General features: G+C 42.5%; 1 protein-coding gene across 6 annotated transcripts; it reads left to right on the top strand.

Annotated features, from left to right (window-relative positions):
* The first annotated feature begins 24783 nt into the window (after positions 1 to 24783).
* On the top strand, positions 24784 to 141941 carry PAG1 (phosphoprotein membrane anchor with glycosphingolipid microdomains 1). Of its 6 annotated transcripts, XM_049823166.1 has the most exons (9): positions 24823 to 24912; positions 51964 to 52022; positions 93829 to 93893; positions 118928 to 119142; positions 121569 to 121620; positions 122154 to 122250; positions 125221 to 125813; positions 130409 to 130468; positions 132451 to 141941. In XM_049823166.1, the coding sequence occupies exons 4-9, from the start codon at positions 119015 to 119017 to the stop codon at positions 132799 to 132801; spliced, it is 1281 nt and encodes a 426-aa protein (XP_049679123.1). In that variant the 5' UTR covers positions 24823 to 24912; positions 51964 to 52022; positions 93829 to 93893; positions 118928 to 119014; the 3' UTR covers positions 132802 to 141941. The 6 variants fall into 6 exon arrangements, with proteins under 6 accessions (XP_049679145.1, XP_049679123.1, XP_049679139.1 ...); XM_049823182.1 differs by lacking the exon at positions 51964 to 52022 and having other exon boundaries at positions 93834 to 93893; XM_049823156.1 differs by lacking the exon at positions 51964 to 52022.
* Positions 141942 to 144179: the final 2238 nt, after the last annotated feature.

The raw sequence follows: 144179 nt of genomic DNA, 5'->3' as shown, positions 1-144179 counted from the left end.
AATGAAGAGTGAAGTGACATGGGGTGTGACATGGGATCACCTTCTGCAATGGGGGATGCAACGATCCAAAATAATCCCACTCCTCACTGCAAAGAGATGAGACTTGCTAAGTGCTTGCTAAGTAAGGAGGAATATAGGAGAGACTACTTTAGGAAGTCATTCATTGCAATCTGGCTGAAAACTTGAAGGTTTTGAAGCAGTGAACTCAGCAGGCAGTCAGCCTTAGTCATAGGTTTCTGTTCACAAGGGACAAAATACTGCCCAAGGACCTCATCCTGCTCTTCAGTATGAGATTCTTTTCATGCGCCTCTGCTTCAACTTCCTCGTCTGACAATCAGATGTGCATCCTGGAAGACTCAACTAACCTGCAATCTTTTATCATTTCAGTAATATACCTGATATGTTTTCCAGCTGAGTCTTTCACGTCTGCATCCCAGCCGCTTCACTAGCTTGGCTTTGTGAGGTGCAGCCTGACTCAGGTGGTGGTGGGTCTAGTCAGTCACTGCTTTCTGCTGGAAGCAGGCAATTTTTCTTTGAAGACTGCTCCAAACACACAAAAAATGTTGAACCAGTGTAAAACCGGAAGTTTTAAGATTTCTGTTGGTGGTACACTGGATGGAGGCAACTGTTAATGTAAGTTTTGTTACCGACTTAAAGGAGAACAGGAGCAGGTATTTGCATGGAAGTCTGCTCTGTTATTGCCGGGTTGTCCCCATGATAAACTTACATGCATTTTTCATTAATCTGGAACTTGCTGCTTCCCCTCTTTAACTGCTAAGATAGTTTCCAGAGCATGTTTTCCCAGAAAATATTCTCCCTGCAACAGCTCTCTCTTTTTCTGCCTGTGAGGGATTGCTTTCAGTTTCCCAGCAGTATTAGCTGGGTCTGAAGAAAGAGAATGGGGAAGAGCAGTATGACTGAGGGTGTGGGGTCCCAAATGATTTTCTCCGTGGCGAGGCTGTTGTAAGCAGTTCCGTCTTCTCCCTCTCAATCTTAGCCCCTCCACCCCCTCAGCAGTGTCACCACAGGTCCAGGTGGATCAGGCGGCCAGATGGACCAGGGAAATGATCAGAATTAAAAATAACCTTTTCCTAGTGAGACCATTTCTGCCACACCAGCTCACACTGTCCTACCTGCCAGCGTGACCAAGGCTGCCTTTGCATTCAGTGCACACCCACGCGTGCCTGCCCTGCTGTCACCAGAAGTTGTGCCACCCCTCTCCCTGGCCCAGCCTGCTGTCACCATGTTGTGAAATGGAGTGGTTTGGACCGCTTAAAGGATCACCTTCAAGGATATTAGCAAAAATTATTTAATAGGAATTTATAAAAGCATGACTTCATAGAATTCGATGGTAAGGTTCACTCTATTATTTAATACAAGGATGAAATGTACAAAGGAAAATTAAGTTAGAATGAAACCAAAATTATGTATATAGCGACCGAAGATGCAATAGGGTAAAAGAGAACTATTCAAAGGAAAATGGAGTTAGAATTGATTTCTTGGGTTTTGCACAGAGATCAGAAATGTAAAAAGGTAGGGGAGACCCCCCACACACGTTGAGTCACAAGGTTCAGAGAACACCCCCTTGCTTTCCAAACTCCTGTCGGTGTCTAGGTGCGGCTGGATCGACTCCTAGTCCCAGTCTCAGTCAACGGTTTATATCTAAAGGGATTATGAGTATAATAGCAGCCTGTGTTTCATTCACAGTTGAACAAAGGTCATGACAGTAACTTATGTATAGATTTGAAAAGCAATATTTGTAATATACTTGCTATAGAATATTCAGATTAGTACACACACACATGCACAAAGACACTAAGAGATATACATAAGCAAGTAAAAAAGGTATACCTGTTAAAAATTCCCCTTGAGTTCAGTAAAAATATTCACATCGAAAGCTTCTGCACCTTTCTCAACGTGCAAAGCGTTGAGCCTCAAGGAGTGAAGGGTATCAGCCCAGATCCTGCCGTCAGCTTTCGGCAGCGGTCCTCCAGTATTTGCAAACTGGAGTTTGCGAGCTCTGGGAGGCATCCCACTCAGAGGGAGATGCTGGTCGCAGTCCACCGCAGTCCAGGAGACCTCAAAGGGCATCACTTGGGACTGCTGTTTATAGGTTTGGGAGATGGTTGGCTTCAGTCATCAGCAAATTACTGGGATTCCAGTTGTGCTGGTACCGTTTCCCATGAGTTATGATTCAGCTAAGGAAGGCTCGAAGGCTGTGAGAGAATTCAGATACGGGATGCTCCGAGGCTGTCAGGAGAGGACTGAGACATGTCCCAAGGCTGTCAGGAAATGTCTAATTACCTCTACTCCCGTCCCCAGCCTCCGCCGGGCAACAGGACTCCTTGGCACGGTCAGTGCAGCTCCCTGTCTTAGCCATGCCAGAGTTCCTGGCAGGGTCAGGGGACATTTACCCGCCCAACTCATTACACTTATTATGCTAAGGCCTAGCGAGACTTCCCGAGTTTGTAGGCGGGCCCAGAGAGGGGGAAGAAATGGACGACCACACGCCAGCAGTTGTGCCAGCCCTCTCCCTGTCCCAGCCCTGCCACCTCGCCCCTTCCCTTCCCTGGCAGCAGGGGAGCGACCGGGCCGCGGGTGCCGGCCGCGCCAGCCCTGCGGCGGCCATCGGAAGGAGCGGGCAAGGCCCAGCCCTTCTTTTCCATTCTTACAAAGGGGGGGGGGGGGGGAAGTCATGGCGAAGGCCACGAGTGAAGTGGAGGTTATGCTGATGTTCGGCTTTGACCCCTCAAGTGAGGAAAACATTGCAGTTTTTCGGCAGTTTAAGACGGAAGGTGGGAGTGAAAAGGTTTTCCTTTCCCCTTGCTCACTGACGCTCCTGTGCTGTGTGTCTCTACAAATCTGGCACAGGAAAAACATGGCTTTTTGGGTGAGGCAGGCTTATGCAGAATAACTGGGACTGTGCAATAAATGAGAGATTTCCGTCATGGATCTGTTCTGGATAACATGCACCACATAGTGAAGTGTTTCTCAGATTTGTACTTTGCTGGTTGTAGGAAATCAGAGATAACGTGTCAGGGCTCAATATGTTCACTTGATCTTGTTGTGTGGGTGAGGTCAAGCTACCATTACTGGTCAGGAACAATTACTGCTGCAAAGATAAAACTCATTTCCACTTAGAGAGCTCTATGTTGTTGTAAGTTAGGATCATGGTTTCGACTTAAATTGAACATACCAGTAAGAAACATGTGTTGATATAAATAGGTCCTTATAAGCCAAATACAAATTATTACAGCAAACATTAAAGTAACCAAGAGTACAAAAATATTAGAGCTATGAAACCGCATGTTGTAATTACCGGTGTTATCTCAGTGTTTTGTATTCAAAGTTCTCTGTTCTGGATACTATTAATTAATATTGATTTGGAGAACAGAACAAGAACTTCTCAGCATTAAAAGCGGTTTAGCTGTATCTAAACCAGGACTGTTCCTTTTTTTTTTTTCTTTTTTTTTTTTTTTTTCTGCCTTGGCTGCATCTTTAGACCCCCATCTAACAGCAGCTGTGATTTATTTTTAGCTTTTTTTCTTTGCATATTTAAAAGGGTGTTTCCGTATGGTGTGAAGCATAAGCTAGCGTAGCAATTAACTGGCAAAGAGTCTGCGCTTTACAATTCCAAATAAGTCAGAAATTAATTTCTGCTATGAATCAAAGACATCTACACAAAGTGAATAGTATGCCTCTACTACACACATATACTGTAGATCTGTCCATTCTAGGGACTCAGTGGAGTATGCAAACTGAATTCAAAAGAAGACATCTAGCAGGGAGTTTAAATGCTTATAACACCACAATACTAGCTGGGTGTTGTAAGGTTGTCTTTTTTAATTCATATTATATAAACTGAATATTGCAGAAATCAGCAATATCCTTTCAGAAGCACTACCCTGTACATCTAATGGACCATGATCCAAAGGCTACATTTGCATCTAAATACAATGATCCATGCAGAAAATATCTGGCTTTTATTTATAAATTACAATGAGCTTTTCTTTTTCTACTCAGAATGGTTTTCTTTAAAGAAAAGGAAGCTCCGTCTTCCAAGAGATGATGAACAACTGGTTTCATATTGTTTGGATAAGGTACAGTGATCTTGCCAGTCAAGACATGTTACGCACAAGGAGTTATAAAACTGTGACTATATAAATGGTTTTGCTCTGCCATTTTTAACTAGGGAAGCAGCCTTCAGTAAATAAATGATGTGGGTACAGAGCAAACTCTTTTTACACCGCATCTCAATTAAGAATTAATTAACAAGTCCTCATAAAGAAATAATTAATTTCCGGATCTTCTTTGCTTTTCTGTTTTATTATTCCAAGCAAATCTCTGGGGTTCCTGCCCTAAAAGACACAAAAAGCCTTCACAACTAGAGAGCATCCTGATCTCTTATTTGTGCACATTAGAATTTTAACAATATAAATCAGTGTACTTTTTTTCATACATATAAAACCCCTCGGGCTTCTCTCTCTGACACAGTTCTCTTTCAGGCAGTTAGTTTCTGACCTCAGTGCCCTCATCAGCAGGGATAGGGAGGAAGGGCTTTGCTTCCCTATTCTGTTTTGCTCATTTATTGTGGTTTACAAGGCAGGCACTTTAAACTAGTTGAGCATCTTCTCAAGGCAGACTGAGATCACCCTAGGCCTCCTTCAAGCCTTTCCAAACAGGGTACCCCTTTACACAGCCAATTAATAAAACAGCAGAGAAGCCTGCAGAGACCTGGCCTGACACAGAAACTTGCCTCCTCAACTCGTGGCACTCTTTCCACTTGCGTCCCTGAGCCCTCAGCTGTCATTTCTGCTTGGCCCCTCTCCAGGCTGGATTAGATGCACCCAGTGGGGACAAACGGTACCCAGCAGAGCCCCTCTGCTGCTGTCTAGCTCAGAAAGGGACAGAAAAGGCAGCTGCCTGCAGTGCTTAAAAATGAGGAATAGGCTTGGGAAACACCTCAGAAAACACTGGGTTTTAAGCAATTGCCTAGCGTCATAGCAAACCTCTGGCATGTGGGATAGACCCTAATTCCTCTTCATCATCCACAGCCACTCCTTCTTTCCCTGTTCCTTCTAAGTATGTCTGCATTGCAGTCACTGCTCACAGAAACACTGCCAGACTGGGTTAAGCTCACTCAACTCCTGCTAACTGCTGCTGTAGCAGCAAAAGCTCTGTTACAAGTTCTACTTCAGCAGATTTGTGCATGGCTCTCTGTTTTAAACGATCTGCAGTGCAATTAGTCAGAACTTTTACAAGTGAAGGTCCGTGGTTTGTCAACAGAGCTGAGCACCCAGGAATTCAGAGGATCATTTATTTAAACGCAGGTATTTAGGCATCTACTTTAACAACAAAAAAAAAACCCAATACAATTTTGTGAATTTCTGGTTTTGAAAAGATAATAATTATATTTGATAATTACATTCCCATGATAAAGACTGCCTTTCTGCTTATCTCTGTTCAAATACATTTTTCTAAATGAAACAAAGCTCACCAGAATTTTTCTTCTCAGTACTCAACAGTTTCCAAGATCCACCTTCAAGGATAAAGGTGAATTTTGTACACTGCTCTCTCCAAGGACTCTTTTGTTGTTACGGCTGTTTATCCCAGGCTCTCCAGGGACCTGTTCCCTATTTTACTGCCTGCAATGCTTCTCTGACAGTGGCAGGAATGGGAGAAACTCGAGGGAGGGAATTGGGATTTGCTATGCCAAAGCCAGGACATGTTTTGATCAAGCTTAGACAATCCAGGACCAAAGCCTCTGTCCTCTGGCTTCAGTACTAGAGACTTCCCTTAGCGCAGTGGGAGGACCTCTACACATTTGTCCAAGTTCTGCAGAGGATCAGGTTCCTACATACTGCTTTACATCTCTGGCAGACTTATTGAAATCCCTCCACCACGACAAAATGCTGCAGGTGTGTCACAGGACACACAGCACAACCTCCACCTGCAGCGCATCGGTGTCCTGACTTGCGTGCATTAACCTTTAATGCATTTGGTGTCTTCCCAACATCCACGCAGATACAAGACACGAGTATGTTGATCCTACAAGCATGAATCTTCAGGGTGCCATAAGCAGAGGCCTGCTCTGCATTCAGTATTCAGTTTGTTCGAATAGCTTGTTCTTCTCCCATCTTTCTCACTACATGTAGTCTTATGAGAAGTCCTCCTGGGGAGCAACCACCGTGCGTAACAGCTGAAAAGAGCCACTGCTTTCTTCATCTTTTTGTGAAAACACGCAGCATTCAGGGCCATATGAGGACATGGAGGAGGAGGTTGCTACCACATTGCAGGATTAGGAGCACAGCATGCGACATGGGACAGGGGTTGGCAGGAGGACAAGGAGGAGGGGAATTCCACCTAGTTCCCTCAGTGAATCCAAGTCAAGTGCACGTGCATCTTCGTACCAAAGCGGATGCTGCATATCAGCTGTTTCAAGCATTCATGTCATCAAATAATGACGGCCTGTCAGATTAAAAACATGTCTTTGTAACATGGGTGTCTGGTAGCAACTTCTGTCGGATGGTATAACTCACCACTTGTGCTCCTCGATTCGGATGTCCAGAGCAGAGCAGGAGTTTTCTGGAGAGCAAAGGGAGCCAAATTCCTCTGCTCCTCTACCAACCAGCCAGCGCCTCCCACACAATGTCTGTGGCACTGGTACCGATGCTGCTGTTGCTATGTACCGATGGGCTTGCTAAGGAAATGAAATCTCTGGACTGTTGAGAAAGCTTTCATTGTTCATCATAGGTGATAAATTGTTTAGATGGCCATCAAATTGCCCGCCGAGGGTATGATGGGAAAATAAGTCCTGATGATAAAGTACACTGTCAAAATTGTCCTCATGTAGTTTTAATTACTTTGGGTGTTAGGCATAAACTCTACTCCAGCAGACAATTATTCCACATATATTTTATTGCGGGTCTAGATGTACACATAAAATTAATTGATTCAAAATAGAATACACTGTTTTGACAGCCAGCTTTTGTTAAGGAGTGCGCTTCTATCATTAAAGGAGGGAATATAGCTGAAGTAATTTATGAATGACAGCTGGAACATACTATTGAATAGCAGCGTGTAGGGCATGCTAGATATTGAAAATAAAAAAAATATTTTTGATCATCTCTTTGCATATAGGTGGTGGCACTGTCAGGAGCTATTCTTTCATCCTTGCAGGCACAAACTTAATATGCAAGAAATGAATATGTTGTTACACAATTTCATCTGTGGGAGAGCCATGCCTTTGCTAATATAATAAGAAAAGCGTATTGTTCCATGTTTCTATCCATGGCTTAGTCTGGGAAGGTGAAAATGATACTAGTTCTCTGTGAGCTATGCCCCCAAAAAAGAATTCCTAACAAAAAGATGCCAAAATACATGCCTTTGTCAGAGTAGACATGTCCTACCCATTCAAAATCTTACCAGCCACTAAAGCACAGCTTCTCCTTGGTGAGGTGTAAGTTGGACCCAAGCCACTTCTGTCTTTGTTGGGTTTGTCATCTTTCAGCCTTGAATGGAAAATTTGAAGGTAGCATCTTCCAAACATCACTCTGGACATAAGAGTGACCATTGGGCCAGATCAAAGGTCTATCTAACCCAGTTTCTTCTCTCCATCAGGGACCAAGACCAAATGCCAAAGGAAGGGCATGAGAGAAGGACAAGCACGTAATGATGTTTCTCCAAAAGTCTCTCGTGGCTTCAAGTGTGTTGTGGCTCAGGGACTTCCTTAGCTAGAGGTGGTATATAATAGCTTATTAAATGCACTCAATGGTAGGTACTTAATATGTAGCATGTACTTAATAGCCCTCAATAGATTATTCTTCCATTAATTTATCCCAGTTGCTTTTTTAACCAATGTACATTTTTAGCATCTCACCCTGTGACAAAGCATTTCATAGCTTAAACAGTACCCTGTATGAAAAATATTTCCTTTAGTTAGTTTTGAATTTGCTTCCTGCTAGTTGCATTTGTTGCTGCTTCTTATACTGAGACAAAGAATGATCATTCCCTATGCACTTTCTCTGTGTCACTCATGACTCTGTAAACTCCATTATGCTTCCCCTCAGTTCTTTCTTTCTTTTTTTCTTTTTATCTTCCCTTTCTTCCTCTGTACATCTTTTTTAGTTCTACCTTATACACACTGAGATAGGGAGACCAGAACTGCATGCAGCATTCAAAATGTGGCTTAATATTCTGCATAATAATAATTTCTGATTTGTTCTTTATTCCTTTCCCTAGTAATTCCTAACATTAGAATTGCTTTTTTTGATCACTACTGTTTATTGAGCTGACATTTTTAGAAAACTAGTTATTTTAAAATCTCATTCCTGTGTGGTTCATTCAGAACCCATCATTGCTTATATCAAGTTAAGAGTTGTTTTTTCCCATGTTCATCACTTTACATTTACCTGCATTGAATTTCATCTTCCATTTCATTACCCAGCTTATTCATTCTGTATCTGTTCAGAGTTGGCCTTTCCTAAATGAATACCTTAGGATCATCACACGACGATACCTTGAAATTCATCACTCAGATCAGTTATGAATAGCTTCAACAGCACAAGCTCTCACAGACATCTCTTCAGGGCTTTATCTTCCCAGAGTGACCTCTCCCTTCTGCAAAAACAAACTATTTATTCCTACCCTTTGCTTGTTATCTTTAAACTAGTCATTTATCCAGGTGAGAACCAACCTTTTTCATCCCATAATAGCTTTGGGTTTTAGAAGCTTTTGCTGAAAAGCTCTTTCAAATAGCTTTTGAAAGTCTAAGCAGAATATATCAATACGATGGGTTGTCCACATGCTTGTTGACTTCTTCTCATGCTCTAGTACATTTTGGAGATATGATTTGCCTTGCCCAAAGAAGTGTTCACTCTTCTTAACGTATTAAATTTTTTGAAGCAGCCACCGATTCTGTTCTTTAGAAAAGCTACTATAAATTCATTTTGTTGACCTCTTGTGTAATCTCCTCCACTGGCCCAGCAGTGCCATCAGCATGAATTCCCTATCTGTGATTTTCCTTTGGGTCTCTTGCATGACCACTGAAGTATTTGTCAAAGCTGACAGTTAAGCATTGACCTGGACACCTGGATATCTCACTGAACTATGAATGGTCATTTCTCAGAATGATTTTTCCAAGTTTAATGCAGAATTCCACAAGAATCTGTGCAAAGACTGCAGCCACTTCACCTTCTTTGTATTTCTCTATGGCTCCAACAGACACACAGCTTCCTCCACCCCCACCATCAGAGTGCTACTGGCATACACGCCACTGCATTCAGTCTGGGAGTGATTTATATAATTTTCTTCTTGAGCTTAATCTTTGGGTGGGTGTGCTAGTGGCGATGCGCTGAAGGTGATTTCTGTTGTGGGCAGTGGCAGCTGAGGGTACACCTCATGCAAGTGACAGTATCTCAAGGACCCAGGCCCAGGCTGGGGTCACAATGTTCTTCTGCTTCCATCTCTGCAAGAAGATTTTGGGACAGCAGCTTAGTTACTCCTGGCTTACTGGATTCTATCCCAATTCTATGAAAAGCAAGAGTTGCTTTTTGGCTGCTCTCCTTTTATAAGCAAAAACGAGGTATGTCCTTGGAAGGGCCCATCCTGTGAGAGAGTGCCAGGAGCTGTGGATTGTGGTATTATGCTTGCTAGTCTTACCTCCATTTTCATTAATAGATCAAATATTGTACCCTCTTCATCTCCATAACTGTAGATTTTTAACACCCAGGAGATTATTTTTTTTTTCAGTCTTTTAAAAATAACTTCTCCACAACTGTACTAGAAAGATCATTATTTTATAATGGTAGTGTCTACACATACACATTACCATTTCAGTTTAGAAGTGAATCTGCTGATCGCACTCAGCCAGCTGGTTTGGTTGTTGTCCTGGAGTGGTCTTGGAGGGCATGAGATGAACTCCTTTCAGATGAAACTAAAACAGAAGACAACTAATGTGGTCCAACCACAAATGGGCATGCAAACCACAGGAGCAGACTAGACCTGATCCAGAAACACTGTCTGAAAGATGCAAACTTCTGGTGCCATTACATAATCATATCACAAACCCTGTAAAAATACAGCTTCCTCATATGGCACGGACACTGGCTCTCCAGCACCAACTGCTTTGCTATACAGATCACTCTTACTGATTGATATGACAGTCTATAGCACATGGAGAAGTCGGCGGCAAATCACTAAAATCTGCTGTGCTCAAATGACTGAGAGGAGAAAGGGAAATAATAGATCAGAAAGAGCCCTTATCTTCAGAGCGCTGAGAAAAACCACAAGCACCATGTTCTCAAGCGCAAGATTATCAGCCATCACCCCCATCTGCCACCACCCCTGATGAAACCGCCTGTGCAGACTGCTTCTGTTGCTTCACTGGAGATGTTTGTGGTTACACCCACCTGGGTCTCTGCTATGAGAATCATACCAAAAGCATTAAAAGGAAGAAAGACAGAAGCGACACCACTACTTCTAGACTAGGGATTCTAGTAACAGAGACCAGAAGGCAATGCTGTAATTAAATTGGACTGAACTTTTCTCAGGATGAGGTATCCTACAAGAACTAGCCCAGAAAACTCAACACTAAATGTATTTAGCTGACAATCAGTTACATTTACATGGTGAAATTATTGGTATATTCCTCTTCAGTAATCCGGCTTTGGATTACTATCACTTTGAATTCTTTTGTACCTAAACTCATCAGAACATTAAGCCTTTCTTATACAGTTAGGATATTGATTTGCATATAACCATAGCCATCCAGTTCCATTGCTATTTATTCTCAATTTTAAATGTTTGCAAAATTGCAGCCTGTTTAACTGTATTTTGAAGCACCCACAGCTGTGTAATTCAACTACACAGCATGTTAGCAAAGGGCACCTTTAAAATAGTTGAGTAAATTTTAAAAATGTACACATCTTCTTTCAAGCTTTTCCCCTTCTTCTCAGAAATCCCACATGCCAGAGCCTCAGGTGGAAGAATGCTCAATGGCTTAAGTAAAACCACCTTGATTTGGACCAGCTGTGAAGCTAAACTGTCGGCACCAACCCTGAACTGCTCCCAGCCAACTACTTATTTCAGATGCAACCGTCGGCTGCCAGAACGCAATCACATGGCAGTTGGTGTGGCAATACAGCTTCCTCATACTGAATGCAAGTCTGCAGCAGTTGCTTAGAATATATTCATCATAGATGAGGTTTAGCAAAGGTGAATTACCAGTGACTCTGTGTAGGGGCTTACATTTGCAGACAGTGAGATGAAACTGTTAAAAAACAGGAAGCTCTGGTGAGCAGGCAGCTGTTAGGGTAAAAATGCCTTTTTTGAAAACACAGACAATGTAAAGATCAGCTAGATCCACTTCCTGGCAACAAAGGTAAACCGTAGGTGTTGGCAGTCACTGGAGCGTTTGCTAACTGGGAAGAAATGTGGAGAAAATCTCATATGTGAGACACGTTTTCTCACTGAATTGCTGCCCTATGCAGATACACATTGTCTCCTGTTTGATACCTCGAATAGAGATGGATGCAAGAGAAACAGCGATAATATTTACACATATTTAGCTACACGTTCAGAGCTCTGTAAGACAACTCCTATATTCTAACCAAAAGCCAGTAAAGCTACGTTAACTGGTTGGATGTTTCTTGCAGGTGCTGCATCCACAAGCTGATGGTGTGACTGTACACGTAAAATCCCTCCCGTAACACACAAAAGCCCTTTTTCTGATGCTATTCATTCTGGTAACCATTCCCGGTCAACCAGACAGGTGTCAATCACACTAATGCTTCTCAACACAAAGCCAATCTGTCTATGGTTGCAGGGTTTGAGCCAATTTAATTTAATTTATTAGAGTTGAAAGGAACCTTTGCCTCTGTGACAATGGGTAAGACAGTTTGTAATGATTCTCATTTAATTGATGAATGTAGACTTGGCACTTGACAATTAACCAGACGCATTAAGACACTAGGGGTGAAATCCCGAGAGGATTTCACAAGCATCTACATGCTTCTAAGGTTTACTTTCCTATAGCAAATTCATCTGCAGCCTTTCTCTGTTGAGCAAAGCTGGAGCCGTTCAGCTGTGTCTCACAGAAGCTGACATCCTCTACTCAGAGAAATAATCTTGCTGTGCAGGAGAAGGACCCAAGTCCCATCTCTGCTTTCAGTGTGAGACTGCGCTACAAATATACAGCCTAATGGCAATTCTGTAATCCTGCGTAGTCCTGCACTACATAGACCTTTTGCAATATATGTACCTATGCACAAATGAGGAACATTTAAGTACGCGTTAGCCACAAAAAGCCTACAATAAATTAATCATCGTACACAAGGCTGTTTCAAAGGAGAAATGTTACTCTCTGGAAATACTTTTCTGTCCTACATGTTTTCCTAGTGCTGAAACTTAACTTGTTTCTATAGTTTGTCCTTTATGGTTGCCTGATTTACCAACCTGCTTTGATTAGCTTTTCAGTGTTAATTAATACACACTTTCAACCCTTCTAATCACAGATTGCTCAAGGGTGGTTATTCTAGAGTAACAGATTTTAAGTCTGGGGTGCATCATTGTAGGCTTCAGCATAACTCCCTAGGGTTTTACCCTTTACCCCAGGAACGCAGTGCTGAATGCCTCTGCTGACTGAATGAGGGCATTTTTTAAAGAAGGAAATCTAATCCTGATTTAAAGATTTAATGTGAGAGAGAAGCTAACCACATCCTGTCATAAGCTGTTTCACTGGTCAAGATCTACATTTTATTTTTAGCTCAAACTTACCCAGCTCCAGCTTCCATCCACTGAATCTTTGTTAGGACTTTGTTTTCTGAACTGTGTTATTTATAGCCTGTGACAGATCACTTCAGAAATCTCCTCACTTACAAGCTAATTAGATTTTTTTATAGATATTTCTCTCTCTCTCACCAGAAGGAAAGCCCTGGAGAACAGCTTTGGTCCTCTTGCTCATGCCTCTGCCTCTCAGCAGAGTCTCCTGATCTGCACAGAATCTGCTCCTCATCAGCACAGTCTCCTCCTCACCAGAACAAAACCTTTCAAGGCCATCAGAGCGCCACTGCCCTCACCACTGCCCGCTCTGCTGATCGCCCCAACAGCATCAGCAACGGCGCTGGTTGCTGCTGCCATTTTCCCGTAGCCTTCCTGGCGTGCAGCCTTCAAAGCCTGGATGTTATCTGAGTAATGGGTCTGTCACTGCCATGTTTCTTCCTGTCCATGTCCTGCTTCTTCAAGCCTCCTGTTAGTCCCCTGAAGCCACCCGTCCCACCCGGAGCTCGTGTTCACCCATCGCCTAGGAGGCCACCTAAATCCTTTGCACAATCCCTGATGTCCTCCCATGAGTCACCATCTTAGGCAACCTATAGTTACCTGGATGTTTCTATTTTTATTTTTAGTTATTGACATGTAATTTGTCTTTTTTTCATCACATTAGTGCAAGGGTTTATAATTCAGTGGGAACTGTTCTGAGAGCACCTCCATGCAATAGTACATAAGCTTGGTTACCGCGTTTGTCCCTGCTCTGTCCTCTGCTGTCTGCTCTGTCCAAAAGGGCTTTAATATTGTTTTAAAAAGAGTTTACATGTTACATTATGTAACGTTATGTTTACATTCATTCTGACGTACTTCAGATTTGCTCTCACTCTTTCCCTCCTTTTCTCTACCCATCTCTTTGCCTGCAGCCTACGCTTTCTGCCTGCCAGCTTTAAAGAGATTTCAGAATTTTAAAAATAGCTATTTAAAAGCAACAAACCAAGGCTGAAATGAAATACAGCAGTAGTTAGAATATGCCAGGGCTTTCCTGCAGTGTTTTAACGGTGTCTTTGAGTAGCTGCATAAACCTACATCTATACATTTCATTACCTGAACCATCACTCTGAGAGGTCTGTCCTTTATCTGAGTATAGCTAATTGCAGATTTACTTTGGGAAGAGGAATTCCAGATATTATTTAATTTAAACTAAGTTTTATTACCTATTCTTCTGTTTCCATGAAATCTTACTGTCCCATCCCAAGAGTTTACAGGCTAAATCTGGATGTAGATGCCTCTGTTCAAACAAACTGGACAGATTTTGCCCCATGGTATTTAATGAGAAAGAAAACGATATGAAGCTGTTCCCTTTAGAAATAATCAGTTGAGAAAAGATTAGTGAAGATATATTTATGTTCAGACTGTCCCCTGCAGCGAGGTTAGGGGGTACATTCATCATATACATCAGGATTAACTCAGTTTCTGCTGTAGCACTGCAGTTCTCTTCAAGATGTATAGCCACTGACCTAGTTTTCAGGTGGCTTGGTGAAAGTCACTCCAAATCCTTCTGGCATTTCGGCACCATAAAACTGTAATGTTTTACTGGGATATAGCATCTTCCTGAAATGGCAAATGATACAAAGGTGAGTCACAAAATGGAATTTGGAGCCTTAATGTTGGGAAAACAACAACAGTTTTTGTAACTAGCACACCCAAGGAGTGAGCTGACATGGAAGGCCCCTACTAAAATGCCCTATGGGAATTGCTCTCAAAAGGCAGTCTCTGCATCCCCAGAGATGTTATATTCTTTGATGACCACCTTCTTCTGCTCTTCTTTTTGTAAGAAAGTTACTGGAAGACTGGGGGGTTTCCTCCCCCTTTATTTTACTTTCTTCATGCAAAATAGCAGCTTTACTAAAACCAGGCTTATGTGTATGTAGAATTATGCCAGCTACATGCTGCACAGCACAGTCTATTTCAGTTGAATATACTAATTCTGGAGGTTAAAATAACACCAGCTTTCTCCATAGCCCTTGCTCCCTGCTAAGGCAGTTTCTCGGGAAGGCAGTGTCGGAATATTTACCAGCCCGAGAGGGAGGTGGTGAAAGCCCAGGACAGGCGTATTCAGCACCTTCCACCGCTGTTCTCATTCATGGTCCTCGAGCTGTGCACGTGATAGACAAAAGCTGTCAAACGAGGTGGTATAGAGCAACAGGCCTGGAGAGATGGACTTTTCACCCTAAAACAGAGACAAAGGAATACCTGACTCCGATGCCGACAGACAGAGGCGTGTGAGCTTATGCAGAGCAAATCCTTAATCACTGTCTTAAACATAAGAGAGACTTCTCATAAATTAAACCCAACCAGATTATTATCTTAAGCTCTTTAAGGATTTGCTTCTGATTTTGTAATATCAGCCTCAGTGAAAAGTGGAGCAACATCTTCTGTAGCTGCGTTACGAACTCCTGAAGTATATTATTTTATAACAGAAGCTCAGACAGACATTGTAACTGCTGTATCACTACCACTATAATGGTAAAATGATCTCCTGCATTGCTTTAGTCCTTTTGAGGTTTTGGTGAGGTTATTAGAGAGCATGTTTCTGCTTCCCTGCACCGGCTGTACAAGGGCTGCCCCAGAAAAGAAGGCACGAACGTAACACCCAGGCAGTTCAAAATCCACATTGATTTGTCTTGCCCAGTAATTACATTAATGTCTCTGTGGTACAGTTACATAGTATAGCCAGTGGGGAAGGGAAGAAAAAGCATCTGGTGAAGAAAAAAAGGACACAAGTCAGCAAATCAGCTGTTACACTGTAGCTTGAAGGATATGTAGGGAATTGCATATTGTTTCTTCATCAACTCTTCAGATCTGGTCACCAGTTCAAGGAATTGAGAACAATATTTAAAGTAATCTGCATTTTTATAAATACTGCCAGGTGATAATTGATATAAATGCTATCACAGGTCAAAAAGTGATGGCACCAGCACAACACTGATGAGGGAACTGAGTGTTTCTGCACTGCTGTGGCTTGCTGCGGCCAGAAGGAAAGCCTCTGTCTGTGTCCCCGTTGCTGTGCTTAGGACCACCAAATATGGGAGGGAAGGAAGGAAGGAAGGAAGGAAGGAAGAAGGAAGGAAGGATGGATTTCTGCCCCTGTGGCACTGCACACACACCCCCTCCCGCATCATTCCCAGGCCCTGTCCAGGCTAATGTTGCATGGGAATTCATCCGCTGGCATAGAAGAGGTGTTAGACAGACAAGACACAGGGGGACAACCATGGCAGATGCCAGCCAGATCACCTGGTTTTATGAGCAGGGACAATTTTCCTTCTACTACCCTACCATAGAAGTTAGAGAGGGTGAGATCAGCTTTTACTGGAGTTGAAACACCCACCTAACACCTCACGGAAGTATCCCAGAGGATAACTCACCATGGAGCATGCAAGGTCGCAAAGGCAGGAATGGGCTATGCAGCCTACAGCTTGTAAGACCTGGAAGAAAAGAGTGTCTGAAGATGTCAAAAAAGGATTTGCATCCCAGGATTGTTCCAGCCAACACAGGACAACTGACCCACCTCTAGCAGGTTCCTTGGAAGCAAGCTAATGCTTCCGACCAAGGTATTAGTTTGGCTTATTTTCTTTTATACTTGCCTTGTTAAAAGAAAAAAAAAAGAAAAAGAAAGTAGCAGACATTTTTGAGAGTGAATGTTGCATAGTGATATACAGTAGTATCTGCCAGTAGTTTAAAAGAGACTTCAGAAAACGGAGAATTAAATGTCTTTCCTAACATTAACACTATACTAAATCAAAAGATTTACTCTCCCTGAATTTGAAATAGATTTAGCTATATAACTGAGCAGATAGCCTTTGAAACAGAAAGGCCTTTTTATCAAAAAGGAAATAGTTCCTGAGTTTGCCTAGGGCATGTTTCCTTCCACAAGATTTGAAAAGGTGGGAAAAGAAAGTGGAAAAATCTTTCATGTAACTTATTTTAAAACACATATATTACATTTTTGCATTTCAAATAATGACTTGTTTAAATTTTATTCTGCCTGTAATTTTTCTCTGTGTAATGGATTTTGTTTGCTTCTCATTTTAAATACATCCCTATCTTGGGGCACCTGAAGTATGCATTAACTCAAAATTAATTTCTGCAGTTTTAATTAATTATGATGCCTATATTAAAATTGTACTTCAAGGTTATTTTTAAAATCCTTTTTTCTTATTTGTAAGATACCAACAGAGAGGGGAGATGTACATAGCCATAAAAGTCATTCTTGAGATTCAAAATATATTTATTCTTTTTTTTTTTTTTTTTCCAGATCTTCCAGGCTTCTCTTCTGAGTGCCTGACAACTCAATGCCATCCAGAGAAGCCTGAAAGAAAAACTATTACAGAAATAAGAGGTAAAAAACCGTATGGGAGCTGGACTCCTCGGTGTCACAGCTGTGCACCAGGACTGGCTCAGCTCACCTGCCTTGGGCTGCTGCTGCTTTCAGAGGAGCTGATGCCCCTGTGGTCCTTCCCCCCACCTGTAGCCCTTGCGATAGGGCTTCTTGCAAGGCGGACAGCCACAAGCCTGACCCCACGCACAGCGTTTAGCATGCCATGTAAGTCTGAACCTTTAATTTGACCTCCAGCTTCCTGGCAGGGGAGGTGAGAAAGGTCAACTGCTTTAGGCTATAATCCTTCAAACCTCTTCCTAAATGCAGTCAGCTGTGAAAAGAAGTCATACACTGGTGAAGCATTTGTCATTCAAATTGAGCATTTGCCTGGACTCCTTCCACCCCCCAGGACCTGAGTCCTCTCTTGCCCAGACCGTGAACTGGGGAGACAGACCCTGTACTTTCCCAGTTGGGGTGGGAATGGGCTGCAGTGCCTCCTCCACTGATTTCTGATCTCCGAGCAGGACAATTTTCACCTTGAGAAATGTAATTCACCTCGTGCACCACCACAGCTCTCACTCTGGACTATGATTTCAGCTCTTCTCCTTCCTGCTCTCCGTATTTTTCTGGTATCTTTGTGAGTAATACTTAATCATTCTTAGCCTAAAGGCAAAGAAATTTTTCTAGCCTTCACAAGAATCAACCTTTTACCTCAACGTGTGACAGAGTGGCAATGGTGCTGATTTTCCTCTCAATAATTTGTCTGGCTTTTTTTTTTTTTTTTTTTTTTTTTTTTTTTTTTTTGGCAAAAAGCTACTTTTGAGCATTAATGGCCACAATATGTTCAGGTTCATTACACTTGGCAGGTGGGCTATTAATTGAAATGAGCATTAGTGAATTCGGAAAATCTTTTTTACTCAGTTCCTCAGGCAGGTTTTGATTTGCTTCCAAATACTTGCTTTGTGGTCAGGCTAGACATTTGTAATAGGCTTTTCTCTGTGGTAATGGCTTGGATTTCTTGATGGGGTTTGTCCGTGTGTTTTTAAGGATCACTTCAGCCTCTTTACACACGATGCAGCAGCATCTCTGTTCATATTTAACAATGGGAAATTGGTCCTTTATTCACCAAAGCCAGCAGTGTGTCCTGAACTTTGCTGCAGCAAACTGAAATTGTGTGGTTATCCCATTTTTAATGCAAAGAGTGGGAGCTCAGATAGACTAAGTAATTTGTAGATTCAAGCATGATGCTTGTGACATTAGAAGCCAGTCTGCCATCTAGTAATTATGTTCAGATGGATTTGGGTCAAACTCACTTGCTATATTGTTTCTCCTAGAAAATGAACGCTATGATCCTACATGTTCTTAAATGGCAGTTTAAAAACTATTGACAGAGGATTATATCACAGCAGTCTTAAAGATTTTATTTAAGGTAGTTATGCAGGAAAAAAAAAAATTAATGAAAATAGTTTGTAACTGTGAATGTAGACAGTCATTACTTTTAATATTAGCAACCAATTTTCTGACTGAATAATTCCTATGCAGATTTCTAATACTTGTGAAAAAAATTTTATTTTGATGTGATTTTCTGAACCAAAATATTTTCTCAATCAGTTACGGTCATTAGTTTTAATTTATTATTTTCATTCTCTTTCCCAACCATCATCTATAATCAATGCTGCAGATGAATCATTAGTACTACTTCTCCAGTTTCCTATCAGCATGCTGAAAGTCTGACAGATGAAAGTCAGTTTAAAGGTGCAAGTGTTTTCCTTTGTCTCATTCAGGCCATTCCAAAAGCTAAAACCACCTACAGTGGTAAAAATCATCATCTTTTCCAGCAACAACTCAAGATATGAAGAACAACCAAGTGCTCCTGAATAGCAATACTGCAGCACTGTCAGCTAAAATGCTGCCATGGACACCTGCTCACTCCCTCTAAAAACAAATTGCTGGATTGTGTCGCCAGAACTGATGAGCCTAAAAAAATCTAATGTCTCATGACAATAGGATTCCTGGCTGGAAAGCTGTGTGTGGAAAAGCGCTGGGCAGATGCACCGCAGACCTCGCTCTGCTCCCCTGTAGCTGTGCTGCTGAAGAGCAATCGCAGCCCAGTCAAGGCACTCCAAGGCTGGCAAAGTGAGTCAGAAGCCACCGCCAGGGTCCCGGAGCCCACCCCATGGTGGGGAACAGCGGTCATTTGCTAAAGCTGCTCGTGGGTGCAGGAGCTGCTCAGCAGATACAGCAGCTCCTTTGGTCTTCTCTCCTTCCTCCTTGATGAGAAGTATGGAACTGGGCTTCCCCGATGGGGGCATCACATGGAAGGACTTTGTCCGTTCAATAAATTCCTCTCCTTTGGAGGAAGCCTAGGCCCAACACTTCTGTCAGAAGACGGCTTACTTGCCAGCAAGGCCTCAGCATTAACCAGGAGGCAGAACTAACAATGACCATCTCAGATTAATTGGCCACGCTAGGAACCATTCCTCTGACAACTATTTTACGCGCCTCAACCAGAGTGCGATCTGTCACTGATTTCAGAGATGTGGCATGTAGCCATCCGGGCTTTCATGGGATTTTTTTGGCCTGCAAGAAAGTTCTGTTAGATTATTTATTTTGTTGCCTTGCCAATGGCAGTTTCTTACTGATGCGCTCCTTGAATGGAAGCAATGCGAATTTCCTACCAGCCCCCACGCCTCCTTTAAAGTCCCCTTCCTATCCCTAACGGCTTGATTACCAGACGTGATGGTACCCTCAGGTCCTTTTGCTCCTTAAAGAAGTAGGACTGCTCAGACCTTTTGAAAACCAGGCCAACAATGTACCTTTGGAGGGGTAATTGTTATCTCTGTGGGCAGCTCCAGGCAATGTCACAATACGCTCTCTTAAGTGAGAATAAAGTCCACACTAGATGGAATGGGTGAATGAGAGGCTAGGAGCTGAGGCAGGACTGGTGTGAAGAAAGAAACACACGTCAGCCTGTACAACTTCTTTTTCAGTGTGCAGGGAAAGGGAGCTGAGTGAGGATGAGCCTCTCCCCTGTTGCAAGGCAGACAGAGCACATTAAATCACACAAAGTGGCATGGGTGAGGGACACTGGAGGGGCTCTTTTAAGCCCATGGTACTTCTCTGCATTAGTCACCTATGGGAACTTTACACTTGTGTAGTTTAAAGTTGCATTCTCTTTATAATAGCTTTGCTTATACTATATACAAATGATAATTAGGGGATATACCTCAACATATCTTCAAAAGATACTTCTGTTTCCCCAAACCGCAGAACCCTGCAGGCTGAGAACTCAGATTTTTCCCCAATTACTTACTAAAACTTCTTTAATGAGTATTTCTACATGAATAAGAGATGTAGAACTAGGACCACGCTATATACTGTATAAAATAGGAATGAATTTAGGGATCGCAGCAAACTGCAGAGCTGCCTGCTCCCGCAGAGCTTGTGCATTCCTGGGTTAACGTGCGTAAATTGGCCTCTCAAGATGCATCTGTGAGCACCTAAAGCATATCCAATGGCTTGCTCTTGCCATAAGGGGGAAGTCTTGTTCCTTCTCCTCCTTTTCTTTCTCCCCTAATCCAGACCTCTTCCCAGCCAAAGACACTGCCTCCTCACTTGTGGTGGCTCTGGAGTTTATTTGACTTGTCTGTGAGCTGATTCAACTCACTGACCCAGCAGAAAACTAGGCAGCTGGTTCTTTCGGGGTCACGTTTCTGCTTGGTTAGTGAGCAGCACTGGTGAGTGAAGGGCTTCATCCATTCACAGGTAGCAGAGCTGATAGAAGAGAGACCATGGGATCGCATGGCTGGGAACAGGGCCTCCTCCTTTTGGTGGAGGTGAACTGCTGTCTTAGTGCATACCATCCTACGAAACTGAAACCTGAAGTGTCTAAATTTGAGCCCCTAAATCCATTTTAGACATCTGAAAATGCAGTTTAGTAAAACCACACGCTTTGCACGAGCGCAGCTGAGGCCAATACTGTGCATCTGGAGTGTAATGCTTCCAGAAGCTTGTACAAGTCCCGCTGCCCCCCTGCCCGCCCCCCTGCCTGCCCCCGCCACTCCTTCCCACACTGGCAGGCCGGGCAGCCAGGGTACTTGTACGCCTTCACTGGGACCTGGGCTGGGAGCTGATCCCACTGAAAAATAACTTCTGCACCCAGCTCACTTACAAAGAGTTGCACCGGTACGATGCAGGGCAGCGCAGGGGCTGAACAAGGGCCAAGGATGGGCTATTCCAGCCCGGGGCAGAGTGAAGGTTGTACACGTCCAGCTGCGCCTTGCTGCGCCTTGCTGCTGCTCTCTCAAAATGTTACAAGTCAAGGGCTGTGACCTCCAGCAGCTCATACGCCTTTTGCTTCAGCTATTACTGTGTTAGGCTGCTGCCCTAACTACTACCAACAACAGCCGTTTGGGGAAAAGCTTAAATCGGGTGCTTGATTTTTCCTGGTTCTCAAATGGGAAAAAAAAGCAATGGAAGTGCCCGAGATGGAGGGTGGGCTGCTACTACGTATGTAGATTATTCTTATATTATTAGCATATGATTATAACCACGAAGTTGCATAACTTAGGCTTGCAAGGTTTCAGCCGCCCTTCCTCTCCTGGTCCCTTATGCTATTTTTTACATTCCTTTGTTGCATTTTGCCTCATGCTAAACTGTAAGGCCCTTGTGGCCGGGACCACGTCATTTATGTAGCAGCGTAATGCCTCAGATAATGGAGCTCTAGCAGCGATGGGTGCCTTTGGGAGCGCCTGTCACAAAAATGACAGGAGGGAATAGTTTCACTCTTGTGGAGTGCTGAATTAATCATGTGTAAGAGTGCTTGATTTTTGCTAGCCTTTTTGAAGGACTTCATCTTTGCCTCTTCCCTACCCAGTTCCTTTCCCTCCATCTCTGCCAGCTATCCATTGCCTTTACGCCCTACCCCTGCGTTTTGACTCCATGGCTGATCTTTCCCTTTTGTCAAAAGATTGCAGGCTGCCTCCTTTCCTTCATTCTCTGCATCTCCCCTTTCCTTCCTGAGCTTTGCCTGCGCGCTGAATAGGGCTGCAAATAAAGGTTAGTTAATGAGCAAACCACTTCCCTAGATTTAAAAAAGAAACATCTAATAATTGTTTTCTTCCTAAATACAGAGGAAGATAAATTAAACCAAATGGTATTTGGAGCTGGAGGGCAAAGGGGAGAGAGGAGGTGGGAGAGAAGAAAGGGAGAGGCAGAGGAGGGCCGCCCCTCTGCTTTGGAGCTGTCTTCAGCTTTGTTTATATTTGAACAGGAGTATAGCTTAAGATGAGAATACAAATTGTTACAGCAATACCCCTTTTATGCTATATGTAGTGACTCTGGTTCAAAAGCAAGTATATGGTTTTGATTTAGCTTATGTTTTTTTGGAAGGTTTTTCAATTAATTAAATCCAAATAGACTAAGTATCTGGAGGTCCTGGAATGTCTACAGTAGGTTTAAAGAGATGGAAACTTCCTGTGGGTTTCAGTGTACTGGCACGCTTTGTGCATCCCTTGTGAAGACTCGAGGAAAATTACATTTTGCTGATGACATCAAACTGTGCCAAAAGATACAGCTGAAGGGGAGTAGCTGCTAGAACACTGGTTCCCAGTCTTTTTGGACCTGCACAGTACTGTTGCTCTCCAAAATTTCCTACAAATCAGAATGTGATTTCATACTTTAAACTGAAAACACTACGGAGGCACCAAATGGCTATGATGGCCTACCAGGGCTTTATAGGACATCTGTGATCCTTGAACAGAGCTGGGGAACCGCTGGCCTAGAATGAGGGAGGACAGAGGTAGAACAAAAGTGCTCCCTGCGTGCAAATCTTCATTGACTACAATGACAAGAAACCAACACAATTGGAGGGGAAAGAGTTAAAAGTCATTCAGATAGTTGGGCTCATTGAAGAGTCACCATGTGGGATATGGATGCAGATGTCAGGGGTTTCACAAAGCCTGCTTGTTACTAATGGAAGGATTAGATGGGGAACTCTCTGCAAGAAGGATGGGCAAAGGAAACCAGAGAACAAAGTCTGAGAAAGACATCATCAGGTCAGCTACAACGTGCCAGTATAGTGGCACATTAGGAACAGAGAAGAAAAGCAACACCAGATTGGTAAAATGACAATAATCAGCTGGATTTTACAAGGGCTGGCAGGCTACATGATAGAATAACACACATTTTCTTGCAGGAGCCATGCGGACGAACTGAGATGGGCTGGACTCTGCTAGACGTGGACTACGTTGCCCTACGTTGTGAGGACACAAGTTGTTGGACAAAGAGCTTAAAGAAGGCTCAGAAGAAAAAAAAACAAACAACAAGTAAATCAACAGAGGAACCCAACAGCTGGCAACACTGAAAGACGATGTGAAGAAAGGATCAGCTCTGAGGATTCGTTGGATGGATGCGCATGGAGATAATAAACTGAGCTACAATCTTGCCAAAGATTAGATGAAGATGAAAATGCTGATGCTAGCAGTGTATTTGGATTATTAAAAAAAACACCACAAAACCAAACCAAACAGGCAAACAAAAACCCCAACACTTCTCTGCATAGGTAAACCCTTGCTTGCTAAGCATCAAATGCAGATTCAGGCTCAAACCTTGAGCCCGCCACATAGGTGACGTGTGTTACTGCAGGATGGAATAGGGGTTTGAACTTGTTCTCAGGAAGCAAGAAACTCACTGGATGTTAGGTCAGTCCTTACATCTGGGTGGAAACTTATAGTAATTGTGCAATTTCCCTAAAAAATCCCCAGAGATCTAAGTTAGGCATTTTGCCTTTGCAGCCTTTCCTGCCTTTGCTCTTACAGCGCTTTTCACTCAAAGTCCTTGCACTTCCCTACGCCGTGTAAAATACGGTTATTTCTTTCACTTAAAGACCTCGCTACCACATTAAAAAGCCACCAATAACTACGCGGAGGTCCTTTTTGTCATAACACCTGTCTTCATTAGTCATGCTCACTTAACGGGGGGGGGGGAATAACAGGACGCCCGGATTCATCCTTTTCTCCTCCTTTTCCAGGCTGCCCACCGGAGCACCCCCCAGCCCAGCAGCCTGCAGCCGGGCCGCCCGTGTGCAGCAGCCGGGGGCGGCGGCTCCAGCAAGCCGCCGCTGCAGCCCCGGCCGCCGGCCCCAGACCTCCCTCCGCCGGCGCTCCCCGCTGCTCGGGGGGGGGCGGCCGAGACAACCCCCCCCCACACACACACACACACACCCCTCCCCTCCCCGGGGCCGCCGGCAGCGCTGCAAAGCGGGCAGCCCGGCGCCGGCTGGCACGTCCGTGCCCCGTCGTCCCCCCGCCTCCGCGGAGCGAGGCGCTGCGGCGGCAGCCTCCGCAAAGGCGCGCTGCGGGGCGCGGGGGGCGCGCAGGGGGCGGCGGGCCTGCGCTGCCGCCGCCGCCGCCGCCGCCGCCGCATCGGTCGCCTCTCGGCGGCGGGCGCGGGGACATGCGCACTGCCGGGCGCCTGCCCGCGCCGCGCTCCGCGGCCGCGCTCCGTCCCTCTCGGCCGCCAGCCCCCGGCCCGCCTGCCGGGCGGAGGGGGGGAGGGAGCGGGAGGAGGAGGAGGAGGAGGAGGAGGGAGGGAAAGAGGGGAGGGGAGGGGAGGGGAGTGGAGAGGAGAGGAGAGAGACGCGCCGCAACTTGCCGCTGCTCCTCCCTCGCCGCGCCGCTGCCCGGCCCATGCGGGCTGCGCTCCGCGGGCAGCGCTCCGCGGGAGGCGGCATCCCCGGGCGCGCCTCTCCGCGGGGCCGGCGCCTCCCGGTGAGTTGGGGGCGGTGCGCGAAGTTGTCGTGTCTGTGGTGCTGGTTTGTTGGGGTTTTTTTGGTTTGGGGGGTTGTTGGTTTTTTTTTCGTTTTTTTTTTTTTTTTATTTTTTTGAGGGAGGGGGGGTGGGAGGACGGTGGGTGCTGTCGCTGCGGGCGCGGGTCGCTGCGCGGCTGCGGGAGGCTGCGCGGGTGCGGGAGGCTGGTGGCGGGGCTGCCGCAGGGCTGCGGGGCTCGGCGCGGCGCGCACCGCAGGGCTGCCCCTGTCCGGCCGCGGTCCGCGCTGCGGGCGCGGCGGCCATTTGGCTCTCTGGGGGCTGATTTGGCCCGGAGCGGTGCGACGTGCGGGGCACGGTGCGGGGCACGGTGCGGGGCGGGCAGGACCCGGCCCCCGGCCACCGGCCCCCGGCCCCCGGCCGGGGTTCTTGTGCGGCATCCCGCGGCGGCGGGGTTCTCCTCCGCGTCCCCCGGCTCTGACTGCTGCGAGTCAGCCCCTTAACTGTATTTTCATTCAAATCCTATGACATGGTGACAGCCTCCAGTTTGTTTCGCAGTGGCATCTGCTCTCGGTCTTGGAAACTCTTTAAGAGGAAGGGATCGCCAGGGGAGAGCAGGGGCTGCTTTTCAAAGCGTTGCGAAGAGAGCTGCAAGCACAAATTAGTCCTAACGTCTCATTTGCCGTGCGTGATGCTTGGAGCATTTATTTACCTTAGTGCTTCTGAGGGGGGAAGGAAGAAACTGGCAGCGTTCGTACCAGAAAGTTGTGTGTAGCTTGAATGCTTACCTACGCCAGTGGCCCAAATTATCTAAATAAACAAACATAGTGATTTATAGGTGCCTGAACCATAATGCTTTGAACGATAGAGCTCTTTAACCTTTCTTTCTAATCTATCCCTCAGAGATTTGGTTTTAAGGAGAGTAATATATCATCTGTGGTGCTGAATACTTGAGTTGATTACGTTTGTAAAAGGAATGGCCTTTGTAACAATACCGTGCCATTAAGCAACAAATGCAGAAAAAGAGCAAGAGAGAAAAAGCAAAGTTAAAATTTCAGCAGCAGATTTTTTTCCCCTTCTTAGCAGCCGTGCTCGATTAACTTTTATCCGGAGTTCTTATTTTATTAAATTAAACTTCAAAAAAATAAGTGCGCTGTGTGAAAGCAGAAGCAAATCCTCCTTAGTCCTCTTGAAGTCTGTCTGCGTTGCGGTTAAATGATGATCGGAGCAGTGTCTGTTAAGAGAATTTGCAGAATCAAGCACTGCTAAGGATACCCGGTAGGTAAATGGAAGTACGCCGTCATTGTGTATGTTTCTCTTACTTAGACAATACAGAAGCAGAAATTTCAAATTCCAGCGTTTCTTGTTTTACATCTTTAAAAAGAATGTTGCCCTGATAAATATACCTATATGTGAGGTGCGCAGCTTCATTATAGCAAAAGCGCCTCCTCTTACTGGAAAAGCGATTCATTCAGGTGTTAGCTTATTTAACACGGGGCCAAATTATGCAACCTGTGGAGCACCTCCTGTAAGGGGTGAGTGTCTTTTGCCCTCGCTGAAAAAGAAAATAGTGAGTACAGTATGCGCAACATCATGCAGGCCTGAAGTACAAGAACAATTTTATCTTTAACCAGTATTTCAACACAGGATTTTATTAACATAAAATCAATATTCAGGTCAGCAATGGGGATCTGCAACTTTCAAATGAGAAGCTGATCTGAAGGCAACACGTTGCTCATATGAGTAAAGGTTGTGGGATATGACACTCAGCAAGCTCACCTATCTTTTGTTCGGTGTCATTTATTGAGGAAAAGAAACAGGTAATCCATTGCATTTTAAGGCATGGTGCTCCTTGTAAGCCTCATCACCATGCATTTGAACATGAGTGTGGCTTTAGATCATGTATTGTATACAAATGACTGCTGCTAGATAACTTAAGCTCTAAATTTATCCTGCTATTAAAGTTATATTGATCAGAAAGTGGCAACTGGATTTCAAGTCCTAAATAAGAAGTGCTCAATAATCTAGAGATAATTCATATTTTAAGAAGCACTGTTCTGAGGAATCCACAAGCAATGCAATCGAGTTTTCCTTACTGGCTGTGTGGTGGCATTTAGTTAAGGAACACTTTCCTGGGGCGGTGCGGGCTTCATTGACACACAAAGGACTTAAATCTGTTTATCAGCTCATTGATGCTGATGGCGAAGTGCTGTAGAGTTCAATGACTGGAACAGGACACAGTCTTTTTTCCTTCCAGTAAGGATGAGGATGGAGAACAGAGGGGCTTTTTCAAAGTAGTTCCAACACCGTATCATTTGTGACTGCAAAATACAATGTAAGAATGAGATTAATAGACCAAGAAGGCTTGAAAACATTGTTTAACACTTAACTGAAACAATAAATCATTCAAATAACATCACCCCGGCTCCTCTGGCGATGCCTCTGCTTCCAGGTGTTGAGAACGGAGCGGATTTCGGGTGCGGGGTGCGAGGGTAGCTCAGCCCCAGAGCGGTGGCAGGAGGGCAGGGGTATTGCAGCCTGGTGGCTGTGCTGCGGCCAGGGGGGGAGCCCGGGAGGGAGCCCGGGCGGGGTGAAGGGGCAAAGAGAGCCCCCTCCCAAGTCTGAGTTTCTGCTGAATGAATGGCAACTGCTGGCCCGGGACCTGTGTGGAGCCAGCAGGGAAGACGTGCTGGATGAGGCCCTGGTTGTACAGCCTGTAGCTTGCAAGGAGGCTGCACTGGCTGCTCGCTGCCCACCCCTGCATCCCAAGGATGCTATCAGTTGCAGGTCTTACATTGTCTATAACGATGCCAAAAAACTTCTGTTCTGGGGAGGGAAGAAGTTCAGGACGGCTTCTTCCTTGGGAAAATGGTGTGTTTCTAAACGTTTGTATCATCAGATACTGCTTACGTTGATTAAAACGTGGAAAAGGCAAGCAGTGCACACTCATTTGTGTAATACTGCTAGTAATAAACTCTAGACTTTGAAATCAGTGTGCGTTTTTGAGGGCTCTTGGAAGTCCTGTAAAATCCTGCTATGCAGATGAAGAAACTGAAGCCTGAAGATTCAGCTGCAGATTTACCGAAGGGAGTTGAGGTGTCCTTGGTTGCTGTTCCCCCATCTCCATCCTGATGTCCCTCATGCTCTGATTTGCCGCACTGTGCCGTGGCTTCTCTGTAGGTCTCTCACGGGCACGTGTGCCGTGTCCGGCTCACCTTCCCTCTGGCCCCTCACCTCCCGAAAACCCCATGTGCCGTGCAGGCAGCGCTGCCCTGCTCATGAACTGGGGTAAATACCAACCCGCAGGTGCTCTATGACTCACTTGAGGCCCCAAGCTGCAAACCCCTCTGAGTTTCGCTCTGCTTTTCCTCTGTGGTGAAGTGCTTTGCCCACAGTTACCTGGGCTGGGGAGGGTGAGCTGCGGCTGGTGGGACCTCCAAAGGTTGCTCCTGCAAAGGTGCACCAAGCACAGCTGTCAGGTGAAAAAGATGAGTGACGGGAGGCGTTCCTTCGCTTTGTGGATGTGATATAACCAAGTTTTAATTAAAGCAGTGGCGGTAGATTATTAAGGCAGATAAATACTGCCTTGTTACAGCCCTCTTGGGTCGTATGTAAGCAGTATTCGTTCTAGAAAGGATGAATGAATAGTCAGTGTGAAGGATAAAGATCAGCATTGTTAATCACTCTGGAAGTCTTCCGTGGGAAAGTGTAAACTCACGAGGGAAGATACTGTCCATAAATGTCATTTAAATATTTGCATAACTTGGGGATAAAATTTTGACACTAAAGGCGTGCAAGTACCAAGTCATGTTTGGGTTCCTGTCACCGATAGCTAGGACTTGTACAGCTGGGGTTGGTCAGTGGTGGCCTGTATTTCTACCTAATGCTTTGCTAGCAGTTATGAAGAGCTCTTCTTCAACACCACTATGAAAAAAAAAAGTTAATTGTTCTTGTCAAAGTGCAGATAAAAAAATTAGAAACTTGGGAGACTGCATTTGCTTAAACTCTTCTGCTTCAGGTGGGGTTAACCCTTCACTTCTGGTGTCCCTGGGTAAGCAGCGTGCCAGTCGCCATTTTCTAGGCTAGGGGCATGGTGGCTTGTCGTGGTTTAAGCCCAGCCAGCAGCTCAGCCCCACACAGCCACTCGCTTTACTCCCCCCCAGTGGGATGGGGGAGAGAAATGGAAGAGTAAAAGTGAAAAAACTCGTGGGTTGAGATAAAGACGGTTTAGGAGGTAAGGCAAAAGCCATGCATGCAAGCAAAGCAAAACAAGGAATTGATTCACCACTTCCCATGGGCAGGCAGGTGTTCAGCCATCTCCAGGAAAGCAGGGCTCTGTCACCCAGAACGGTGACTTGGGAAGACAACGGCTGTAACTCCAAATGTCCCCCCTTCCCTCTTCTTCCCCCAGCTGTATATGCCGAGCATGACGTCCTATGGTCTGGCATATCCCTGTGGTCAGTTGGGGTCAGCTGTCGCAGCCGTGTCCCCCCCAACTCCTTGTGCCCCCCCAGCCTCCTGGCTGGTGGGGTGGGGTGAGGAGCAGAAAAGGCCTTGGCTCTGTGTAAGGGCTGCTCAGCAGTAACAAAAACATCCCTGTGTTATCAACACTGTTTCAGCACAAATCTAAAACGTAGCCCCATACTAGCTACTATGAAGAAAATTAACTCTGTCCCAGCCAAAACCAGCACATGGCTGATCATCCGCTTACAGTTTGTGGCTGTTGATACATCTGCAGGGTGAGAAAGTATGCCTCCAGGTGGGAGGAGGTGGGTTTCCCCTGCCCCCCATAAATAACTGGAAATGGTAGGAAATGTTCCTGTGCTGATCTTTGGTTTTGTAATTCTCGTAGAAGTTTCTTTTGTCCTTTTCCAGCTCTCAGAATGTGATACAATCATTGAAAAAAATCTGCATGCTTTCATGTGAATGCAATGAGGATGAGCCTTTGAAAACATATCTTAGCTCATGTTGATGAATAAACAAACTTGGCCAGAGTAAATCTTTTCATCTAACTTCAAGAGCCACACTGTAATGAAGTAAATATAGATGTACTTAATGGACTACTTTCATCCAAATACATAACAAACCCTCCAAAGTAATGCAAACAAATCCAAAATGGATTTCTAAGTGGTTGGGGGCTTTTTTTTTGGTACTGAAGCAGTTTAGTCTAGCCAGGCTAGGACAGCACTGGAGCTTGCTCTTGGAGTTGTGGAGGTGCTGGGGTCAATCCTGGCCTAAATGTGAAGGGGCAGAGAGCGCACCAAAGACCCAGCTCTTCTCCTGCGGTTGTTCTGCAAAAAAGGTGGAAAGTGCTTGTTCCATGTGTGGTTTGAACCACCTTATTTGATGAGCTTCTCCCTGAACTCATCCTGTTGGAAGGCAGCTTGCGGATGAGGCTTCGAGAAGCTGGGGAACCTGCACTGGCTGCTGTCTGCTCCCCCTTGGCCACAGCCCGGCTCAGGACCCCGTCGATGAGCCCAAGCTGCACCAAGAGAGCCCCTGCAAGCGCGGGACGGTGGGCAGCCCGCCTCTGGGGCAGCCTGCGCATGGCGTGCCGCTGCTTGGCCAGACCCTAACCTGTCCGGGGGGGCTGCTCTGCAGAGCACGTCCTGGCGGTGCCCCCGCCTGGTTCCTGGGTTCACGGAGTACCTGAACTTGGTGTTAAAGGGGGCCTCGGGGCTGTCGCGGCAGCTGCCGTAGAGACAGTCCTTGAAGTAGGACTGTGGTGGTGGTGTTGACTTTGGCAGCGTCTTGTTGGTTGGAAGCTGTGGAGAAGAGGAGCTCAAAGAACAGTTCTGCAGATCTGGATGTTCACTGCGTGACAGTGGGTTTGGTTTCCTTTCGAGACTTGCGGGATGACTGTTTCCAGCGACAGCATTGGCAAATAGATTAATGACTTCTTGTGGAAAGCGTGCCGAGCAAATACAACTGTTTGGTTTCACTGTCCTAGCTTCATGGAGAATACCAACGTCCAATGTTTGTATTTCCCATATCACAGAAAGAGTCTTTGGATCTTCTCTTTTAAAAAGCACAGTTATAAAACAATTTTACTTTAAAGATGAGTGCTTTGTTTTGAAAAGGAGAAACCCTGTTTTGGAGAAAAAGACCATAACTTGGTCTTATCTTTTCTCGATAGGAAAAGTTCAGGTCTATTTCATTCCATTGTGGAATAAAATTCCATTCAGAGCTGGGCAATATGCTTGTAAGAGTTTGAATATTAGACTGTTTTGACAACTATGTCAGCATAATTACAGAAATTCTTCAGTATGAGCTTTTCCTTTGCTGAGATCTTGATGAGTGGGAAATACTATAAAGAATTATTTCTGTGAGTGTTGGAGGAATTTTGTGAAAGAGCTGTAAATCTAGGAGACTGTTGTACTTTAAAAAACATAACAGTAATTTACTAAAATCCGGATTCAACTCACTATTTGATACCTGGAACAGTCAGACATCCAATTTAGCTCGCATCTGGTTCTGTTGTGCCATGTGTACAGAAGTGAAAGTATTAAAAGCGGTTCAGCTTTGGATGTGTTCGTCTGGGGATTTACTCATAAATAATTGATAACCCTCTGGAACAAAATCTCTTCATTACTCTGTGGATTGCTCACCTCTTCCCTCCCGCGCTTATTGTTCTCGCAGGCACGGGGGAAGAAGGAGGCTCGGCTTTAATGAAGGTGTACATCAGCCTCCACTGCTCCTTTCAGAAGGTCACCCAACTAAACAGCGGCAATGAAATGCATGACAAAAGATAAACATTTTATTGTCCTACAGAGATATGTGGCATTCCAGTGTTTTAGAGGAACCACTTAGCTGCTGTATTTAAGACTTCTTTTCATCCTAGCATAGAAGCAGTGCTTATGATGAATTACTAAATCAGTGAAATGTTTGCATCTAGTGCACTACAGGATAGGACATTAAATTAAGGGTTGTTTGATGTGCAGTACCAATTACAACTGTAATATTCGGGCTTGATCTTTCAAGATTTTACTGCTGTTAAGTATCCTTGCTCAGACTGCTGACTGCAATGGGACAAGTCTTTGAGAGCAGTGGTTTCTCATTTGACCAAGGGTTTGCATGACTGAGCTCCTGTTTACCAGACATTGTAGCGTAGTGATGAATTTCCTTTCCCGCAAAAAAAAAGAAGAGCCGTTCTGCTACCCGCTGACTTAATAAAGTGTATCTGAGTTGATCTAACAAAATCTCATTTTAATGGAAAAAGTGTCTTAATGTAAGATCAGTTCATCTTTCTGATGACTTGATTGCTTTAGAGTTATTAGCCAAGTTCTGTAACAGTCTTTAAAGGTGCTAATACTTGCTTGCAGTTTAATAGCCCTAACTATGGCTAATGTACAGGAAATGTTCAAATCACATCATTGAGAGAGAACCCTAACAAATCTTACAGCTATTTTAATGTGAGGTTTCAGATGTTACTCTTGTTTAATTGAAAGGTGAATGGTATAAAGGCTTTGTCAGTCTGCTGTTTCCAGGTGACAGCACTTTCTATGGAGTAACTGTAAATCCCAGAGTGCTGATCCCAGCTTTCCGCTTCAGGATTCATAGCTCCAACTCTTCCTTTTTTTACCTGGCAGAAGTGTGCATCTGTGGTGTTGTCTGGATTTGTGGCTTCCAAAAAAATACTGATTTCAATCAAATAAAATGAGAAAAATTTTCTGAAATAATAGTCACATTCTGCCTGATATTGGAGAAAAGGAGGCCTTCGCTCCTTCTTCTATAAACCAAAAGATTAAGCTTGCTTATAAAGGATTAACAGAGCTCTCTTCTGTTAATTCGTAGTGGTGTAGTCGAAGTGCCTGATTCTACATCAGTGGAAAATCCATTATCAATCAATGCGAATTTTGCAGCTGAAGCCAAAGGGATTAGAGGCTCGTCGTTCGGAAGTGACTGAAGGAGAGAAAGACCTGGATATGCTTGTTGCCACACGGCTGTGAGCCACCACTGGGGTGTGGCCACAAAAAAAGGCAAAGGAAAATCTTCAGTTGCCTCAGGCGGGCTATTTCCAGAGGTGTATGAAAGTGCTAGCGCCACTGTACAGGGCTGTAGAGAAACCTCACCTGGGGTGCTGCTGATAGTGAGTTGTTACTCACGTCCAGGCAAGATGATTTCAAAGTAGAAGAGGTACACAGGGAGAGATGACCTGAAGTCCCCTTCTAGGGATTGTGCCATGGTGGGGGGATGTTGAGGAGGTCAGATGTGCAACAGGGGGGGGAGTTAGGAAGAGTGGCGGGAGAGGAGCACAGATTTAGCGGTGAGGGGTGTGGAGACGTACTGGTGCCTATACCACGCTCTCTTCCCTGCTGCCCCTCAGGCTTCCACCCAGGCACGCTGGTTTAAGAGACTGGAGTGTAAGGGAGATGCAGGAAGAAATTGCTCAAGAATTTGCTACTGACGGTGTTGAGGGTGATGCTCTAACAAATTGCATTGCTTGCAGAAGTTTCTTCCTTTAATAAATAATAGCTACTTTTCCTTCTAGTAGAGTATATAGACCAACACTCAAACTGTTAGGCCCTGCACTGTAAGAAACCCTGCGGTTCCAGACTTACTTTAGTAAAGAGTATTCACCAAGCACATTACAACATATAATTTCACTTTCTTTTGAAATGCTGTCATAGAGCTTAGCTTAAAAGTAGCTCTGATCCAGAGCCTAGTTTTGGAGAAAAGCATGATCTCCGTGACCACTGCTGCAACGTTTGGTATGTGCTTTTCCAGGGATGGAAGCTATTCAGAGTAAAAATTACACTTTTTACAACAATTTGGTAAATGTAAATGTATTGTTTTGATCTGTTATAATAGGCAAGATTGTGTCATTTAGTTTGGCAGTTACAGAGATTAAATTAATTTCATTTTCCTTTACTCTTGTTAAATGCAAAATAATTGAGCACTCATCATGGAAGCTTGGGGCTCCCTTGTTTGTAGCTTCATCATTTATTAATCTAACACATTAGATGAGAGGCTTTATAGATTTGCTTGCCTAAGAAAGAAGAAGAAGGAAATATATAAGGGCCAAACTAGATATGTGTATTCTGTCTCACACCTTGAGGTACTGTCAAATATTGCCTCATTTTTAGTACACTTTGTAAGAAAGGACACTGCTTTTCCCCCAGAAGGGTAAGTTGTGACCTAATGCTTAAATAGTCTGAATAAGCTCATATTTGGATAGGCAATGTTGCTTGTGCAGTTCCTCCTCCTCATGCTATATAGGGATATAACATTGTAACCGGGCAGGCAAAATAAACTACAAATAAGCACAATGTAAAAAGATATGTTTGGGCACTATCTTGGCCATGTTAGTTGGCTGTCCTAGTTACAGGAGGAAGCCATTTGTGACGTGTCTTCCCCTAATTTAGCCTTTTCAGAAAATGGTGTTGGCCTAATACAGGCAGTGGTGCAATAACAGCTCAGTGGTGGCAGAAGAGCTCTTCTTTCTTACCTTTATGTAGCTGGAGGGGATTTGAAAATTGGATATTTCACTCCGTCTCTGCAGCTCCAAGTAGCCCTGACACTGCCAGCCATGGATTAGTGAAATAAATCCCTTGCATTCATAGTGAAGTGGAAAGTATAAAGAGCATTTTCTGCCTTCCCCCCCCCCCCCATTTTTAATGTGTCATTTGCTAGCTGGCACAGTGACCTCCATTTCATGACTCTTGTGATGTGACTTGTCACAGAGCTTTTCTGTGTGGATTAATTCATCACTCAAGGGAGTAGTAGCATGAGACATTATGCATGTGAACCTGAGGTAAGCAGTTACCTATAGACCACCTATAATGAGTCTGTACTTCAAGTATTATCTGTTAATGCAGTTTGATTTTGGTTTTGATGTGATTTTCTTTCCTTTTTGTTTTATCTCTTTTCTTAACTATGTCCTTGGTAGTCAAATGGGATGTATACATATAGTCATGTTCTAGTGTTGCCAATGTAGCTGAATTTGGGGGAAAAAATATTCCTGGCAATTTAATACATGGAATTTGCCAATGCATTGGGAAACGGTTTTATGCTAGTTATGTAGAGGTATGGTACAACGGTTCAGTTTTCCAGGGTATCTTGGTGAACAGTCTGTCAAATCTTTTAAATTGTTGTTCCAGTCAATTATATTGACTGAAGTGAAAGCAAGAATTAATCTTTTTTTTTTTTCCCCTTCTTAACATGAAGATTTAATTTCATACTCTTGATTTACATTTCAGTATCAATTGTGTATTTTAATTTGTGTGAGTGAACCCTGAAGCCCTTACTCACTTGTGACTCCATCTTTAATTTTGCCTAACAAGTCCATCTCATTTCTGGAAAGCACGTACACGGGGAACTGATTAGCGTTAACAATCGGGTAAATGGTAGGGAAAGAAGTGGTGTCTGTGTCTGGTTATGGGAGCGCGTTATGCTGTGGGGTCTGACCAGTTACGATGAATTGTTGGATGCTGGTTTCCAGGTGATTTCTGTTATCATCCTCCCCAACAGGTTTGGTTAAAAACAGCCCTAGGGAAGTACTGGAGAAAGCAAACTAGCCCAGAAGCAGAGGATTGATTTCCCACCAGAATGGGAGGTCATTATTATGAGGAAATCAGCTGAATTATTTACTTGGCAAAGCAGGCAGATAGCCAGTAACTCAGCATTTATGTGTTTCCCATTTATTCAGCGCTCAGGCATAGGGTGGATGGTGCAGTTGGTTCCCGACAAGGACATCAACACCCATAGCTGGCCCGGCAGGAGAAGCCCAGTCTATGAAACAAGTGATGGCACCCCCAGACTCCTGCAGGGTTGGCCTTGACAGACCTGCCTGGCCATGTTCTGGTTTCCAGCACCTGCAGAGACATTGTCAGGGTAGGGCAGGTGCCAGACCATGGAGCCGGGGGAGTATTCTCTTATGGGTTTTCTGGAGGCAGGCAACTGGAGGTTCATCCCCAGCTGTGGAGCATGGAGCCTGAAAGTGCTGGAGTCATCCGGCACCATGGGACTTGGGTCCGTGCAGAAGTGAGGTGGTCTGAGGTGATTGTAGCTATCCCGGGACATCAAAGCCCTGGAGGTTTGCACCTCGTGGTTGGCAGTCTGGGAACCTGGAAACCCTTGGCTGATTTTTGTCACTTCTTTGCTTCTCCCAGCTGTGAGAATTACTGAAATATTAGTTCTTGGGCAGTGGTAAAATTAGCACGAGTTATCAGTTTTAAGCAGCAGTAAATAATATTTTATTCAGGAAATACAGTAATCAAGAAAACTTGTTTTCACTTGGTTTTCTGAACTAGGCAGAAACTATACATTTCAGTGCGGTGATTCCCTGGGAAGGAGAATTTCCAAGTCTTTGCAGTTTCTGTGTTCCACCCGGCACGATGTGTGCCCTGCTCCACATAGCAGTTGTATTTTCTAGATTAAGTATTAGCCTGTATAATTAATGACACTGATGCTTAAAAAAAGCATGAGCTTTAAACAGAAAAGGCTTCCTTTCACTGGAGTCTAGAGGAATGAAAAAAAACCAAAAAACCCTCAGGAATTTTTCTGCTTAAGCTATCTGTCAATAGGTGGTAATCGATTTTCTGAGGTATAACTCTGAAATGTTAGTGTTCATCATTTAATAAAAATCATGCTCCCTGCAGTTCATCAGCAACTGGCACTTAGAAAGATTGAATTCAGAAAAAATAAGTGTGAAGATTGCTGTAGGTAAATGACCAGAGCTGAGAGATTTATACCTTTTAAACACCTAGCTACCTGGTTTTGTTAACACTCCAGTACCTGTGACGTGTGTCTGTATCAGCCTGATTTTATGCAGATAGGAGCAAGCTCTTGCAAAAAAAAATAGTGCTATTAAGTCGGTTGTATGCTGAAGAGCAAGGGTTTGGTGGCAGGGAGAAGTGCAGTACTGCTTTTTCTTCCTGCAACTGCTGTTTCAGTTTAGCAGTAGAGGAGTGTTGTGGCTGACGGCATGCACTGCAAACTTAAACTTGCCTTTTTCTCACTCTCCTGCATGATCCTCTTTAGTGGATTTTTGTCCCTCAGCCCTGGCAGTGATGAGGGTTTAGTACAGGAAGGGGTTAACTTCCAAAAGCATAGTCTGGCAATTTGGTGCATGTGGAGCTTTAAATTAGGGGATGCTGATATAGTGCAGATTGTAAAGTGGAGCTTGCAGAAGGATGTAGCCAACATGGGATTGAGGATCACAGGTCATTTACATGCTGACACGAGTCTGGCTTCTGGCGGGGCAGCTGTACCTGTGGCTGGCTGCAGCTGATTAGTGCTGTGTCCAGGGGATGTCACCTTCTGCTCTGCTACAGAGAGCAGCTAGGAGTTATCCCACACCCAGAATTTGAATTTGTAAGTGGTAGGTACCAGGAGCAAGGGGAATTGCAGAGTCCTGCCCCTGGGGAGGAGCAGCCCCCGGCACCAGTACATGCTGGGGTCTGACCGGCTGGAAAGTAGCTTGGCAAAAAAGGTCCTGGGGGTCCTGGTGGACACCAAGTTGAACCTGAGCCGGCAAATGTGCTCTTGTGGCAAAGAAGGTGAATGGTGTCCTGGGCTGCATTAGACAAAGTATTGACAGCAGGTGGAAGGAGGTGATCCTGCTCCTCTGCTCAGCACTGGTGAGGCCACATCTGGAGTGCTGGGTCCAGTTCTGGGATCCCCAGTACAGGAGAGACATGGACATACTGGAGGGAGTCCCACAAAGGGTCCTGGATGATAGAGAGGCTGAGAGAGCTGTGTCTGTTCAGCCTGGAGAAGAGAAGGCTCATGGAGAATCTCATCAATGTCTACAAATACCTGAAGGAAGGTACAAAGAGGACAGAGCCAGGCTCTTTTCAGTGGTGCCCAATGTCAGGACCAGAGGCAATGGGCACACACTGAAACACAGGAGGTTCCTTCTGAACATCAGGAAATGCTTTTTCATTGTGAGGGTGACCAAGCACTGGCACAGGTTGCCCAGGGAGGTTGTGGAGTCTCTGTTCTTGGAGATACTCAAAAGCCATCTGGACATGGTCCTGGGCAGCCTGCTCTGGGTGTCTCTGCTTGAGCAGGGGGTTTGGACCAGATGACCTCCAGAGGTCCCTTCCTACCTCAACCATTCTGTGATTGTGTGACGGTACCAACTACACTCTTAAGCAGCTGTGCTGGATGGGTGGTAGGACCACCTCTGTGCCACCTTCTTTGCAGACAGACTTTTTTTAAGAGACCCTGTTCTAAAATAACAGTTCTTTAGTTTGTTCTTTAAAAATTTGAAAAAGATTACCCATTTTCACCGTAATAAAGGGTAGCGACATATTCTTGGTACCTTATGTCGGCCTCTCAATTCAGTCCCACTTTTTCATGTTCAGTTTTTAAAACAGAAAATCTCTTATATGCTCCCTGGATTGTACAGCAGGGATGCAGTATCCATTGTTGTCTTCCTGATCCTGCAGGATGTGTGCAAACGAGCAGTTATTTCATCTGTTCTGACCACGTATGTGAAAAAAAGGAGAAATCTCATTCTTTGCAGCGACTTGAGCCTGTAAATGTTGGACAAATAATGCTTATGCAAGCCACTTGTCTTGCTTTTTCTATTTCCTTTCCTTTAAAGCTCGGTTCTTAGTAGCTCCATCTCCGAGCCGTTTGTAGCTAGTGTTGAGTCCCGTGTGCCTCCACAGAACAGCAGACAAGGTGCTGAGCTTAGCTGTTGTACTAATAGGCCTTAAGTGGTATCATATCCAAGACTCAAGGCCGGAGACTTTTATCAACACAAGCCTACAGAGAGGGCTTTTGTTGTAAACCACAATGGTACAGTGTGCCACTGCGTGTTTCCTCCTCCTGGTGAGTTAACAGCCGCCTGGAAACAAACCCCACCAAATGTGCTGCTTTTTATGCACACGGGAGCAGTGGAGCTGTTATCAGTGACCTTAGCCTTCTTGTTTTGGCTTGCAAGCTAATTTTGTATTAATTACAGACATAGCTTTAATCTTCGTCAATGGGGCAGCAACAGTAGAGTTATCCTTTGACTATTGATGTCCAATTTGTTTTTATCCCCTGACTCTCTGTTTGCAAAATAAAGACTGAAGCATTTTTCGTATAAATTTATTTCCTATTCATGATTTTTAAAATTCACAAAGAGCTTGATCTTAGATATACTGGTGCTGCCTTCTCAGTCTAAATACTGTTGCTCTAGTGCAATCCTTGGAGACTGTAGGAGGCTTTTCAGGTCAGGGATGAAGTTTTTTGAGGTGAAAGAGGAGCAGTCTTAACATAAGTTGTTTGATTTTCCCCAAGGAGGAGTGTTCCTGTTTTAGGAGAGGATGAAATCCAAGCCTTTCCAGAGGTCCTCCCCAATTAAAGGCATGCACGAGAGCTTAGGTACCATTTAAGTTTTGAATATCAGAGACTTGAATAGAGAAACAGCTGCATGTGTGATAGCGTGGCTAAGACCTTAGTGAGCTGCAAAATGGGTGAAAATTGCTTCTTTTAAAATCTGAACTAGGAAGTGGATGTAGACTTATGTAGGAGCAAGTTTAACCAAGAGAGATATTCCTTCCTGCAGAAAAGAGACTTTGTTCTTTGGTTTTGATACCTAAAGTCTGTGGTGCGGGAAGAAAAAATGCTTGGCAGGATAGGAGTTCACACAGCATTTTAATTCATTTTAAAATATTTAGAAAGGTTCAGAAACAAGCTCATTGTTAACCAAAAGATTGCAAAGGTTGACAGGCCAAAGTGTACATGAACAATAGCTACTGAGAAGATTTCCATAACTGAAAATGTAGATTTCTTACCACTTTGGAATTTGCATGTTCATACCTGTCCTGGTTTCGACTGGGGTAGAGTTAATTTTCTTCCTAGTAACTGGTACAGTGCTGTGTTTTGGATTTAGTGTGAGAATAATGTTGATAACACACTGATGTTTTTAGTTGTTGCTAAGTAGTGCTTAGCCTAAGTCAAGGACTTTTCAGTTTCCCATACTCTGTCAGCGAGGAGGTGTACAAAAAGCTGGGAGGGAGCATGGCCAGGAGAGCTGACCCAACCTAGCCAAAGGGATATTCTATACCATAGAATGTCATGCTCAGTATATAAACTGGGGGGAGTTGGCTAGGGGGGCTGATCGCTGCCTGGGGACTGGCTGGGCATCAGTCAGCGGATGGTGAGCAATTGCATTGTGCATCCCTTGTCTTTTGTGGATTTTATTTATCTTTTTTTTTGTTATCTCCCTTTTCATCATCATCATCATCATCATCATTATTATTATTATATTTCAATTATTAAACTGTTTTTATCTCAACCTATGAGTTTTACTTTTTTTTCCTGATTCTCCTTCCCATCCTGCCGGGATGGGGAGGAGTGAGTGAGCAGCTGCATGGTGCTTAGTTGCTGGCTGGGGTTAACAATGACAATACACTGTTGTGGCTCCAGAGGGATTATACATTCAAACCCCTGGTTCAGAAAGGTGACTGCATGGATAAAGTGACACTTAGTGCTACATTTGCTCTTTATTATACAAGAGGTATGTTTGGTTTTGGTTTTGCTTATATAAAAAATGTGACACTCCTAAAACTGAGAAGAAATATTCTGGTATTTCTATCTTTTTATTGCAGCTAATTGGTATGAAGCAGTGATGCTAATATCTGTAGCTAATAAGAAAATAAATCAGGCTTTTTTTCAGTTTTATATTTTAATTGCCTTATACTGCATGTGTGGCATGAGCAGTGAACTCAAGAATTACCCTCCTGTTGCATTTAGGCAAACTTACCATTTATAATACAAAGAAAATATACACCAAGACTTCAAAGAGTTTCAGAAAAGGTCTGAATTACATGTGTACATATCTGTCTTTTAACTTTTAGGGCTTTTTAGACACTGAAGTACCTTTCCCACACCTGAATAACAGCAGACCAGTTGAAAACAGGAGAAAGTCAGGAGAGAGAAAATTAATATCCTCAGGCTTGGCATGGGACGCTGCTTAAACACATTGTAAAAAGTCACATAAGGCATCTGCATCTGTATATAAGCAAGCAGAAACAGTGGCCGGCTGAAAGCACAAATGTTAGGAGTTACTCAGACTACAAAGATACCCTCGAACATATGGGTATCGGCCCCTAATGATTGCAACAAAAAAACCCAGCCAGACTGTGTTGAGTCAAATGCAAACTGAGTGTGAAGATCTGTAAAGGACTTTGAAGAGCAAAGAATCTGCAACATAAAAGTAAATGATGGACTGTATATATATCTTTCAGAAGGTGGATACCTGTAAGAGCACAGGTGGGCATGCAGGGTCACCAGGCAGGACATCAGAAAAATGAGAAGTTAGTTGAATTGGTCATTGCAGAGGAAATTGGGCAGGTGCTGTGTTGTGTAATGAAGATGAGAGGGTGTCAGACTGCTGGGGTATCACAACAGAAGTGCTGAAAGGAGCTGGAGAATTGAATACGGAGGTGTCACCATGTGTTGTACAGAGCATAGACAGTGCTCCGAAGAGGCAGCGCTGCTGACAGAAAACACGCCATGTGCGTGGATGCCACAGCTGTGATTTGTGAATCTGAGCACTGGATTTCACTTAAAAAACCCTGCAATTTTCAGCAGAAAGCAAGTAGTGATTTTGAACAGGCCGGCAGTGACAGTCCTGGGAGGAGGTGAGCTCCCAGGTGGACAGCTTCTCTCCTCAGCCCACTCCAGCTCCCTCCTTTTGACTTCTCCTGCTTTGCTCCCAGGTGGGTGGGCACAGCAGTCCTGCTGCCTTCAGTTCCTGCTATCCTCCCTGCGAGCCCCTAACTAACTCCACCATCTAAGTCCACCCTGCCCCAAAACTAGCTCATTCTTGATAAGGTATTCATCTTCAGCTTCCCTCTGATTTGTGAAAGTGGAGAAAAATAATGGGAAAAATGGGTGCTTGGCCTTTTGGATATTTCATGAGAAGGCTGTATTATTTATAAATAATTTATGACTTTGAAGCTACACACTTTCTCCCCAGGTTATATGTCTTGTATAACTGAACTGTATGATTTACCTTAAATTGCCCATCTGCCATGCACCATGAATCTCCGTACAGAGCTGTTTCTCCTCTCCTGTACGGCCTTCGCTCGTGGATAAGAGATTTGCATAAAATGATTTCTTCATGTAAATGCGATTGGGCTGCGGCTCCAGCATCTTGTTATAACGCATGTACCAATCCTCTTGAATTGGGCTAGCATCTACTTCAGTAATTGCATCTATTTGTTTGTTGCTATAGTTTTGGGAATTAGCGGGGAGCAGGATGCGTGTACTGATGTGCTGTTGCTGCAGCCTTCGTAGCCTTACCTTATCCTAAGGCTTCTTTGAAAAAAACAACAGGCGAGGGTTGGGATGGGGGTCGGCAGTGCTGCAGCTCAGGCGGGGGCCAGGGCGAGAGCCAGGGGCTGAATGGGGCTCCCCAGGGACACCCCGGTTATCTGCGCTGGTCCTGAGCCAGGCAGCCGGCCCCTGCAGGGACAACCCTCCCAGGGCCCGGACGAGCGGCGTAATTAAAATGGTGCATAAACCAGAGAGATAAGGAGCCCTGCCATTTCAGTCAGTGTCATTCAGGCTATGGTGTGGGGCTTGCTGGGGGTCCGTGAGATGGCGGGGTGTGCGAAGCCCCTGGCCAGGAACGGAGCAACAAAAGCACCTCACAGACCTTTCCTGCACCCTTCTGCTCCCAGCGGTTTTAGCCTTGCATTTGTGTATTTTTTACCCATAATTACTCTTCTTGGCTGAACCTCTTCATTCGTGGTCTCTCCTCCCTGGCCTCACTTTACTTGCTCTGTTTCATTTCTCTTTCCAGCTCCTTTTGCAGCCACCTTGTCCCAGCTTCTGCGATCTTCTTGGCACCTCCTTGTCTCCCCTTTACCTGAAGCATGAATAAATGAGATAATGAGACACAGGCCAGTCATCCCAATTACTTTGTGTACGTATGCATATGTATGCCCTCACCCTCTCCCTTGTCTCTCATCTTTCTGTCCTTTTCTACAGCAGTCTCTGGAGAATGGGATTATCTTTTGGTGTACATTTAGCATGTTGACGCTGCTGCAGTATGAATAGCATTGACTATTGGTATACTTATTTTGAAAGTCTAGAGCTGTATTGTAGTGTTCATTTGGGCTAGTAATGCCCCACAAATTACCATGTAGCCTAGCTTGTCATCACCATCAGTAAAATGTATTCCTGCATTCACGTTGTCATTGCATAGCTTTATATTTTTGAAGCTGGAAGGGAAGATAAAATATAGTCAGTACGGCCTCTAATAATTATTTAATGCTTTTTGTACTGATGTTAATGTGTCCTGAATAATGGTTTATGGGAAAGATCTGCTAATTTAGGTAATGGTGATAGTATTTTGATCAGGTATGTAGTAAATGCAGAAGTTGGAGGGTGTTTTTTTTGAAAGCTTCTCCATCTTTCTGTAATTACCAGATAGATAATATGAACTTGCCAGATCCAACATACTAATGATTGCCTTCCAGCTTTTAGAGAGACAGAAATTATACACTAGCAGCGTCTGAACAAGATTCTGCTTTGGTAGTGTAATAAAACATACAATACTGTGCTCTCTTGCCATTGCGTAAACATCCATGAATGTGTCCCCGGTCTTTCAATAAAGAAAATAATGAAGATGAAGCTAAATTTACTTTAGGAGTACTCGAATGGCTATAGATGGCTTGGGAATGCTGGGTTATCAATAGTAGATGAACTGCTTTGCTGTTTTCTGACACTTTGTACAGGTGTCTCATGAATCATTTTCAGATAAAAGGTAAATGCTCTTACTGTCCAATTTTGCTCCTTTTAAATTGCTGCATTTTTCAGCTTCGTCTGCAGATTTCCTAAAGCAAGTTCTTTGTGGCTAAGATCCAGGGTATTTTCTTAGCAAGATGCCTTTTTTGAACTGGCTCTGAACTGTGCTGCCTGATGAAAAGCAAGTCTGCTAAGATGGTAGCGTGTGATGATTGTCTGCTGTGCTGTTTCACAGGCAACTTAACGTTGGTCTGTGCTGGGCCATTAGAAGGAACGTAAAGAGAACTGTGTTTGGGTAATATTCTTAAATATATCACATACCCTCAGTGCCTTGCAGTTGGGCCTAGGCTAGTAGGGAAGAGAGCACTTTGGCTGTTGCGCCACTAGCCATTTTATTAGTTGCATCTTGCTGTATTTCACTTTAAAGGAATAATTTGCAGCCCACTAATCCTTCTGTGATGAAGAGAATTCTTTCCAGTATTTCTTTTCTTCTAAAATGCGGTCGGTATGGAAGATTACTACAGAGGAACATGGAGACCTTTAGTCTTTCATACTTAACTACCTTCGCATTGGGACTGTGTAGGCAAAGTAGCAGTCTGAGGTAGCAGATAAGCCTTCGGATGAAGAAGGAAAAAAAGCAAAAAGTGGTAGAAGCTGCAGCAACAATATTCCTGAATCTGCAGGAAGTCATCTAATCCCTAGTTAATATAAAACACTTCTAAAATTACCAGAGCTTTTGAAATCGTTTTTTTTTTTGTTTCAGAAGTAAGTTGCAGCCCCAAGGCAAGGAGTGGCGTGAATTTACTGGGATAGTGCTACACAAAGGTCTCTGGAGATACGAGACATCTAAGTGTATTGCTGAGTTGCTTTAAAAACTACTTCCGTACTGGGTCATGGGAAAGGTTTTCAGTGCAGTATTTTACCCTGATGCATCTATAACTCTAGCAGCAGCCATCAGCAGCGTCAGTTCTGCAGCTTTTTCAATAAAGAAATAAATCTTGCCATCATTTTTCCTGGGCTCTGCACACCAATTCCATGAATTAAAATGTACAAAGAGAATACAGCATAAGGGGGGTGGATGTGCACCTACCAGTTACCATGGAAATAATTAAGGGCACACTGAGACTAGTGGACCCAGAAGCACTCAGATCTGGGTATACAGTGTGTGTGACCCATCAGGGTGAGATTGGGGCAGGTGTCCCCCCGCTTCTTGTCTCTCTCCCTCCCTTGCAGAGTGGTTTGTGCAGGAACAGCACCTGGGAGTGGGGTTCAAAGGGAGCCCCCCACACCCCTGCTTCGCTTGACAGCTTCTGGAAACCTGGGGAGGTCAGTAGCGACAAGAGCACCTGTGTATTTCTGGCAGGTTTGGGACCTTTGTTTACTTAGGTGGGTGGTTTTTCTCCTTCAGTCACAAGCACCAAAAAGATCTGGCCTCCCATCTTGCTTGTCTCTCATGCAGTTTGCGAGCCTTGTCCCTGTCTTGTCCAGCAGAAGCTGAGGGTCATTTATTCCATGCCCCTGGTTATTCCTGGAGAGCACTAGCTGTGCTGGAGGCAATGCAAGGATGGGAGGCATCAACACTCTGCAGAGCGGTAGCTGACTCCTCACAGCCTCTGGCAAACACTGAATGTGAGAGATTACGGGGCAGGCCAGTCTGGTTTTCCACTGGGAGTAAGCACTCCCTATGGCAGACCCTTGACCTGTTGGTGTGTCTAAAGAAGACAGTTTGAACAAAATCCACAGCTCATGTAGATTGGTATCGCATCCTTAACAGGCACAGAGTGTTATCATTTCATATTTTGAAAGAACTATCCTGTAATATCAGTCCATTTTATTACTCTTCTGCTTTGTGCTATCGGTGCCAGCAGAGCTGAGAGATGAGGTAAAGCAAAAGATACGTTCTAGCCCATTTGTCCCCCAAATGCATATTTTGCTGTGGCTGTGTACCTGCACTCCATGGACTTGGATCGGGAGGGGAATATGCTTTAGTGGTACAGACTCTTCTGCATAGTTCTGCCAAAAGATGGTCTCTTCTGACCTTCTGCTTTTGACTAGACCCGTTTCTTTCTACTTCTGTGTTGCTTGTCTTTTCCTAAGCCTTATTCTTGCCTCTGTTCTTCACTCTTACAGCTCCCCTAGGTGTATTTCCCTCCACAGCCACTCTTCCCATCTTTGCAATGTGTACATTTTCTGGTTTTGCCCAAAAGGACTTACATTACTTTCCTGCCATTCACTTGACTCTCTCTTGTTGCCAGTGTCCCATCCAACCTCTCAAGCCTCTGCTACTGCCTCCTTAGCTTCATGTCCTCCGGTCTCAGCCAAGCCAGTACCAGACTCCCCTTGTACTAGCTGCATGTTGGATGGGTCTCAGCTCACCCTGTTTTCATCCATGTAGTTCCTGATCTCACTCTCCTTTTCCACCCATTTTTTTTCTCCTTAGCTTTTGTTTAGATTGTCTGACTCTCTCATCCTCCTTCATCCTGATTTTCTCCCTGACTCCCTAGCCAAAATTCCTTGCCTGTTCTTATCCATCATCTTCCCCACATATCTCTCAGTCCCAGTTTTCCCTGTTTTTCCTTACTCTTCTCCCATTTCCTTCCTGTTTTCACAGGATTACACCTTTCCCATTTCAGAAGGCAGTAAAAAGCATTTCTCTGACATAAAGTTTTTTCCTAGGTCATGTCAAGTCCCTTCTTCAGAGAGTAGAGATACTCAAGCTTCTCAAAGAAAAAGTATGCCAAGACCTTTTAACTTAGGCAGTGAAAAGTACTTTTCTTTGGCTTTATTTTCAGAAATATGTGCATCATTTCAATGGAGATACCCGAAATTATATTTAGCATGAGCATGGATTTTTTAACAGTAGAAAATGGCTCTGGAAAGGGGAAAGTGCCAGACAGCTGTAATGAGCAGCGCTGCTGCCAGCCTCACCTCTGGTACTTATCATCAGGAAATGCCATTACAGTCTTCAAAGTCCTTTTTCTCAACATGTTGGCAAATATGTAGCCTTGGGAAGATTTAATATGATGCTGCAAATTTTACAAGGCTCCCAGTAGAGTCAGTTGTCCAAGGAGAAGGAGATGCATGAGCAGTGAACTGCTGCCTGCCTTGCTGGTTTGTAAGAGTTAGATGAGGAGTGAGAGCCCCACTTTGGAATTGGGCATTGTTTGGGAGTCCCTTGATGGTAGGACTGCATGTGTCTGTGTGTGTGTGTGTGTATATATATCTCCTAATCATCCTTATTCCAAGACTAGTTCTATATATGTAAATCAAAAAAGACACCTCACAAGTTACAGGAGCCTGTATCACCGTAGCCTTCCCATTTTATAGAAGGGTCAGACTGGGATGCTGATATCCAGAAGAGGGTTGGTGATACCACAGAAAATTTGCAACTCTTGAAGTAGATTTTTGCATTTTTAATGGATAAACGTGGAGAGCAGTTCCACCAACCTTATATTATACAAGGTCTGTCTGTCATGTGTTGCTTTTTCCCAGATAGTAAAAGGAAGACATGATCCCCAGTGAGTTAATAAGAATAATTCTTTCATGCCGGGGAAAAAAAGTGAAAGGAAAAATGAGCTGCATAAGATTTGCCTGTGACATTTAAAGTCTAAATCTGAGTTTGACTGAGTAATTTATCCTTGGGTATTTGCAGGAGGGAGAGCAGGAGAATATGAATGAGTGCATCTCAGTTATGTCTGAGCTTTCTGATAGATGAAGAGAATTTTTGGTGACTGCATCTGGCTGGAAGGTCTATCTGTGTGATCTCTTCTCCGGCAGATGGAAGATAACACTAGGAGGAGTCCTTTGATTATCAAAGCATGGGAATTACTCCAATGCAGTATCACCCTGAGACACCACTTTCTCTCAGAGTGACAGGTGATGTTTCTGGGATGTCAGAGAGAGCTCATTTCCCCCTGCTGCACTGAACATGTGTACACCAGATTTTCTTTGGCAATATTAAACCTTCTGTATCTGTTGCTGGTGAGGAAAGAAATGAAAATACAGAGTATCCGTGTAGAGAACATAGCAAGTACAAAGAGACTGAAGGAAGAGGATATGTTTATCAACTTCATTAGTATTTCTTTTACAATCTGCTTGGATTCTTGGAGTTTCTATGAACTGCTTTTTGAAACATGTAAGAGATGATTAAGCTGACATTAATTGAAGTCTTTCCTGAATGTAGAGGTTCTTTCTCAAACAGTGTAGCAATTTTTATTTCCCACTGCTGTTGGCTTTCTGCTAGCACATGTGTTTGCAGTATCCCATTGAGCAACCTCACACTTCTGTCAAGACTTCTTTTTGCAACACGCAGTGTTGCATGTGAACCTACCAGCAGTCCTACATCCAGACCTTCCTTTAATTTCGAAGAATAACATTCAGCTTATTCTTGTGAGTATCAGGAGTTAACAGAGCCAACATCAGCCTTCTGTGAATTGCCTACCACTTTGGCATGTTACCTCTGTTCATCTGTCAGAAGGCAGCTGTGAGTGTCAGTCCTTGCTCAGAGGGAGGACGAGAAAGGACTGTGCAACCGTGGAAGTTGTGGTTCAACAGGGTTTTCTCTGGTGCCCGGGGAGATGTGGGCTGGGGAAGACAGTCTCTACCCTTTTCAGCACTGGAGCATGTTCTGGTCCATAGGAGGAGGGTCCACCTGCCACATGGCAGTTCTGAGGGATTGCTGTGTTTCCAACAGACGAGACTGGAGCACTGTGTTTATTCTTCAGCCTGTGCTTGTTTCTCATCTGCTTTTCCCTACAGTTGCACATCACGTAGAGTCACTTGAAATACGGCTGTTTTCACCAGCTGACTGCTGGTAAAAGGTCTGGAAGGGATGCCCTGTGAGGAATGGCTAAGGACTTTGGGCTTGTCTAGTTTGGAGAAAAGGAGATTGAGGGGTGACCTCATTGCTCTCTACAGCTTTCTGAGGAGGGGACGTGCAGAGGGAGGTGCTGATCTCTTCTCCCAGGTATCCAGTGATAGGATGCGTGGGAATGGTTCAAAGCTGCATCAGGGGAGGTTCAGACTTGACATTAGGAAACATTTCTTTACCAAGAGGGTGGTCAAACACTGGAACAGGCTTCCTAGAGACGTGGTCGATGCCCCAAGCCTGTCAGTGTTAAAGAGGCATTTGGACAATGCCCTTAACACCATGCTTTAACTTTTGGTCAGCCCTGAATTGGTCAGGCAGTTGGACTAGATGATTGTTGTAGGTCACTTCTAACTGAAATAGTCTATTCTAATATTTTGCGGTCTGGACACTGGCTGTGCAGTGGAATTCACCTGTGCTAATGATACACAGCAGACCACAAGGTTAACAAAAGAGCATGTTTGCCTCAGTCACTGCTCTGTGGAGGAGGTTAGGAGTAAGTCATCTGAGGTGGCAGTTTCCCACATGCAGACTGTGCCTTTTCCAACTTATCCATGCATATCATTGCAGATCAGGGTAGAGAGTTAGTGATCTGAGTCACACCTCAGTGCAAATTCATAAAGATGTGTAGAGGTCATCTCTGTTGATAGGAAATACTCAAGTCTCACTGTCCATCCATGTATGAACTTGCCCCTTTTTTACCACATAAATACTGTAGCCTCATCTGTGACATTAACTTATGTTTGTACAAGCAGTCAGTGCTTTGTTCCTCAGAAACCTGGGGCAGATCACGAACAGTCAGGTTTTGGGTGTTTTCTGAAGTGAGATGCAGAATTACTTTCTGTGGAGCTTCCCTGCATAATTCACAGGTGCATCTTGCTATCTGCCCCATCACTGCCTGTTTCATTTCACCTCTTGCTCAATCCTGGTTTTCAACATGAAATTCTTAATCATAGCTCATGTCATATCTTCAGGAAATGCCATTGTGGTAATCTCACTGTTGGTCTTTTGCTGGTGCTTGCCAGCGCTAAACAATACAGAGGGGACACTGTAAACATCTGAGGTTCCAAATGTCAAACCTCAAGATCCTGTTACAAAGAACACAGGACAGCAGCTGGGTTACTCTACAAGCATTGATTAAGATGAGCATGTTTACTCCTTCATAAATATTTTCTTTGCTTTATTTTAATATTTATCAAACTTTTCCTGCCTTAAGTTACTTTTGTAAACTTATTTTTCTATTAATACCCTAACATGGCTGTGCATAATTGGCATGTGATTAATACATTTAATGGAGTTTCGGTCTTGAATGTGATCCCTTTGGCAGTCTTTCTGGTTTTTTCTCTTTGCTATTCACATTGGCCACCTGAGACACTTTCTGATTTTTTTGGCATAGCATTCATTTTGATTTCATAGTTGATAGCATTATTATTTTATCAAATAACCTGATAAATTGTTACAGCAAGACTGCAGCAGCAGCCAAAGCACTGATGCCTTCTAATGGCGCACTTTACCTCCTCTCTATTATCACTGCCCATTTCATTATTTACAAGTTGATTACAGCTGTGTTTCTCAAGGGCTATGAAATATTCAGCAGCCCGGACTAGCCTGGGGAGAATCGCAGTCTTTGCAGTTGAACACCTGCCCTCAAAGGCAAAGAGGAACCAAAAACTTCTCGTGTTTAAAACTGATGGGGAAATTCCTTCTCTGCTTTAGCTTTCCCACAACACTGACTTAGAGGTGCACGCTAATTTAAAGTTACCACTTTACTTATGCTTGTCATGGGATGGGGAAATAATAAGAATAAATATACAACTACTGCATTTCTGCCATACTTGCCTGGCTACAGCAAAGAAGGAAAGAAATGTGGGTATAATTGGTTGCCTGTGTGTCAGTGTGAGGCAGTTGGCATTTTGGGTGGAGTTGGGAAAAAAGCTCTCCGTTAAGGGCAAAAATTAACACTACTGGTTATGTTCTCACACTTTGTCTCTCTGGAGGACTAGCCAGCAATGATTGACTGAAATGTGCAATATTTTACCAAGTAGGAAACAGATAAGATTTTTATAAACAGGATACTTCATCATTAAAGTAAAGAAACAATTGCTTTGACCTTGACACTGAATGAGTAAGGCCAGCATTGTGATAATTGAGAATGTAGCTAAGCAACAGTTCTCCAGGAGCTTGCACTGCTTTATTTTTAGTAGACTACACCAGTAAGGGGGAAGGAGGGGGGAGAGCCGAATGAGCAAAGCAACTGGTTAATGCTTACGAAAAAGGAAACTATTTCTGTCTTTGTGCAAAAAGTTTGAGTTGTAATATGCGCTTATACAGATTTTATTTGGGTTTACATCAAAAAAGTAATTGAATCAGTGTATCCTCCTGTAGTCTGAACAAGCAGATAGCCTGACAGTATCCCTGATTTCTTAAGCTGCTTTAGAGACTTGAGTCTCTTCTGAAAATTAATGGTGTAGAAGAAATGGCATATTCCTCCAGAAATAGTCTATTTTATATCTATTTCTGCTTGCTTTGGCAGTAATTAGATTTCCTAATCTTACTGGTTACCACTATACAGCCTAATTTATTTGAAAAGTTGGACAGTAATTTTAACTAAATTAATTTGGAAAGTCCTTTAAATAAGTTCTTACAACCACTTGCTGTAGATATGCTCTAACTTTGGTTTAAACTAGTCTTACAATACTGTAGCAAGCCAGTTCCCTACAAAGTAAACAGTGTATGACCCTTTAAATCTGAAATAAATATCCAGGGAAAGGAAGGTATTTTCTTCTAGCTAAGTCAATTTACAAACCAAGTTGTTAGTTTAATTTTCATTTAGGCAACGGAAAGAAAATCAGCCTGAGAAGTTCAACATTTTTATTATGTAGGCATTGCAGGATTGATTGCAGCCACATGGCTGCTCCATTATCCTGTAACTAAAAGTATGTGTTGCAAGGCTGGTGCTAATGGAAAGTTTGCAACCTCTTTACCTCTCCCTGTTCCTAGTAAATCTCTCATCACTGACTTGGATGATCTTTCTTTAGATACCAAACCAATACAATTACTAAGTAACAATGAGTTTCTGCTCGTAAAACCCAAGCAGTTGCAGAAATCTCTCTGAAGATACTGTCACTGCAATGGTATAAACTACCCTAACTTTACATATAGGAGCCTTTAATTCTGATTTGGTCTATGAAATCCATTACTGGCAACATCACAAGTGAGAGAATAAAAATGTCCTAATTCTCAGCCTAACTTCTTTATTGGATCTTTAAAAGTAAGAAAATAGTAAACACAAAAATAATTAAAAGGAGTTTAAAAACTGTATTAGTTACTCTCAGGTATTTTAAATACAGGAAGGAAACCTTTTATTAAAGTACTTTTCTCTGGATATGATTTTAAATTTGAAGAAACAGGAGATAATGTATATTGTCTGTTATATTCTCATAGTGGAGCATAATTGAACTCAGAATTGTGAACGTCTTTTTTTTGCCTAGGAGGAAACGTTTGTCAATACTGTACAGCCCTTGAACATCAAGCTCTACAGAGAATCGAGGTAATGTTGATGCAACTGCTTTTTGTTTCCTGTGGTGGTCAGCTTGGCTTTAGTTCAGTTTTGTGAAGACCTCTGTAATTTATGAAGGTGCCAGTGGAAAGCAATTAAACTGGGTAGCAGCAATGTTAGGAGTAGCTTTTGCAGAAGCTGTTGCTTACGGCTTCGTGATCCATGATGTGCTGTGTGAGGTGCCAGCGCGTGTGTGTATAAAATAAAGATGTGATACATTTTGAAAATGCAGTTGTTTTTATGTCTTAAAAAGCAGCCGTATCAGTCACAGCTGAAAGGTAGAATCAGCTGGATATGGTTTAGTATGTGGTCATTCAGAAAGCCTTTCCTTATCCCTCAGCATCCCAGTCTTCTAGCCGGTTGTCTTCCTAGAGCTGTGAGAGGCACCATGTGCTCTGCAGCGCTGGCACAGGCTTTCCTGCCCCGGGTTATGGCAGTTTTGGTTAGTGGATCTGTTTTGGTCAAGCAGAGGGTTGACTGCCTCATTGGAAATTGGCATCTTTGCTCACTTTGCCAAGTTCTTAAAACCTGGTTATGCTGTTGCAATTGCTGTAGATGCCACAGATCTATACATCGCATTTGCTTGTTCCAAAGCCTGTTTTGAAAGCATAGCAAATGAGGTCTTCATTGGTATAGACAGAAACTAAATAACAAAATAGGCAGCTGGGAATTCATATTTCGTATTTAAGTTACAAAGCTACCCCACTGCGGAGGGTATGGAAAAGAACTGTGGTTAGGATGTTAGTCTGGGCATGCAGTCTGCAAGGCGTATCTGGTACCTTTGCATGGAGACCAATGAGATCCAGTCTTCAGTATGCAGACTGGTGCTGCTTGCATTTGTTTACTGGAGGTCTGATGAGATTTGAGCAACATCAAATTTGTATTGGGTTGCCACTTAAATAATTAACGTCTCCCAACACCTGGCAGATGGTGGATTTTCAAACACTGCAGTTATTTTTTATTCCAAGTATCCTGGCCCTTGCTGGGTGGCTGTTTCTAATAAGTAATGAGATGGTACTGGACTGGATTGCATTGTATGTAATGTACTCAATTTGTGGCGGAGTTGAGAAATACTGGGAAGATTTCAAGTCCCTTCCTTAGCGCAATGATAGCCTTGAAACTCTGTGGAATCAATGCTTTGCTAATGCGTGCCAAGCAGGTGGTCTTTACTTACAACATGTTGGTAAGATGATAAGCGAAGAACCTTGAAGGTAACCACATTGCACTAACTGACATGGTGCGTGTTCCTAGCTTGTCCTAAAGGAAGGTTGGTTTGCTCAGACAAGCTTACTGGTTTAACTTTGCTTTTGCAGAAGCTCTGAGCACACCTCTGGTAACATACTCGGTTACCAGTTTGTTTGACCAGGTACCTCCTAAGCTACCGTGACTGGTTGTACAAGTTTGTGTGAATATACTCCGAGTCCCTCTCTCGGTCTCTTTTTGTTATCTGTACAGAGTGCAGACATGCTTCAATCCCAAATCTTGAGCCCATGAGAAGTGGATAAATATAACTGACATGACTGATGGAAACATTGCTTCTTGGTAGTATTTATCTTTAAAATTAACATAGAAATCAACGAGCTTGACCAGACACCTTAAAGGTAGAATTAATGTAAAATCAATTTGATATCACACATACTTCTGGAGTCTTACCTTGTGGAAGCCAAAGGACTGTGATGGTTGCCTTTAAATCTGTCAAAGATGAAGTGTTTTAGTTCTGAACTCTCATTCTCTGTAAAAGATACTCAGATCTGGAAATGAAACACCTCTGAAAGGTCAGGGGGTTTTCTCTCTCTCTTCCCTGTTGAATAGCTCATAATTTTGGAAATTCTGTTTGCAATAAAAATGTGTTGATGACTGAGTTGCATGTCTAAAGGACCTGCGTAACCTGAACTCTTGCACAGGAAATCAGAAATTGTGAACAGGTTATCGTGCCATGTAATCGTCCATCAGTGTTAAGGCAGCCACACAGTGCCCTCTGAGCACAGCTGTAGGTCCAGCAAATTTTCCTTCTGGTTCAAAAAAGTTGGGAATATTAAAGCCGAAAAAAAAAAAGATTGTTTTATTGGGGGTTTAAGGTCTTTTAAAATTCTGGATTTACTTCTCTGATCCCATTTATGGTACAACCCAGAGACAGTTGTTTGGCCTTGAGCGAGGCTGGAAGGTGAAGACAGGATCCTTTCAGCTTTGATGGTGGAGAAATAGTATCAGACTTTAGACTGGCAGCGTGGGATTTTTGACTGTGTAAAAAACCAAACAACCCACCCATGGATCACCTTACAGCTATGGTTCAGAGAGTGGCTGAAAGAAGTACCTTCAGATGGAGGCAAGTGTGGCCAGTGAAAAAGGAGGTGGGTGGGCTGAGGATTTCTTTCAGCCAGTCAGGCTGCGGAGGGTCCTTCAGTGTGGAACCACATCTCCAGGTGCTGCATGCGTACAAGGGTCTGGGTATTTCACTGAGGGGTTCCTCCCCCAAGGTTGGTATGGCTCTGCCACATCAAGGTTGAGAGGTTACAGCCAGCGTCAGTTTTAGGAAGCGTAATTATTCATTTGTATAGCAGAAAAAGCGTTAAGAAAGTGTATATCAAGTAGTTGTTGGTGAACTGTCCAGGAAGTGGCCCTGTCACCCGAGGGTTGGCAGAAATACGTGTTGTGCAGTCATTTTGTTAGAAGTGGAGGAACGGCAGTTTCCTGCAATAGGTGTTGTGGGGGGGTGGACGTGTGAGGGAAGAGCAGGACAGGGGTCTCTTGGGTAGGTCTCTGTGGCAGGACAGCTGAGGTGTTTGCAGGCCTCCCCTGCAAACCTATGTCTTGCGCAGGATACACAGGCCTGGTTTGACACGTGTGGTGGTCATGTCTGGGCTTTGCAGTGGTCTGCCATGTTCCCTGTGTCTCTGCTCTGGGTTTTCTGGCCTGGCATTGGCTTGGCGGAGGCACAAGGCATGTGGCTGAAGGAAAGGTTGTGAGCTGGTGAGCCAGGTGCTGGTAGGAGATGTCAGGCTTGCTGACATTTGAGAGTTCATCAAGACCGAGGGAGCTCCACCAGGAGCTTGGGCCGTACCCACCACCAGAAAGGCAACGAGAAGGGGTGAAGAAGAGCTTCTCTCAGAGCTGCTTCAGTGCACGGGACACATGGTTTGGTGCTGAAAATTTACAGCTTGCCTGTGTTGGAAGTAATTCAGGAATAGCTGCTCTGCTTTCAATTTCCATCCTGCCTGTTTCCCTAATAACGTTCACATGCGCATGGTCCACTGCCGCATCCAGGAGTTGGGGTTTGAATGTATTCAGCATGAATAAAAACCATACAAGCTTCACCTTGAGCCTTCTCCTTTTTGCTTAAGTTGGGTTTTGGGGTTTTGTTTGTTTGTGGGTTTTTTGTTGGATAGGATTTTTTGTTTCTTTTTTTCTGGAAAGCCCCCTCTCTTTGTCTTTAGCACTTTGAGCTGTTAAAAGCATTTTCTATCTCTGTTGATGCTAATAGGCTCCACCATGTTGGCTAGTGTGAGCCTTAAGACACATCTTATCTCCACCGCTGTCAGTGGTAGCTTCTGCATGTCTGCAGGTTTCCTTCCCTGAGATGTCAGGTTTTCCCTCTGCTTTCTTTAGATTGCCCTTCCAGATGGCCAGCTCTTCTGCAGGAGCAAGCACCCCTGGGCAAGGGCACCCAGCTGCAGCTCCTCAATCTGAAAGGGTCATAAATACATGAAGTTTGTGCTTTTCATTACACTGAACGTAACAGGAGGAGCTGCCTTGTCAGCATGCTCCCAAGGGGAGGATCTGCACTAAAAGGTCTGCATAACAGTGGGGGGGGGGCAAAAAAGCCCCTCTGAGAGCAATGTCCCCGGCCTGGATGTTGGTGTCTTGGAGTCAGTGATCTCACAGGTCATCCGTGGGCCTGACTACAGCTTGCCACCTTGCCTTTACCTCTTCGTTTTCTTCCTCCTTTGCTGTTTGCGTGGCCGTGCTGCTGAGCCTGGATGCCCAGGGCTGTTGTGAGGCTTGCTGGCCACGAGCACTGTCAGCTTGCCCCCTGTCCTGAAATAACCCAGCCACCTCCTTACAGGTTTCCAGCATGAGGTCGGTGTTTGCGAGGAACACGGTGGGAAGCAGGCGTTTTTGAGGAGGTGAGGATCCGTGAGGCTTCGGCCCCGCTGGCCCTGGGTGAGCCGGGAAGGGAGGTGACGCGCTGTCGGCAGGGGCTGAGCGCTGCCGCCTGGCACAGCCCAAGCTTTCCTGGTGCTGGAGGACACAGAGGTGGAAGGAAAGCAGTGCAGGAGTCAAGCTTGTGCAGGTCCACCTTCAATAAGGTGCAGGAAAACAAGCGTGTGGTGATTCCTACTGACACTCCCCACTATATGGTGCGTTCAACAAAACCCACCCTTCTCGGATGTAATGTAAAGGAATGAAAGAACCACCTCGCGACAGGAGTTAAGGTCATTTTATGTAGACCTGTCCTGTAGAAATGGAGCAATTCAAATATTGCTGCAGCGGGTTTACATCTGTGGGGCTACAGTGGCGGTGTCAGACCAACGAACTGCGCTGACTGCGAAAATAGGCTAACGCTGCAGGAATGACTAAGGCGATTATGGAGCTGCATGAATGATTAATTGACCGTGCTTTTGTTTCAGTTTTGATCCCAGGCCCTCTGCAAAAAAATAATAAGGCAATTTTGGAAGAATGTGTTTTTAAAATAAAAAATAAGTCTGTTGTAATAACAGCTTTATTATGCAGATATGCACCAAAACTACTCCAAGAGGAAGAGAGTAAAAAAGCAGTTGCTACTGAATCTCTGTAATATGACTATTTGAAATTTGTAGATAAGTATTCGCCAGACACTTTGCAGTCAGAATATCTATTCACATTTTAAGAGGACAATATTACTGTTCTTCAGATAGGATATGCAGTGACATAGTAGTAGTGCTTTCTTAATAACCCCCCTTTAAGCTCAGTTTAGAAAGCATTTGTTTTGTTATTAAAATTACTCTACGTATTTGAGACAGACTTCAGCTGAACAACTGCCTAACACGTGCTAGACACATATTGATTTTTTTGTCTTAGCCTAACGTTTCTCCTGGGCATCATATTATTTATTCATAAAGCAGAAATGATGTCTGACAGGCAGTTAGAGGGGTGTAGAGCTGTACTCCAGAAACAATGTGAAAAGCTTTGCAAGGACCCCAAGAAATCAATGTGCTGATGCTAAAGAGCAGCCTTTTAATTCTGAGCACATGTTCATGCAATCGTTCAGTGTGGAAAAGGAAATTTAAATAACAAATAGTTACTATTAAAACTGCAGGCCTAAATTTTCATTCATCTTTATTCCAATTATCCGAGCCAAGGTGGAAGTAGGCAAAGAAGGCAACTAGCCAAGCCCAGACACCTCTCAGCCATAAAGCTGTCTCACTACTCTAGCCCTAATTTGCACATTTGTATGTAGATTTCTGTGGGAAGTAAGATATTTTTATCAATAAAGATTTAAAACTCGAACATTGTTCAGAGAGCCAGATACTCCTAAAGCGTGCATGATTCATAACCACTTACTCTAATTGAGTGTTAGACTGATGTCTGTACAGCAGATTAAAATAATAAATAGCTGGTATTTTTAGAATGTGAGTTGAAATATTTTGATAAGCCAGTCATTGTGATAGACCTGTTTGAAAAAAATGAGGCAAAAGGAGATTTGTTCTAGTTTTGTTCATTCAAAATTAGATCACAGCATACTATCAAGCAGTATTTGCTGGTAGAAGGTATATTTTATTTCCAAAAATGTTTTGCCTATTGAAAAAAAAAAATAAGTGAACTCACAGGTATTCTTACATTCTTAGGAAAAATTGTATCTCACCGTATATGTCTCTCAGCAAGATAAGTAACTTTAATTATTGAAGTATTGTATTTGAAGTGAAATAGACATCTGAATATCTTGTCAAATCAGGCGACTATGGAATTTGTTTCTTGTTACTTAAAACACAGATAATGCAGTCGAAAAAAGGAGCACGTCATCATGTAATTAAATATTTCATTTTAATGTATAAACAAGGGAGCTGAACTAAATTTGTTCTGGCATTTCTTGACTTTCTAGTACTTGATTTTGAACGAACCTGAATGTTCTTTGATATATGGGGTTGGGAATTTCAAAATTTGCTTTGTGTATTTTGAGGGGGGAGGGGAAATGTAAGAAAAGAATACATGTCTACTCTGTAGACATGAAAGTTATCGTCTTTCTCTTGATTAATAAGAAGGTCATGTTATTTATGGTGAAACCAAGGCACACATTAACCTCGTGAAGCTAAGAACTTAACACATATTCCTTAAATTGGTCTGCAGAACACCTTATAGCTGTTTTCTCCAGGAAAGGCTTTAACCTCTTCAATCATGAAACATCACAATAAAAGCAATTTTAAATCACTCAACTGGGACAGCATAATCTGTGTCCATCCAGAATAAGTAAGAGTGCCTGAAGCATGCACACATTTATATTTTTTTCCCAGGAAGTGGTCTTTAAAAAGAAGGGAAAAATGTGATACCTCACTGGTATCTTCTAGGAAATCAAATGTATGAACTTTCACATTTAGTATTCTGACATATAAAGATGGCATTGGGGAAGCACTACAGTGTTTTCAGATGACTGTCTTTCATGGATTTGAAAACCTTATTTCATTTGACTTGATCTGAAGAAAGTGTACGAAAAATGATGTTTTTCTGAGCTATTGTACATGTTGCAATGGGCACATTTTTTATGGTTGCTATCTGATGAGTACCTCATTTCTCAAAAATGGGTGCATTTTGATTTGCTCTTGCCAATACTTTTGAATGCTGCTGTTAACTTGCAAGAGTTACCATGTATTTACAAGTAGGTTTTAAATGACAAATTTACTGCATAGAGTTAAGGATGTCTGAACGTTAAGTAGTGACTTTAAATGTCACTTTTCCAAATTGTTAAACTAGAGCTGTAATAATAATTCTTTTAATCTATTTAGATAGGTGGTAACTGGTCAATTAGTAAGGTTTGTTCATCCAAAGCTCAACTGCATCTTGCTGCCTCCCTGAGCTCTATTTTCTTAATTTAGTTCTGTCATTACTGTCGTCAGGAACATAACTCTTTGCTTTTGACAGCAGAAGAATACCCAGCCCCTGATAAAGCACTAAAACATGAATGCATGCATTTTCTGCTTCACCAGCCTGGAGTGCTCTTCAGGACACTCAGACAGAGGATGTCTGCACCAGAGCAGGTCACCCAAGGTCTCCCTCTAGTCACGGGAGGGAAGTACCTACTTTTAGGACATGGTCCATTTAACTTATTGCGGAGGCTTATTTTGCTGTACTGTATGTTGCATCTTGTAAGAGCCTTATAGGATGCTGTAGTCTGAAGGGAATGTAGGTACCCGGTTGTGGGGTAGAATTCAGCTTCAGGCTGAGACACGCACGTTGAGTTACTTGTGAGCAGCTGGGTCCTCACGTGAGCGCAGCATCCCCATTCGAATCAGTGGAGATGTCGTCCCTGTAGCTGGTGGAGCCTGGAAAGCAGTGCTGCTCTCCCTGAGCCAGGCACTGCTCTGTGGGGTCGCTTGCTACAGACTGGGGCTGGATGGGACACAGCGTTCTTGTTATCAGGATGCTGGGACTCAGCGTGCTCTTCCAACCTACAGTTATTTAGGACAGTTATACATTAGCAAGCTAGTATGTTACCTACTGGCTTTCCTTTGGCTGTTGATTCTTACTAGCTTTTAAAGGACATAGTGAAGAGCACTAAGCAAAAAAATGAAAGGTAAGCCATATTTTTAACAGGCATTTCATTGTTACGGTTTATCTAAATACAGTACAGCAAAAAGTTTCCTTAATTTTGTGATGCTGTTGTGTTCCTAAAATTGCTTTCCTCTGATGCTTTCCTGGAACTTTTGATGAAAAGTGGTTGGTTTGGAAACCACCATTAAAAAGGTCATGTATGGGGAGAAGACATGTGTTGCCTTTTTCTGTTTTTACCTTTTTTTCCCTAAACAATAATTTACCTAATGTCAACATGTCTTTGGTGAAACACCTTGCCTCACCAAACATATTTTCAGAGGCTTAGTAAGAGGTTGGCAGATGCTAGTCCATCTCTCACATCAGCCGGATAAAAGGCAGCACTGCTGTTGACACTGTCATCTACTGAAAGGCAAATGTGTTTTAAGATCAAGGTTTGTTACTGAGCTCAAATGGACCCCAGATGCCTCTGCTCTCTTAACTTTGTAAAATGGCTGAGCTAAGGAGATGACAGAAAAAATACCTGAAATATTTTCTAACATAATTAAATAGCAAGCACATATGTAAACCAGTTTATAAAAGACCAAATTAGCTGTGGAACACAGAAGTTTCCAACTGTTGCATACAGATATTTTAGGAGCCATTAGAAGATAGTAACTCATGAAAACAATCAACTTAGCTAATGATGTCCTGGGCTTAAAAAATCAGCTGTGAAGGATGTTGAATAAGGCATGCTGCTTCCTTCAGAGATGTCTGTGGACTGAGAGGTGTTTAGGAGCCAGCCCTAGGAATGCCTGTGGTCATGAAGCAATGCCACCCCTCAGTACACTGTCAAGCATGGTCCACATGCAGCTAGTGTAGCTTTTACCTTGTTCAAAGTTGCTGTAAAAAGAAATTTGTTTTCTTGTGAGAATTTCTGTAATACTCATCTATCTCTCTTGTAATAATGGTAGTAAGAAGCAGCCTGATTTCATATCCAAAGCCTGTCTGGCCCATCCATCCACACATCCCTCTGGTTCACCAGCAATATCAGCTTCATCACTGACCTGCCATGTATTCAAACTGGCATCTGTGGGCTTTATTTGTTGCTACTGCTGAAGTTAAGGATGACCTGTGCGCAGACATCAACACACTTAACCTCATTTTCTCCTTTTAAATCCCTTCTTAAAATCTCCTCTGCCATAATCCCTGGGGGAAAAAAAAAAAAAAAAAAAAGTAGGTTACTGATGTGTTACAGCCACTGGCTCGTGTGTTGACTGATGCTGTCTCTTTGTTTCCTCCTACTTCCTTGTCAACCATCCATACCCACTTATTGGACTTATTTTTATGTTTAAATGTGACTCTCCGAGGCAAGAACCATCTTTTCTGTTCTCTCTGAGCACAGCCTCCAGCATACCTGTATCCTGACCTGGGACTCCTAGAGGCTACCGTAACACAAGGAAGAGAAAATAACTGTGACGGCTCAGTGCGTCACAACTTCCGCAGGCTTTTTCACAGCACCATGTGAGGAAAATGAATATTGTTATCATATGGCAAGGGTGAAAAATGAAGGCATATGTCCTTAATAAGGAATTCTTAAATTCTTAAAATATTTCTATAAATTTTGAATGTCTGAGCTGAAATACAGATATCTTTTTTCTTAAGGGCTTGTGGCATTCCTTAGTATTTAATATCAGATCTCCCAGCACTCCATTTGCAGGTGTACGTTCAGCATTGCTGCTGATCAGGAGCTTGGGAAACGGGAGGTTTGAGTATGGCTGGGATGTTTGCTCAGTGTTTTCCCAAGTGTCCATAGGAGCTCTTTGCCAGAACCTATATCACCAGTTTAATCCTAACACTTCCTCGGGTCTCCCGCCATGGTGACTTTATGCCTTCCAGGTTATGGAACGAAGGCAATGTGATCCTACGGGCTGGCAGTACTCAGAAAATCAGTAATACAGTAACCAGTAATACAGGAGCCCTCCCCTACGCCTCTGTTCATATACCCCTGCTGCGTAGACCATCAGCTTCACACGAGGGCTGTAAAGACAGGCTGGGGCGGGACCGCAGGCATTAGGAGCTGTGCTGTTGGGGCAGCGTGTGTTTTGTGGCAGGCAGGCAGGAGCGTGCGGCAGAGTCACGGGCTCCGCAGCCTGCCGCAGCGCTCAGCTGAGCCTGGGTGGCCGCTGCTCTTGGGAGAGTGACAGCCTGGGCAGATTCGGATGGGTTTGTGCTGGGACCACAAAAAGGTCCTCCATGCCTGTGCCACATGTATGGAGGATTTTTACACCAGTACTGTTGAAATAGAAATATAAATCTAAAATATAAATATACATATACGTATAACTGAGATTTTTTTACATAAAATACCTTACCGCTGTTGCTACTCCGTAGTTTTCTTAAAATTTAAGTTAAACTTCAGTATCTTTTATCATTTCAATAAAGGTCATATTAATTGGAATAGCACATTTAGTCAACAAGTGTTTATTGAGGGACAGTAGTCTTCCTGTAGATTGCATATCTCATAAAAACTCTCCACTGTGCTGTTAAAAGCATTTGCTACCTTTTATTGAAATGTAGGGCCTACACACAATACATGCTAGTATAGGGTGGGATAAAGTTTTAGCTACCATTTGGGACAAGAATATTGTAATTGCTGTTGAATCTATTTTTTAATGTCTCTGTTGGCAAATCTGGGTGTTGTACTCTTATTATACAGGGTTTGATGGCGCTCGCTTCCTGAAATCATGCTAAATCTCAATGTATGACCTTTTTTGGTATACAGGAACATCATGATTTTAAATGTCACTGTCTGTGACACTTTTGAGACAAGTAGCATATACCAAGGAGAAACTAAACTTCCTTTTCACTGGTGTAAATCCTCTTTGCGATATCTTTAGATGAGCTGTTGCTCTCTCTCAGTAAAGCAGGTATTGTTGGAGGTCCAGGTGCTTTGCGTCTTTGGCATGGAGGGTATCTCCATTTTGAATGATAGACATGAGGAATGTATCCATGACAGGTTGACTCATTTGATGATGGTGGACTGATGATTCTGGCATGTGCTGCCAGAAAAGTTAGTGAATAGGAGAAGTACATAAACATTATTTACCTATCTTCTGTATTTGTGGGATGTTTGCTAGTATGTGCATGCATAATGCATTTCTAATTGGTGCTTAAACATACATAGACAGGGCTACACTACAACACTTTTTACTGGTGTGAAAGAGGTTGTAGAGTAAAAAGTTAAAATATACAAAGCTCAGTCCCTAAAAATACATGAAATAATACATTTCTTGCTTATTGAGGAAGTCATATAATGAATCTAGAAATAGAAATAATTTAAAACCGCAAAACCAGAAGTATTAGGTCAAGCTTTTCCAAACTGAATTAGAATATATTTGAAAGGAAGATCTCTAAGATGCAGCAAAGTTAGTTTATTTTTGTTTCTGCAGAGAGTATGACCTGGACATCCATGTTCAGAGTGGAAGAGAAGTTCGGTACCTGTAGGACTCCAGCTGCAAGGACTTGCCTCCCTGACTTGCCTCCCTGCAGACACTGTCAGCAAAGCTGCCCATTACAATGGGACTTTCTGTAGTGTGGGCGCTGGGCTACTCTGTGCCGTGCTTAGACCATCCATTCTGCTTAAGCAACTGTCAGATCATAGCAGCTTGGTTCAGTAGTGACTTGACCCCTCAATTATGTTCATTACTATGACTAAAACCTACTATATTCTCTTCCAGTTATTTTATACATGTCATAACTTAACTGCTACTTAGGAATTTAGACTGACTATTGTTAATCAGTTTGATCATTGAAATATCCACATAATACTTACCTAGTTCTTCTAAAGAAAGTATTGAGTGCACTCTGCCTTGACACCACCAGGAACGGATTTGGGCTTGGGCTTTCAGCGTTACCTCTGCATGTTCTTATGTCTGTATATTAAAAGACTATATCTTGTCTGAAGCCATCACAACCTTTTAACTTCTTAACTTCATGGCCATCCATTGAACAAAGCAAGCTGCAAACGTCCCATTGAATATAAACTTTCTTCAGAGCTACCGATGGACTTGTTTCAGAGCTGGTGAAGCTGTAGTCTGCAACTTGCTCTGAGGTAACTGAAAAAGAAAATGGAAAGAATCAGTCCAATCAATATACCATAGCTATGTTTCTATTTAGAGGCCTTTTAAGCATGCCTTTGCAAATGATTGCCTTAGAGCTTTTAATGTTCTTGCACTGCAAGAAGCTGAGCAACATTTTCAGTTCTTATTCACAGCATATCCTCTTGGCATATATTCCTGCAGTCCACATCAGACAGAAATCCCCCTCGAATTAAATGGGCTTTTTGCCTGACGCAGTCTCTCATTCTAACTAAATTAGCAGTAACAGACTTAACTATAAATTATTTTTTGCTCTGGGTACATTCCCTAGTAATTACCCTCCACTAGTAAATACTTCACTGTACCAGTGAGATACAAGAGCTTCTAATTCTTTAAACTCAGCAACCTTCTTTTATTTCAGGACTGGTTCCATTGGAAGAGGAGCTTGATTTGTTTTTATGGTGAGAAAGATCACTCTTAAAACCAAGCCTGAGTGTATAATTAGGACATTGCCTTATGAAATTACTACCTTGTAATATGTTAAATTTGAAGTTCTTCCCCACTGAGCACCTTCTGCATTAGAGATTGATGTGGCCAGGTCTAGGAGGGCTGGGGTCTTTTTTAAATGCTTTTCTTTTCCAGGTATGTATTAATATTGAGTAGAGGCGGATTCATGTTAGACTACATTTTTAGTATGGATTTAATTCCACCAGGAATCAGGGTAGTGAAACGTGCTGCATGGCAGCTGGCACAACAGCATTTTTAATCAAATAATAGATTCCAGCTGGTGGGGAGTCAACTGGGTTCTGAAGCAGACGTGACTTAATGCAGATCTTCCTTATTTCTTCAATAAATTGCATTACCTTTGCATATTAAGCAAATGTAAATGGAGGAGGGGAAGTGAAGGAAAGCAGATTTGTAGGTTTGCTAGAAATAAAACTGATCATTATAACCTCATAAGGTGAGTTAAACAAGGGAGAATAGGGGGATTTGTGTTCTGCGTGATAAATTATCATGGAATTTTCTTGCATATCATGAAGTGATTTCTGGTTTTCAGGTATGCTGGTGATTACAAGGTTCATTTTCTATACTCTGTCCTTGAATACCACATTTAGCGCTCTTCAGCTACCCACTACTGTCACTGTCACCAGAAGTCATCCTCACATTAGTTGTCAGTCTCTACATGGTACTTACCTGGCCAGTGGTGTGAACAAGTAACCCCAGCAGCAAAGTGGGGGTCTTTCTGGTGTCACTGAACTGACACTTGTTTCAGACAGACCTTTTTCAGTAATGTCTTTCTCTCTGCTCTCACTAAAAGTGTAAAGATTTTGATAGGATTCAGATAATGAGGATCTTATCGATAGGTAGAGCTGAAACAATGTGATTGTACTGCACAGCCAAATGTAATGGTACTGGAAAGGTCAGTGCGTATTGGAAAATGTCAACAGGTGCTGCATTTTCAATGATTTTTCTTGATAGCTTTTATCCCATGATCTAAGCTCAGCACTTAACCAGGACAAACAACTCATTCATCACTTGATGCTTACCAGGGCTTAGTTCAAGCTGTTGAAAGAAATGGCAAATGCCACAAAAAGAACGTACAGTGGCTAAGGCTTTTTCTTCTCCTAGTTTTCTCCCCATCTGGAAGCTGAAGCGCTACGCCAGCTAGTTTCCTTTCTGTTATTTTGCTGTTGGGTGTTTGTCCTGGTTTCAGCTGGGATAGAGTTAACTCTCTTCCTAGTAGCTGGTACGGTGCTATCTTTTGAGTTCAGTATGCGAAGAATGTTGATAACACACTGATGTTTTCAGTTGTTGCTCAGTAGTGTTTAGACTATAGTCAAGGATTTTTCAGCTTCTCATGCCCAGCCAGCGAGAAAGCTGGAGGGGCACAAGAAGTTGGCACAGGACACAACCAGGGCACCTGACCCAAACTGGCCAACGGTGTATTCCATACCATGGGACGTCCCATCCAGTATAGGAACTGGGGAGTGGGGGCGGGGAATCACCGCTCGGGGACTGGCAGGGTGTTGGTCGGTGGGTGGTGAGCAATTGCCCTGCGCATCATTTGTACATTCCAATCCTTTTATTACTATTGTTGTTGTTTTATTAGTGTTATCATTATCATTCTTAGTGTCTTCTTTTCTGTTCTATTAAACCGTTCTTATCTCAACCCAGGAGTTTTACTTCTTTTTCCCGATTTTCTCCCCCATCCCACTGGGTGGGGGGGAGTGAGTGAGCGGCTGCGTGGTGCTTAGTTGCTGGCTGGGGTTAAACCACGACAGTGTTCCTCACAGAAATGAAGTAAAGTTCAGCATCACCCCACCAGAATCAGCAGGGTCTCGGTGCGTGAATCTTTAAGGAGCTGCTAACTCCCATCCCATTAGCTAGAGCTGCAGAAATCTGGTATTTCACACAGTCCAGGCTGAAAGTAAATACAGTGTGAAAAAGCATGTCTGATGTGAGGAGACCCTTTCTGAGTTCAGTGATCTCCACTCCCTCCCAACACCCCTGAGGTCACTTGTTTCAATCAGGAGCCACTGCATGATAGCAAGATCAAAGCCATTGGAAGCAATCGCACCTCTTCATGACATCTGCTGAAAGTGTGCTACAAGGTAAGTTTTCTTCTAAAGAAAAAATCATTTATTTTTATTTTATCTGTGTGTTCAGAACTTCATCCTCAGTAAAAGTCCTATGGAAGAAGAATACTAAGGAGTGTTTTTATGTATATGGCTGAGATTAACATAAATCTATTAATCCAGGCTAGCAAGAGAGTATTGATTGCAGTGTTTTTGCACTACCTTCTGACAAGATGTAAGTGATGAGAGAAAAACAAAGCCAAATTGATCTCATAATTTCAGGAGGTGTCTTGAAAATAAAAATAAATATTCACATAGCTTCGATTTATTGCCTTTATTATTTCCATGATGTTTCTGTAGTTATTGCCTGCTTCTGACAACATTACAGTATATATTAGAGACTTTTTATCTTAGGTTTGGTTTTGCCACATCAGTCACCTTGTTCCTCATGTAGCTTATTGATGCCATAAGTAAGTTAAAAATGGTTCTGAATGTGGAAAATGCACAGAAAAAGTAATCTGAGATATGGCAGATATTAATAGGAGTTTGAAGGAGATACTTAGGTAAGCTATGTTATGACAAGTTCATATTAAGGTTCTGTTGTGCATTGATAGTTCAGGAGGTGCACTGGAAGCTTGGTTGCTTGTGTCTGTGACTGGTCAAAACCCCAAATTTATTTTGGTGCAAAATGTTAGATTTGAAACTTGCTTTTTTTCATACAGAAGCAAAACTGGGCCTTTTGGAAGCATTAATGAAACAATATGGAGAAAAATTCATCCCAGAGCAGCCAAGTGTATTTTGGCCAGGCACTTTCCTGTAGCACCAAGAACCCAGCCTCAGGTCCCTTGTCTGGCACATCCTGGACAAATGCTGTTTAATGCAGTCAGTCAGCAGCTTTTGGTGAGGAACACGTATCTCCCGCTTTCTCTTGCTCTCTCTGTTAATCTGGAAACCTTAACCACATCTGGGAAATACTTCAACATCAGCTTTTTTTAGGAAGTGACATATTACTGCAAAACATTTGAGTCGCCTGCAGTGTCAAACCGAACTTGATAAATTTAGAGCCAGCTTTGGTAATTTAAACTAACCTGGGTGAGCACTGGGTATGTTCTCATTTTTAGAAGGACCATATGAGTTAACAGGCTTTACGTTCTTTAGGGTATATGCTGATGTGCATCAAACAGTTGAGGTTGTGATGACCAGCTTAAAGATACGGGTTTGTCTATAGCCTTATTGACTGGAATGGCAGTACACTGGTTTTCATTCAGATGCATTGAGTTTCATGTACCACCTGCAAAGATTTGACCAACAATCTGGTGGTGTTAATGAAGTTGTGTCAGATTTGCAGGATTCATTTCAATGAAAACTGATAAATGAAGGGTAACAGATTACATATTGGTCATGTAGTTTAAGAAAGCAGCTATTTCAGAACTAATTAGTCTATTTATGAAATAATCTAATAAATATTTAATGATTTGTTTGATTCTTATAAACGAATACTTGTGCTTGTAGACGCTAATTACATGAGCAGAGCCCTTCACTTTGCATGGGCAGAGTTACATTTGTGTTGAAGTGTTTGTTGTATTTGTGCCAAAAAAACAACCAAAAAACCTCATTAAGATCTGATCCTTCAGACGTGCATGTGCTTAACTTGACTGCTCAAATAATGTTGCTTTGGCAGTGTTGATTTCAATACTTTGATCACAAAATACCTCATGTAAGGGGGGTGGTGGTGGAGTGGGAATTAATACAGCAGTAGTGTTGATCTGTATAAACAGTCATTAATGAGTATGTGTTGCACCTGGAGGCAGAAAACCATGTTTCTGCTGAGTTGACGAGTAAAATGAAAATGCTCGCCAAAGACGCTTTTTGTCTTGAGATCCATTTTGAGGCTGCTATCTTAGCCTGAACTCAGAGTTCAGAGTGACTGTTTCTGTATTTTCCTGTTCATGGATTTCTCTGGGTACTGCTTTCCGGTGTGGAGTCTCTTGCTCCTGTTCAGGCTCAGTTCCCTGAGCTAGACTGTGGATAGCACTAAAGACATTTATAAAGGTAAACAAGAATATTACTTGAGTGTCTTTACAGATAACAGAAGATAATTTGTGTGCCCAGTGGAGGAGGAATGTTTATTATCTAGCAAAGAAGGGAGAAGTACTTTCCCTCCAGGCTTTGCTAAGGAGAAAAAATTACTGCAGCTTAAAGCTGACTGGAGCTCCTGAACTTCCCATGTTAGATACCAACATCCTCAGCTGAGGTTTTTGGGGTACAAAAGAAGAGCCCTGGGATCTAGCGGAGGATGGTCTAAGGCAAGATTAAGAGCAAAATGTGGGGGAAAAAAATGAGAAGCCATATAAAATTCATGAGGGGTGGGGAAAGGAGACCCAACAAGAAGATGACAAGGGTGGATTTCTGTGCTGCTCCTGAAGGATAGTTGGCAAACACTCCACCTGACAGCATTTCATATGCCTTTCTGCCTGGCCAAGATCTTATTTATAATGATAATAAGGTATTTGAATTTCTTCTCCACTACTCCTGTGTGGAGTTCTTCCTGCATTGGTTTTTATGTTTATTTTCTCAAAGGAGAAAAAAATTTGCAGACTCCCCAAATATTCTAAGAAGAAAAGACAGCCATTTATTTAAGCTGGCTCTCAATATGCAGAAAGTTGCCTCCAAAAGAAAATGCTAATGTTTAGCTTTGGGCTTTCCTGGGAACACAAATAAACTGTTGTTTATTTTTTGTCTTTGGAGATTTTGTAGGTGTTTTTATTTCTTCCTTGTTCTTCTAAGCCTGTTTTGCTACTTATCTAGCATCTCACATAACTTTGATATTTATCTTTGCTATAGAGTAATTTACATGAAGATATGCAGGGTTTTGAGAATGTTGCCTTTACCAGTAGACAGAATAGGAAGTTAAAAATCATCTGTTTTCCATTCAGTGTCTATTTTGTAGTGCATGTTGAAAGAGACATATGCTGCTGCATGTGTGATGAGGCTAATTCTGTCTTTGCCTTAGTGGAGTTGTTCACACTGAGCTTCCATTCTGATGAATTAAATGGGAAATTATGAATTTAGGTTCAGAGTGGGCTCTCAGGAGATTGCTTTGTTACAGCACTGACTCCTTCCTCAAAGCTCTGCGAAACTCACCGAGCCCCGGGTCCACGCCAGCCTGCTGCTGCCACTGTGTTCTGTTTCTTGAGGATCACCCAAGGGAAGCTAGGGCTGATAGAAGGCTTCAGGAGGCTCCAGCACTGCTTTGGGTACAGCCTTGCTGTGAAATTAAAATGGAGTGTTGGTAAAATGACAAAAACTCTTGTAGGTCAGACTAGCCCAGTCTATGCAGTTTTGTTTTCTGAGGCTCCTGATAGCACTCCCAGTACCTTTCGGCATCAGACTCATGGAAAGGGAGTAACTGTAAAGGTGAATTTTTGAGTGGGTAAGTTCATCCTTGACTCCACAGTATTTGCAGATTGTCTAAGTCAGGGATATTGCTGAGGGTGGGCTGTGGCCAACCATATGGTCATTTTGACTATCTGCATCTGAGTCTTAGTGAATGGCATTGAAGGATTTCTTTTTAATGGGCATGTTAAACATAGGACAAATTTAATTCTAGTATTGTCGTTTGAAGTCGTTTCTGATACAAACGATTTGTTGGCAAATGAGACGTTAGGTCTACCATAATTTGGGACTCATCCAAGTTTCCATTCCTCTGAACGCAACTGATCCAAGTGATGGTTCAGCTGTGCACAGGGCTCTTCAGTACTTTAATGCAGATGAGTCGTTCTGACCGTGATAATGAGCGCAATAGCTAAAACCCCTATACATTAATAACAAAATGTGCCTGCCATCACCTCCTTTAGAAAAACCTGAAACCCCAGTTTGGTTGGCTGTTACTTTCATCCACTGCAGATGGAAGCTGCTTTATACAAACACATACCTCAAAGCTCCCCATGCAGAATATAGTGTTACTGTTGAATATCTGAAAATACCACAAAAATTTTATTTAAAAGAATAATGAAAAATTAGCAAAAAATCCAAGTTGGTATTGAAGAAAAGAAACTCAAGCTTAGAATCAAACCCTCTATAATGAGGCATAACATATTTTATACAGCAATCACAGTGTATAAAATATTCTGGCAAAATTTCCCAATTCAGGTAGTTCACCGTGCACTGGTATGTTCACAAAGATACTCATCGCAGTGTTACTAAAGTAAGGACACTACAATTCTTGTAGAATGTAAATGTGCTGTGCATGTATAGTAGAAATGTCTATCATGAGATTACATTGCATTTAGGTTCATGATGACCTGTCTTTTCCTTTTACTTTGATTTTCCCCTGACTTGTAGTTACTGAAGTCCCCAAAGATTACAGGGGCAGAATGCCTTAAAGTGCTCTTTAACGCATGACAGCAAGGCTCTGACAGTGTTACTCACACATTTTAAGCAGGCTAACAATTGAAGGATAATGCTGTACGCGGTGTAGAGGGTTTACAGAAGAGGTAAATGGGGATTTTGCAGCTTATGATGGAGAGACTTTGATGTAACAGTTTCAAAAATTAGATTAGGGTGTATATCATTTGAAACTCTTTTTCAGTTGTGCTGTAAATTTAATGGCAAGGTTTTGTTGAAATGAACTCTTGTGGTCTGCAAGGAAGAAAATCAATCAGCGTGCACCTTATCATTTTTCTGTGTCCGTGGTAGGGATGCAATTAAATTCAGTCTGAAAGGTCACAGTGTGGGGTATACATTAACCTCGCACTAACCCTGTATATGATACTGCCACTGAGAACAAGTTAATAAAGTTATCAGTTGGAGCTGTATGTTTGTTCTCTTTTTTTCAAATGTATCTGTGTACACACACACTTCTAATTACATCTTTGTGCATAATATTAGCAGATATCTAGAATATTTGCAGTGCTGCTAATTAGGTTGTGGGCTAGTGTACAGTGGAATATACAGCAGAGTTCCACAGTTGGTGGCTGAAAACACTTAAACTCATTTGTTGAACTTAACATTAATGCAGGGATATGTCAATGAGACAAGGCTTTGTTTCATTTCCAGGCTGATGATGTTTAAAACAGCAGCTGCAAAAAGTGGGTTTAATTCCAAAGTGCAGTAGAGTTTCTGAATGCCATTTGCATTACACACATTTGCTCTAGATGAGAGAAATTAAATTTCTTATTGAGAATTGGACAAGTACCTTGGTGGTAAAGAGAATCTTGACCTTTTTAACCTTTTAAATTAAGTTATGAGGAGGTATTTGATTTTAGGTTTGATTTGGGAGCCCTCTTTAAAGAGGAACCATGTTTCCTGTATTAGCTATTAAAAAAACCCCGATGAGTACAATGTGACATTAAGAACAGCAATGCAGTTTCAGGATAAGTAAGAGAAACATGATATCCAACACTTCTTTTCCAGAGACTAGCAGCGAGATGTCATCAGATTTTACTTCTAAAAACATTTATGCTCCTCCCTGGAAAGACATTTATTGTTACATGAGATTGCAGAGTTTCTAATTAATATATTGAACAATGGGGCATGAGAATGAGAAATATAAAATTTATACTTCAATTTATGAGATAGAGCCAGGGGAAGTGGGTTTGGGAAAATAACAGCCTGTTAGGCCAACCTGTAGAGTATGTAATATTTTTGAGTAAATTTTGAACAAGATAATAAAGTCAGGGAAGCAAATGGAAAATGGAATAAAAAAAAAATTATTAATATTTTGTGCCAAGGGTAGCTCTTTCATCTTCTTCAGTTCTGTTGCTGAAGAAAAGCAATAGATGTAATCCATCTCAGTTTTGATAAAGAATTTGAATATGGTACCCACATGGAGATTTATCAGTATGGTAAGAGAAGAAGGAGATTCATAGAAGAAATTTTAAAGAGGTAGAGAATTGAATAAAGAGGAGATGGCAACATTGATCTTGTAATGGGTGTGTTGGGCCAAAGGGAGGCTGCTAATCAAGTTCCTCAAAAGAGATGAAATATGTTTAATATCTTCCTATCATTGTCACAAATACGCTTATAAATTTAGAGATGACTCAAAGGTAAGAGTCACTGACATTTCAGAAGAGGATCATAACATCATACAAGAAGGATTACGTTTTCTTCTGAGTTGGTGTAATGGATACGGCATGAAATGTAATTGTGCAAAGTGCAAGGCCGTGCTTTCAGGGAATAAGCATCTGAATTTAGTCTGTGAGCTGGGAACTCATCACCTGAAAAACAGGAAAAAATAAATACAGCTATATGAGGTCATCTAGGACCAGGACCTTAGATCTATGGCCTATTGTATATCTAGGATCCTAGGAGTATCCTACCTAGGATCAAGCAACCAGTACGATGCTGCTGTTAATAAGATCAATGCATTCCAAGAGGATAGTGGGTGCGGTATTTCTAGCAGGGAAAGACAGTATTAACAACATATTTTGAAGCCTTGACAAAACACAGTGAGAATAGTGTGTACCATTTACATTACAGAAAGACGGGTTCAACCTGGAGCAGGCTCACAGAGGGGCTGTCAGAACGATCAAGGAGACGATGGGTTGCGCATTGTACCAGAAAGCACTATAAAAACCTTGGCTTGTTTGGATAGCAAAGCACAGGCTGAGATACTGCTGTCTTCAGGAGGGTACATATACAGGAGGAGAGTAAACATCAAGGCGTGAAAAGAGCTAAGTTTTAGGTTAAAAAACGGAGTGGGCATTGGGAAAGTAAATGGACCATGGATGAAGCGAGGCCAGGCAATAGAAGACAGTCCCTGGTTATCTCTGAGGTGTGTGAACAGCCTTTTCCCGGTGTAGCAGATGTGAAAATAAAGAGCAGCTCTAGGATGGAGTTTCGTCAGCTGGTGGAAGGGACTCGGGAGTTTTCTTGCAGTCCTGTGCTCCTGTATTTATTTAAGGTGTTTCTCTTGAGGAATGGGATGTGCCCGTGCCTCTGTGTGTGTGGATGTTTTAATTAAATTGCTAGCTGCTTCCATGTGCTTGAAGCATTTCCCAGTGGTGTATGTGTCCGTGCGCTGTGGGCAGCGTGAAAGATGTGTTCTTGCGCACGCAGCTGCAGCACAGCAGAGAAGGGGAACGCTTGAGGCAGCAAACCCTGCATCTCCTGAAGGGATGGCTGTCAGTCACGTCCGCTTATCCCAGGTCCTTTGCTGTTGTGGGAATGTGCTGAGTTTCTGCTCCTCCTTGGATGATCAGTAATCACTGCTCATGGGCACAACCTAAATATTGATCTGCCTGCAGAGAAATAGAAAATCTCCCTTTCTACAGCACATAGGTTGCCCTCTTGGAAGACTAATTATGCTGTGAAGGAAACTTCAGCAGTTTCACAGAATCACAGGAGGGTTGAGGTGGGAAGGGACCTCTGGAGCTCATCTGGTCCAACCCCGCTGCTCAGGCAGAGCCACCTAGAGCCGGTTGCCCAGGCTTTTGAATCTCTCCAAGTATGGAGACTCCACAACCTGTGGAAATTTCTCTGTGGAGTTGGATTGAAATCATGCAGACGGGCATTAGATGGGAAGATTCCTGGCAGTTGCAGGAAGGCTTGGGGTTGGAGTGAGGTTTAGGTAGCTCAGACGCAGGAGATGAGACAGAGCCGAGTCCTGATTCAGTGTGGTAAGTGCCGTGTCCAGCATCTACGTCGTTCCCAAAGGCAGGCTGGAGCTCTTAAACTGACTCTTCGGTCAAGTTGACTTTCCACAGCAGGCACGCCATGGGTAGGTACCAGCTCTGCTGTGCCGCCTGCCAGCAGCGCGTGCCGCCAAGAGCAGGCACGCGGGTACCCTGAGGTACTGTAGTTGTGCCGTCAGTGCTCTGAGCAAATACTCAATACTGCTCAAATACTGCCGTTGGGAGAGGAGGACCGTGGGCATGCGAAGGAGGGAGCTTGAGCGTGAGAGGAGGACGTAGCGGGTGGTTTGCTGGGCCCCCGGGTCAGCCTGCAGCCGTAGGGCAGGCCCGGGGGCAGCCGCTCTGCGCCGGGGCCTTGCTTGTGATCCTCGGGGCAGAGCGGGCACCGCTGCTTCTCCGCTCTTGTCACTGATCCTCTCCCCTCCTTGCAACTGGTCCTCTGAGGTTCGTAGGGCTCTGTGGGTTTGGGGAGAGAGCTTGTGTCATGATTTCTGTTCTCCCTAATCTTGAAAAAGCAGAACTTAGGATTTCGCAGGAAATCCAGCCGTTTGTTTCATTCGTTCATCTGCTAATGCTTGTGTTTCCCGAACTGCCACACAAGGAAAGGGCGGAGGTGACAGTTTATTCCACGTAGGGCATGTAAAGCTTGCTTTTGGGATTAACCGTAACAATGTTTACCGGTAGTGGGGTTGTATCCTGAAGCCTCTGCTGCATTTTTTTTCTTAAGATTATTCTCACCCAGTTTCCATGCTTACCTTGTTTACCCTTGTCATGAATGACTATTTCTTCCAAATATATTAAACACTAATCACGTTTTCATGGCTGAAGCAGGCTTAACATGCATTTTTAGGAAAGCACTGGACAGATTTCACTATCGTTATTCCAAGAATTTTACTTGCTGATTTACTCTGCTTTGAGAGTAAGATTGTCTTTTGTGTCAGACATGCAGCATGGCAAGCCAACAAACGTGAGAATCGAGAGTGACTTGATGCTACAAACAAGAATGTGCGATTTTCTTTCCTTCATCTAGTTGTGTTTAATACCAACAGAAATGGCACATCTCCCACCTTCGTGTGACTACAGCTTCTGCATTTCTGCAGTGAATCCAGAAAAGTTTGATCAGGGCTTTCCCCAAGGGGACAGAGGAAGCTGTGGCACTGTCCACCAAACCCACCGCTTCTCTGAGAGAAAGCTGCTTCACAGTCCAAATGAGCGAAAGGGCGTAATTTTATTTTTCATGGCATAAAGACCTATGAACATGCTCAAGGATTATACACTTCACTGTGTAATTTTCTGGTTGATAATGCCTTAAAATTGTAGAGCAGTTGTATTAATTTTTATATAGCAGGAGAGTGAAGGTTCAAGAATACTACTTAACCGGTATTGAACTTTAACTTGAACACAGAGGTTCATGGGTTTATTCACTTATTATCTCTCGAATTTAGTACAGGTGATAATCACTGCCAGCCTTGTCATTGCCTCTTCTTGAGGAAAGCAGAAGGAAATACAAACTAGCTTGTTCAAATGTGAGAGATGAAGTGATGATGGTCCTCATAAACTCATTACACAAAATGAAGAAAACTGGCCCAAAAGTTCACATCCTAATTATTGCTGCAGTTATAATGTAGTGTGGGAACTATTCTGTTTCAGGGAATAAGGGAATACTTGCTCTTTCAGTCAGAGGCCTTATTATTTTTGTATTATTACTATCAGCGTCATGATTCTGCCAAATGAAAATATGTGTCCAGACATTACGTGGTCTTCTGCTTTTCACAGTTCATTTTTTCTGTCTGTTGATGAGTGCAAGTTCTTTCACCATGATTTGGAACTTCTTAACAGTGTCGACAAAGAAATGTCCATTCCCACACTGTTAAATGGGAAATTTGTGGCTATTCTTACCCTTGGGGTGGGAGAGGATCTAAGAAGATTATATTATGGAAGACTGCTTTCTGCTCTTCAAGTCTGGTTTTAATCTGGTTTGAGATATGAATTCGTAGTAACCATCTGCATGAAAATTTTATCCATAGTAATTTAATTTAATAAAAAAAAATAAAAATTGGCTCAAAATAGCAGCTTCCCCCCCCCCCCCCCCCCCCCCCGAATAAAGTTTCCTAGTCTGGCATCTCACAGAGGAGCATCTGCTTCAAAGATGTCTTTGGAGGTTCTGAGTTATTACTCTTTACCTTTTTAAACAAGTTTTTCCATCATGCTGCCTTGTACAGCCAGTAAGAAGTCTCCAGCTGTTGTGGGCAAGCTCTATAGTATAGACATTGTCTATTCTCGTCTGACTTCATTAGAGATATAACCACACTTCACTCCTTAATATGAATGTCTTTGTTCATCTTTTTCACTAAAACCCCCACATTTGACATTGTGATTTTCTTTCATTCTTCACAGTTTTGACAGAATCTTTTTACTGAAAATGATTATGCCTCACATTTCAGCCTATTAAAAAGAAAATTACAACAGAGTCTAATACTTAGAAAGTCCAGTCTGCGCTTACATTTTTCATTATGTTTGACAACCTGTTTAGAAATTCTGTGTTTGTAAGTTCCAGCCCAGATATTCAGTAGGTCTCAATGAATATATTTATTGTGCTTTGCAAATACTTTTTACTTAGGCTGTATTCCATCACCACAGGAACTTTTTTCTGCTGGACATTCAAATAATTATCTTTTATTCACATAAATACTTACACAAATATTTAACATTAACATTACATTAAATAATGTACTTACATTAACGTAATATATTGGCATTAAACTCAATACAAATGTAAAATGTTAATTGCATGTGCTTGAATAGTCTCACTGCAGCACTGTAGTAGGCTAAGGATGCAGCCGGGTATCAGAGGGGAGCAGTGTTCCCAAAACTCCTTGACCTGGTTCACTGCAAGAAAGCAGTTAAAAGCCGATTGAGGAGATGAAAATATCTTTCACAGCTGTGACAGCACAACATATGTTACTACTTTGTGTGAAAATGAGCAGAGACAATTTAAAGTCTGCATTTGGCCGATTAGTCTTATGGTGTCTTTTCTTTGACAATAAAGATGCCGTTGGCAAAACCTATCCAGAAAGGATGGAGTGGGTATTCCTGCAGAGACTGCCTAGTAGATTGGGATGCTTCTGGCATACAGATATTTGTAGCAGATGTTTCCAATTAACTGTAATAATTCTGAAAAATAAATGAACTTTCTTCAGGATCTCCTCTATGAATATTGATGTGGCAGTGGTCTCCTCAGCCTGCAAGGGCTCACAGTATCGGCACTCAGGATGGAAAGGATAAAAAATGGAAAAACAATGATTTGACTCAAAAGCCGAAGCTCCAGGTCCTTGTAGCGGGGGAGAACGAGGAGAGAACTTTTGTCTCGGTTTCTCTGTATTTCCTGGCTTTTCTCTTCCGGAGAGCCTTCCCTCGCCGTCAGCCCCAAGCGCCTGCCCAGGAAGGGAGCCTGGCTCCTGAGGCAGTGCCTGGGGATGGTGGCAGTGCCACCGCCTGTCCACGATGCATCACGCCGGGGTGTCGTGCCCAGGGAGAGATGATAGTTTCTGCAGGCCAGCGTGGGCAGGTGTACTAAGCACCTAAGTGAGCTTAGTGCCAAAATTAAAGGATGTTTTCCTTGGGTGCTGGTGCTTCTGAAGAGTGCTCTGTCTGTAGAGACTTGTGAGCTCCTCAGGTGTCCAGCAGCTCTCCACGTGGAGCTGCACGATTTGCTTGGAAACATTTTCAATGACATATGGAGAGCTGAACTTGGTGTGGCTGTGCTGTGGGACTCCAGAGTAAGTGTGGAGGTTTCTGGTACGGATCTCATCAGGGCCTCAGAACCCTTGTTGTCTGCTGCCCGCAAGCAGATGGGAAGCTGTACTATTTAAAAAAAAAAAAAAAAAAAAAAAGGCAGACTCTTTCTCAACTTGCACGCAATTTCATATGGCTTTATTTTAGCATAATTATATTTCTTGTCAAGTCCGTATTGCTTTATTTTCTTCCTTATAGTTGTATTTATTTTCATACCTGTAGCTAAGTCTAAGTATTTTTAATTTGAACGTGATGATATAAATATTTTTATTGTTTTTATATTTTGGAGTGCACCAGTATTTTTGCTGGTCCTATTTATTCCTCTTTTCATAGCTTTGTTGGAAGACACATCTTTGCTCTGATTTCACCTAGTTCCTCCTACACTCTTAAACTCTTATGTTATAGTTTTAATTTTTCAGCTCATATGGTAGATTCCACTTTTTGGCAGTGATTGCAAGCATCACTAGTGTCATTTCTTTGCTTTTATTTTCACTCCTTTCAAAAGCTGAAGCCATGAATGAGATTATTTGAACTTGGTATGCTCTGTTTCAAGACTCCCAACACAGGTCCGTGAGAGAATGTGAAAGCTTTGGCCTTGTGGAGTTCAGAAGTGTTTACCAGGCAGAAGCTGGATCTCACTGCAGAAAGGGAACTGGTGCAAGGTTATCTTGAGGTTTCTGAACTTTTGTTCCTTTGGAAAGATAGTAAATCTTGTTTCAGGGCACTTTTTCCTAAACTATGTCTGGAAGGCTACTGGACAGAAAGCTCCAGCCTGGCGAATCTCAGGTGGCCATCCAGCCTAGCCACCAAGCACATTGGTCTCACTGCTTGTTGTTTTAGCACAGATACCCATCTAACCTGCTTCTCTTGAGTTGCTTCTATCTTTCCAGAGGCTCAAAGGTCCATCTTTCTCCTTTCTAGCTGCCATACCCTCATGCAGTGCTCCAGGTAGTACGAGCCTGCAAGAAATGTTTCCACAGTGACGATGGAGAAATGCTAAGCTGGTCCAATGGCTAGAATCAGGCATCCTCAAGCAACAAGGAGAGTGCTGCATCCTTATATATTTTCCACATTTAGCTCTCTGAAGCCTCCTCATCTGTAGCACTTGCGAGGTGTCCTGCGTGCAATGCTGCAGAGTCAAGGTCCCAATTTGGAGCAGGGACCAACCTAGCCATGGAGAAAAAACTTCCTGGCTGATGTTGCTGCCCCAGTGGTATGGCTGTTAGCTGTGAAAGCCACCAGGAATTAATCTTCCCTTTCATTCCTGTTTATCGCTCCTGCCCTTTTATGAGAGGAGGGTATTAGTGTGGTTGCAATGCAAACCCATTGTACGGGATCCTGCCTGCTGCTGTCCTTTGACACAAGCCTTCAGTTACTCCACACTTCTTCTTTTAGCTTCTAGAAACTCGGCTTCACAAGCTGTAAAGGGTCCGTGTAATGTTTCTTTAGAGAAAGCCCAACTGACTGTGTATAATCTTAAGCCACTTCATTTTCCGGCACTTTACTTCAAATTATCTGCTTTCAGTAGAGAAGTGCATGTTTAAGAGACAAAACCTTTAACACTACCGGATAGTTCCTTGCAAGGCCTTTTTAAGGGAATTGTTCGCAAAGCAAACTTTCTTGCTAGTTTTCACCATTTGGGAGCGTCTTTAATTTACTGCAGAGTCAGGAAAACACGGAAGATAAGCTCTCTGCAGTGATAGGAATCCTTCACGTTGCATGTGTGCAGCTCTGTTTTGTTTTCATGCATTCATCCACCCTTCAGACACTATTAATAAGAACATAAAATTATATGGAGTGGTAGGACTTTTGCTTTTGTCTTTTTTACGTTAAGGCAGAATTGAGGATAGCAAGATGATGCTGAGTCAAAATAATCATGTCTGTAACTCTTTTAGGGCTAGCACCGAAATAAGAATGAGACATGACAAGGAGTCTTGAGCAAATGGAAATGATAAAGCAGAAAACAAAAATGTGAAGGATAAATGGTTCCTATGAACTCCGTCTGTATTGAAAAAGACTATGTCAAGAGCAGGGTTTAAATTTTTTTGGCTGCATGCTTGCATGGAACACAATGTAGTTAAAAGGATTCCTGTAGAAGCTTCATCCTAAGCAGGCGGATGTCTGGAGAAATAAATTACTGAAACGGCCCTGCAAGCTCATGGCAGGTGAAGCAGTGGTGCTCCTGCACACTGGATCAGGTTCTGGGCTTTTCCACCTGCACGAAGCCAAAGCGTTTCTAATGATTTCAACAGAGCAGTATTACACAAAGGTTTATATAGGCAAAAATAGGATTTAAAGTGGCAAACACAATGGCAATACAATTTTCAGATTATTTGCAGTGGTTTTCCCCATCCATTTTAACCACTTCCTGGCTAAAGTGCGACAAGAACAAAGCCATGATCATTTGCAATGATTTTCTAGGCATTTTGAGAGATGCTCTTGCAGCGTAGCTGAAGTATTAATGTAGTGTTGCTTTGGCGTGCCTGGGGGATTTATGTTGTGTTGATTCAGTAATGAATCAAGTAGGCAATATCCAGTGCTGTGAGTGGTACTGCTAACGCTGTGAGAGGAGAGGGCTGGAGTAGCCAAAGGGGGAAGAACAGGGATGCGGCTGCAGCAAACGGGTGGCTGAAGGACGGAAGCACAGAGCCAAAGTCGGAGGTGGTGGGGCACAGGTAACAGTGGTCCCTAACTGGTCTTCTCTTTCTGTCTGTTAACAGTGGGTTTGTACATGCAGTTATACTGGGTGATAGATACGTACTTTATCTGGAGGCAAAAATTCATCTGCTTTTTCTTTTATGCTCTCCCCCATGTTAAATATTGTTTTAAAAACCCCAAATAACACTGGGAGTATTTTATTTTTTTAAAAAGAAGCTATTGGCAATTATAATATCAATAAGAAACAACATGAAGGCCAAAGCATTTGACACCTTCTGTGCTTACTGACAACATTAAATTCATGCAAAGAATGGCCTCCTATTTAAAAGAGCAAATGTCTAAAATGACTGCCTTACATATTCACATATTTGCATGGAGCTTTTCTTGGTCTTAAGCTCATGAAACATAGCAATGGAGATTTTTTGCTGGTGTGTTTTTTTTTAAATCAGGATTGGAATTAATGGAAATTCTGAGCTAAAAAAAACCACCCAAACTAAAACAAACTCAACACCCCCACCGAAAACCCTACCGAAAAAAGCAGCTTCATAGAGAGACATGAGGAGATTTCTCAGAGTGTGTACAAGACCTTTAGTTTTTGAAGGCCTATCTGCCAGCCCACTTACAGCTCTGTTCTAATAGGATCTCTTGGAGAAGATCTGTATAGGGCTCATATTTCACATTCTTAATGTTGTTGGTTTAGTTTTGAGGGGGCTATACATGTGAGATAACCTGCCCTTATTTGAGTTTATTTTCTCTGTGTTCTATAAAATTAGGAAAATAAAAAAAATCAAGAGACCCACATTAGTTGGCCTGATTGGGATTATCAACTGCAAAGTTTCCAGTGGCAGGGAATAAGAATTGGTTTCCCACGGCATGCTTTCCAAGCTGGTGTTCCTAGGAGATTTGTCTGAGCAAAGATTCAGGCTTTGACACCATGACTTCTGGTGTCTAGTACAGAGAGGATGCTAACAGCCACCCTGAATATCTGATTTTAAAAGTGATGGAAGAATAGAAGTAATACTTTGTCTCTCCCCTCCTCAGACAGTAAAAGCAAAGGCAGGGAGGGTACAGTTACCATTTTTTGAACATTATTCCTGAAACACTTCAGAGGAGGTGAGGCTTTCCTAAACATATTGCGTGATTAATTTGTTTCCTCTGCCCCACCGATTTCAGATGAAATGTTTCTCCTGCTTGCACTGCGTAAGGCACACTCATCTTGCCGGCTGTACGGTGAGCAGCACTTTGCTGCCCGGATTCCCACAGCAGCGGCAAGTGATCTTGTCTGAAGTTAAGATGCTCTCCACCATCTCGGGGCTGTTACTGGTGTCTCAGAGGCTGCAGTCAGGGTCTCCGTGGGGCGGTTCCCAAACGGCTGCAGCTGCTCTGATGCCTGCCTTCCTTGTGGGGGGAGAAATGTGCATGAAAAAGGAGAAAAACTGTAATGAAATCCATTAACTACTGTTAGGAAGGAAGCAAGGTAGGGAAGATGAATTTTAGTAGAACAAAAACTATTCATATAAAGCTACCTTCTGTGCTGCAGTAACTGACAGGTACAAAACAGGGCAACCTCTCTTCCCGTGCTGGATGGCAGGGCAATGGAGGTGGAGAGCCCCCCCAGGGTTGCTCCCCACGCCGACACAGCACGGAGCACCCCAGGAACGCTTCCCGGCTGTGGCAGAGGTGCTGGCAGGAGTACTGCCCTGCCGGCTGCCCGGCCCCTGCTCTCTCTGCACTGAAGGGAGGGGAGCTCTGTGAAAGCTAGGCTCTCAGTACGGGAGGGAAGGGGGGTGTATGCTTTGGATGGGGAGGAAGCACATGGGGGCTGCTTTACTTGTTCATCTCCCCTCAGGCTTAATGGAAAATGTTTTTCTCACATCCCTGTCTGTCCATCTGGCTGCTTTGGTGTGGGAGAAAACACATGCTAAAGCCCATACAATTCCCATGGTTTTAATGCAAATACTGAAGAAGAATTTCAGGATTTGGTTAAGTGTGAGGTTTTTTCTAAAGGTAGGCTAATGTGATCCTCTGTGGTGTGCAATTACATCTTCTGGCAAAGCTTTCTTGATTAAGCAAATCCCATCTCTGATCTCTGTTCTAGGCTTTTATGCTAGCATCTCTCCCAGTTAAATAAGTTGGCGTAGGCAATACTGGCAAAGACCAGCCTGTCCAGCGTATTTTGTCCAGCACGGAGTCTGGAGGTGGTGAACAGGCTTCTGCTAACCCAGTGGCTGTCTCATTATGTAAAAATGACAGAGGTCATATTCAAAGATGAAAAAAAAAATCTTGTCATCCACAAGTTATTGCAGGATTCCTTAAGCATCATGTTCAGTTCCCACTGGCAGAGTGGTTTAAAAGGTTATTTTCCAAAGACAGAGACATACAAATGTTCTGGGAAGTCCTCCTTGTCCGGGCACTGGCCAGAGCAGTGATGCTCTGCGCTGTCTGTCTGTCAGTCTACTCCAACTGTCGCCTCCCACACACGGGAGGAAGGTGGTAGGTGATGGCACACAAACAGCAGGTAGCTGCAAATCTCATCCACTGAAATGAAGGCATCACGGTAGACAAAGGCTTGTTGGACATGGTTTGTCTCAGCAGCTTTGATCTGGCATTGCCTGCTTTGTCGAGCCATGGTCCTGCAGAGGCTTACTTAATAGTTACAGGGTAAAGTCTCCATTGCAGATACTGGCTTTCATATATCAAAGGCTGGTGGAGTGGAAGTACACTGAAGGCTGAGCCTTTGCTTGCTGGCTGTGATTGATTCTTGATGCTCGAGACAGTTTTCATGATGTTGTTATTAGTTATCAAAAAAAACCCCCAAACCTAAACCAACCAGCTTCTGTCACAGCCATGCTGTGTGATCAGGGCAAACCTTGAATAGATACTTCCAGAGCTTTCAGAGAGCTCACCTGGTGGTCAGACAGGTCTGGCTTACTGGGCCACTTCACTCTCAGAAGTTTTCGTTGAAAGTATACTTGAAAATCAGGGCAGGGTCCAGTTTCTTGGCACCCTTGCATAAGCCTGGCTTTATCAGACACTTGAGAGAATTGCTTTTTTAAGTTTCCTTTTTAATTACTCTCTAAATTCTATTTCAGTCCAGCCTTGTGGACCCGGTTTGGGTGAGGCTTTCAGATATGTGCCAAGCCATCGATGGTGAGTATGTCCAAGGGAGGACAAAGTATTGAAGGACAATATAATATTAGATATAAAACTGGGTCTGATCTGTCACAGGTAGTGTGGAGTCCAGGAAAAAAGCATAAAATCCTAAGGCAACAGTAGCAGAAAGAAGCTGGAAATCCCTTCTCTTACTGATCTGTTGTGCGTCTGCTTCATGAGCTCTATGAATTTGAGGTGCCGGCAGCTTCTTTAGGCTGGGGTTTTTTTTCTTTTATACCAGTAACATAGGTCAAACTTCGGGCAGTATTGCTAGACTTCAGGCTAGTGCCATGTGAAGCAGGTGCATGGGCAGCCAGCTCTCTGCTCTGTCCTGTGGATACTTAGGAGAACAGCACAAACAGCCTTGGTCGCATTAAGAAATGTTTGACGTAATTAACCAACTTAAATATAAAGTTTTGAAGGGGATTAAGGTTGTTCATCTTGGTTTTCCTGCTTTTTAAACCAGTTTTCACTGTGAAAGATATCATGATAATCAGAGAGACCAAGAACTGTTAGCTGACAGTCTACATCCCATTCTGTTTTTCCTGAAATGAATCTTCCAGTATTAAACACTATCTCAATTCACTGTGGTTAAATAGAAGTTTCTAAGAGTGGTTTCTTTTTCTTTCTTCTATGTTCCTTGTTTTATGAATAAATAAATGCTACAGCATCTTTAGCACTTTTTCAATACTTAAATGTGCTTCCAACAGTTTCTACAGAGCAGTAGGTCTGGTAAGAGGACTCGTATAGTTTGTGCAAATGCTTTTACAGAGAAAATTACATCTTAATAATTACTTATTGTATAATGCAATCTCCTGAATACACTTTAATCTGGTATGCTTTTCCTGAGTATGATGCCACCACTCCTGGCAGCAAAACCGGGATAATTCAGATAAGTCTGACAGGATCAGGACTCAGAAGTACAAGTCAGCTGTAGGAGGCAGGATGCAGAGCAGTCATAGCTGGTGATGAAGTAATGACAAAGGTATCTTTCTTCTCAGCTGCTCTATCACAGCTTGTCAACAAATGACAGGAGGATGTCATTCTTCGTCTCTTGCATTTATAATCTCAAAATGAAATCCTCAAATCATAAATAGATTTATATCATCTGGTAGCTGTTTTGCCAATTAGCATGGTGTCGCTTCCATTTCCAGAACCTCTGCCCACTAGTATCCTATAATCTGACCAATTATTTTGAGCACACTTTAATCAGATTTGACCTTTTGTTAAAAAAAACACATACTCCCTTGTGCATTCAGAGTTTAGCAATTTGATTTAGATAATCAGATATTGTCCATATATCCAAATAATTCAGGAGAGTTTCTCCTGGTTAGCTATGACAATATAGGGTAATGGATTTGCACGATTTTTTAACCAAATCTGAAAACATTTGAATGTCATGAGTCAGAAGGAGCTTTGACCTGAAATTTTATTAAGCAGTGGAAAATAGGAAAAGTGGGAGGATACAGGGGAGGGTTAAACAAAAAAGAAAATCCCAGGTCGTTCAAGAGTTTGCTCCTGTTAAATGGTCTAAAAAGCTCTTGTCATAGAATGGTTGGGCCTTATAAATGGGATAAACTTGAAAATTAGGAAGAGTGGAAAATGAAAACTCAGTAATGTGATTTCTTTCTTCATTTTTAATAAAAATGAGCAAGCTGCAGGGAAGAATAAAAGGCAAGCTGAAGTTGAAGGAAACACATTTGTAGCCATCCATGTCCTAATGAGTAGCATTAGGAAACCATATGTAAGTATTTAGTCTTGACTGTAGCAGATTGAATATATGTGGTCTTGTCTGGATGAAGTAAGCCCAAATCTATCAAGTACTTGGGTGAAAAAACAGTTGGAAATTCTGGCTACTACAGACTGAAACCAAAGAGCCATGCTCAAATGCTTGATAAATACTGGAAGCAGATGAGGTGAAAGTTTCAGTTCTATTATCACTGCTTGTATTGGGTTTGCATGGCAAGGTTTTGGTAGGGGAGGGCTACAGTGGTGGCTTCTGTGAGAAGCTGCTGGAGGCTTTCCCTATGTCCAACAGAGCCAATGCCAGCTGGCTCCAAGACAGAACTGCCACTGGCTAAGGCCGAGCCCATCAGTGACAGTGGTAGTGCCTGGGAGAACAGAGTTAAGAAGGGAAAAAATAGTTGCTGGGACACAGAAACTGCAGCTGGAGAGAGGAGTGAAAACATGTGAGAGAAACAACCCTTGGTGCAGACCCCCAGGTCAGTGAAGAAGGAGGGGGACGAGATGCTCCAGGCGCTGGAGCAGAGATTCCCCTGCAGCCCGTGGGGAAGACCACGGTGAGGCAGGTTGTGCCCCTGCAGCCCAGGGAGGTCCACGGTGGAGCAGATATCCACCTGCAGCCCATGGAAGACCCCACGCCAGGGCAGGTGGGTACCCGAAGGAGGCTGTGACCCCACGGGAAGCCCACACTGGAGCAGGCTTCTGGCAGGACCTGCAGATCTGTGTGGAGAGAGGAGCCCACGGAGCAGGTTTTCTGGCAGGACTTGTGACCCCATAGAAGGGACCCACGTAGAGCAGTGTGCTCCTGAAGGACTGCACCCCATGGAAGGGACCCACACTAGAGCAGTTCATGAAGAACTGCAGCCTGTGGGAAGGACCCATGTTGGAGAAGTTCATGGAGGACTGTCTCCTGTGGGAGGGACCCCACGGTGGAGCAGGGGAAGCGTGTGAGGAGTCCTGCCCCTGAGGAGGAAGGAGCAGCAGAGATAATGTGTGATAAACTGACCCCAACCCCCATTCCCTGTCCCCCCGCACCACTGGTTGGGGGTAGGTGGAGAATCCAGGAGTGAAGCTGTGCCCAGGAAGAAGGGAGGGGTGGGGAGAAGGTGTTTTGAGATTTGGTTTTATTTCTCATTATCCTACTCTGCTTTGATTGGCAAAAATTAAGTTAATTTTCCTGAAGTCGAGTCTGTTTTGCCCATGATGGTAACTGCTGAGTGATCTCTCCCTGTCCTTATCTTGACCCACGAGCTTTTTGTTGTATTTTCTCTCCCCTGTCCAGTTGAGGAGGGGAGTGACAGAGCAGCTTTGGTGGGCACCTGGCATCCAACCAGGGTCAACCCACCACAGTGCTAATCAGACAGGTGGAAAGAGGAGAAATAAATTTGCAAATGACATCAGGTGTTCTTAAAAAAATGCTTCTCTGAATGTGTAGTAGTTCGTAATTACTGTAATGCTGCAAACCAACTTTCATAAAAAAAGATTTAAGAAAATTATTTGCATTCTTGTAATATAGAATATTAAACTTAGATCGTACTAGTAGACTTCAAATCTTTGTAAGGCTTTGACTTGTCTGCTCCAAGAAGGGGCTTTAGACACATGCTAGATATGCCAAATTAAAATCCCCATGGCCACAAGTCTTACGTAACTTGTATAAATGATGTATTCACCCGAGTTAGTCAAGAGCTTTTAGCAGAGAACAGACCATAGACCCAAATGATCTGTGTCCAAGTAAAATACTTCAGTAAGATAGATAGCTCAAAATGAAATACAGCCCTTTTAGCAGTGGAGGCAGTCCAGCATGTGCGTGTCTTCAGCATGCGCAGGAGAGATGCAAGTACTTCGCAGGACTGACAAGCTCCCAGCCAGAGCAAAAGGTGATGCTTGATTAATTGTAATTATGTGTTTAGTCCCTGGATCTCCTGTAGATGGAAGGAACCTGGTACATACCAGTATTGGGCTTGGGCAGGTGGAAGGAACTGATGAGGTGCACATACCGATGCCATGTAGTGTTACAAATAAAACTATCGCTGGAAGCAATGCTCTTAGAAAGTTAATGCAGGAAGGAATAGCAGTGACAAGTTTGTCTGGAATAACTGTAATTAAGAGAAGTCAAGAATAAGCAATGTTATCAAATTGGTTTTCATCAATAGCTAATCCAAATTTAGCAAAGATCTCTAGGGTTAAGGCTTATCATCTGATGCAGGCTGAACACATCTATCTTTGACTAGTTGAAGATTTGATGTAACACCTATTTAGAGAAGTAATTTACAAGTGTAACTGCTATCTGTATGGACAGAGATGTTCATAATTTGCTGAAAGATATTTGCTTTATATTTGTAAAGATTGAATTTGATATCAAGGTATTAGAGTGGCTGTGACTAAGTCTCAGCATACTTCATTGGAGAAAGAAATTCTTGGTCTTTTGTTTTCTAAAAACTGAATGTTGTATCCCTCTGTCTCTTACCTGTAGATGTAAAATGGGAGTGTGATTGTGTGTGTGTGTTGTAAAAGCCTGTGAGCAAACCAGATTTTTCAAAGTAGCAGCGTGCTAAGAAATCTAATAATCCTTCTGCAACTCCAAAGACACATACTGCACCTTACTGTCCCTGCCAGAGTGCACGCTGTGCTCCTTTCTCTTACATGTTTCTATGGAAAAGATCTTCTCTGAAACTTTCATTCTGTAGTTCCTCAATCCATCCCTCCACTGAATGACAAAATTTTTCTGCCACCTAAACTGCACTGAGCAATATCTTTGTGGTTTTATACTCTTTGAGAGATAGGGACATGTAAGACAGAGGTGAGGGGCATTTCAGATGGATGGTGTACATCCAAAGATACTGGAAGTTAATGGAATTACTGTGGTGTTACACCAGTGAAAATGAGGTCATCTTCTGTACTTTTAAAATAATTGTGAGAATAGCCTGAAAGTATTCCTTTTTCCTGTGACACTAAAAAATAATGGCTGGATCTTTACATGCCGTAGATGTGGAAAAAAAAGACAATAAGGCCTTAAAAAAAATCAAAATCAAATAGAATAACAAAGATCCAGAGAAAGAAGGATCTCCAAGGAAAATATCGATAAACTATGATGTCACATAAATCACATACATGTAAATGATAAATCTCTATACATCTGCTGACTGACGTAAATACTATGGATTTCCATTTTCACATTTGAGTTTGTGTACACTAAGTACAACATGAGCCCTTAAGTAAAATCTAGAGGTGCAAATTATTAGAGATGAAGTGAGATGGCACAGGCAGGCAGTAGTACTCTCTTCTACTCCAGACCCAAGATTTCCAAGAGAAGTAACCCTTATTAATGTTTTCAGCTACCTCCAAGCCAAAGTATACCATGTATTTGACATTAGCATTAGGCAGCCTATTGATGCTATGTTGCCAAACATTGCACAGTAAAGGAGGAAAATGGTACGAGACGAGTAATGCTGAGGACCACTGTTCATGTGGACTAGGAACTTTGGAGAAGCAGAAAAGGGAGGAGGAATAAAGCTGGCCTGGAGGACATTGCACTTGATTATACTTGACCTGTTTTGGCTGAAGTAATTCTGCTTGCCTCTAGCAACAAGCATTTCCTAATGTATTTTACCATTAGATGTTGCATCCTTTACTAGTTATTGAATGGTGTGTGTAGGCTGGCCTCCATGCCATTCTCATTTAGGGCACCTTTTTGGCTAAATAACTGCCTCAGCACTTCTTTTTTAAAGGATAGAAGTATATGCGGTTTTGAGATTACTTCTGTAATTCTGCAGAGCAAAAAGAGATCATGTTTGAGATCAATCAGCTGTGATACTGACCCTGGAAGCTACTCTGAAATATGTTTTAGATATTTATGATGTTCTGTCAAAGAACATCTGATTTGGTTTATTGCCATGTAATCATGGGGGTCTGCTGATATAAAGCAATCCTGATCCTGTTTAAGTCCCTTTGGCAAGATGCTTAAGACAAATAACTTGATCTTATTAATAGATAAAAGGAAAATGTTTCCATAAGAACTGTTATTAAAGAAAAAAATTAGAAGATGTGGTTGCTCATTTACAGCTCTCCTTTCCCAGCTTAATTTTGAGTACAAGATGCAGCATCTTACTGGGCTGTTACTATCCGCTGGCACTGCTGCTCAGTTCTCCTGAAAACGATGTTGGAATGTGGCCTCAGTGAAATGCTTTGAAACAAGTTATTTTCAAAAAATGTTTATATATTCCCTCTAGAAATCTCCCTCTTATTTTGCGGTCTCATGTTACAAACTCATATGTGTTAATTTGGAAGTGGCCTATCTGTGATTGTTTGTTACTCAAGATAACCCTTGCCAGTTGCCCCAAACTTTTAACAGGAGAAACAAGCCCTGAGAGCCGGGGCACCAGTGATAGCTGCCTGGTCCTGATGATGTTCCTCAAGCCTGACCTGGTAGGACCTGCTAAAAGGGTGAGATAGGGCCCCTGGGGGATTGCCAGCAAGTCGCCAATTAATACTGATTGCATGGGAAATTATTGTAATGCTGCGATGGTTCATCAGGGACCCGGAATGAGTTCACAGCTGTGCTGCACCCTAGGGCTGCGCGTCCCTTGGTGTTTGATTCTAGAAGAAAATGCATTGTTGCTTGCAGCTCTGTTCACTTGCAGTGTTTTAAGATCTGAACTATGCTTAATGTGGAGGAATGTGAAACAGCTACCATCTATCGTGGAGCTTGGCTTGGGAATATTTGAGTTAAACTGTAAAATTCCAATTGGTTTCAGCGGGGATCATCACTGACTCCTCTGGAGCTGGGCCAGATCGCTTCTCATTTTCTCATAGGGAAGAAAACAAAGCTGAAGTTATGCGAAATGTGTGCAACATGCACATGATAGTCCTTTCAAACCAAGAAAAATACAGACATCTGATTTTAAAAGGGCTTTCTTCTTTGCCTCTCCGATTTCCAAGGGGAGCTTTGTAGAAAACGGGGATTTAAGACGCTGCCGTCTTCCCCTCTTCCTAGTGACAGCTGTAAACATCTGCTGAGGATGTCATTCGTTGTCTCATCCTACAGTCACTTGTTAAGATCGTGAAGCATCATGCCTCCTTGAAAATTAAACTGGTAATGCCGTGGGGAGAGAGGAACCGCCAGTGTGCTCAGAGGCTCTCCGGAGTGTGGTTTCCGAGCGGTGCAAGAGCAGCTGCAGCATCCGTGCTCCGTCCCAGGGAGAACGCCTCAGCAGGGAGGGGAGCTTTCCCAGCCAGTTTGGGAAGGCAGGCGGTGGCAGGTGGGGTGTGTAACGCACGCTGCTGTGTCATCGTGCTGCGATTTTGCCTCTCCGTCCTTCTCTCGAAAAGGCAGACAAGGCTTCAAGTCATAAATTGCGTTTCGTGTAACTCCTCCCCTATTTCGGCTGCTTGCTCACGCAGCCACCCACGGATCTGAAACAAAAATGTGCGAAGCGAGGCAGGGAGCGCTCTCACCAGTGCAGATTTCACCTCCCCTCGCGGTGCCGGGGTGCCCGTCCTGCGCCGACACCGTCTTACTCCTCCCGAACGTGGCAAAGCTTTGGCTAATCACAAATACATAAGCATTTTTCTCCCATCCGTTCTCATCAGCCTGCACTCCAAGAAGACGAGGGGGGGGAAAAAAGTGCGGGGCTGTACATGAGCGTGTCTTTGTGCCACTGTTCGTTCAGCGGGCTGACAGAGGCGGCATTGTTCGCGGGCTGTGGCCGGCTTGGCAGCCAGAGAAGGTGGGGATCTGCGCCGCGCATACCGAATCGGCAAGCGGCCGAGGACAGGGGTCGAGAAACTCCTAGAGCTGCGTTAACAACAAGAGGGAGTTTCATAGCACCTCGCTAATAGTTTCTGCTGGTGTCTTCCACACAATGCAAATGGGATCCAGCAAAAGGAGTCCTTGTTAATCGAAGGTAAGGCTTTTATCTTTATAGTAGCATGGTAGCGATTGCTGCTGTTTGGTTATTAATTAAAATATGGGTAATACAACTGCAGGAGAAGTTGTGAAGTCTGCCGTACTCCTTAGGAGAATGAAGCTTCATGGTGGCATCGTGCCGCAGCTGAGGGTTATTGAAGTTTGTCTGTTCCCCTTTATGCAGGCTTAGGTTGCTTTACCAGTAATGAGAAAATCTGTATGTGTTCCCATCAGAAGAAGAGAAGACCGCTTAGTCTCCTTCTCCAGCTTTCTTACTTTTTAAGCCAGAAGCTACTACGTATATGCAATATTAAATGGATTTTGCTACATTAGCATATGGCCATTAGGCAAGGCAAATACTTTCTCCTATTACCAGAGACAGTTCCTCACCCCTGCAGGTACTCCCTGGGGTAGAAAATACCCTGTGCAGTGGTAAAAAAATTAACATTTGTTCCACACACCTCAGCAGAAAGAAAAATTGTTGTTGCATTTAATTTTTTTAGCCTCTTTGTAATAACTAAGATTACACAGATTGTGCTAAACAGGTTTTATGTTTCTGTGTAGATATTTCTCCTGTGTTCTTACTGCTTCAATGATATTTTTAATAGGTTTTAAATTACTGTTATTTTTCTAGTTTTAAAGTAAAGGTAGATTTTGTCTGAGCACTTCTCCAGGTCTTCTGCTGTTCTTACTGCTGTCTGTCCCTTGTAATTGTTAACTATGTTTTTGAGAGTGTGTACTGCTATTTGTGGATGATAACAAACGTGGTCTTAAAAGTGCATGCCTTGGAGCTGTGGCTGTTGTTCATTTTGTGTGCCCAGGATGACTTGCTTTTGGGGTGAATGGGCTCAGCTGCAGTGGGGACCCCCCAACACAACTCCAGATCTGGAGCTCTTAATGTCACAAGCAGTGTTTGAAAGATATTGGAGGATTTGGGGTTTTGTTTTTTCCTAAGGGGTGATAAAAAGAGGAGAGTGTCATTTATGTGCTGAAGGGCCTTACTTTCTTCTGCCAGTGCACCGTTCGCTGCGTGTAATTCAGGAGAACACAGCTCATACATACCTCCTGTTTGCCCAATGGCACGTAGCAGCCCCAGAGGACACACGCTGCTTTTGTGCTCCCGTTTGGTTTTAATCTTTAGGGAGCAACTGTTTCAAAGAATAAACACATTGCCTTGTAGGAGGAACTCCGGAAAACATCCTGCTAGTGACAGCGGCAGCCGCTGCCCATCACGCTGGACGACCCTCTGCCAAAACCGGCAGGGCTTTGCTCGCCGGCCAGCCAAAGGCTGGGAGCTGCAAGCTGTGTAACCGCGAGGATGGCTGAAGGAAATAACAGTTAAAAGCGTTAATTAAAACTGCAAGGCTGCTAACTACTTGTTCAAAACGCGGTATCTGGGTTTATCCTGGCCCTCAGCCCAGGGATTTGCGGCATCTCCTTTGTGCGGCAGCGTCCACCCTGCTAACCCAGACTCAGCCCCCCAGGCTTCTCGGCGGTGGGGCTGCGTCGGGCACTGGGCGGGCAGGTAACAGCGGGTTCTCTCCCTCCACCCAGGCGTTCCCCGTGCACCCGTCCTCACTGAGGGAGAGGGAAACTGCGGGCTCCAGCTTGGGGGGGGCCGGGTCCCCACTCCCCAGCCCCCTCAGCCGGGCTGCGGGGCTGGAGGGATGATGCTGGACCCTGCATCCTGCCTTTTAGACATCAGCATTTTAATGATGCCCTTCTCTTCAGGGAGACATGTTCCAGACAGCACCTGCTACAGTAAAGAAGGACATTTTAAAGTAATAAGAAGCGTATTTAGACCCGCCTAATATATTTTTTTGTCTATCGAATGAGAGCTATTTATGGTCATTACCTTCCTGAGAGAAAGAAGTGAGACCCTAGGTTAGATTCTGTGTCTTTCGATGATTTTCTTGCTCTTGTCAGGGACCAGCAAGTGTGGAAATCCCAAATCTGAGCTTGTCTGCACAAGCAAAGAAATGGAACCAGAATAATTAAAAGGGTTGCAGTTCACAACCGGTTTTCAGTGCATGCTGTACTAAAGGCAATCATATCAGGAAATAAAAATACCTGTGGGTAAATGCAGTTTTAGGTTAAATCAAAATTGGTCATTTATTATGGATGAACACACTGCCTTATACTGGTGTAGAGCCTGTTACTTTACTTTTACTGCTGTGTTTTAACTGGCAAACACTTACAAAGTTTCATTTGTTGTTAGTTTAAAAAAGTGGAGGAAATATGTCTCCCACAAATAAAATAATCCTGCTTAAAGTTCATTTACTAAATGCAGCATGCCTCATTTATACAGCGACTTTTATAACCCATTTCCTCCAGAGTATACGACACTAAGCAGACAGGGTCAATTAAAAACAAATAGCTTTTGCTTACACAGTCAACTTTTATCTATTGTATATGTTTCTGTAAACAAAAAGATGCAGCAGAGTTTGTGATGGACGTAAGCACAGGCAGGGCCTTTGCAGTAACTTCTTAACCAGCACTTCATCATTTTTCCAGCACAGAAGCTTTTGCTTCCTCACTGAGAGCGCCTGTATGAAGACCTGCGTGGACAGTGTTGTAAGGTAAGGAATACACCCACTGGGTTTTTTAAGTTCTTCTTCCTAATTTTGCATTGCTATGGAGTTGCCATCTGAGAAGTTGCTTCACTCTGCACCTGAATTCTTCTCAGAAGGACTTGCATATGGTGGTCCTTCACTGTTCAGTAGTAACAAACGTGAGCAAAACTAACTGTTTACTGTGTGGATGATAATGTCTTAAATGATGTTGAATTTCACTTTTGTGTGAAGTCTTACATGTGTACTCTTTCTCTCCCGTGAGCCTCAAACAGTCCCTGTGGGGAACTGGGCACGCTGCATGTTCAGTGCACCTCTTGGTGCAGCGGGTCCCTGTGCAGCATCACTTGCAGTATTTTATTCAACTTTGAAGTGCTGAATTAAAACAGGAGAGTCTGTTGTGTTTTCTACTTCCCAGAAATACCACCACTTTGTGGCCTTCCCCTGCTAGCTTTAGTGTCACCTTTCCTTCTCAACTTCTCTTTTCTCCTGCTGGGTAGCAGCCCCCATCATCTCTGCACCCCTTCATACACAGCGCACTCGAGGCTTTTATCCACAGGCTGATGATCAGCAAGCAGCATCATTCTTACCTCCTCTCCCAGGACCTACATCTGTCGTGGTTTACTCTACCTCACGCACCGAGTGAACCAATAAACGGTCAATAAATGAAGAATCTATTTGAAACATGGCAACTGGAAATGGTGTAACTCTTTCAATTTAGGGTCCTAAAAGACAGGCTTTCATGCAGCACTAGGCAGATTACACAGCCTGCATGGATATTACAAAATCCAGCAGTGTTAGTATAGTATAGCTGTGCTGCTTGTTTGCTTAATCTGCTTGTTTAGAGACACCCAGAATATTCTTCTTAATCATCTGTTTCCGCTGCATAGTAGGTACAGGAGGAAATACCACAGAGAGCCCTGTCGCTAGGAAAACGAATCATTTGAATGTGCAATGTAAATATTTTAACTAACCAAATGTAAACACTGTTTTGCCTTAAGGATGGGAAAAGACTGTCACAGTCAAAAATGAGCTGACATGAGAGTGACCCTGTATAGATGAGATACAAAATTGCATTCACACATTTTGGTAATCAAAACAGAGCCCTTAATGAATTGCCTAGTGTGAAAGGAATTACAAACACAAATGTGCCTGACACAAGATGATCGGAAGTCACTGCTGCATTAATGTTAGAAGGAAGGACTTTCAGGATTCATGGGGATCCAAGGTCCATGGGAGGAATGGTGTGAGATGAGAGAGACGAGATGATGAGAGATGTGAGATGGTGAGAGCTAGAGAGAGGCTGGAGACCCTGCATGACAATCTAAACTGTAAGTATGCTCTGAACATCCATGGTCCTCCATGCCTCTGGCTATGACTTGTGCTCACCATGCCAGGACAGTTAATTCAGAGGTTTCCAAGGGTTAGAAGATCGTAGAAGCAACAAAGATACTAGATACAGCAGGAAACACCTTATTTCATTCACAGATGTGCTGTGGGTTTTTCAGCTGGTGGATTCAAAGGCAAGCAGAATTCTTAGGGAGCTCAGAGCGGTTGCTCATTAGCTCTGCCTATACTGGCTTCATAAGTGCCTGAAGAATTATGGTCAAGTGGTACTTGACAAAAAACAAACATGGGGTTTAACTTCTGGTGCTGAATATGATCCCAAAAAATAGTGCTATAGGATAGGATACAGAATCCTCCAGATACCACTTGACTTTATCATGCAGTAGATGCTAAGAAGTAGAGATCCTAAATGGTCTTTGGGTGTTCATCAGATTGCTAAGCAGAAGAAACATCTGGAGACTACTTCATTGGCTATGTGTTCTAGCCCATGGATTGTTAATATCAGAAGAGGAAGAAATGACACAGAAGATTTGACTAGACTCCATGGATTGCGAGAAACTAGTTAGATCTTATTTCTGTAGGCAGAGGTCGATGTAAATGCCCAAGTAAGCTTTCATTACTGGAATAGCTGGGGGATTTTTTAAAGTTGATTTTTGCTTGTATTACCAACAATAGGTAATATATTAACATCTGCCTCACATTTGCTATTTCTTTGTTCTAACAGCTGGAAATTTACATTTACACATAGGCCTCAGAGCTAAAAATGTCATTCCCTAGGTTAAAAACCCATACTGATTTTTGTCGTTCTCCTTGTTAGGAAAGGAGAACTGGAAACACAGGAAAAAGGCAAATGGGAAGGGTAACCCCTGGATGATAAATGCTTTCAGCTGGAGCACAGATTAATCATATATAGCATAGCCTAAGAGTGTCATTGTCTGCCATTACTACAGCAATTTAGCTGTAGCCAAATAAGCAAGTCTATTAAGAGTAAAAATTATCCAAAGAAAGTAAAAGAAACCAAATACTTAAAACATAAGTGAAGAGAAAAATACAATAGCATTTTTTTCAGTATAGAGGAAATTAAGAGCCTTTTTTGTGTAGATGAGAAGTGTTTTGCATAGATGAGAATAACTTTGATGTTATCCTTGAATAAAACTTCTGTTGCTATAAAATCAATCATTTTACGCAATAACTTCATGTAACTATTCTCTCGAATATAGGTAATCCAAATCTTGTTTACCTCCCAGACAGGTGTATCAATTTTCATGGGAAAGCATGAATACATTCAAAAGTAAGAACTTCATTTTTTCCCTTTAGGAGAAGGAAGCTCATATGCTTTTGCTGAAGTGCTGTATTGTGCTCCTCCCCCCCCCGCCCCCCCAAAAAAAAAAAAAAAAATCTAAAATGGCTTGTTTTAACACAGGAAAAAAAGGTAGGAACAGATTACTTTGTGCTGCTGAATTCATCACGTTTTTTCTAAATGAAAATAGCATTACTTGAAGAAGGGTTTTAGATGGCTGATGAGAGATAGGGAGTTTAAGAGGAGGGAAGAGAAGTGCAGTTGAAAAATGTTTGAAATGACAGTGTAAACTTCAGGGAGGAAGGGAATTAGATAAAAGAATCTGTGAGAGTGGGAATAATAATGTGAAGGGGAACAGACTGTGCTGGTGAGATCTTTTGGCCTTGGGTTTGAAAAGAATTCAGAATATGATCTGCAGTCTCTGTCTTTGGGAGGGGGGATGGGAGTTTTTCCATTTATGGTAAAGTGGAGTAATAATGTCATTGCCCCAGCTGTTAAAATATTTTCAAACCTACTTCAAACTGGTTATTTATTGCAGTGTTAAAGTATAGACTGTTGTGGTCAGAAGAAAGAGAGAAATTGGAATTGATCCCAAAAAGTGGAGTGAAAGTATAATTTATGCTTCCCTGAGAGGGAATGGGACAGCTAGCCCAGTCTGGCTCATTGTCACTGGTTTTTAGGAAGCCTTTTTGGATATAGATGTAAGTGAACAAATCTCAAGGTTCAGATCTACAAGGGGAACTTGGAAGCTTCCATCAAAGCCACGGATAAATAGGATGCATATTTTGAGTCCCAAAGTGCCACCTGAGGGTGACTTTGCAAAGCACATGAGGACCATGGCATCCCAAGCATCTCTGGCATACCCTTGAGAATTGACTTGTGTAAGGCAGTGTTTCTGCAGAAGGTGGATGGTCTACACGGGAGCTCCCGTGCCCACAGCTGCTTCAAAAGCCACTTTTTCATTGTGGTACAGAGTAGTCTGTGATCTTTGCCTGCTTAGTCATTTCTATGTAACACAGTCTTCAAATTCATATCTACATATCACCTATTCCAGATGAACAGCGATAACTTTCAGTGTTAGGTAAATCTGTCTGTGAGATGAATTTATACTTGCACTGTCGTAGACTGGCAGTAGCCTTAGACAATCCGCTCTCATCAGACTAACTTGGTTTCTTAGTTCTGCTCTTGTGGCACAGCCAATTCCATTTCAGTGTATGTCAATTAAGGAGAGTATGCTCTAGCAATATTTTATGTTTACACAGCACCTCTCATCCCAGAGCACTTTATAAATCATTTATATTCAACACCACTGACCTTTTGCAGGCCCTTGAGAACAGGAGAGCAACCGTTTTACAAAAGCAATACAAACCGTAGGAATTTTTTTTCTATAATGCTGGGGGGAACCCATTTATTACAGAATGAATTACATGTTCGCTAAGCTACAGCTTCAGTTTTTAAAGACCTTTATTGAAAATTTCCTCAAGATAAGGTGCATGATCCTACAATTTGTACACACCATGAACAAAGACAATCCATCTTTCCAAGACTGGACCCCTGGAAACATTTCACTCTTGCCCCTAAATGAACATAAAAGTATCACTACCTTTATACCCTGGCTGTCATTTTATCTGTAAATTGTCACCTCTTCCTGCAGAATCTGCCCAAAATACTATAGTCTGCATTCCTCCTCAGCTGCTGAGGATCCTCCCATCTCAGTGTGAGAGATACAGCAAAATAAATACATCAGAAAACCTATTTAATTGCTTTTAAGGGATTCAGATGTAACTGATCTTCTTGGGGTATCAAGCTGAAGAAATTCAGTGTGGCTGTGCATTGGGCCAGCGTATGCAGAGGAGAGATGAGCAAGGCCAAAGGGACAAAGAGGAGGAGGAGGAGGAGGATGGCGATAAATTAATGTTTCTGGCATTCACTGCCCCTTCCCATAAACATGAAGAGGACATTCCGAAGCCTGCTGTCAGTTAGTGTCTGTCCCTGCAGCACTGGAGCCATGGGGAATGGCAGTGGTCAGTGAGGGAGCGTCGGAGGTCCTCTGTCTGCGGGGGCATCCTTCTTGTGATGTTGCAGAGGCTCAGCTTATCTGCAGGACTAGCTTGGCAGGGTCAGATTCCCTCTACTTTAAGAAAAAACTCCAAGGGAGCTGCTTTCCTTAGTTTTAAAGCAGAAAATAGATATACAGCCTGTCCTAGTACAGTATTTGCCAAACCAGCCATTCTGGAGGTTAATTTGGGCCTTATTTAATCCGCTGTTTTAAACAGAAGGACAGCAACATTTCTATTTTAGTTGTACAATTCAGCAAATGGATTACAAAACTGTAGTTAGCTATGAATGCCATGGATGGTAACCCAGTTAATAGTAGATTAAAAGAATCTTTAGGTTTTCAGTGTATTGTTTTACCATTTATCTCTCTTCTTAGTTTGTCTGGGTTTAATGTAGTTTATTCCATTTAGGACCATTACTGAGACAAACCCCATTAAAGCAGGCATTATAGTTCTTGTTTTGATTAGCACTTAAGGCCACTAGATAATGATGCTTAAAAGAATAATCTCCTATTTCTCTCATGGTCATTAGCACTGTGATCACCATCAACATTCCTACAACAGTGTAAGTCTTTTATTCTTTTTCCTTCTAAATCCCAGAGCCAATTGTGATTGCCTTTAATATGGTCCGTGACATCTGAACTGTAATGTTTATATCAAAAATAACAGTTCTTGCTCTTTCAGTGCTCACACTTGCAAGAAATTGGATCTTTGTATGTAAGACTTGTGGTCAAAATCTATCATTACTAGCTAATATTTTGCAAAGATATTTTATTGGGGTGATTCTCGTTCATTTTATTTCGTGGTGAGGCTTTCTAGACATTCAGGTATGTACATGTTCTTCTCAAACAACACCCTGACCAGAGAAAGACATTTGCATCACTCCTACCAAGACAGTGACCAGTATAGGACCATTTCAGTCTTGGACTGATACAGGCAATTAAAATAATTTCCTCACATCATGTTTAAAGGAGTGACATGTAATTCTAGGACAAAGCCTCTCAGCATCTCTTTCCGACACTCGTCTGCACTCAGAGGATGAGCAGCTGCTATTACATGCTAATGTCGGTTGAGGGTGAATGGCCATTTTAGGACATGTTATTAACTCTGTGCAAATGGGTGCATTTTCCATTCTAGTGTACAGAGTTGACCTCACATGCTGTTCCCTTTACAGGTTTTAGTTTTGTTAACCAAAAAGAAAAACAAGAAAAATTATGAGTTCGATGAGTCAGGCTTGGCATCTTGAAGGACGGGGAATGTTCATCTGTAATTGCACTCTCTAGCTGTAGGGACAAGACCCCTCACCTTACAGGCATGTGAAGTTGCAGGTCCCTAAGGACAGAAGGCTAGCCAGGACAATTAACATTTCTAATAACACAGCCACCTTATTTTACCATTATTGCTCCATTTTACCTACTGTAGATGAACGCTGGTGTACCTGAAAAGAGGCATTCACCCTAGTCTTCATCCTTTATTCTTACAGACCAAAATTTCCCTGTGTTTTCACTAACTTGCCAGCTTCAGGTGCGAGAGCCTAGCGGTCTCCTGAGGTGCTTTCAGCTGCTCATCAAAGGCTCAGAGCAGGCTGAATGTTTGTTTTCATGAACATATTTCTATATAGAGATAAAAATTGTCACTTTTTTCTTCCTCTCTTCCTCCTGAAGAGGAAAAAGAATGTGTGCATACAAAAAATATAGCATTTGGAACTTTATCATAGACTTGTTTTGGCTTATGACTCTGCCAAATTATTAGTGACAGTCTGTTTCTGGTTGCGGCCATGATCCCCTGGCCCCTGCTTTGAAGTGCAGGGGACTTAGAGGGGATGAGTGGCCAGGAGTGCCAGATTTACAAAATATTAATTTTTGTGGGATTGTTTCATGATTCTCCAAACCTTCTGAGCACAGAAGCCCTTTTTGCCCTTTTATCATATTGGAGCCCAAGCCACCTAATCCATACCCCTTTGATTTAGGTGGTTTTTGATGAATTTTCCTCACTAGAGCATCCAGTTCTGCTCTATTCCTACTATTTGTTTGGTCTAGCCTTGCTCAGAATAGATTACTAATGCAGTAGTTAAAATACCATCATGTTAATGCTCTTTACCAGGGATGGAAACTGGCTTGTCTCGGAAGCAGTGACACATGAACCAGGCTGAAGAATGAGCTTCAGCATGGCATAACCCTGTATTTAGCATTCAGCCAGTCACCACACTGATCTGATTTTTCCTGTTATTATTTTTACCTAGATGGTTGCTGCAGTTAAATTAAAAGGCATATCCCAATTTCTAAAAAACAGAAGAGAACCAGATCTCTGGAAGATATTACCTTAATAAACCACATTTTAAAAATATGTAAATCCTCACTTGTGAATTCCTGATGAACACAGAATAAATTCCTACAGTTCAAGATTTCTCCTTATTTATTTAATTTATATGCCATTATAACTGTGAATGAGGCTTTACAAAACCACAGGGACACAATCTTTGCCCTAAAGAGACTGTAGCTGAAATTAGACACAACATAGAACCAATGGCTTCAATAGACAAAGCAGGATTACATCAAATAAAAATGGTTCATATTGTGTATGTTGCATACGTTGTAAGCTTGCGATAATACAATTATTTGGAAAAGACCTGTTTGTCACCCCTGAATGTGGTGATTAATAACAAAGCTCTGGAATAAAGCTATCATTAGTGTTTGCTGGTTTAAACCAGAAAACCTGAGATACTAATAATTAATCATTGCTTTCCTAAGGGCAATTTAATTGAAGAGCTGGATTTAATAGAGGATATACTCAGCGGCGTATTTGACTTTCTAGATGCTGTGGCCTCCAAGGACCTTCACTCTGTTTTTAGACTCTTCTTCTAGACTAATGATATTGCTTGCCTTGCTTGTTTTATTACATGATGAAGGTAGAGCCTCTTGGAGGCTCTAACAGGACTTCCACACTTTCTTCACCCTTCATTTTGTGTACACAGCGGATACTAAGATCTCTCTGAATTTTAAGTAAAGGAGTGTCTTACTCCATACATGTAGAGCTCTTTTTCTACTATTTGGTTACAGGTACCTGTGTAATATTTTGTTTCTGGGAAGAAGCCATAATTGTTCAGTACATCATTGTTTGAGTGTTCCTCAGCAGAAGAGGCTACCGTCCTCATGTAAATACTGCTTGTACGTGTATCAAATCCTCAGGCTTTATTTTGACATTTGAATATCTAGACCTTTTGTTTAACAGGGCTTTGGATAACGAACTAAGGTTTGGCCACTATTTCCAGAGCTCTGCTAGTACAGAACTCATCTGCTTTGTGGAAGAGAGGAGCAGGTAACACACCGGCGGTGGGGACAGCGTGGGCCGGGCGAGGGGCATGGGGCTGGAAACCTCCCCACCTTTTCAGCCCCTTCAGTGGGCGAGGGTTGGGGGTTTTTTCCCCAGCAATTTGCTCAGATAGATAAGGGGGTTAGTGTACCTGCTCACCTACCTCACAGGATTCTGGTGTGGCTAATTAGTCAATATTTGAACAGCTCTGTGAAAACGCTTTAGAAGTGCCAATTATGAATTACAATTATCTTGTGAATATGATGGGGAGTCCACGTTTGCATGTTAATTCAGGCCATGGGAGTAAGCCTTTCAAATAAAGGCTCTTATTTAAATGCCTTACCTATTCCTTATCTCTTGTTGTGTGGGGTTTTTTAAGGATGATGAGAAACATCAGACCAGGTCTGACTGTTTTTAATGAGTTATGTAGTTAGTCACAGTAGGTAAATTTACAAACCAAGCAGGACACATTCAGAGATCGATTCTGTCTGTTCGGCAGACAGTTTTACATGATGGGCATCAGAACGAGCCTGCAGAGACTTTAGAACAAATACTTCTAAGTAACATTGCCAGAAGCCTGTTAATACAGTGGCAATTCCTGTTTTAAACTCTGCAGAGTTCCTACTTTATTTATATCCCATCTATTTACTGAAGTATAATAGATTTACTCTGGGAAGAGACTCAATCTCAGCAGACTTCCACTGAAGGCTGACATTTAAGTTTCAACTTAGTTTCACAAAATAGTAACTAATGCTTAGTACTAGCTGCAGGACACTTAGCTATTTTTCATAGCAGCACACCAGTATTAAAAACGAAGCAAGAAGAGCCTGCAAAAGAAGTCCATGACTGGACTTACACTTTTTTGAAATTCCTGGAAACTTTCTGCTGCAGCAAGAATGCTTTTGTATTTTTCTTAAGGTCTCTGCATTTTCTTGCAACTTCATAAATGTTGCTGGTCTCTCTAACTGGATAATAAAAGGCTTTATTATTTATTCTCCTTTTATATAAATTAGTTGGGCAAATAGTTGCACCTAATGGAGTGTAGATATGTATGTTAATGTTGCATTAAATGAAAAGAAACCTAGAGTTGCGTGTAATCCCACAGAGGGGACTCCGTTCTGCCTGCAGTTATTATACAAGAGCAGCTGGGAACAGAATTGGGCCAGAAGTTCCCTGCATACCTATCTCTTTGCAGTAACATAAAACTTTAATGGCAAAAAATTACAGGGAAATGAACACTTTATTTAAAAATGTTCATGAAGGGAGAAGAACATTTTTTCCCTCCCGAATATAGGTCTTTTGATGGCTGTTTGCTAATTTTATGCTTACACTTGCATTCTGTAGCTGCATAGGGATGTTTAATGCAATGTTGATATGAGCCCACACATTGATGCTCCAGTAAAGGGGTCTTAAATATTCATATGATAACCAGATTCATGTGGTTTTATTTGCTTCTTTTCTTCTCTACCCGGAGTCCTAAGCACCACCAGATAATTAAGCATTATAGGGTCTGTGGTAGTGAACGTTTCTGAAAATCTGGACATTCATTTTTTGTCCTGCCAGCAGGCAGGAGTGTGATGCTCTGGTATTGTTCTGCTTGGAGAAAAGTGTTCTTCTGATATTAGACTAAAATGTTTCATCCCTTTGTAAATCCTTAAGGCTTTCTGAGATGGATTTAGTGCTAAGGGCATTTAGCCTTGTGTGGGAAATTATTGTAGAGGAAGATGCTTTTATCTGTGTAACAACTAACAGTATGCGATTCAACTGCAAATGAAAACTCCTAAATTTAGCCAAGTGCCTGCAAGGCACCTTCAGGCCCTGTTGTAGTCAGTGGTGATCAGAGTCCCCTTCAGCTGCCCACCCAGAAGCAGCTGGTGCTACCTGAGATGCCCTGGGACATTTCTCATAGTCTCTAATTGCTATTTGAGAAGCATGAAAGTTTTCTGTAGGTCCTGTGCCATGTCTGCCAACCACATCCAGATGCGGGTTTCATCTGCCTAAAGAGAGGACATTGAATGCTGTTTCAAGTGCCATAGGCTATGCCCCTTGGCTTCCAGCTGCCACCCCAGAAGGGCACAGATCTCCTGCAGTTCCTGCATCAAATTGTCCATCTCCGTGGGCATATCTGCACAGACATCCAGATAGCTTGGATGTCCTCAGGTAACTCAAGTGGTCCTAGCTATCAATGTTTAGGCAACCAGATGGCATCCCTGGGGGCTGGTCAGCTGCATTCCTTGGGAGGCTCCATTGCCTGGTACCCCTGGGAATGCAGGAGGCTCAGACACATCATTCACACATAGACACACTTGGGCATCTCATACATCTCATGATGAGTGGCTGACTCACACCCATTACATCACATGTGACATTTCACTGAGCCTGCAGTGCTGCCTGGGAATTTGTTGGTAGGAAATAAAAAAACTATGGAAGGGCTGAGGGGAAGAAAGGAGAGAAAACTGTAGTTGCTGCCCATATTAGTTCTCTGCTGTGCTCTGTAACTCAGCTGGTGAGATGCACTGTGGATTTGAACCATGGTCTCCCAGTCCTCCAGTCTCATCTGCAGAGCCACAGAACAGCAATGTGGGCAATCAAGCGAAGTCAGAAAGGTGCACTGGGAGGGAAATCAGTGGCCCTGAGGCCTGATCACTGGGCAGCACCAGCACGGTGGAATAATTTGGGCGTCCTGAAATGGGTCAAATGACTGTCCCTCTGAGACAGCGGTAGGTACTCTATGGTAACTGGTTTGTTTTCTCCATCCATTTGGGCTGACCTTTGAATATTCCATCATCATTTTGCCTTTTCCGTGCCTTCGCTTCACCTGGGTTTGCCAGCAGTGCTTTGTTTGCCTGTTAGCAGTTGTGTACCAGCTGCTGTGCTTTTTCTTTTTTTGGCAGTTTCCATGCAGATTTTGCTTGCTTTTTTTGCCCCAAACTTTTTTGGTGCACGTCAGTATTTTATCTGTTTGCGTGCACTAGGGAATGATGGGAGCCATGATCTATTTGGGTCAGTGCATGCCTCTGTGTAACCATTTCAAAATGAGGGATTTTCTAAGAATAAATTCTCCCTCACCAATCTGGTTCTCATTCTTGCCCACATAATACTTGTTAGCTCCCTTCTGCTATTTTTAGACTTGAGAAACTCGGGTAAAGAGACTGATGAGTCTTTCTGTTGTTTTTGCTTTCTTCCAGCCGAACTCAGTCTTACGTTTCTCCTGTTAGTTGAATAACTCATGGAAATACATAGGAAAGCAAGTAGTTTAGCAGCTGCCCCTAAATAAGGTCTGTGGTCATGTGTTACAAGTCAGCTGAAAAGTCAAAAAGGATTCTCTAAAAGGATGGCACAGTTGGTTTTCTGAAAGTAGCACATCAATTTGATACTGCGTCTAAGTAAATGCAGAGTTGGATGACCTCTGCTATTCAGGCAGTTAGCCAGCTGTTCGTCATAGTCGAGAAAATCTTCCAACAAAAGGAAAAATTAATTTACTATTGCTGCCATCAAATTAACCTGTAAGTGTTTCAGCTTTCAATAACTAATGGTCACCCTCTTGATTTGTGCATGGTTTCTTTGAAAACTGTTTCCTTCTGCAGAATCTGATTGCTTTACAGTAAAACTGTCTCCCTAAGTGATGGAAATGGATAAAAAAAGGCTTGTTCACCATAGAGCGTTAGGTTATCCTTTAAAATGAGCCACATTCAGGAGGGTATTACAGCAGGCCTGAGCATGGCAAATTTCTCAAAGAATAAAGGTAAAGCAGATGAAATCCAGACTGCTTGGTGAAGGAAAATCAGACCTGAACAGGGTGTTATAACAGTGATGTGATGGTAAATTGTAAAAGATAACTAGCTGTTGAAATTTCGGGGTGGACTGGGAGGGTGTATTGTAGCTGTACATGTTCTTGAGTTGACCTTCTTAGCACGTATATGTTTGTGTCTTGTATGTTACTTAATCCTATTTATCACATTTTAGGTAAGCAGTCCTATTACTTAATTCCTATAATTTCATTCTCTTTCTGAGAGAGTGTTTTCATTTATTTCTTGCCATCTGCTCTTTCTATTTCTGACATGCCCTGCCTTTTCCCACCACTTGGGCATCCTAATATTAATAGGCCACAACCAAAGTAATCAACAGATGTTGATACCAATACCAGTAATTTTATAAGGAGTTTGTGTGACTATGTTTGATTGGTATATAACTGTAGAAAAATAATTCGGTGGGAAGAAGTGCTAAAACAAAAACATTTCCCAGGGTGAGAAATACTCAGCTAATGGCAAGGGTGGCGGTTCCCTGCTAGAAGGACCAAGCCTGGAGGTGGGTGGAGAACCGAGGGGAGCTGGTGGGCAGGTGGGAGAGGGTGGGTGAAGGTACCAGAAGGAGGCAAGACAACAGAGGTGAAGGCTTTCTGGCCATGCAGGAGTGGAGGCAGTAGCTGCTCTTGTGGCGTGCGTGCACGTGGATGTGGGCCCAGCCCCCTGGTGTGTGTGCGTGTGTGTGCTGTGGTCACATCTGCACAGCTGGAAGACTCTTCTCACTTGCTGTGAATGAGACGTGCTTGCTACCGACCAGTCGTACAAAGGTTCTGAGCTTGCTGTCTGCTCTTCCCCTCATACATCACCAGTGAAAGACTGTTGTTCTTCTTACCTGGTCTGTCTTGACTGTCTTTCCTGTCCCTGGAGGACAGTTATCCTGTATCCAGTATGGGTTTCCATCAAATTCCACTCTTACTCTTCTCATTCAAAACCTCAACAAGACCGAGTTCTGTGGGTAAAAAGTAATGTTTTGGGTCAGCACAAAACCACTGAAACCTGGAAGAAGAAAAGCCAGGCTGGTTATTGATTGAGTGAAGTGATGTGATGCTCTGTTTGTCCTGTCTACCAGCAGTTGCTTCTCTGTCATCATGCTTTGGCAGCTCGTAACTCAAAGTAGCAGCAAAACTTTTTGCAGGAGGCATGATGTATTTATCCTTCTCTCTGCAGTGCTACCCATACTGTAGTGCTTCCTGCTAAAATAATGCTAATGATAGTAACATGGGAAAGCACAGAGGCAGGGGAAGTCTCACAGCATTAGTGATGCTTAAATTGCAGAAAGACTGATGCCAACAGGCACCAAAAAGAACAGACTGGAGGAAGGGGAAAAAAGGATTATTTATTTTTAGTCATTAGTTGTTCAACAAATACAAGTTTACAAGCTATAGGCCAAATTCTGCCTTCTGATTCTTGCTTAGGTGCAAGAGAGGTGTATTTTTATTAGGGATCATGATTTATTCATGTTGAGGAAATGTTCTGTTTCTACCGAGTCCAGTTTGCAAAGTGGTATTTAGTAGATGACATTCAGACTGGAGATTTCCCTTGAAACAATGTGAGAAAGTATTTATTTTCTGAAGTCCATTTCCCTTCACAGATAGTTTCCTACCATTAAATATCCAGCGGTCAGGAGAAAGAGCCCACAACTGTGACAGGCAACTGCATTTGCTGCACATGTAAATGTAATATTCATACATAGCTTTATGGAGGGTTTCTTTTCCACAGCGTATGAACCAAACATCTCAATTAAATTGAGAAGGGGAAGACCTGGTTTTCATTAGCTGTAAAGACTTTCAGAATTACATTAGTTGCAGTTCATTAGATCTTGTAATTGTATTTGCTGTGTGTCATGATGAGGGAGTGAGGGGTTTGGGTGTGCATGGGGGGAACCCAGCTCACAGATCGTTCCCACAGGACCCATGATTAGCTTCTGCTGCCTCAGTCCATCGGGATCAAGCCCAGAGTTTATATTTCCCTCTCCACAGCAGGAGAGCTGGCAGATAAAATGCACCATGTGCCAGGACGTTGGTGTGGGGGGCAGGAAACAACTGGGTTTATTTTGCCTCGCTTCCCCACACTGCTACAGCTGGCAAGCAGGGCAATGCCTGTGCCTTGGTGGGGAGGGAAAGCCACAGGATATGCTGGACTGTCACAAGCAAGTCGTGTTTTCATTTGCCCCAGCTCTGCTTCCAGTTGAAAGGACTGAATGACATGATAATGCTAGTCTCGGAGGGAAATGGCAATGAAGTGGTGCAACAACATGAGGCCATGAAAAGACCTCGTCTGTCAGCGCTGCTCCCACCGCACAAAGGCTTAGCCATGTTTTCTGTTCTGATGTGTCAAAAAGAAAGTCAACTCAAAGGAGTACATCTGAAGACAAGAGTCCAAACTGTGTCTGTTGTACATCACCTTTCCCAGAGGGTCACCACACACTACCCTCCCCTGCTCTTGTCCGTATCTCCTCTTCTAATTCCAGGTGTCTGAAAGGTCACTGATCTGTAAGAGACTAGGTATGGCCTTCAAGGTGGTCCTACCTAGTCTCCTCTACCTTTGAAGGTACTGCCTCTCCACAGGCAGAAGTTAGTCTTCGCTGACCATATGGAGCATACAGGCAGCCATTTTAGATTATTTTTAGATGACTGAAGTTAAGGTAGCACTTCCCTCAAGGACCATACAGCTGTGTTTCCAACTCAAAGGAGAAAAGGAAGATCACTTAGATGCAGCACTGGCTGGGGACACCAGGTATCTGGGATCAATTCTCATCTCTGCCGAAGAGCTCTTCAAAAACTGATGAATCCTTCTCTGTCTTGGACATTTTTTTCATGAGAAGGAAGTTATTTACACAGGGATTCTCTGACCTGCTGCCTTGGTCTTATCTAGATAAAATGTAAACTCTTCAGGACAGGGACTGTCTCCAGCGATGAAGAAGGCTCTGCATATATGCACCAAATATTTCAGAAAAGTTGACATTCCTAATGAAATACAAACACTGAAAAGTTAAAAATCACTTTATTGAATTAATTACAGTTAATAACAAGAAACTTGAGCTTGAAATAGCTCTTCATCTTTACAAAACACATCACAAGATGAACACTGTTTTCTTAAAATTGGTCTGTTGCTAAGTTAAATGACTGACTGCTGCCTCTCTTGCTGTAGGATATGACACAGGTCAATTCTCACTAATTCCTTTTACTTCGAGATTAAATAATCTTAAATATAACAAGCCCTTCTGATGTAATTTGTGCTCTACCTCTAAGGACCATCACTTAGCTTCCCTGGAACACTCCTGTCTTCGAGACTTTTATTACTATAGATTATATGTTAGTGTTAACACTCAGTAATCTGGGCTTTTTTAGATTTACAATTCTTTTGATTAGGTTTTTCACAATTGGAATGATTTTGGTGTGCTTCATTTTTGGGGAGGATCTCACTTAAGGCACATTAAAAGGCTGTAATGTCCTGACAGTTGGATACAAGGCATTTTTTAAATTTCTCAATTTAGGTAGGGTTAATCCCACTGTAAGTACTAAAATTTTAGCAATCTAAAAGTTAAGTATCAGTGGAAGTCATTTAGTCTTCACCTATGATGAGAACAGAAGTAAGATCTCTCAGGTGGGATCCTGTAGAGAGCATCTAGGTAAATAGAAGCCTGTTTTTAGAGATGTAAACATACAGAGGTTGAATCCCACTCTAAGTAGGAGTCTTGTCTTTTTTTTTTAATCCTTCTTCTTCAGCAGCATTTCATTGAGGATAATCAGAGCGTTATGTTTTGCTGCTGCATATTTTGCAATCTTCTGTATTTTTGTGAGTTCAGGGTCCTTTGGAAATGGGAAGTAGCCTCTGAAAAAGTACTATCTATCTGTTGGGTTTCATAGGCCTGATTCAAACACAGTTTGAGGACAAGTACAATTGCCCTGGATTTTAGAGGTCTTTTAGGTCAGATGACAGAGGCAATCGCTGTGTTTGTCCGCTTCCCAGGCTAGGGAGTATTTCTCTATTTCCATTATTATTACCTGAGTTTGCAAAAGGGTTGCTCAAAATGCTGTTGCACTGCAAAGACTGAAAGGGGACTCAGCATGCTAGAATTACATAAACAGCAAAGTGCAGTTATAAACAGGCTGTGTTTAATATGAAATAGCATCCAGTTCCAGGAAAAGCAAAGCTATCAGGAGTAGTTGTGTCAGAGCTGGAAAACACTTCACAAAGACAGCTTTCATTTCTATATGCTCTGAAGTATGCAGTAATCGTGGTCTAATTACCTCACTGCAGCCAGCAAGCAATATGGGATGTTGTGGGGGTGTGGGAAAGAGCATAATATGCTACAATTAAGCTGTAATCTTTGGCATGGTCACTCATCAGATAAAGCTTTTCTGCTGTCACATTCGAGACAGTCATTATTTGGCTGCTAAAGCCTGGGGAAAATATGTGGTGGTGTTCCTAGGAGCTGTTTCACAGAGGCGTCATTATCGGTTTCTTCCTCAGCAGCTGGCCAAGCTCAGCCGATGCTCTGTGTTGGCAAGCTGTGTCTGCAGCGCTCTGCTTTTCCCTGCTTGTGCTGGGGGGTTTTGTACTGCTGGTAGTGAAATGGGGGTAATGTTATTAACCACTGTGGAATGAATTTGTGAGCTTTAAGTTATCAGTTTAAAAACCTGTTTGCTCAGGACCTGATTTATAATGGAAGATACCTTTGGCGGAGATTTGTGAGCGTATGGTTTATGTACACAAAGACCTTGTGAATGCGGCAAATAATTGTGCTAGCTACGTGACAAGTTAGGTGCATAATTATGCACATGCATTAACCCCAGGATGCAGACTGTTTTCGCTGGGACATAATCATGTTCACATGCAATTATGCTCACCTTCCTTTGAAAATCCAGTTTTACGGTCTGCTAAGAAAACCTCGCTGGTGACATCTCTTATTTTCTAAAATTCTCCACCATTTTAATAGAAACTATTCCACTGCCTTGAAGCGAGCTCTTGAATTCACATGCTTAATTGTTCATACTACTGTCCGGATTCTTCTCACTTTCCCTGTCTTTCTGAGGAGAGGCAGGCTACAATGCAGGCTCGTGTGGAATTGCTAAAGTTCTAGTAGGAATAGAGAGGAAAGCATGGAAGGAGAAGTCAGGTCAACTTTGACTATGTTGACCTTGAGGTGACATGGTCTGACAAGGCATGAATGAGTTGACTGGAGTATGACTGCAGATTGTGGTGTAGATCAGCATTTACTGCTGCAAAGGTCTTTCTAAAATTTTCTGCAATGCCACAGATAGATGGTTTCAGAGACACTTGGTTTCTTTTTAGGACATGTTAAGACTTAGAAGGGATTAAAAGTGACCGGTGGCTTGGGACTGTTCAGTTTTGTCTTAGATCTGGTTTTGCATTATAGAGCACACACATCCTTTGATAAACCAGCTATGATTTCTGTAAAAGTAGATACAGTGGGGAATGAGATCAGAACCTCATTATTCTGCTGCTTCACAAAGCAGAAACATGAGCTATTTTGAAGGCTTACGGCACGCACAGTCTCTGCAAGGCTTGTCTGACAGCCTGCAACAGCAGCACAGTCCATGTCAGTAATTCCTTCCAGCATCAGGCTTTCAGGACCAGACCTTAATTATGTGCACATCTGGTCTCCTGCAGCAGTTCTTCACTGCTTGGAATAAGACATGTCTGCCTTTAACTGTTCTCGTTAAATGGGTGCTGCCAAGCCAGGCAGATTAAAACACAACTGCACCAGAAGAGATTTAATGTGTTGTAGGAAAGGATTTGTCCTGACATAGTGCACAGGAGCCCCAAAAGTGAACTGCAGTAGGTACTGCATGAAAAGGGTGATCTCAGCCTTAAAAATGCGGTAGGTGTTGCATGAGAAAGGTGATCTAGGTCTTAAGGTTTGTATAGTTCAGTACTGGATCTACATTTAAACAGCTAGAAGCCAAAACAACACAGATACAGAAACAGTAACATAAATCAGTCTTACAACTTTTTTTACAGTGCATTTGGAGAAACTCCACAATCTTGATTCTGGTGACAGTGTGGTGTGAGGAGAGGTTCTGCCAAGCAGGACCTCAGTCCAGACAGCAGTCCTGTTGCCTGTTGTCTCCAGAAGTATTTAACTGCAATTGCATTTATGCACCTAGTGCCAATTTAAAGCAAGGATAATGTGTGTATTCAGGCTGTTCCATAGCATCATCCATTATAATGTAGCAATGCCTGAGAATTGCCTGAATTTTCTTTTTTTGATAAAATTTCAAGATCTTTGTACTTACTTTGAGGTACTCATACATGCTTATTGCTATTTTGATATCTTAATATGTTTTTTGTCACTTATAACAGAGGTGATTGCCCCAGACAGCAAATAGAACTGGGAACTGGGAGAGAGAAGCTGGGAGCTGGTGAGAGGAGCTGGAGTGGGTAGAAAGCTGGGCAGTCCTGTGGTGGAGGAGTACTAGGAGATGAGAAGGAACTCTAGCACAGGGGGATCGAGGTCAAAAGGACCCACAGTTATCAGAATCTCAGTCTGGGGTACGAAGGATCTGGTTTTACCAGGTTAGAACAGCCTGGAACATAATTTTGGCTGCAGTAAAATGGGGTTTTTTTCCCCAACTGGAGTTAGCTCCAGTCAGGGACCACTCTTGGAAGACCATTTGGATACAACCACCATTCTATGGAGAATAAGGAAGTTTATCAGTATGGGCTCAGGCTGTACCATGCCAACTGACTGCAGTAAAAGACAATTATTACCGACATGTTTAATTTACTGCTATGGATGTAACCTTAATGTTCAGAGCACAACTCCCATCACCTTCTGCAGGCAGGCTCCAAACCAGGACCTGCAGTAGGAGATACCTGTGAAAACTTTGGCCCAAGTATTTTGCCCACACAAAGACAAATACAGCCCTGATGGTGTCACAAATTTGGGTGTAATGCTGTGTCAGGTTGTGCTGTCAGGAATTCACCAGCAGTGGCAAGCTACAGAAAGGAGACAGGACCTGCCTCCAGCTGCTCTGCTGTTAAAGCATGGTGAGGCCACATAGTGGAAAAGGTCAGAAAACATTTTCCATTGAAAATCACGAGGTTTAGAGAAAGTCTATTTGGGTGAAGGGTGCTTTTAAGTTCATTTTAACCCAGTTCACCATAGGGCTACACTTAAGCTCATGCCAGGAGCATGAATGGCGTTTCCCTGCCAGTGGCATGGTGTTTCCATGCATGCAGAGAACAGTCCTGACATGGAAATGGTTCCGGATTGAGTGAAGCGCATCTGCCATGTCCTCCCTTTGTGTAAATCAAGTGCGTAGTTTGGTGTGAACTGTTGTTGGTGTGGGAGTTGTGGTAAGGGATTGCCTGCCTTCAGGTGTTTTCTTTAGGGTGGCCCGAGGATGTTACATACAAGGGACATGCTCCGTCTTTGGGCACTTGGAAATACAATGCCCCTGCTGATGCCTGAGCTGGGCTGAAGTGCCAGAGAGTTTTCTGGAGAGGAAGTAAGGTAACAGGACCTCATTAGGTCTCCTGTAGGACTCCAGCTTCATAGAGAAAGTCTGTTTGCAGTATCTGGAGGAACAGAAGATAAAAGATCAGCATTCACAGATGTTACTTGTACCTGCAGGACTGTTTCTGCTGCTGCCTCTTTGCTGTAGCCCGGGTTTCTGTTCCATTTTTGTGTTTGAATGACAATGTTTGCAGCCGAATGTAGGCAAGAGGACATTAGTTTCATAATTCTCAGCTCCTGCCTCAGTTCATGGTTCCACATATCTCGTACTTCACCATTTGCTGGTTTAATGCAGCTCGCTGGGGGCTTGCTACCAGACCAATAAAAATCTCTTTTAAAAATTACGACCTTCCCCGCTCTCCCCTCTCCCTCCGAGGTCTGCACTGTTGGGGTGGAGGGGGTCTTCCAAACTGGGTGATCTGACTCATCTGTTTTGAGTTTAGCAGCAGATAACTGAAGGCACTGGGAACAGGAGGGGTGGGAAGGAGAAGAGGGCAGCAGGAAACAGAGCAGCCTGAGAAGGAGCCCTGTAACCAAAGCTCAGTGCAGAGGAGAGCACGTGAAGCTCCTGGGCAGTGCCCTGTTAGCCGAATCCGGCCTGACAGCCCAGGACAGGGAGTCACGATCCCGCAGCCCTCCCCGAATCTCTCCTGTCCTGTCGCGTTTGGCTTCTCACACTCAAAGTCGTTCAGTTGTCAAAACAATTTCTTCCCTTGCCTACGCTCCATCTATAATTCATTAAGAAAAGCAGAGAGGTGAAGCCGTCAGCTTTTCCCACTCTTTCCCCTCTGGAAAGCGTGGGCCGAGCATGGTTTGCAGCAGGACATGAATGAACGGTTGTAAAACCCAGAGGCCAAGGGGAAGGTGCTGGGAGAGGGACATGCTGCCATCTCCTGCCAGGCCTCCCAGGGCATGGTGTCCACCTCTCGCAAAGCACGTCCCCTGTGCGTTTCGCCGTAAGCTCGGGCAGATCTTTGCTCAGAAAACCCAGCCCAGATCCTGGACCCGAAGCACGCTGGGTCTGTCTGTTCCGGGGCTTCAAAGGAGTTCAGGTCTCAGTCCAAGCTTTTCCTCTCTAGTTGAAATTGTCCCTCCATGTGCTCCCTAAAATTGCAGCCTGTATCTTATGCACAAAACTGCTTCACCCCAGGTATGGTTTTTTATCCTTCAGTTTGGCAACAAATTTGCACTTGCGTGTCCTACGCTCAGGCTGAACTGCCTCAGCTCTGCTTTAACCCCACAACAGCTGTACGGAAAAATAACACATTATTCACCATGAAAATGCAGGTCATGCAATGAAATATCTGTCTTTTTGAAACTGCAAATGTGATTATGCGTTTAAGTGCAATTTTGAGGAAATGGCTACGGGCGTTATTTGCCATATAGGTTCCACTAATGACAAATATTGATGTCTAAAAAGCAAGAGAAAGTTGCCACAAGAAGGAGACATTTTATTCTGTATAGTGTAAGGCTTAGTTTTCTGAACTGATAATGACTTTGAAATGTGAACGCAAACCGTGGTTTGCATTTTGCCTTGAATGAAATAACCGGTTTTCTTATCCAGGTATTCCAGGCCTGTCTCTATTACTCATTTTTGGAGTTCAGCATCACCAGCAACTTGTGTGGAGAATTCTGTGAAAGGGTACAACAAATGACATTTTCATCTTAAAAAGATCACGTATGAAAAAAAACAACCAACCTACAAACCAGTTCAGTTGACCGTTACTCTGTCTTAGCGATGTCTCTCTGCAAGCGTAAACTATTCAAGTCTGTGAGTCTTTCAAAGGTGGAGGTAGGGCTTTTTTCAAGCCCAGCAGATGAAAGGCCAGGCATAAACTCCATCTTTAGCAGCAGGGTTTGCGTTCAGCTCTGAAGCATCCTCGCAAGAGCCACAACTCCCTGTCCCCACACGGAGAGATTCACCAGAGGGCAGCACGCTATCACTTTTTATTGTAAAAGCAGGAGTTCACCATGTCAGCTGTCTAAGAGCTTTTTTGAAATTAGCTGCTTGTTGTTCCATAGTTATGACTGCAAATAAGTTTCTCTTTAAAGCTAGCCTCTGAAGCCACGCCAGAATCCATTATGTTAGGCATACATTAACGTTTTAGTGTCCAGGCATTCACCAAGAGGAAGCAGAGGGAGTCCAGACAGTTGTATTTTCAGTGTATCTCTCTGCCAGGTTTCTGTCCAGCCTGGTCCAGGCAGCTGATGTGTTCTTGTCCATCTTCAAGTATTTCAGAAGCTCTCCTGTGTTAAAGGCAGCATCCTGAGTGAATACTATTTCAGCCTCATCGTTCCGGAGGCATTAAACAGTAGGAGTAAGCCCTCTGATGGCACTTCATGAGAACAGTTCAGAGAGGGTGAATGTAGGCATGCTTTTTTTGTATTATATTTGCTTCTGGTTGTCCTGTATGCTGAGCAGCTTCTAGGTCCTCTAGCACTTATGCCAAACTCTCGCCGTTCAAGGAGCTGAGAGGAGCCACTGGTTGCATTTAGCCTGCTCAGCTTCCCTCACGCAGGGCTTCATCTGTCGTCAATCTGTTCCAATTTCTTACTCTATTCTGCTTGCACAGGTAACTGGTGACTCCGGCAGTTGCATCCCGTGGTTCAAGTGCCGCTGTACTTTTCCAACCTTTTCTGACCTCTTTCTCTCAACTTAAAGTCAAATCTTTGGTATCTGAATTCTTGCTCTTCTGCTGTAGATTAACTACATCTTCTGTCCTTGTTGTTCTCTTTGCTCCATTTGGCTTCTGCCTGGTGGGATGTCTCATGTCTAGCTTCAATCTTGCACTTCACTCCTGACATTCACACGCAGGTCTCCCTCGATTCTCTCCCTCTGATCTCACTCCTTTTTAAGCTCAGTCTCAACTCCGTCTGCTCCTGCTCATCCCAACACTCCCTAATGCTGCACTGAAGTCTTCAAACATGCAGCTTTTCTATGGCGCTGCTCCTCATGCATCCTTAGCTTTCCTTAGCTCAAATATTATCTTTATTTAAAGGCCAGCAGCCTTAAGAATGTATCTGTAGAATAAAAGAATATCTTTTCCTACCATATTAGCTTTTGGTACATACTTAGTCTTCTGAGAGGGGTGTAGTATTGTTCATCAGAGTAGGTATAAAATTATGAACTTAGTAGTAGAAATAATTTAAGTGATATCTTTCAAGACAAAAATAAATGTGATTCTGTTTAAAGAAAAATATTTTTAAATCCCTGTTCTTTTTCTTGTATTTTTCTTTGCCCAATATTTGGGGGGAAAAAAAAAAAAAAAAGGTTTATTTTTTTCATTTGCATTCTCTCTTTTTATTTCTTGGGAAAACTAAGGAAAAAATACAACAAAAATGCTGAAAAAATATTTGATTCCATTTTCATTTTTTTCACATTTCATTTTCATTTCATCCTTTTTTTCCAAGGAAGGAAGCAAATTAGTATTTTTCAAAGGCAAAAGGATAGGAAAAAAGAATGTAAAAGATCTTTTAAGAATCACTTTTAAAAGCTTGAACAGGGCAGAAAATGTCTTTGAAAATTCATAAAAAATAAAAGTTGAAAAGAAAAATATTTGCTATTGAAAACACTTTACAAAGGTTTCGAGCTAGTTAGGGCAGCCAGTGCAGTGTGCTTTGTAGTGTTTTCTGAATGAGGACAGTCCATCACCTCTACAGGAATTCATCCCAGTGCACGGTGCTCTTGCACCTAATCAGAGAGGTTTTTGCGGGCATTACACCAAGTTTTCTCCTGACTAAATCTGATTCCACTTCTCTTAAGGTGTCTCCATTTCACAGCCTGTGATATGACTATGACTCAGTGTAGAAGTAACATGAGTTTTACTTTAAAATAGGGATGAGGCAGGTCTGTATCTGATTCACATCTGCAATATACATCATTTTTAGAGTGGTCTGCCATTGCTTTTAAATAATTTTTCAAGCTCTACCAAGAAAACCACAGAGTCACATTGTTTGGCAGTGGTTGTCCCCCAAGAGCAGTGGTGCTTTGGTGTCGGTGCTCAAGGCTACCAGTAAGTCATATCTGTGTTTTGGCAAGGTGTGTGACACCTACTCTTCCCATTCTGTTTATTTAGAGGTTTGGAGAAGTTACAGATTATCTGGCTTTCTTATAACTTGGCCAACCTAGAAATATTTAACTACACTTTGAAGATTGTCTTTCTAGGCTCGGCAACTTTTTCCTTCTTTTGTTTGTGTCTTCCCATTTCAAGTTATTGCAATGGCCATTAATATCAAAAAAAAAAAAAAAAAAATAAAAAAAAAAAAAATAAAAAAAAAAAAAAAGAAAAAAAAAAAAAGCTTTTAATCTGCCATGGATGAATTAGTAAGAATTGGTTCTTCTTGGAAGGTGTCCAGAAGTCTGATCCTGCATGGTAGAAACCAATGAGACCATTTTATGTAGGAACAGAAATGTTACTTCTCAGAGCTATCCAGACACATAGCTTAGGTGTTAAGTTTCTTCTGCTGACTCACCAGATTTCCTTTGATGTGAATGGCCTTTTTCTGGAAATTAATCTTTTTTCTCTTAAGATTTTAATAACAAAATGATGACATGGTCATTTTTGATACAGATATGATATTAGTACCTAACTGAATTTCCTATTACAAAGTGTGCTTCTGCTGCAAAGAAAAAAAGATATGTATATACATATTTCGTATATAAAAATATATATATATGAAAATGTATGCATGAAATTAAAGTAAGCCTTAGTGGCTTTTACGTTATTCAATCTTATGTTTGTGCTACTGTTTCATTCCCAAAAGATAACTGCTCATCTCTTAGCCATTGTATTCTAGTTCAGTATTTATCAGTCTTGAAGTCTAACTGAAAGCCTGTAAATAGACTTTGCATAACCTATTCCTAAATTACAGAGAATCTGGTATCATCAGCAGTGCAGAATGAAAATCTTCTTTTTAATTTTGCCATGTTAACAATGTATTACTTTACATTAAAAATATGTATAAATTTTAGAATATATTGTATACCAAAACTTATATATCGTAAATACTGTTTACCCGGGATGTTTCTCCAGGGCCTGCTGTGCTGTAGCAAAAGTTGTGTTTACTTACACACCTCTCTGTCTACTTTTCTTATTGTTTTCTTAGACTCAGGTGGGGAGAAGCAAAAAAAAAGAAAGTTCAGTATTACTACTCTCCAGACATACTATTAAGTAAGCATTTCACATAGAAATAAGATTAGATCTGATCCGCCGCAAGAAAGGTCTTTGTGGTATTCCTTTCAAAGACTTGCCTAGCTTATTTTTCACTGTACTTTAAGCACTGGATCATGTGCAGGCAGAAGATGTTGAGAGAGGAGGTGAATGCCTTCTGCAGCTCTCTTTTTGACTTGTAAATTTTGCAGAAGTTGTAGTTAGTTTTGAAAGCTCACTTTTCAATGAAGTTAACAAATATCACTGCAAAACAGACTGCTCTGTCCCTCAAAGTGGACTTATAAGCTTTTTCCTCAAAATACAAGTACAGAGTTACTGTACTACCTTTTATTCATGTTGAGATTGTAGATAGGTAACACCTTGCGTTAATATTTGAACAAGGTTTGCTCTGTGTCACCATCAGAAACGCAGCTGAAAATCTCTTTGGCTGGCTGGCTGGCTTGTACTCAAAACTGGTTTTTTGTAAGATCTAGATTTGAAAATCCCTTCTGCCAGATTTGTAGCTGTCAGATTCATTATCTTCAACATTTATATTAACCTCTAATGGTGTTTTTCTTTCTGCAGAAACAGAAGGTGCACGCGGCACAGATGCCAGCCTTCTGCAAGGAATAACCTCTTCAGCCCCAAGTGACGCCAGCTCCTCCTAGTACCATGGGGCCAGAGGGTGGTTTCTTAGGCAGTGGACTCCAGGTCCATGTCATCCTGTGGGGAAGTTTGGCAGCCATGACAACACTCTTGTTCCTCACCTTCCTCATCTTCCTCTGCTCCAGCTGCAACAGGTGAGGCTCAGGTAGTTACTTAGCAGGCAGTAACGGTTCTTGAGTCAAATAGTGTGGGGATTGGAATAGCTTCACTGGTAACTAGTTAGCAAGAAATACTGAGGACTTAGGTACAGAAATAAAAAAAGTACAGTACAAAATCTGTTTTCAGAGCAAACCTGAATTGGAACAGTTCTATTCCTTCTAAAATCTAAATTTATATATATATATATATATATTATTTTTTTATTTTTTTTTTTTTGCTTTTGCTTTTGCTGCGAAGGAAAAACACTGTTTGCTAGGTGCTTTCTCCTAAGCTGAAGCCTGGACCACAGGTGGACAAGGACCGTCAGCAGATCACACCACTAACCTGAAACTGAGAAAACTAGGTGGGCTGAACAGGACCTGAAAAGTATAGGTAAAAAGGAAAGGAAAACAGGTTCTAAGTATTTCAGCTTTGCTTTGGCCATTCCTGAAGACCAGGGAGTTGATCCTGCCATTCAAGCCCAGATGAGTAATAAGAATCAAACGGTGATACTAATTAATGCCTTGTACTCATACCTTATCCTTTTTCATTTCTCCATAAGAGGGTCCGATTTCACCAGTACAGGCACTTCTACCGACTTTGTTTATTCACATTTCAAGGCCCCTTCATGGCACGTAAGCTGAGCCCTGCTGATTGCACGGGGAGCCGGGCAGCCCGTGCTCAATCCACGGTGCCCTTCCAGCAGGTCAGACCTTCGGCGAGGAGGAGCAGGACTGCTGTGGTCCCTATCGCTACATTTTGCCAGCATAGCTCAATCAGCCAAGTGTATGCAGGGGGGGAAAAAACCCAAAACCCACCTATCCATAACTCAGTACAGCAGCAAAATCTTTGTTTTGGACCCTTACGCCTACAGGAGCATGTTCTTTCAACCATTCAGCATTGAGAACGTTGAGGAAGCTGTGTTGCCATAAAATGCACTATACTGGCATAAGGTGTGTCTACAGTGGAAGGCCCTGTTTTTCAGCAGGATTTCTCTAATGCCCACATTGCAAAAAGACAGTCATGGGCAAGACCAAACCTCACAAGTTGGTTGAAACCCTAAAAAGCGTAAGTTGGAACTTCATGGGATTCAGGAGAAATGATTTTGTAAGCTGTTAGGTGACATTGCAGTATCTTCCTATTCATCACAGTTTCCTATGATACCTGTGTAAAAATATGTAATTTTCTTATTTCTTTAAAAGTATAAAACCTATCTTAAAAATCTGTAAGGCCACAAACATTGCATTTAGCTACCATGTTTTGTCTTGTAACACTCCAGTCTTTGAAACATCTCTAGAAAGATTTTTTTAAAACAGAGTCAAACCACTGAGTAAGTCTTTGCAGTTACAGAGATACATTGTCAGAAACTATCTGGTGATTCTTTGTAACAAATTCTTGTGTTGCTAGTCTGGACACAGTATCTTTTATTTCAGATCATTCTGTAGGGCAGGTTGTTTATGCATAAATGCAATTATGTAAAATTTCTTCCTAGCTTACTCTTCAAAAATGGTTGAGGACATGGAAAACTGAACAAAATCTGCTCCTTCTAAAATGTGAGAGTCGGAAAAACTTCCAGAGAGGAAATTAAGTATTTGTAAACTTTAACTCCACTCTGCATTGGTGGAGCCGTACTTGCTCGGATTTCTTATTTCCCAATTACATACAATTTTAACAGTTGCTAATGTGGGAAGTACGGTGCATTGCAGACTTTAGAAGAAGCACAGATTTCATACTGTCAGTATTTTCTCACCTTTTTACTTGCCTTTTCATCTAGGGGAAGGACTATTATTATTTTAAGCTCATAGTTTATTACAGTATTTCAGAATAAGAGCTGTATTTGCAAAATGGTAAAAACTGGAAGCGTGATTCATACTTTGAGTCCTGTGAAGCAGGATTCATTTTAAAATGAAGGCCTCTTCTGCTATGAAATTTGTAGGCCTTCTTGAACTGCTCATGCTTATTATTATCACTAGTCTCCTGAGTGAGAGTAGGCTGGATTTTGTGGGCCTTTTCTAATTCTTCATAAGATAAACATTTTTTCCTAATGCAGTTTATGGAACTGTCCAGGTAGTCTGTCACCAAAACATGTATCTCATGTATCTCTGAGCATTTCAGATGTGATTAAATTGAGGATAATAATATTTTTATTATCAACAGTTACTCTTTACTGTGATCTTACACTGAACGAGAAAAAGGGTTGTGTGTTTGTTGTACCTTTTCAGATATGTTTATAACCACCCTGCCTTGATGGTGACCTTACACAGAGGTCATACCAGTCCCTGTAATAATTTTCAGTTATTCTGTTTTCAATATTGCTGTGAATCACAGTTCTGTTCCCTGCAGGTGCATAAGGTCTATTAATGATTGGCATTTGTATATTAGTGGAATCTGTAGTAATGGTTTATACATCTTTTTCATTAAGGGAAAAGAAGGCCAAACATCAGAATGGAGATCATGAAAACCTGATGAATGTGGTAAGTATTTATTTCTAGCAGCTTGTGTCTGTCTTGTGGTTGGTTTGTACCAAGCTCCTTGCAAAATACTGCAGATTGGAAAATAGCTCAGGAATTTGGAGATGGTTGAGCAAGGACAACTTTAAAAGTCGCAGAACAGGAAGAGAAGGAGAACTTGTGTAGACCCTGATAATCTGCACTTTCTCAATGCTCTTTCTGCCACTATTGTACTCCAGATCCTCTCCATTTCTTTCACTCTGTTTGCAGCACAAGCGCAGTGTACCCTTTGTCAGCTTCCATCTCCTCCATGGTGTTGTCTATTACCATAAAGGTTGGAAGGGACATCACTCTGTACATAATTGCTTTTATTTGTTTTAACATCTGTAAACACAGGCACCTAAATCTTTGGGTATAGTTGGCATGGTTTGACTCTCCTGCCAATAACATCTGTGAGTCAGAGCTCCGGAGATCAGAATGAAATTCATTGTGTACCTATTTATGCAAACATTTATTCTGATCCAACGGTGATCAGATCTCACTAATTTGTGTTGCAGCCTTCCGACAAGGAAGTGTTCAGCCACTCAATCACAAGTTCGGCTACAGAGCCCCCTCCAAGCAGCGACCAGAATGGGGCACTCAGCAACGGCGAGGGTGAGTAGCGCAGCCCCTGCGGACGGGATGAACGAACGGTGCCGTCCCCTTGCTCAGAGCTCCCAGAACATTAGCTGCACGTTGGTGATCACTCAAGTCTTAGGTTTCTAGCCTTCAGCTTTCCAAGCACGCGGTTGTGCCGTTTGTCAGAATGCCCTGCGTTTCCCCTCCGCTCGCCTCTGGAGGTCTGACATGAGATCAGCTGCTGTATCCCTGGGCAGTGGCCAGGCATGCAGCTCTCTGGAGGGCAGTCAGTCTTCTTCGCAGAGGACATAATTCACACAAAACTTATGATCAAGTTAAAAAATGCAGTGAGCATGTTTGCCTTGCTGAGAAGTCAGTAGCCCATGTCATGGAGATGTTGGTGTTTTAGGCTGCATCTCCACTTCCCTGTCGGGCATGCTCTGCCACAGCCCTACACCCCAGCTGCCAGTCCTCAATGCCAGCCAACACTTGGGAAGGTGCTAAGGTCCTCCTCTGGGCCACCGAGCTACACCTGCAGATTGACCAGGCCATCAGGTAAAGACTGCAGTGTTCCCTAATCTCGGCCAGCTACCGAGTTGGGATGTGACCAGAAGATGCAGTTGTACCTTGGAGCTTCACTCTTGGAGGCTGTGCAAATATTTGAGGTCCTCCTCCAGGGACTACAGCTTTGGATCCTAGTCCCATGCTGCGCAAGGCTGTCACTTGTATTTTTTGTATTTTAGAAAACAGGCAACATAAATAGGCTTCCTTTTTTTTCTGTAGTCTTTGCTTTGCTGAACGCTCAAAATGATTCACAGTGAGGTATCACTGGAAAATATTTTACTCAGCTGCACTTAAAAATAAACTTGGTGTCAGCTCAGAGCCACCAGGAGCCAACTGTTGTCTCCATGCCAGGCACCGACACTGGGGGCTGCGCTCCTCATCTCCTACCTCCTCATCTCAATGTGCAGCTGGAGGCTAAGCTATTCATTCTTTACCCCTCGGAGACAAGTATCCAAAGGAATTTTTAAACTTTGGTTTTGCAACTAATCGCTGCTCCTGTCCATTGGCTTGTTGCATACGTAGGTGTGTGGCTCACCCAGGGACTTGATGCACAAAGCCCCGCAGAAGGGAAGCATTTCTTTTTGCCATGAGTCACCACACATGCAGCTGTCAAAGCTGCTACTAAAAGGTGTGCTGTCAACCAGCAGACAGTTTTCAGACTGTCTGATATTACTGAGCTTACGCTCTGCATAACAACCCTTCTGAAAACAGGAACCAATGTGCTTTAATTTCTTATTTATACTTTATGCATTCTTTTTGTTATTAGTTTGTTTTTTCAGGGTTTCTGCTAGCCTTTTGAGCAGGGGCAGGGCTACAGAAGCAACAGCATCAAATGTTGGGGTTTTTTTCCTTTAGACAGCCTGCCAGCACTGTGTTTATCTATGCCAACCCCTTATCTATGCCAACCCCTTCTGTGTCACTACCCATAACCACAGGAGCATGGAAATGTGAGCTCTCATTACTTCTGATTATCCCCCTCCAGGCTGAATGGGGTGGGTGCTCTCTGGAGCTCTCTGCATAGCACAGAAATCCCTGAGAGCGAGCACCAGCAGGGGAAAACATGTTCCACCTTCTCCAGGCCAGTTCCTGATGTTCCTCAGGAAGTCTGCAGGCATCCTGGGTAGTGACCAGGACACCCTGAGTCCTAGTCAGGATGCCATAGGACACTGCCTCCTATTCCAGCTATTCCTTCCTAGCTGTATGCAGGAGCCAAGTGAATGGAGAAGGACGTTTTCCTTTTCTTCTCCTCCCATCTCCCATTCAGGCAGCGATTACCATCCCACACCTCCAGTTCCATCCTGAGTTTTGCTGTCTGGGTACAGCTCCCAGCGGGTGCTGACTGCGTGAGTCTGCATGCCCTGAGCACAAGAGAAAGCAATATCCCTGACAGGCCCCGAATCAAGGGTACTGATTGCTTTGGCAACACTTTATGACATCATGTCAAACACACTGAAGGAAATGGAAGAATGAGTTGATTTTGCTGAGAGAGTACCATAGGAACTGTGCTAAGAAAAGTAAAGCTATTCAGAAGTCATTTTTCAAAGAAATGGTGTCACGTAAACTTACATACCATGTACTACCTGGAACATGCTCGTATGTGCCCATGTATACATCCCTGAATGCAGACAAATGTCATACATGTGCACTGTAAGATAAGAAGTCCGTAGATTTCAGTCCCTAATACCCTCTAGTGACAGCAACGTGACCTGCTTCTGGGACTTAAAATAACATGTTCTGCCTAACACTACTTTCTGAAGTGTAGTCTTCTCTTTTGTGCATATGGCTGGCTCGTTAGTAGGTTGTCAACCTACATTATGTGCTGCGAGACTATGAGAAGTATGGCATAGCCTTCCAGTGAGGAGCTTCTGGTGTAGCGTGCAGCAAGGCTGGCTGCGGCAGGGCTGAGCAAAGTGTGATTCAGACGAGAATTTGGCCAGCACGTTAAACAAGGTGAGGGCTGGGTAGGGAGGAAGAAAGAACACTTTCCTTTTTGTTTCCAAAGGATAGGGAAATGGAAAGGAAAATCTAACAAAGCTTTTTTTAAAGGCACTCGGTTTGAGGCCTCCCACCAGTGTTCCCTATCTGAGACTGAGCAGTCTGTAAGCATTCAGTATAACCGAGTACAGCTGAATATCCATGCACACCTGCACCTGCCCACCAATGGTTGTTCTTACTGTGAATGCTGTTGCTATATAATGTGCCTTGGGGGTGCACAGAGTATTTAAGATGTTGTGAGAAAGATATTTTAACAGTAGAGTGCAGAAATCTCTGAAACTGAAATCTTTTGATAAACAAAAAGCATGACGACCAGTAGACATTTCCAGGCATCAGTATCATTTATCCTTTCCAATGAGACTCAAAACCAAAGTGGTGTAGAGAGTACCAAATCGCACTCACCTTATAGTTACGCATCTGTTTTAAATACTTCATAATTTTCTCTAGTGCTCTCAGAGGACAGTACAACTGCCTGTATTCAGCCCTATGAAGAAGTACAGACATCTGCCTCTGATCTGCTAGATCAACAGGATAGTCTTGGAAAGCCTGTAAAATGTCACCAGAGCCGGGAACTACCCAGTATTCCCCCTAACACCACCATGGAAACCATCATCTCAGCTAGAAATGCAGAAAATGATCAAGGTCTTGGAATGGAAGGGCCTTACGAAGTCTTGAAAGACAGCTCCTCTCAGGAGAACATAGTTGAAGACTGCTTGTATGAAACTGTGAAGGAAATTAAAGATGTTGGAGCAGTAGCCAGCATGGAAGAGAGCTGTATCAGCAAATCAAAGGCTTCACTGACTGTTTCTGAAGGTCAGAATCAGATTCCTGAGTGCAGAATTGAATCAGCAGAATATGCATCTGTTGACCGAAATAAAAAAAGTCGCCAGAGTGCTAATTCAGAAAGCCCTCTTGACAACACACCAGATGTAGAGGATGAGCTTCCCCCTCCAGTACCCATGAAGCTTCTTGATGAAAATGAGAATGTGCAAGAAAAAGAAGTGGAAGAAGTGACAGAAGGAGCAAGTAAACCAGAGAAGGTAACTACTGCAAATACTTGTCCTTGTCAAACAGCCAAATAATAATAAAGAACATACAGGTGGGAGACCATTTTTTATTTTTTTTTTTAAATAACAAAAAAAAAAATGCCAAGAAAGAAAAACACTCAAGGTGATGCAAGACTGTAAAATATGGAAATATGAACATGTACAGTATAGTCTTTGCATTATAGACATGTATTCATTTTATTGCAGCCTACATTTTGGATTGTTGCAGCAGGTACTTCATAAGGCTTTTCCCAAATATTTTCCAGAAATTGCATAGGGGGCCTCTGCTTCTTTGTTTAATGGTATTATACTTGTGGGTGTTATTACCATAGGTATCCAGTATCTCTGTCAGCATCTGTATCTTGTTCAAAATCTCCCCTTTGTCTTTTTCTAATGAAACCTCGATTTACAAAAAAGAGAGGGGGGCATTCTTGGGGGATGCCCTAACTTTAGATGTGCCTCCTTTGTTGGACCACCTTGACTCAGCTGTGCAAGTGTCAGGTATCTGCTCAAAGCAACTTGCCTCGTCTCTCTCTGTAGGAGAGAGGGACAGAAAGAGAGAGAGATTACAACTGTAGGCTTTTATATTTGTGAAATTCTGTATGTATGTCGCACGTAAACAGAGTAATGAATTTCTGCCTGCTGAAATCATGGCCAAAAGTTATGTTTTCTCAGCAGCTTGTTCTTCCTCCCAGCCTAGGGACAAGTTAGTGGCGAACTCCTTGAAAATTAGAATCGTGACATTTTCAACAAGTTATTTTCCCATTTTTAGTTTTTCACCAGAATTAATTTTAAGGATGCTTTCAGATCATTGCACAGAGTTTTCATAAACTGTTGAGTTTGCATTTTTCTAAACTACTTTAGATAACTTATTATTAATTGTGAATGAAAGAACTGTGATTTTAGCAGATTAATATAATTCTGGTGTTTGACTCATCAAATAATAGTAGGTATTGATGAAAGCTTCCAAAAAATCCTTAAGATGCGAAGTGACATTTTAGTGTAAACATTTACCTGAAAAATCATAGCAGAGCTGAGGTATTGTTACTTGTTTCTGCTAGTTCTCTTATTCGAAGTATTATTTCAGTAATCCAGACAGAGGGCAGAAATATACCTTGTTAAATAACTGACTAACCATACAACCTATAAAGCACAATAGAGCCAAAATGAATAAACTGAAGACTACTCATAATATAAAAATTGTTTATCTGGACTCTTCAGTGCACGTTCTTACAAATAACGAGCTCGTTAAGTAAAAAATTAAGATGTGATTGTCAACAATAATCCACCAACACTCCCTCCTCCCAAATTCAGGCCATATGTAGTTTCTAATTAAACTTTTAGAGAAACAGCTTTCCGTAACAGTGACATTTTTCCTGCCGGGTGTGAAAAGACTTGCAGAAAATCATTGTATTTCCCAGGCACCAATACAAAGGAAAAGCATTTGCTGCTCTGTAGCTCCCCATCACACTGTGTATACAGTGTCAGTAACTGCAAGGAGTGGGAATTGATTAAAATGGTTCAGGTTTTGAAGGATTAATCAAGAGATGACACATGCAGTCCCCTAAGTGCCTGAAAAAAGGTGTTTGTCTAATTAAAATTTATTCAGAGCTAAAGCCATCCTGAGTTAAAGCTTCAGCAGCATCAGATCATTCCCGCGTTTGCTGCTAGGTACATGCATTATGCATCGAAGCGTGCGCCTGTCCTGTCCTTGAGAGCTACAGCTGCAGCAGAGTTGGAAATGGTAATTGATGGAATATATAAATGTCATTATTGTTGGCATTGTGTGGGGAGGTGGTTGCAGGATTGTTTTTCTGTTGTGATGATGGTAATTTTTCCCTCTATTTTGCTGCATCAAACAATGCAGAGCAATGCTTGGTTTTTCCGATGTGGCAACCAAAACCAAGATGTTTATGGAATTGTATGTTACGTTGATAACTCTTTTAGTTAAAGAGAGTCCATAGGTGTCTTTTTTTGCTTCCTCTCTTGTGAGGCTACTTAGCTGCCTTGCCTAACACGACATCCGTATCCCAAACTTTTCAGCCTTCTGCCCTGACCCTGATGAAGAGGGAGGTTGGGCGTAAGTCGTGCAAGTTTCTCTCACTATAATTAGGCTTTGCTTTAGTAGGCCACAAAGAAGGGACAGGCAGGGAGGCTGCTTGTGTAACCGAGACTTGTACCTGCCAACAAACAGGGAACAGACCGTCTCCAGGCTGTTTCAGTCTCACCCTGTAAAAGAGGGCAGCCAGGATGATCCCCAGCCCATGCCAGTTCCTCAAGCACACTCATTTGGGAGAGAGCTAGGTGGACCAAGCCAGAGACCGTTCCAGTATATAACAGCATGAAAAGGATAAAGGATCCTTTCAAGAGCCAAAAGTGCAATAAATGGGTGAAAATTAATTATCTAAATTGGTTATTGGCCATGACCCACCCAAACCCTTTGGTGGAAGGTTTTGGAGAAAAAAGACACCTTTAATAGGTGACAGGCCTCTGTCACCTGGAAAAACTTGGGTGTAGTTGTTCTAATAAAACTGGAGAGGCAGAATAGTTTTTCTTTAGTTCTTTGTTTTAAATTAAGAAAAAGGAAGTACAGATCTCCTTTTTCACCCATGTCTTTCCAGAGTGAGCACTGGTAGAAATGCTCTCCGTGTGTATATCTGGTTGCTGCCATCTGATTTCAGACCTGCACAGCCTGAGGATGGGCAAAGCATCTCTTATAAATGCACCCGAGGAGAATGGTCTTCTTGTTCTGGTGCCCGAGTCAGGAGCAGCAGCTGAGCCAAAGAGCAAAAAAACAAGTGCTGTCGAGGAACAAAAGGAAAGTGGAAGGCAAATAAGGACATACACTGTTTGTGTTGCTGCTGTTGAGGTTTCAAGCATAATTTATAATATTGCTAGGTACAGCATGTTTAGGAGCAAGTATTTTTTTTTCAGTTTCCAAGATGACAATATCCTTCAAAATTGATGTGTCACAGGTTTCACATTTAGAAGAAAGAACATTAGGTCCCAGGGAAACAAGAACAGGATTGCCAACACCCTGGGGTATTTGTCAATACTTGAGTGGGAAACTGTAGAAGGGGTCCTGACACGTGGTGCTTATAGACACACTGATGAGAGAAAATAACTTTGCTGAAGAATTTTGCAAGTGCGTTTGTTTTAATGTGTGAGGATGCAATTAGTAACTTACTCCTCAACACAACAAATATCCTGCAAATAAGAAAGACTAAACTGAGCTGCTGTAGTGAAGCAGATCTAATAAAGAGCCAAAATACACTTTAATTATTTATTTATTTATTTATTTATTTATTTTGTGAGTAAACAAACTACAGGTTAAAGAGCACACTCTCCAGGCAGTGAGAAAGAAGCAGGGAGTTGTTAGGTGTGAGGGAGCAGCAGGCAGACTTCAGTGAGCTTTGGGTCAGGGTCTTCATCAGAAGCGCCCCAGGGTTTTGAAGCTTGGTATTTACCAGAAATAAAAACTCCAAGAAAAATGGGAGTAGGAAAGAATCTGTTGTAATGAGCCCCTGTGGAAAAAAAAAAAAGTCTTGTGTGTCTAGTATGTGCCTGGAAGCAGTATTTGATCGGCTGTGCTAAAAATAGCTCTACTTCCCCTCCTTGGTCTGCACTGGAGGAGGTCTGAAGTGTTTTAGGTGGAGAATTTTTATGTAACACCAAAATACGGCCCATTACAAACAGTGCTGGAAGGCTCCCTCTGAATCCCTGTGGAGCAGGAGTCCTGCAAAGCCTTCTTGCCGCAGCAGGGAGGAATCACACCACTGCTGTGAGGTAGCCAGGGTCTTTGTTGTCACAAAGGTCCTAAAACATTTTTCATAAGAGCAAAACGCTTTTCCCCCAGTGTTTTGTGCCCTAATTTCTACATGATGCTTTACGTGCTTGAAGTTAGACTCGATACCAAAGCAAGACCTCCATCCTTCAGTAACTTTGCTATGTGAACTGGATCCAGCCAGATGCTTTGAGGGTCAAGCCACCCACCTCCAGGTGGGTCGCAGCAGGTCTTTTCCGTGCTCGCGGTCGGAGCGGCTGCGAGGCGGTGCTGCTGTGCACCTCTGCACCGCTGCTGCATTGGGCGGGGAGGAGGACACGGTGCCTCCATTGCAGCACTTCCAGGAGCCACTGCATGAAGGATAACACTCGTCAGGAAGGTGCCAGTTGGGTATTGTTCTTGTGTCATCTAAAAGCATATCTGAAAATCACATGGAAGGCCAACTAGTGTGTCGTAACAGCTGACTTTTAATTGTTCAAAAGCCTTTGCAGACTCTTTCTTGCTTCACTGGAAGTGTAAAGGCAAGGATACAGTGGAGCAGAGTTTGTTTTAACCATTACATTATTTTTAGCCTTTTCAGGTCAGGACAAGAGCAGATACATTAAAAAGCTCTACTAACCCCAGGGCTGTTATCTCCAGAGATGTACTCTGGATATTAGGGATATTAGCTATGTAAAATGGAACTAGTGAGCAAATGACCATAAAATATAATGTATTGATTGTAATGGAAGGCTTTTATTATAGGTTTCCCACTGTTGACTGGTAATAAACCTTTTTCTTTTTTTTCTTTCTTCCTTTTTTACAGAGGCTTAGTTCAATGTCTTACAAGTCTCGGGAGGAAGATCCATCTCTTACAGAAGATGAGGTGGGTTTCTTGCACGAAATTCAATAACTAACTAGAGACCTTTTTCAGGCAGAAATTAGCACAAACTCTGCATGATTAAACAGGATCTAAGAAAGGTGAAATTTGTCTGAAGGGAAAATGACAGCCAAAGTTTCTCTGCACAGAGTTTGTATTGCCACATTGCTAAAATCAGAACTGTTCCAGCATATGGCTATATCAGGCCAATAGGTTAAAAAGTGGTGTCAGAAAATAACAGGAGGCCACAATTAGCTGATCGTTAGGGCAGCTTCTTGGTTTGGAAGACAAACTCTACTTAAGAATAATAATCAGCAGCCTTTTGAAACATGCTCCACCTTCTCCATGCAAAGTGTTTGAAGCTCTGGGAAATAAACAGAAGCACAATAAAAGCACTGGAACATAAACTGTTCTTTAAAATGTCTATTAGTCAAATAAATTGAGGAGATTGAAACAAAGACAGAAAAGTTAAACGGAAATAAGGTTGCTTGTGATCGTCTCCAATACACCCGTGCAGTTTATAAATACATTCTCCAGACATAAAAGTAAACATAAACTTGGCAATGACCTGAGTGAGCTAATGCTTTCTGCTGGGAGAAGCGCTCCCACACATTAGTGAATAAATTGACCCTTAGACTGGGTTCATGTAATTTAATGTTGAAAAGGGTTGAAGTATGGATGAGCAGAAAAGCCATTTTTTGTTTGGTTGGCTGAAATCAGTAAAAACTAAGAAGTATGGCCACCTGCAGTTGGATGTCTCTCTTTACCAAAAATAACCAAAAAAAAACCCAACAAAAAAAACCAGAATTAACAGAAGCGATCTGGTTCATCTGCATCAGTCAGTGTTGCTTAATGGTAATGGACATTTTCGTGCCAATCCACTATTATAATTGGATTGATACAAGTCCAGAGTGGCCTTGCATACTTGGGAAAGGCTTTAAATGTAACAGGAGAGCTATGCTGCAATTGCGCTATTAGGTACCAGAGGAGCAGCGCAGGGAATTTCAGCCGTCTGCCCTGTGCAAGGGGTAGTATCCACTTGGACTGGGAGAGGGAGTCAAGCGGCTCCCTGTGCTTGGCACCAGCCCCGCGAGCCCTGAGCAGAGGGACATGTGTGGATGTAGGCTTCTCCTTCACCTCTTCATTAAGGGCTACCTTCATGCACTTGTTCAAGCATACCACCTCCTCAGAGACAATTTTTAGAGCTAGGATTGAGACTCCAGCTCCCTCTCTTGTGTTTGTAGTAGCTGAGAGGTTTCAGTCTCTAGTCTTACGTTCTGATACTCAGTGACTGAGATGCAGCTCCTCTTTGTAGGCAGAGTTTAGTCAACAGAACAGACCTTGCATATCAAGATCGGCACTATTTGCTGTTTTCTAGTGTGGGTAATTTATCTCCTGATTAATGTTCTCTTCACATGGCTTGGTGCCTCCTTGGTTCTGCCTACAAACACAATAAATAACTGCTCTCCTATTGGGGTGTCTCTAAAAGCAGAAAAGTAGCTGCTACCATTAAAAAGAATAATAATTTTTAAAACCCCAAGGATCAGACAGCATTATTCTTCTACATTACAGCAGCTAAACCTGATGCTTTTGACCTTTGATGCCTGGCTCACCATCGAGCCCAAGCTGGCTCCAGGACCATAGCAAAACTTGCAAGAGCTCCTGCTCACAAAGCCATTCCCTTTTGTCCTGGGTCTAATTTGCCTGCTGGGGATTTCTCTTCAAAGAATTTTACATTTATAAACTTTTATAAAGCATGCTTTTTTGAAAGAAAATCAATATATAAATGCATGCCAGAAAAGAAAGGTTTTGTAATCAATATTTTTTTTTTTTTTTTTTTTTTTTTTTTTTTGTAAGAAAGGATCTGTTTTTATTAGAAGATGCTGTCTTTTCTTAAGTAACCGACATCCTGGTGGTGGAAGAGGTACAAACTGTCACACAAATTTTATGTCATGCTTAAATACTCATCAGGTGTCTCCTTTTCCTAGATCTCAGCCATGTACTCATCGGTGAGTAAGCCGGGACAGTCCATCAAGGCACTGGATTCTCCTTATACCTGTATTCAAGAAATTGCATCTCAGAGGTCCCCGTCTATTTGCAGTGGCCTCTATGCAAGTGTGAAGGACTTTGAAAACACCCTAAATACTACCACTGTGCCTCAGTCAGCGGACAGACCAAACGGGGAGCTGGAGCCTGACTATGAAGCTATCCAGTCAGTGAGCCAAGAAGAAGACAGGACCTTGTCTGTGCCTAACACAAACCACACTGCTCTTTCAGGAGAGAATGACTATGAGAGCATAGGGGACTTGCAGCACCACAGAGATCTCACCAGACTTTAACTACTCCGGCAGGCAGATTTCTCCACTGGTATTTTCCAAGGATCATGTGAAACACAGAGAGGGGAGTGCTTCTCCTTTTGAGAGCTAAGTAGAGAACAAAAGTTGTGAAGAAGCGGCATACGTTTCAGCCAGGGTGTGATACCTGCTAGGTTATTCTGGGTGGTGGATGGAGGCTCATGGGAAAGGGTATGTCAGGTCAGAATGACGACCAGGACAATGTAAAGACTTCTTTATTGTTAGCTCCAAGACGACCAGAATTTGGGAAGGAGTGCTATGCTTGTTGTCCCGATAGGATTACATACCAAAAAGACTGCCTTTACACAAAGCTAGCTTTTCATTTTAAGAGATTATTTTATGTCATTTGCTTCAAAGTGTTTTTCAAGCATCATTTTTCATTCAAGTTTGGGCATCCACAATGTTGAGCAAATCATGGATCATTGTACCTCAACTCAGACTTACTTTGCAGGGCTAGGGAAGGCATGCTCACTTCTGTGTCTTTTGGGGAGCTCTGTCCACATTCATTGCAACTAAAGTGCAAACAACAGCACTTCACAAGGGACCTACTCAAATGTACTTGAATTAATTCTGTCAGCTTTTTTTTTTTAATGTCAAGGGCTGTAGAATGTGAATTGTAATATTTGAGATGTGTACTGGTATTTGTAGGTTTTTTGTTTGATTATTTGTGAAATACGCTTTAACATGGGAAGTGACACCCTTAGCGTTCTTGCTCTGTTCCCCTCACATGCACACATATACCTACACATACACACACCAGACAATTGTCATGTTGCAAAAAGTTGTGCAAATGAATGCATTGGCATAATGTTTAGCCTAACCTTAATAGTGTTGAGTCATTTTTTTAAGAACTTTGCCCTTTTTTAAGATTAAAATATTGTAATATGTTTGTCTAGTTTATTGTATAGGGAAATTTACGTACTGTGTTGAGTGGATAATATTTTTTATTTTTACAACATATTTTTCATCTTCAAAGTTTTTGTAGATTAACTTACTGTTTTATGTAACAGGAGGAATCCCATTCTTTGGGCTTTCTTTGATTTTCTTTTACATTTTTTTCCTATTTCAGAAGTATATAAATGAACAATTGCTTTTTTCTTTTTTGTCTTCTTGAGCAGGGGTGTTGAACATGCCTTGCTGTTTTTAAGCTCAAAATAATGGCGTCTATATAAAAGAACACTGCCAAAGGGCAAAAAAAGAGGCAGAAAAGACAGTGGGATTTAGCCTGTGATAGCCACTGGTCCTCCTTGTTCCTCGGCTGAAAGGAGCAGGAGGGCAACCAAGAACTTCTTGGGGCTCTGACAAGCAGTTTGAATGCCACTGGCTTTTCAAAGATAGCAAGTTATTCTCTTACGATTAAAAACAAAGTACAGTGCTTGGATGAAATAAGTAGGTACTGGGTTGATGCTTTTGTTTTCTACAAGAATAGTACAATGAATAGTACGGTAGTGCAAGAATAGTCCAACAGTACTGACATTCTGTGATATGCATCTGTACACAGTTATGTGTATGCATGTGCATACAGCCCCCTGTATATAAGCATACACATGGAATTTGGACACAAGTATAAAATATAGTCCAAACTTGCTAACATTCAAATACATTAAGTTATGAAATATCTAGCATGTGCTTGAAGAATAGTTTATTTTTAATTCAAAATAAACAGCACACAAACTGAGGTTGGCTTATTCCATAGTAGCCAAAACAGGTTTAGTTTCAGCTCAGTTTGAACTGGGTTTTGATGTACCAGATGAAGTCCGTCTCAGATCACTGGCCAGCACTCAATATTACCTGGTACTATAAAAAGCAAACACAGATCTGGTTACCCACATTTATTAGAAATAACTTCATAGGTGAAAGAAGTATACTGATTTTTGGGCTTCTCCTGTAAGTAGTACAGCTCTGAGGAGCAGTGCAAGTGCTCAGTCAAACTCTGCCTGCAGGGTGATTCAAACTTCATGGATCCTGACCTCATGCAACAGTGCAGCACACTTGATCTATGACTCTCTTCCTTTGAGGAGAAGCAGTTCAGACCAGTTTGCATCCATCTTGGTCTTGACCATGCTGCCATGCTTCCACAGCTGCACCAAACCCTTTGCTTCCACTTCATTGCAGTGCTTTTTAAAGCTAACTTGTGTCTTCCTTTCTGGAGTTTTTCCCTCAAAAAAAGTTTCTGTTCCCTTGAATGTGAATTCATGAAGTTCATCTTTGACTGTTCTCTCCTTCTACTTCACACCATTTAAGGCCAAAGATAAGACGCACCGTGTTTCAGAAGATCTGTTGTGCTAAGTCTGGAGAATTTCTGAAGTCTTTAACTATGTGTTTGCTGTCTGTTCCTTGCTCAGGGGTACAGGTTTATATATATAGTCCTCACTTTGACTCCTGCAACTTAGTGGCAGGCATACCTCAACTCCTGAAATTCCCAAATACATCTCAAGATGTAGTTATCCCTTAAGGATTGTCTTACTCGTTACATGGATGACTGCTTGTGGGGAAACAGTAGCAACATGAGGTTTGTCAGGTTCACCGGATTCAATATCAAGACCAATTTAAAGGTATGAGATAATGCAAGTTAACAATAGCAAAGAATAACACTGAACTCTTGATTGTAAAATTTTAAGGTGCAAAAGAAGAAATCAAACATCACTCTGGAAGTGCCCCCATCAGGAATCAGCAACTCAAAGGAAGGAGGGCTTCCTGGTCACTCTTTGCAGTCTTCCAGAGCAGGATTAAGAGTGTTGGTTTGGAGGAAGGGATGTGAGATTTGGCTCCTTCCTTCCTTTCTTTCCCCTGTTCTGACAGCTGCTCCTTGAGACACCCAGACTTCCCTTTTCCACAGTGAAATCCCTCCCCCTTTCTTTTTTTTTTTTTTTTTTTTTTTTTTTACTATTTCTAACCTGCCTCATACAGCCTTGCACTTGGAGCTGGTACTATGTCTGCAGTCCTGTGGTGCTGGCACATCCCTTCCCGTTTAAATGATTCTCAGGGTGGTCACAACCTTTTCATCATCCACCAGACCCTCAGCGAGGTGGGGAAGGAGGTCAGATTTTGGATTGCTGCTTGTGGGATGTGTACTTGCCCTTAGCCGTTGAGACCCCTGCACATTGGATTCTTGAGAGCTGCAAAAACAAATTACCTTCCTGAACAAGGACGCACAGGGGAGTCTGTAACTCCCCTACAATTTCCATTATATAGTCTAATGCTAAGGCAAAATATTTTAGAATTCAGTCCAAGGTTCTTAAGTGAATAATTACATCTCTTGACAAAGCATCAAGCTTCTGTTTTAGTTCCCTCTTCCCAGAAGTAAGATCTGTTCTTTTACAGCTGTTGCCAATGCTTTCTTTTCACTAATACATTGGATGGAAAGATTTTTCCAACAGTAATCTCCAAATAGATTAATCTGACTGTAAAGAAGAGGGAGTCTCTTCTGCTTGTCTCTTCATTGCTATTTTTTCCCGTCTCACCACATCCCTAAAAAAAATATCAACATCCAAAATGAAGTATTTGTTACCTGGCAATCTTTTCTGGAGAAGCTTCACAGTTTATTTCTTTGCCTCTGTTTTTTGGCAGAACTATATATAATAAGATCTCACATCACATTGCTACAGTAAGGCCAAGACAAGCTGTAATGTGTGTATAACTGCACTAGTGAAAAGGTCTTTTCTGATTTCCTTGTGGGAACTGGTAGAAATAGGAAATGGAGTTTGGATGTCTCTTCATGAACCTGTGTCTCCTGTGGGAGTTGTTCTCACCATACACCTAAACCAGTTCTCACCACATACCCAAATGAGTGCTAACCCCATACATAAACCAGTGATCTCTTTCTACCATGATGAGCGCAGAATTGCTTTCTCAGTCACAGAGAAAAATAGATTCTTTACAGGTATCTGTAGCGCAGGCATGTACCTAATTACCATGGTTAGATCAGTTATAGTGCCTTTTTTACTAAGTAGCTAGTATTTCCATACTCTTTTTCATACTGTGTTTGTTTTATTCAAAAGTACAAAGGGACAACCCCAACATTTACTTTTCTAAGTTGGAAACGGCTTTATAGAGACACATTAAAAGTATTGGACCTTAATTAGCCCAACGATAGCAATAGTCTCCCACAAACATCCTCCAAAAAGCCCAGTAATGTAGCTACGATGACTAAGCTTTGCAATAAGAATTATCAGTCTTCTTTTGAAGAACCTAAGTTTTTCAACAGTGAGCATTCAGGGAGGTAGGTGGTGGTCTTTGTTCACATTAACTGTGAACAATTTAGTTGCTTCAGTCTTTCTATTAATATCAATTGCAAGCTTGCTTACATGTAGCAGGATCCATGGAGTGAAGAATGAATAGGTGTGGGGATTCATACTCATGAGCCACCCAGAGCTGGACCATCCCTGCAGTAGCAACTGGCTGAGGACCAGCTACCTTGTTCTCTAAGCCCTTGTCTATCGTGCCTTCAGGGAATCCATCCTGCAGGGATTCTTCTGGGCTGCGTGCTTCTCCATGACTCCCTGATCAGCTCCTGTCCACTGTCTCGACCACAATTCTGTATACGCGGTGCTCTCTGTTCAACCTTTCAATGGTGCTTTTATAAGATGCTGGATAAATGGTTTCAATGTGCTTTCTGAAAGCTGACGTGTAAAGCTGTGACACGGAGTGCTCTCTCTAGTATTGTCTACTTCCCAGAACGTAGCGTTAACTGTCTGACTACAAAAGGCTGACAGTGCTGCCCTGTCTCTTGTTCATCCCCCACACAACCAGAATGGAGTCATCATGTGAACAAGCCTAGGCTGGGCCGCAGGTGTTCAAAGCAGCGATTCAGGCCAAGTGCCTTGGCTTGAAAGCAGCTAGGCATGAGTCTTATCTGTACAGTGTGGGATTGGAAACATCACAGAGCCCAGCTGAAGGACTTTTTTCTGTCTCCTATTGTGCGCATACATTTGTTTGCAATATGACTGTAAGAAATCTGTTTCTGCAACAAACATTTTAATTTGGGCCACACTCCAGTGGGGGACTTTTGCTGTTATGCAAATTACCAGTTATTTCAGATGAGTGTTATTTATTTAGGTTGGAACATGCTTGAATAAGGCTGTTATGTGCCTCACAAGCAACTTGGTGTGTGTAGTCTACTGCAAAACAGGAGAACGCAGAAAGATCCTCAGCCTGTCAGATGCTCCTGTGGTGGTGTGCTGAAGACTTTCAAGGGCAGGGCTCTTTCTGGAAGCAGGGAGCATAATTGCTATTAATATGATTTCATACCCTGGTGCTGAAGTTGATTTGTAGCATCTCTTTTGGGATGATCATGGCGGAATATATTGCCAGAGAAGATCTCAGTCTCAAAAAAAAAAAAAAAAAAAATCCCCCCAAAATTATTTTTATATCTCTTGCTAGCTAGCAACATGTGGTAAGGATTATGCTAAAGATAAATGCTATGGATGGAACGTCACAGAGATAAAAACACAGGGTTCCCTTTCTTCAAGGAGAGAGAACCCCTTGGTTGGGTCAGTATGAAAGATCCCAGGCTTACAAAAAGTATTAAACAACAAAAGTGTTAAACAAATTAATTGCCTATGTGGTAATTTTCCAGGAGTGCATTAGGGTATCACATATACTAGACACTGTTCTTTTCCTGTGGACAACAGAAAGATGAAAGCTTATTTGTAATACAAGGTTCCCATTGATTAATTGATAAAACTTACTTTACATGTAAGCCAAAGGTCAGCAAGAGCATCTACAGAATGTAGATGTATTTAAGCTAACGCTAAATGCTCCAGCTCAGGTGTTGCAAGCAGAATCACTACAACAATTTAATGCTCTGCTTGGTCTGACCTGCTCACACAGCTAACTCCGGCACTCCAATTTCCATAGCAAATGCATGGGTTATCTTTGTATAACATACCCATTGGCTTGTGCCCAGTCTACAGATAACATAAAACTTACAGTTCTGTTTTTTCAAGCTGTGAGGTTCTGTTTCTGGAGGTCTTCAGTTTGAAACTGGCAAGAAGGACAGTCACTACAAACATGATAGGAAAGTGCCTAAGAATAAAGATGTTTCGGTAAGGGTAAAGATGCTCACTGTTAACTGCACAGCAACTTGTTTACTGTACGTGGTACTCTCTTGCCATACACATTCCTAAATACTGGCTTTCATTTGTGATGATCATTTATTGTTATAATAGCACAGTTTGACAAGGTTTCCATCTCTGAAAATTCATTGTCTAATTTTAACTAGCATATGTTTGTTCCAGAAAATATAAAATGAGATTCTTTGTTCAGTTTAGAGGGCAGCTATTTTATTTCTTATAGTTTATGATAATGCAACAATCTGCTTAGATGATTTACAAAGTATGTAAGTACCACTTGACTTCAAAATGCTTCATTTGAGATTTCAGAATGCCTCCTGTTCACTACAAGACAATGTTACCAGCTCTTGTCATTTTAATCTTGTAATATTGGGGAGGGGGTTTTAAACCTTACAAATCTTATTATTTAAAAAAAAAAAAGACAACATTGCTGATGTTTTTACTTCCTAATGTCTACGAAGAGACTCATATTTCAACTTTGAGCATAAGTTTTGGTGGATTTGGACTACCCTCTTACTTATGGAACTGCTCCTCCCCACCACATTCAGTTGTCACCATCTGAGTATCTCTTCTGTCCCTGATGAAATATGGCAACTGTCCAGAGGGCACAGAAACTGCATCACATAACACTTCTGAATGGGACCTTCTGAATGTGCCTGTGAGATTTAGGAGCCTGGACTTAAGTAAGTAAGTCAGGTGTTTTGGAGAAATCACATCCTGCCTTGCAGACTTCTGTGGAGGTCTTTCTTTCAAGGCAAGAAGTTCTGTAGCTTGCAAGCACTCAACTGACACGGAAAGATGTATGTAAGAGGTGGACTGGTACAATGTTTAACACCTAAGAGCACAAGAACCTTCTTTCTCACATGTCTGAGGGTAGTGGAATTCAGTCTTTGTCTCTGAGGCTATTTGAGAACAGTCACGTAACCAGTCTTCTTGGAATATGCTACCAGCAGACAAGCCTTTGAATGAGCATCTGGATTGCTCTGGTGGCTCCTGAATTTCTACACGTACCACCTTCATCATTTCCAGCAGGGCCTGTCTCTACTCTGTGGCAATGCCTCCTTAGGAATGGCCCTTTGCTTCACAGTCCTGACCCCTTTAACTTAAGAAAGGGGGATATGAGCTGATTGTCCTCAGTCTGACTTGTCTTTTTGGATGAAAGTGTACTAAGACCCTACCTGCAAACCCAGAAAAGAGCATTTGCTGTCAGGGCAAGACAGGTATAGCCTACTGCAGCAGCTAGGAAGAGAGAGGTAAAAGGACCAATAGCTAAGTTTCATTTGCACTTTGCGCATGTCACAGACTACCTGTTTAGAAGATTTTTACAGTAGAAGAGGTTACAGTTAAGGGACAAGTTGCCAAGAATCTCACAGGAGATGGAGGGAATTGTTTTTTCTTCTCAGTATTCCCTATACCCAAAGAGGCAGGGGCAAGTCCTTTCTGCCCCACCATGACGCAGTTTGCTGATCTTTTATCAAGCCTCCATATCAACAGAAATGAAATTAATAAATAAATTCTAAATACGTGGTTTTGTTCTGTCATAAACCCAAAATGGACAAATGTAGATGCGCTAATGTAAGCACCGCGTGCAGATCTGGACTTGCACACATAGTTTTTAGCGCACACACCCCCCAAACCCTAACTGGATTACTTTATTTAAATAGAATTATCTGCATGAGACAAGGGTGCAGGATTGGACCCTAAGACAGAGCTTAGAAGAAGTTTGGCTTGGTGCTAGCTATGTTTTGTTTGTATATTCAGTGAAATATATTTTCTTTCTTTTATATTAGTGAATTGATATGACTTCCACAGGAACAACAAAAAATAGTCTGGTATATGGATAATCATCTCTAATAGCTATGACTGAAATCATGCCTCAGTAGGAGTCACTTTAAATTGGGTGCTATAGGAACTTCAGCATAAAATTGCTTTATATATGGAACATTGCATACTTAGAACATAGTGGATAAATATTTGTAATACAGACACTTTCATTTATTTTATACATTGTTTTATAATGGAAAAAATATTTACTACTGGGATGGTTTTCTAGCAGTGTTCTCTCACATAATGTTCTAGCAACAAACTGTGTTTCTGGACAACCATTTGATTCTCTGGTCACTGACACTGAACTGTGAAACATCCTCAAACCAGTATGAGCTTCTGAAAAGAGAGGATTAGAACTGTTTCTGGCTATCTTAGTGTGGATACAGTTAAATATACTGTGTAGTTCTGATCTGTAGGCAGTGAGAGCAGTTCAAAGAAATTACTGTCCTATATAAACCTGGAGTCAGTGCATGCAGGCTTCCGAGATGGCACTAGCTGGGGTTTGTTTGCTACATGATGGGTTATTTGGCTTGCTACCTGCTTGAAATCAATATAGTTTTATTAACACCACTGCAGACACTGAAATACTGTAGTTTTACAGAATGTATGTTCCATAAATTATAGCTTGACTGTAATTGCAAGGCTTATCCTACTGTTAGTGCAGTTCAGATCCAACACTGTTGCATTTTGTAAATTGATAAATGCCATGAAATTCCTCTCAATATTTTGTAGTAGTATACACAAGTTGATGTAATTTAGTCATACCATTATTCCAAGAATCTTCATCAGATATTTCTAGCCAATTCAGCTTTTGGCTGCTGAAAGCACAGTAGGTAATTATGGTTATTTACTGTAAATGTAGACAAGTCTTATGTAAATATTCCAGGGGAAAAAAGCTACATAAACATATGAGGCAGTTATCTAAAAGTAAGAACATAGGTCAAGGATATAAAATACAGGTTTTATTTATGTACAGTAGTATCCTGATATTGTTTATATGCAGAAAAAAATCTTAAGATTCTGTACTGTATTCTCTGAAAGCTTTTAAAAAAGGCTCTGCCATTTTCTCTGGTTATATAATTGCAAATAACTTTTGAATTCATTGGAAATCCATGTAAATGATGTCAAATGGGGAACATGTTACATTGCAATGAAATTAGTTTAATTCAAAAATCCTGGCAAAATTCATTGGATTGAAATCTATATATAAATTCAATAGCCAGACAGAATAAAACACAATAAATAAGCTTTGTTGTTTGGTTTGGTTTGGGTTTTTTAACCTGTGCCTCTTTTTGTTGTTTTCTTAACAAATATTTTATTCAGTCCTTGTAGTCACTTCCTCCTACAAGTCCTAAAATCTGCATTATTTGATAGAATTTTACTTGTTCTGGGCATTTTCTGCTGATTTCATTATCTGACAAGAACTATTAAGTCTTCTTTGTGTTATATAGCACCTTACTCCTCCCAAAGCCACAATCCTGTCAAGATTCAAGCATGCACACAACAGCACCAATTTTAAGTTGTCTCTAGACTAAAGCAGGAACTCCCATGAATATAGTGGCACTATGCTCTTTAATGCAGATAAGAATATTGGATTTGAGCCTTTGAAAGTTGTGCAGCTTTCAGCATTTTTTAAAGGGCTGCAATTACTGGCCTTATGGATTATCTCCTGAAATTGCTATGGCATTCAATTCCTTTTTCTTTGCTAAAGATGCTCTCTAGGTAATGTTCCCCAGCCATTTGCTGCACTGCTCTGTCAATGGCAAGACTCTACTTTGTGTAGAAAAACTTTGAGAACATCCTGAAGCATTTCAGAGGCAGCTGAGTTAGGACCACAGCTGAATATGTAACAGATTCTGCATGTAGGTCTAACACAAGGAAATGTCATCTTTGAAGCATGCCACTGGAGTAAGGCTTCTTTGTACATTAGAGCATGAGGCTGAAATGGTACCTAGCTGCTGGGACCCGCATTCTCCATGAGTGGCGCCTTTCTCCTCATTAATTACAGATAAGAGAAGAGCAGCTTTACCCATTTAATACTAAGTAGTTACTGATTAACAGGGTCCTGGAAAATTCACAGTGCAGCCACAGATTAGTCATGCTGAGCTGGGAGGCTGAAAAATTTAGAGTGGTGCAGGCAAATAGTATCTGTTCACTGTCAAGGTGATGGCTCTTTAATGGTTAATCTGGGTAAGTATATTTTAATACTTAAAGAGATAAGGTTATAGGCCAAATAGGGGACTTGTAAAAATATAGAAAATGTCACTGAAAAATCATTCAGGATCTGGTAGTTTAAAAGAAGATTGCTTTTTACTGAACATTTCATGGACTAAGAAACTGCAAAATATGTAATTAGATATATAGATTTTTTATTAAGTAACTGCTGAATATTACCCAATACAGGCTGTTCTGAAAATGCATGCATTATTATTATTATTATTATTATCAAGAGAACTGTATCACAAATACTAATTTTTTTTTCATTCTTCATTCCAAACAGTTGCTATCAGCCATGAAATAGTTCTATTATAATGGCTAGCTTCAGTTTGAGGCCAACCACTCAGAACTATGAATGTGACTGGTTGAAATATTGAACAATTTGCCCAGATTCTGGCTAATCATGTAGCTGCATGCACGCACTTGGGAATAGAAAGTATGAGCATCTTTGTTCTCCACTGATCTTTGACATCACTTAAAAGTAAAGCTTTAACCTAACAGGAGCTTGGTATGCAATCAGGAGTATACTGCAGTGACACCTGGTGTTTAAAATAGAATTATTCCCTCTGAAGTGTGACTGTCAATTTACTTTTAATTGGGTACATATTCACTCAAAGGCTCACAGTTCACCCTGTGTTCATGGAGCATAGCATTATGTTGAACTAGAAAGCATTGGAGCTAAAGAGTGGCTTGACATTACTTGGTAGAAAATGTATCTGACAGATTTGTTTCAAAAGCCCAAAATTGCAGTGACATGATCTTTCATGAATGGTTGTTCTTCCTAGCACTCTAGCTGACGTGATACTTTATCACTGCTTCTCAGTTGGTTATTACACAAATGAGATTGACCCTTCATATAACTCACACAACTGGAATTTCCGTGCAGCCTTTGTGGAAGGACTGGTAGGCAAGAACAGAGAACTGCCAGTTCAGGCAGAAACCAGGGATCTCATGTGTGTCGTGGTGCTAGCAAGCATATTAGAGCTACAATCGATACTTCTGAAATAGTCCTCGCTAAAGAGTTTATTGGCCAAAGTAGTCAAGATCTGCATATTTACAGATGTGACTGAAATGGAATGTAAATCCCATCATCGGTTAACGTAATTAAGGATTACAAGGCTAATATAAGATAATAATAACAAAGATCATTATTATTAAGGATTACAGTTTACCACAAGATGAAGAAAAATTAAGGAAGATCTGGTAGCAATCTGTATATTTAGACTGCTGGACAATTTCTATTAT

This window comes from Accipiter gentilis, chromosome 2 (assembly GCF_929443795.1).
Source record: "Accipiter gentilis chromosome 2, bAccGen1.1, whole genome shotgun sequence".
In the NCBI taxonomy this organism is placed as follows: Eukaryota; Metazoa; Chordata; class Aves; order Accipitriformes; family Accipitridae; genus Astur; species Astur gentilis.
This window is presented reverse-complemented; position numbering and strand designations above follow the sequence as displayed.

Bases quoted from the DNA above. Each gene is read 5' to 3' on its own strand.
- PAG1 (XM_049823188.1), top strand. From the start codon at position 119,015: ATGGGGCCAGAGGGTGGTTTCTTAGGCAGTGGACTCCAGGTCCATGTC. The intron at 119,143-121,568 runs GTGAGGCTCAGG...TTTTTCATTAAG, and splicing joins CTCTGCTCCAGCTGCAACAG to GGAAAAGAAGGCCAAACATC. The intron at 125,814-130,408 runs GTAACTACTGCA...CCTTTTTTACAG, and splicing joins GAGCAAGTAAACCAGAGAAG to AGGCTTAGTTCAATGTCTTA.